We start from the raw sequence: 144,179 nt of genomic DNA, 5'->3' as shown, positions 1-144,179 counted from the left end.
CCCTCCATCCAGGCCCCTAATCAGGCTTCTTTGTTTTAGAGATTTTGGTTGATTTACATAACTCGCCACTTGGGGTGCTTGTTTTTCTCTTCTTGTGCTTTAAATTCCCACTCTTACGTTTTAAGTTCACCAACAAAGAGTGAACCTGCAAAACTCTTAGGCCTCCACCCTCAGCCTCAATAAAAGAACCACAAGCCCAAGCTCTCTTTCTCTCTACCCACAACCTTGCCCTGTGGCCCCAGGCATATGCCATGTACTCTCCAGGACCTGTGAGTAATAAACCTCCTTCTTTTTTCAAAGTTTCCCGATGGTTATTGCTGAGGGCCTCTTGCAACTGTAACAAGAACCTGAACGGCCAGTCCAGCCACAACATTGGTTATCGATAGGCTAAAGCTGGTATAAACACCCTCATATTGTTCAGTCTGCAGTTAACTCACTGGTAACTTGATCGCTTTGAAGTTTGTTTTTAAGCTTTTTAAGGGTGCTTTTAGAGTTGCTCTTAATTTAGCCCTGTATGTATTCAGCAAGGATTCTCTGTTCTGGCTCGTTAAAATGTCTATGTCTTCCTGTACAGCTCTAGAATTTCCATTCAGATCATAGACCCCTAGAAACAAGTCCCTGGAAGACCTCACTTATCTTTGTCCTGTGCATGTGCATATTAGTATTTGGCTGAAATCTTAAGAGGAGTCATACAAAGATTTTCTTTTTTTTTGGTAGCTCTCTTCTCTTTGATAACCTGCCCTATTCAGCCAATGTGGCAACGTCAGTATGATTTCTGCCTCATCAGCTTATGGAGAACCATGGGGCCATCTTACACCTCAATCAGGAATGTGTCCCAGCCAACAAGTTAAGGTCATTGTTTGGTTCATCTCATGTATTTTCCTCTCTGAGGGATTTTCCTCTGGAGAGATAATAATCTTATGCTGCCTGTTGTACAACATCTGAAAATATTCCTCACATATTTTGTCACATTTTACTATTGTTCACCTTGGAAGAATTACTTGGGTATCAGTTATTTCATCTTGGGCAGAAGTGGAATTGGTTCATGGGCAGGAACAGAAATTTTACTTAATGACTCTTTTTGAGCTACTTTATTTCTATTAGATAGCCATAGCTTAAAATAAATTTATAATTGTACTTTATACTCAGCTTTCCCATATCATATAACTTAAATAAGCTTACATGTCCAGGAGAATTTCCTTGCTTCCTTAGAAAGTGCTTCTCAAAGTATAAGTCTAAGATGAGCATCATTTGGGGAATTGTTAGAAATAAAACTTTACTGGCCTCATTCAAGACCTGCTCATCAAAAACAGTGAGTTTGGGACTTCCCTCGTGGCGTAGTAGTTAAGAATCCGCCTGCCAATGCAGGGGACATGGGTTCGAGCCCTGGTCCAGGAAGATCCCCCATGCCATGAAGCAACAAAGCCCATGCGCCACAACTACTGAAGCCCGTGCACCTAGAGCCCGTGCTCTGCAACAAGAGAAGCCACTGCAATGAGAAGCCAGCACACTGCAAAGAAGCGTAGCTCCCACTCGCCGCAACTAGAGAAAGCCTGTGCGCAGCAACGAAGACCCAACACAGCCATAAATAAATAAGTAAATATATAAAAAAAACAAAAAACAAACAAACAAATAAACAAAAGCTGTGAGTTTGGGGAACATCTATTTGTGTTTTCTTAACAAGTCCCCAGTGATTCTAATGTGCAGTAAAGTTCAGTTACTACCCTGCCAGGTTTCCGGCTATAGTTCTCCATACAGCATCATTTTTTTTTTTTTTAATTCAAGTATAGTTGATTTACAATGTTGTGTTAATTTCTGCTGTACAGCAAAGTGACTCAGTTACTTTTAATATTCTTTTCCATTCTGAATAGGATATTGATTGTAGTTGCCTGTGCTATACAATAGGACCTTGTTGTTTATCCATCTTATATATACTAGTTTGCATCTGCTAACCCCAAACTCCCAGTCCTTCCCTCCCCCACCCTTACCCCCTTGGCAACCACAAGTCTGTTCTCTACATCTGTGAGTCTGTTTATGTTTTATAGATATGTTCATTTGTGTTGTATTTTAGATTCCACATATACGTGATATGGTATCTGTCTTTCTCTTTCTGACTTACTTCGTTTAGTATGATAATCTCTAGGTCCATCCATGTTGCTGCAGTTGGCATTATTTAATTCTTTTTTTATGATTGAGTAATATTCCATTGTATATATATATAAACCACATCTTCTTTATCTATTCATCTGTCAATGGACATGTAGCTTATTTCCATGTCTTGGTTATTGTAAATAGTGTTACTATGAACATAGGGGTGTGTGTATCTTTTTGAACTATAGTTTTGTCTGGGTATATGCTCAGGAGTGGATTGCTGGATCATATTGCAACTCTTAGTTTTTTGAGGAACTTCCATACTGTCCTCCACAGTGGCTGCACCAATTTATATTCCCACCAACAGTGTAAGAGTGTTCCCTTTTCTCCACACTCTCTCCAACATTTATTATTTGTAGACTTTTTAATGATGGCTGTTCGGACTGGTGTGAGGTGATACCTCATTGTAGTGTTGATTTGCATTTCTCTATAATTAGCAATGATGAGCATCTTTTCATGTGCCTATTGGCCATGTGTATGTCTTCTTTGGAGAAATGTCTATGTAGGTCTTCTGCCTGTTTTTTGATTGGGCTGTTTGGGGTTTTTTTTATTGTTGAATTGTATGAGTTGTTTGCATATTTTGGAAATTAAGCTCTTGTCAGTTGCATTATTTGCAGAATATCTTCTCCCAGTCCGTAGGTTGTCTTTTCGTTTCCTTTATGGTTTCCTTTGGTGTACATACAGTGTTCTTTGTTCTAATTACTGGACTACTTGTTTAGTTTCCTCCTAAGTTCTGTGAAAACAGGAAATGCGTCTCATATTTACCTGATTCCATATTTACCTGATTCCATAGCTTATGCTTGACAAAAAATTTTAATACCTGTGCTGTAGTTGGGTCACTTGCTTTGCCTCCATTTCTTAGAACAGTTCTTTTTCCTTATATTCCAAAGCCCCATATGTCTTCTCCCAAGGTTTTTTTGGACAAGAAATATTGTGTTTTTTAATGACTCTAACTGGTTTCATTGCATGGGATTATCACACTTTATCTTTCAGGGAGAGAAAAATTGAGTAAGAAATCTGATACCTTTATTTATGGAGTAAACCTGTTTAGAGAAACATTATCTTTGTAGCTTCAAATTTGATTACTCCTTTCAGGTTGAAGTAGACTGGGCGGGGGGGGGGGGGGGGGGGGGGGGGGGGGGTGGGGGGGGTGGGGGGGTGGGGGTAGGTTCCTTTTCACTGGAATTCTGGCTTTAGGAGCCTTATCAGTTGAGTTTTGTAGCTAGAACAGGCCCTGGTGGAGAAAAGAATGCCTTAGGATATAGCTGTTTGTTTTCCTGCCTTAGAAGTAAGATCATAACATCCTACTGTCTCAGGGACTAAGAAAGTTAAAAAAAACAAACAAGCAAACACACCCCCCCCACCCCCCCACCCCCCCCCCCCACCCCCCCCACCCCCGCAAAGAAAAAACACAACCCTTTTGCTCAGTGTAATTACAAGCACATTGAAGTAAGGATTGTGCAGTGAGGGTTCTAGGACTATTTCTGGTTTCATTCTTCAAACTAAACATGATATACCGGGTCCCTTCTACATGAAAACTGTTTACTCCTACTTGTCTTACAGCTTCATTCTGTCTTTTGCATCATAAGTTTCTTCTTCTTGACTGGAATATTCCTGTGAACCTACAGATTTTTCAATGTCCTAAAATTTTTTCACCTCTTTTTTTGATCCACACATCTCTACAGCCACTGCAAGAAGTAGCTCATCTTTCAGTTAAAAAAAAAAAAAATCTTTGTTCTACTAAGCATTCCATTAGAACTTACTTACTTTATTTATTTATTTATTTTGGCCGTGCCCCATAGCTTGTGGGATCTTAATTCCCCAACCAGGGCTTGAACCCAGGCCCTCGGCAGTGGAAGCACAGAGTCCTAACCACTGAACCACCAGAGAATTCCCCCATTAGAACCTATTTAAAACAGGAAGGGATGGGGGTCTTTGGATACATCGCATACATTTTATCATGAATCCTAAGAAATCCTAAATTTGTTCTAAGTTTTAGTATTTACTATCCTGCTAACCTCACAGCCTCAGAATTTTATGCATTGCTATGGCATTTATCAGTTCTCTTTAAGGATATATATATTTAGTTTAAGGATACGTACAATATAGAATGTATATGCATAATGTAGTGTATGTTTAGATGCCATTAGAATGCTGCTTTCCCTATGTGGCCTATCTGAATGTCCAAATCTACCTTTCCTCTTCGTCTTTTCTAAATCTAATCAGAAGCCTTTGTTTTATAGGTAGACTCATCACACAAATTTGTTTCTAATATCAGCAGATTCAGAAACACAGCTTGGGATCCTAGTTTGAAAATGTTATGCTTTTTAGTTTAATATATGCCTATTTAGTGCTTTGAAAAAAATAATCAGAGTGTACAGTGGTTAATCAAATATTCACCATTCCTACAGACATCTTAAGTATCATTTTCTCAATAGCAAATATTGAAGACATTAGCAGCAAATGCTTGTGAATGTCTGTGTCTTGTCTGATGTGAAATCTAGGCTGTATGAATAAAATGAGAGCTTCTACTTTTCCAGGCAAATCTGTTTCCAGTATAGTCACAGAGAAATCAGTTACCAGGACTGCAAGATTAGTTGGCCACTTATTCACTTATTAAATTACTGTTTAGCAATAGTCATTCCTACTTCCTGGCCCAGGGACACGATTTGACCTTTCATTTTGAATTGCTGAGTGAAATTATAAATTCATGTATTCAATTTCCTACTTGAAAACACTGGTTTTTATGTTTCCTTGGTTATCAAAGTTAATTTTTTTGGATTGATTATACTCAATCTTGTTACATGAGCTCTTGGGGGTGGAGTCAGAGGTTTTATTGGTGTCACAAGAACTCATAAAAGTTAATTGACTGTGCACAATGGAAGCTGAAGTTGCTTTTCTTTGAAAATTATAGCGTGCTGATGAATGTCTGATACTGACATTGCTACTGCTCACATATGGGATTGCTTGAAATGAATTCAATCCAATCATCTAGCAATGACTAGATGCATTCTACTTATTGCTAAAAGAAACCCACCCCAATTAAGTTTGAGGTAGAATTGTAGTGGCTATTCAGTTTTACTCTGATGGCCAAAAATTTTTACATTAAAAACAATGCCTTTAGAAATAAGAGACATGCAATATTTTCACATTATTTCTGTCAATGAAAAAACGTTTCCCTCTATATCAGTAAACAAAGGATGTTACAGCCATCAAGCCATCATATTACAGCCACTTCAATGGTGAGCCCTGAGGGAACTCAAGATAGAAACAGGATGCCCGCCATCAAGCCCTCAGCCACTGCAGCCCACCCACCAATGACCCTGAGGAAACTCAGGATGGGAAAACACAGGACGTTGGCCCAGATAGCTGAGGTGCACATCAAAGGAATGATTTCAGTGAGCCCAGACTTTGTATTTTCCCATACACAGAAAAGGGCTAAATTCATTAACTTGAGACGTCTGGTTTTCTTTAATTAACGGTAAGCATTTGATGTTCCGATTACGTGGTCTTTGTTGCAGAAACTCCTGTATATCCTGGTTTGTCCCATACCTCTTCAGAGGAGTCCCTCAAAGCTACCTGAGAGGGTACGTCCCAGGCTTAAATCCTCAGTTTTGCCAGCCAGATAAAACATAATTCTCAACTTTTAGGTTGTGCATTTTTTTCAGTTGACATTTCAATTACTTAATACTTCTACTCTCCTGTATGGAGTCTTGTGAGGTACTTAAAGAAAGGTATAGGAATCTTTTGGGCCTCTGGAAGGAAATATAAAATTAATTCACTAAAATAAGACATACTATAATACAGTATAATTCTCATAAACACTGAAAGAATGATAATGGTTGAAATAGAGTTGATTTAGGTGATACTGGTACCACAAGAAGTAAGGAACACTTGGTGTGATTGCCTTCATACAATTTAAGGCTTTTATTTTCTGTGTATGTTAATCTCTTCTTTTGCAAAATGCCTTTGTATGTCATTAGACCCTTCTGAAGAACTGAAAAGGAAATGATGAATGGATAAATGCAGTGCTGCATATTACTTCTAACCACCAATATTTGTAAACTAATGCTAGTCTAATGTGTGTATACCAAGCACACTAGCTCAACGGTTAGGCTATGGAATCATCCAGCATTCTAACTCACCACCACTGTGACATTTGAAATATCACATATCCTTTCTGGTCTGTTTCTTTTTTTTTTTTTTTTTTTAATTTATTTATTTTAATTTTTGGCTGCGTCGGGTCTTCGTTTCTGTGTGAGGGCTTTCTCTGGTTGCAGTCAGCGGGGGCCACTCTTCATCGCGGTGCGCGGGCCTCTCACTGTCGCGGCCTCTCTTGTTGCAGAGCACAGGCTCCAGACGCGCAGGCTCAGTAGCTGTGGCTCACGGGCTTAGTTGCTCCGCGGCATGTGGGATCTTCCCAGACCAGGGCTCGAACCCGTGTGCCCTGCATCAGCAGGCAGATTCTCAACCACTGGGCCACCAGGGAAGCCCCTGGTCTGTTTCTTTACTTATAAACTAAGGATGTTTAAGGAGATGATCTATGATTCTTTCTGGTATTTAATCTATTTCGTGTTTCACTGATCAGCTGTCTGTTATCCTTTCAGTCACAGCTGTGATCATTTAAAGGTACACAGTTCTTCATGACAACTGGGTTCAGAAATTTCAAGAATATTTGAATAAATATGCTAAATACGTTAGACTTCAAATCTATCCTATTCCTTTCCTAATTTTGTTAAAAATAACAATAACAACAACAAAACCCTTTTCAAGCCAGAAAGGCAACATTTACCAATCCTGAAAGCAGGATTGCCATTTTTCTATTAGATGGAGTTGATTATACAAATAAAATGTAACTAAGAGCCCAGCTCTGCTTAGAGCTGATGATTATGGTAGTGGAATTTATAGAGAAAGGAAACACAAACTATGCTAAACACAAACTCCAGCATTAAATAGAGGGGCTTGATCATCTGAAAGTATAAAGTGCCTCTCACTGCTGCCTTTATCCAGGGCCACTCTACCATCTATCGATTCTGGCATCTTGACTTTTCTCCCTGAATTGTAAGCAAATTGAGTTTGATACAGGAATGTAGAGGGACTTGTGTTTCAGTCATTATGAATAACAATGGTTGGCAGGTTGCACTGATTCTTACTATTTTAAAAAAAAGCAGTGTTTACCTTCCCCCCCCCCCCCCCCGATGTTTAGGAATAAAACAGCTTTCCATCAAATATGAACCTACATCTGTGACCCTAAAATCAGGTGGTTTGAGACAAGGGAAAAGCTGTGGGAGCTGGTAGTCTTCTGTTATTAATCAAGAGCCCAAATGGAGCTGCCTCTAGGTTACCCAGGAAAACTACAGAGGAAGTTGATGTTTCCTTGGCTCCCAAGAGGTTCAGTCCTAACGACTGTGGAGAAGTAATAGTGCTAAGTACTTCCTTCCACACATGAATAACCTTCAATATTTGTATTACTATCTTGAATAGGATCCCTGCAGTCCTCTTACCTTATAAAGAAGGTAGTTACAGTGTATAACTAGATGAGTGGAGTATTTAGCATGATTTATGACAAAATCTCTATCACAGGGTTTTTTTTTTTGGAAGAAGTATTTATTTATTTATTTTAACATCTTTATTGGAGTATAATTGCTTTACAATGGTGTGTTAGTTTCTGGTTCACAACAAAGTGAATCAGTCATACACATACATATGTTCCCATATCTCTTCTCTCTTGCGTCCACCCTCCCCATCCCACCCCACCATGTGGTCACAAAGCACCGAGCTGATCTCCCTGTGCTATGTGGCTGCTTCCCACTAGCTACCTATTTTACATTTGGTAGTGTATATATGTCCATGCCACTCTCTCACTTTGTCACAGCTTACCCTTCCCCCTGCCCATATCCTCAAGTCCATTCTCTAGTAGTTCTGTGTCTTTATTCCCGTCTGGCCCCTAGGTTCTTCATGACCTTTTTGTTTTCTTCTTAGATTCCATATATATGTGTTAGCATAAGGACACCCCTCAGAATGGGAGAAAATATTTGCAAATGAAGCAACTGACAAAGGATTAATCTCCAAAATTTACAAGCAATTCATGCAGCTCAATATCAAAAAAACGAACAACCCAATCCAAAAATGGGCAGAAGACATAAATAGACATTTCTCCAAAGAAGATATACAGATTGCCAACAAACACATGAAAGGATGCTCAACATCATTAATCATTAGAGAAATGCAAATCAAAACTACAATGAGATATCATCTCACACCGGTCAGAATGACCATCATCAAAAAATCTAGAAACAATAAATGCTGGAGAGGGTGTGGAGAAAAGGGAACCCTCTTGCACTGTTGATGGGAATGTAAATTGATACAGCCACTATGGAAAACAGTATGAAGATTCCTTAAAAAACTACAAATAGAACTACCATACGGCCCAACAATCCCACTACTGGGCATATACCTTGAGAAAACCATAATTCAAAAAGAGTCATGTACCAAAATGTTTACTGCAGCTCTAGTTACAATAGCCAGGACATGGAAGCAACCTAAGTGTCCATCAACAGATGAATGGATAAAGAAGATGTGGCACATATATACCATGGAATATTACTCAGCCATAAAAAGAAACGAAATTGAGTTATTTGTAGTGAGATGGATGGACCTAGAGTCTGTCATACAGAGTGAAGTAAGTCAGAAAGAGAAAAACAAATATCACAGGGTTTTAAAAGAAGGTAGGTTGGAGAGAATTTCCAGAGCATCTGAAAGTCTTATTCATTTCAAACATATTGTGTAATAGTCACATTATACTAGACTACAGTTTTGTTAGTCAGTATAGACCTATGTATCTATATCATTTCATGAATATTTATGTTAAATGGTGGCAAAATTCTATGCCAAGCCAGCTTTGCCTATACGCACCGATTTTTTTGCTCCCACCTGACAGGCTATAATAGATGGCCTACTAGTCTCTTTCTGTATGTTTTGTGCTTGATCCTTCTTGAAAGAGTTACCCTTCTTTCAACACTCCACCCCTGTGCCCCTCTGCCAGCTCTCATACTGAGCTGGCTTTTGCTCAGCCTTCAAGATGTAGTTCCAGGGTTCATTCTCTGCCATGGAGTCCTGAATCCTCTCACACCCATCCTGCTGGATCAGATGCTCTGTCTGTAATTACCTCTCTCAAAGCACAGCATTACATCAATATCAATAAAATGTTATAATTTGTCTTTCTCTTCCAGTAGACTCTGAACCCTGAGGGCAGAAATTTGTCTCATTTATCTTTGTACCTTGTATAATAACACTGCGGCCCACATAACATATAATAAGAGGTCTGCAAACAAAATGAATCAAAATATCAGAAATAACACTTTTTCCCAGAGGGCATATCAGAGGGGTGAAATTGTGGCCAGCATCAAATGTTCATACCACTGGTTTCTCTATGTATAATAGATGTAGTACTACAGAGGTAACTTAAGTATCTTCAAACGGAAACATATGGTATAAATAAATTGTCTAGGATTATCAAAGAAACAAAATAATTAAAAGCTAACAATGAGCTATTGTAATATAAGTTTTCAACTTTAAAAACTCTAATTGCCTGTATTATTTGTGGGCGTGTGCCATCTTAGCTTTAAATTAAAAAGAATCCTGGGCTAAGTATAATCTATAAAAATAGTGAATCAATATTTTTACACCTGAAACTAATATAATATTGTAAGTAAACTATACTTCAATAAAAAGTAAATATATTGGGCTTCCCTGGTGGTGCAGTGGTTGAGAGTCCGCCTGCCCGAAGCAGGGGACACGGATTCGTGCCCCGGTCCGGGAAGGTCCCACATGCCGCGGAGCGGCTGGGCCCGTGAGCCATGGCGGCTGAGCCTGCACGTCCGGAGCCTGTGCTCCGCAAACGGGAGAGGCCACGACAGTGAGAGGCCCACATATCGCAAAAAAAAAAAAAAAAAAAAAAAAAAAAAAAAAGTAAAAATATTACGCTATAACTAAACTCAGAAGTTTGAACCAATGTACTCTTTTCAGCAGGTCCAAATTTACTGTGATTATTCTGGGAGAGACCCTCCAACTGTTAGTCATATTACTGCTATTAGATACTACTAGCATGAGATGGTGAACTGTCTTCTTTTCTCTGATATTCAAGCCATTTATGTTCAACTATATTCTTTAAAGATTAAGATCAATCTTAGTGATGCTTCCTCAGGCTCTACTATTTGAGGGCAAGATCAAAGAGCATGTAATACCATGGGTGGAATTTCAATTTAAAATTATTTTGCCATTCCACCCCTCCTCCCCCGCCATTTTTTAACTTTAAAGAATGTGCCTTGCCGAGTGATTTGCCTTACAATGAAAGACAATTTTAAAGCAATTTCAAGTACATGACAAAATATCTAGAAAACAATTTCCTTGCTTGAAATGTGATTGTCTAGAAAAACAAATTATAAAAACCTGACATTTAAAAAAAAAGATTTATTATAATATTTGCAAGTGTCAGACAGATTTCCATATCAGGTAGACTCTTATTAGGAATCTTGATTTCTTTCTCATACAAGTCTTTCAGAATGGATTTAGAGCACTTACAAATATTGTTTTATAGTATTTATATAATGTTTAAACGATGTTTATAATGTTAAATAATGTTTAGTAATATGCTCCTGATTTACAGTAGAGTTTACTTCCATAATTTTTGGTCATAGTCTATTAGACTCAGATTTCAATACTCATCATTGATTTCATAATTTAAAATTTGATGGGGGGCTTCCCTGGTGGCACAGTGGTTGAGAGTCCGCCTGCCGATGCAGGGGACACGGGTTCGTGCCCCGGTCCGGGAAGATCCCACATGCCGCGTAGCGGCTGGGCCCGTGAGCCATGGCTGCTGAGCCTGCGCGTCCGGAGCCTGTGCTCCGCAACGGGAGAGGCTACAACAGTGAGAAGCTCACGTACCGCAAAAAAAAAAAAAAAAAAAAAAAAAAAAAAAATTGATGGAATCATCCCTCCATGGCCTATATTGTCCTAGGCACTAGGTGAGTGGCCACGGACAAAGGTGACCTTGTGAAGCTTGCGGCCATCTGGACCGAAGCTTTCTGGTCCAGAAATATTTCTTTAGTCTTCTCATTTTTCTATCTTTGACAAAATCTTTAAAATGTGGGGCCTATGAGGACAAATGATATCAGAGAATTATTTGCTAGTGAAAGGGGTAGGGATTTGTGGGCTGCCCAGCACAGGGGGAGGGAGGAAGGAAATAGGAGAAGATGGGGAAAGTCAGTCTTCTTCCGGCTCCTTTGGAAGCACTCAATACTGTGCCTCTCTTCCTGGTTGTTTTTAAGATTTTCTCTTTTTTTGATTTTCAGCAATTGATTATGCTGTGCTTTGGTGTGATTTTGTTTGTATTTGTCCTGTCGTAGTGTTCAGTGAGCCCGAATTTGTAGGTTGATATCTCTCAGCAGACTTGAAAAATTCTTTGCTAATATTTCTCAAATGTTCCTTCCATCTCCTCTCATATCCCCTTTTGGAACTCCAATGAAAGGTGTCAGACTTTGAGAGAATGTCCTACATGATCTATTCTTTCCATTCTTTTTTCTCTCTGTGCTTCAGTTTTGACACTTCCTATTAAATTGTCTTTGCATGCACTAATCTTGTCTACTGTGCTGGTCTGCTGTTCAACTTATTCAATGAGTTCTTCATTTTAGATATTTTTCAGTTATTGCAAGCTGCAGTTCTAGAATTCCCATTTAATTTTTTAGATTCATATTCTATATTTAAATATTCCATTTTGTATCTATTTTGTCTACATTTTCCTTATCACATTGTTTCCTTTATCACATTAATTATGTTACATACTAACTCCTACACATGAATCATCTCTGAATCTCATTAATTTTTTAAAGCTCTTTTATCACCTTTTCCTGCTTAATCATATTTTGCATGATACATTGTCAGGCTCCACACTATCATGTCTTCCTTTTAAGAGGTATAAATCTTGTTCTGACAGTCAGTTCAATTATTGGCAGATCACTCTGATTTTAGACTTTGTTGGAGCAAGTCTGTTTTGTTTTGCCCCTTCTTCTAAGGTGTGACCTTTCTGGGCTTGGAATCAAAGACTAGATTTTTCACCAAGGTCTCTGCACCTTGGTTTAGCCCAAACTCCAACCTCTATCTCCCCAGACTTGTGTGGTGTTCTCTGCTGGGCCTCTGGGAATTTTGCCCTGTGGGTATACAGCTTAGAGGTTAGCCATGGACCTGAAGGGAATTGTTAACACAGATATTTGGAGTTCCTACTGTATTGTTCTCTATTGTTTGAGGACACTCCCTTCAAATCCTACCTGCCCTGGAAACGCCAAAGACTTGCATCTTCTTGCCAGTAAGAACCACTGCCCTTTGTTTGGACTCCATTTTCCTGCACTGAGGTTTGGAAGATGCCCTCCAGGAGAGCTAGGAAGAGCATAGGGCTGACCTTCTCTTCTCTCCTTCTGTCAAGGATTGGAGCTATGCTCCAGTTGCTGTTCAGTGCCTGCAAAGAGTTGTTTATATGTTTCGTGTTTTGTCTAACTCTTAACTATTGATGACGGTTTTTTTTTTTTTTTTTTTTTTTTTGCGGTATGTGGGCCTGTCACTGTTGTGGCCTCTCCCGTTGCGGAGCACAGGTTTCGGACACGCAGGCTCAGCGGCCATGGCTCACGGGCCCAGCCGCTCTGCGGCATGTGGGATCTTCCCAGACCGGGGCACGAACCCGTGTCCCCTGCATCGGCAGGCGGATTCTCAACCACTGCGCCACCAGGGAAGCCCTCTTTTCACTTTTTAAAAAGGATTTAATCTGAAACCTCCATCAAGAACTCTCTGAGATATGTTTTGCATTATAAAGCTTTAAGCATTCTTTCAAACCAACTTTCTTCAAGTAAAAACTTGATGGTGTCATCAAAGCCACGTTGATATAGTGATTCCATTATCCTCTTGCTTGGTAGGAAAAGGGCTTGGTTAAGCCTCACCAAGTTTGCCATGGACAACGGTATGTCCTGGCTGGCTTTTGATAATATAAATTATTTCAAAAAATTTTGTCAAAAAGGCTTTTTTCATGGAAAATTCGTTAGCTTTATATTATTAGGCAATCAAATTCCTACCTTATCTCCCAAGAATGTTAAAGTGGGGAGTGGGCAGACTAGGGTAAACTTACTGCTTTTGAGTTTTTATTTCCAACCCATTAGCCCTGCCAATGTAATTTTCAATCTCTTTGCTCTATGGTATCTTCTGTACAAGTTCAATGACTTTCAGTTCATTTGAGACAATAGATTTCATATGGATTTTCAGTCTCCTTAACCTCTGCAGCATTCATCATTAGTAACAACCATGCTATTCTTAATATTATCTCCTTGTATTATTTTGAATTTGTGCCTCTGATAATATTTCATTGGCTCCTTTACTTCATATCCTCTATAGATGAGGGTTTCTTTCCTCAGGGCACATTCTTTCTATATTCTCTCTAGCTATTTGAATAGACTCCTGTGGATTCAACTATCACCACTAAGCAAATGGTCTAAATTTGGAGTCCTAAACATTTTCTCAGGGTCATGCTTCAAACACAGACTTCTTTTTTTTTTTTTTTTCGGTATGCGGGTCTCTCACTGCTGTGGCCTCTCCCGTTGCGGAGCACAGGCTCCGGATGCGCAGGCTCAGCAGCCATGGCCCACGGGCCCAGCCGCTCCGCGGCATGTGGGATCTTCCCGGACCGGGGCACGAACCCGTGTCCCCTGCATCAGCAGGCGGACTCTCAACCACTGTGCCACCAGGGAAGCCCCATAAACACTTTTTAGGTACAGGAAAATCCTTTCTGTGGCTGGAATCTCTTTGCTTCCGTATAGAACCCTTTTTCATCACCCTCAAATCTCCAGCTGAAACTAACTGCGTTCATGAATAACATGGGCAAGTGTTTTATATTTTACTTTACTTTGATCTTTAGAATTTGAAGAGCACTGTGTTTCACATCAAGACCAAAGGATCAAGGACTGGAGAGATCAGCTATCAAGAGACAGACATGACCACAAGAACAATTTTCTGGAAGCTTGGGAAGAGCTGGAAGCTCTCATAAGCTATGGAATTCTAAAGTATCTTACCTGGAGGATGGCAGGGAGGGTCTCAGTTAATGACTAGATAACAGTGGCTTTACCAAGCATCACTTTGAAAGTATTGTTAAGTGTAGTTTCTTCTTTACCTTGGTATTACTTGAGCTCCTCAAGGATGAAATCCTACCTTATACTTTCTTTTGGTTTCTTCTTCCCCCATCCCTAAGACACAGACAGGTGACTTATAGGATGAAGTTTATAATTGGTCAGTGTGAATGAATGAAATGAATAAATGATGAATTTCAGCTATTTCCTCACCCTTTAGACCCATTAAGTGAGCAGATTACCCTGATTTCAAAGTTGTTTCTTCTTTTAAATTAGAGGTGGGAAGGGAATGTCCTAAATATGTTGCCAATTATATAGATACTGGGAAACTAGTGCAATAGTTTTCAGATTTTAGCATGCTTCAGAATGAGCTGGAATGTTCGTTAAAGCAGATTTTGGGGGCTCCACACAGAGATCTTGGGGGGGAGCAAAACCTTTGCACTTCTAATAAGTTCACCAGAGATGTTGATGCTGCTGGTCTGGAGACCACACTTTGTGAACCACTGATCAGGGTGATATATTAAAACGTACAGTGTGCTCTTCACCAAAAACATTGCGGGAATGTTCTTGAAATGCCAAAAAATATCCTTCACTTCCCTGTAGCCTAACAAAACAGACGGTACCCGTATAGTACACCCTTAGCTCTGCCACACACACAGGGTGACCTTAAGTAAACCACGAAATCTATTAGTACTTAAGCTTCTTCTTACAAAGGAGTGCATGGTAACACTCTTATTCTGCAAGCTCTTTCCAATTTTTCTAGAATGAAAACTCTCTGACTACAGAATTGAAAATATATAAGCCTTTTGTGAAGAACGTTAACTAAGCTATAGTGATTTAGTTATATTTTCCCCCAGAAGCCATTATAATAGTCTATCATCAACCAGACCCTGGAATAGTAACAACTGATACTGAGTGTAACTAAAACCAGAAGTTGACCTCGACCAGTCTTTTATGCCTTCTCTAGTACAAAGATATTGAATGTGCCTGATTTAGATTGGGATCTAGGCTCTCTCCTTCCACATCACAGGAGGCGAGGCTACCCACGGGAATGGAGTCGTTGCCTTCTTTTGTCTCCTTAGGCGCTAAGGAGCACCTTAGCTCTCGAGACCTGTGCACATTCATTTGGACAGAACAGTCATCCAAAATGAATGAAATAATTTCCCTGAGGTCTTGAAGCAAAAACATTTCAAACTCAATATCTTTTTTTAATTACAAAACAAGATTCGTGTTTTAAATTCAACTATGTGGGATAAAAATATTCTTACTCTATTTATTTTCCTCAAAGATTCAAACTCTAGAATCACAATGGCTTTGGGGGGCTCTGCCTATGCAGGGGTTGTGGATTTATAAAAGCCATGTACTTTGAAGGCATTAGCAAGAACTAAGCATTAATTTTGAGCTTCTCTATGTGGTGACATGTGTGCAATTAGATAATTGTGAGCACTTCAAGTTCACTTTCTCATTATTAGTTTCCACGCTTGTTCATTTTTTAATGGATGACATTGATTGATACTGTCTAGACAAAACAGTTGATTCTATTTCTCACTGTATTGTTCGGGGTGGGAGAGATAGAGCATTGAAAGAGGTCAAGTTCCCCATTTGGCACCCTTTCTCTCCATGCCTTGCAAGACAGACTCCAGCAGTATCAGGAAATCACATCCGCTGTTGGACAGCTCAGATTTTGAGTTTTCTGTTGTGCATCTTTGTGAGTTCTATATATTTGACTGACATTTGGATTACAGCAGTCAGGAGAAAATGATGCAGACAGTAAAAGACTGCAAAATTTTGATGAAAATCATGGTACTCTTAGAGCGATAATATACTTTTAGGCACAAATTACCTTTCCTTGATATTGTGGCAAAAGTGCATTTATGAGTAAGATGAACACAGAAGCCATTTTGCCTGGGACAGTCTTAGTTTATGCCTATTTTCTTGGTAAACTTATTAATTATCCTCTCCTTTGCTCCAAGGTGCTTCAGTTTGGATGGTAAGCAAACTTACACTTGCTAACTTTATTAGCAAGTGTAAACCATACTCAAAAGACTACTTTTTGGTGTGTTTTTCAAAAGTAACTTGGAAACATTTCCTGATTACTTGTAGGCTTATATTCTCTAAAACATTGGGACAACAACAGGTGTTTACTTCAGGAAGTAATTAGCCTCTGATTCCAAGAGGGTCCCCCATAGACACACTGAAGGTATAATGGTCCCGAAACACAAGATGTGGCATCTGGGTGACACCAGTCCTTTCATCAGGGATGACTGGAAATTTATCACTGGTTGTTTCTATATCTGGAAGAAATGACTTGACATTATACTAAATACATTTTGGATTGTAATTTTTGCTGTCTTCAGTGCCAATAAATTATAGCAAGTAATTTTGAATTATTCAGGAAAAAGAAAGTGTTATGGGTTATATTTATAGGTAAGTGGGTCCATTAGGTAGGGAAGGGCTTCATTATCCATTTGCGTTTATCATTATCTACTTATGTTCATTATCTATTTGTCATAGTTACTATTTCTCAATACTAATAAACATCATAAGTTTGTCATAAAAATTATATTCTGACAAGCGCTTTTCTGGTTTCAAGTAAATGAAACACGTGGCACCAACTCTGTTCTCAGTACTGTCTCAGGTTCAAGAGTGTATAAAGACATCATTTAAAGTTCAGTAAAGAAGCATGAGACAATTATACAGATGCAGATTCACAATAAACAGGACATAAGATTATGTGGCAGAATGTATGCCCTGTCAACATTTTAAAGGCATTTAAGAGGAGGCAGCTAGAGTCTGACTGCTATTTGGACCTTTGAACGATGCACAGAACACCTGTGCTTGGAGCCTATGTGGCCAATATCAACGCTTTACCAGCACTCACCGAGTGCTTGAACAAAGTACTGCCGAATTTGCAGTCCAATGAAACAAATGGTGCAGTAAAGAACCTCCTTTTTATGTTGAAGTCAGTTACTCAGACTTAGGGGCCATTTTGCTCTCCATGGAACAAAGCTGCTCTCTGGAAAGTCTGGGCACAGAAACAGAGAGGGAAGAAGAGATTGAAGTAATTAATGCTCTGAGAAAATTAGAAGAAATTGGATTGATATGACTGGCATTAAATAACACCATTTTGAAAAGCCCAAATAACTACCACTGTTAGAACTGACTTTCTTAAAGCTACAGATTCAATTGGAGAGCAAGTGAGTATGTGCTGGGAATTTATTAAAACCCCCTTTCCCCACTTTCCCCTAGGGAAAGTGAAGGAGACAAAGCAAACTGCTTATTTCCAAATTCTGACTGAGGTCGGTCCAACCCTGCAGTGTGAATAAGGCAAGACCACAGATCAATTTACTAACCTCAGATTTTAAAGATTTTAAGATTTAAAAATATCTTAACAACTGGTTTATTTTGGGTCCCATGGAAACAAATGACTGACTTTACTAACTGGGCATTTTAAGCTGGTGGTTTTGGCTCCGTAGTCATGGCTAGAATCAAGGGTCAGAACCAAGCCTTGATCGTGACTGAGTGGATGCAGACGTGTCAAATAAAAAGTGACATTTTCATCATGGAGAGATACCACGGATTATATGATCCCAAGGTTTAAATTTTGGTTTTATCATTGGGCTATAATTCTACTTCTGGTATTTTGTCCCTTTACTTTCACTCTTTTCTGGGAACAATGGCAACTTTCATCCAGAGACTGATCTTGTGTTCAGGTAGCTGATATCTGATGTCTCTTGTTCGTGATCAGATGCTGGTTTGATTTTTTTTTTTATGTCCCTCGCCGCATCCTCAGAAGCTCATTAATATAGAAGGTAGAAGCCGTAGTAACTAAAAGCCGAGGGAAAGACAATTCTTACGCTTTCAATTTAATACAACATACGGCCAATGAGTACTAAGGTTTTAGAAGACCCTGTCCTCAGGGCTATGGAAACCAAATTCAAACAAGGCACGGCTTCTACAATTAAATGAATGGTGATCTGGTTCACGAGACTGACAAAAACATAAATCACCACAGCACAAGTCAAAAGGGGATCATTGTTAAACCAAGTAATCTGTTAACACAAAGAAGAAAAAGGAGAAAGATCAGTGAAAGTTTCATTGAGAAGATGATATTTAAGCTGAATCCTTAAGATTAGGTTGTATTTATTTTTAATACTGTCTATAGGCTATTTTTCTTATCCTAAAAGTTACACATATGCCGGTTACTTGACAAACACCCAAACTAGTCAGTCCTCCATAATCCAGTAAAAAATAACCAGTTTTAAAAAATAACCAGTTTATTTCAGTTTTTTTTCTTTTTATGCATAGTTTTAACATGGTTGAGATTTATCTGAATTATTTATATCCCATTTATCTTTTAAAAGATATCATAAGCACTTTCTTGTATTTTTAAAAACTTTGTCAATAATATTCAATGTCTATATAAAATGTATTGGCCCATACTATAATTTTAAATAAATCTCATTACTGGATATATAAGTGACTTCTTTTTGTTGTTGTTGTTGTTGTTTTTGTTGTTGTTATGAGACAGCGCAATTACCTTAATACCTTTGGTATTAAGTCTTTGCTGCATTTTTTTTCTTTCTTTAAAATAGTTTTCTAGAAGTAGACTCTTGAGTGTAAACACTTGGAGGTATAAAAGGGCAGAGACAGAAATAATATTCTAGGTACAGGAAGCAGCGTAATCACAGGCAGGCTATTTCCCTGGTTTGAAAATGACTGTGGAAATATAAACCACCTAGAAAGATGACTGTGAAATGTAGAAATGATTTTCCACATAGGTCCTATGTTAACACGTGAATATATGAAAACAGAAACAGAGCAGAAGTCTGCAGGCATGTTTTAAATTATAAATAGCCTTGTGAATCCCTGAATATAGTAACAGAGATAAGATGTCTCCAAATGGGAGAAAGGAAATTTACAGCTGGTCTGGGTGGGCAGAGGGTTGGAAATCATAAGTAAAAAGTGATTTTAAGATGAGGGAATCTACTAGTTACATGACTTGGTAATAGAGGGACTCCACAGACCTAAACACATAGTATCCAGAGGCTCTGATTCAAAAATCATGAGAAGAAGAGCTAACAGTGAGGCACCGGCCAAACAAAATTCACACAGAGAATCTAAAGAAGATCTGGGCTTCCCTGGTGGCGCAGTGGTTGAGAATCTGCCTGCTAATGCAGGGGACACGGGTTCGAGCCCTGGTCTGGGAGGATCCCACATGCCATGGAGCAACTAGGCCCGTGAGCCACAACTACTGAGCCTGCGTGTCTGGAGCCTGTGCTCTGCAACAAGAGAGGCCGCGATAGTGAGAGGCCCGCGCACCGCGCTGCAGAGTGGCCCCTGCTTGCCACAACTAGAGAAAGCCCTCGCACAGAAATGAAGACCCAACACAGCAAAAATAAATAAAATAAATTAATAAACTCCTACCCCCAAAAAAGAAGATCTTATGTTTCTAGGGATGAAATGGTGGGGCTAGAAGAGGAGATGTGGACTGAAACCACCCAGGCATGGACCCTGGATGCCGTTTCTTTTGGTTAGAACAGAGGGATCACAGGAAACACCTAGGAGGAATTTCTGGAGTGCTTTTCTAGGGAGCTGAGCTTGGCCTCCGAGTGACAGGAAACCAGTGCAAATCTCCCAGGGATATTTTTACCAGGTCAGGAAGCACCACTGTGCCCCAACCCATCCACAAAGAATGGAGAGTTGAGAGTCCTTGCCTACCAGCTGGCGATGGCCATAGTAGAGGAAAGCACTAGGCCAGGCTATGTTCTTTAGCTAGAAATGGTCCCTTTTCACCACTGGGTGACAGCAGCAAAGAGAAACACCTCCTCCAGAACACTAGCCGTTTCACAAGGAGCTCCATTTTGTTTCTTCAATGGTTTAGAAACAAACAGACAAAAATACCCAGTGCTAGATCCCCATTCACCTAGAACTAGAGCCTCTCTTTCTTCTAGGGAAACCAGTGCGTGTTATCTGGGTGCAGCCGATCTTTTCTCCAGCCAGAGGAGTTGGCAGTAAACATGATTGTGAGTAATTAGAGTACGCAACCAACCGAACACAATGAATGTTTAAAGGTGGGTCTAATACATACGCAATGAATGGTCTAAGGATGGGTCTAATACACACATCAGGATAATCAAGGTCTTTGAAATTTTTTTCCCAGCAGAAAATATCTGCAAATACTCTTTCCCCTGGGCTGACGAGTAACTATTTTTTTCTGTCTTGTGAATAGAAAATGAAGAGAGATAATTCCCTGGATTCATCAATGTCTGAAGCCCTTATTCCTGACACTTCCAATCATGCTTAAGCTAGATTGCATAATTTCTGTCAGCTATGACTGAAAATGTAATAATACAAGCTGTGTATTTCTTACGTGCCACAGAAATGAGTTTGTTAAAGACGAGGCATATATATTTGGAAGACTGTGAAGGAAGAAAGGAAAATATATTGTACTCCCTTTTGAGCCATTATGTTAAAGTTCCTGAAAATCTCCATGACAGAAGAACTTGCCCTGGAAAAGTTCAAGGACTTTGTGTAACAAAAATAATATTAGATGGTCAAACACACTTACAAGTACCTATTAAGTTAAAAAAAATCAAATAAATTTAACACTGAGTGGACATAATATTATTGATTTTTAAAGTAAGTTTTTGTATGATGGATATCAATGAATTTCTATATACTATTATTTGCTTGCTAGACATTTTTAGGTTTATCTCTCCTCTACACTTCCAATAAAGTAGTTGTACATTTGTTTTGCTTTATTGCATACTAAGAAGTATGAAGTCTAAGCCTCCTTCCAAATGGTCAATACTTTCTAGATTTTATAACTTTGAATTGTTGGTGCCTAGATACAAGGTCCTTCCTGTTATGCAGAATAATCTGGATGTTTGAGATGCAAAGAGTTTCAGATAACATTTGTAATTATTTCTCCATGACTCTCCCAGTACCTGGGTTAAACAATTTTCCCTTTTTCCTTCAGCTATAGCACAAATCACCATTCTTTCCAGGTATGATTCGGCGTTGGCACCTCCTCGCAAGCTCTGGAGTGCTTTTTTTTTCTCTTTGCAGGGTAATGTGCAGAGGTCCTTGTTCTGATGTCCCAGGGTGTTTAACAGTTTAAATATCTACAGGCTGCTGGGAGACACTGACCTCTTGGGATACTGCCCTGGAAGAATCAGAAATTAATGTATCCATCTCCTTCCCAGATAACTTGGATGCATTTCTGCCCAGTTTAAGTAAGGACTGCCCATTAAAGGAACCTGATAAGTTGATGCCAAGGCTATTTTGAGACAATGTCTGTTCTGGATACAAAACAAAAAGATGAATAGAGAGACTTTGTTATTCAGGTGTCTGATGGTGGCCTTGTTCTTTATACCATTTTAATTAAACAAGTATTATTATAAAGTTGGGGGGTTGGCAGTCCAGAATGTAGTTTAAGGTTTAGTCTTTGCAGAATTCAGATACAGCAATATGGTTTGTGGACAGGTGCCCAGTACTTAGAGTTGGTGAGAAGAGTTCCAATCTGCTTTAATTGCTCATGGTGTTTTACAGTCACGATCTGATCATTTATCAGCATCGTTATTTGTCCAGCATAATTTCTGTTCCCCACTTTGAGCTGTGATTCTAATGGATTGTTTCTAGCCAAGGTGGTAGCTGGAGATAGGATGTTGGTTCACTATTAATTTCAACTGGAAAGATAATCAGAGCAGCACATCTCTTGTTTGTTTTTTTGTCATTATCCATGAGATATCTGGATGGGTAGTTCTTTGTCTGCTTTGTTCTCACATGTCTTTGGATTATATTCTTTTTTTCCCATAAAAGCTTTCATTTGGTGCACTGGTTGACTTGGGTGCTTCATGTTGACTATTAACTAGAGATTAGGTTAATAATACTAAAAGAAAAAAAAATACTAAAAGAGCAAAACTAGAAACCCACTTATTGCAGAAAGTCAATATGGATATGGAATGTCCCAATTTTCCATTAAGAATTATTTGATAAAGATTGCATAGATAATTAAATCTCAATTTGCCTATCACATGTCTTAATGTTTTCCTATTTCTATTTTTTCCCCAAGGCCAGTAGAATGAGTTGACTAGAGAAACTAGCAAAATGGATTTTAAGATTCAAATTTTAAGTGATATCATTTGGCTTAAGGACAGAGGCTAAGCAGATGAATGAAAGCTGGATGCCCCTTCTCCTGAGAGAAATGGAGAAGGACCACCATATTGCTAACTTGGCTGTGGTTGCTGTGTTTATTATATGTTTGTACTGCTGACTTAAGTACCTCATACAATGAAATGTAGCAACAGACAAGCGTTGCTTTTTAATCTAAAAAAAATTCCCTGTTTTTAGTTTGGCACTAAAAATGAGCAGGTGGCATCATTTTGTGCAGTAGATGAAGTCTGGAAAATGTGTTTGCAAATTGAATTTTTATTTTAAAGAATCACTTATTAAATTTTCTGGAGGTGGACAATTTTTAAGGGGGATTCTGTAGTGATTTTTTAAAGTAAAGCCAACAATTCTCTTTATAAATTCAGACCATAATGTTTCCATGTTAAAATAGTATAGTATATCAGGGGCCAGGAGAATGTAACTTGCATTCCAATCCCATCACTCTTTCATTACTTTGCTGTAGAATTGAGAGGATTGCATTAAATGATTTCTAAGAACACATTCATGTCTAAAACTTAGGATTCTGATTTCAATTTTTTAGTGACTGGATTTGTTCAAAATAAAGGAGTATTAAGACTCAATAGATGTTAAACTATTTTAAAGCTGTACCGTCCAATAGGGTAGCCACTAGCCATGTGTTGCTATTGAACTCCTAAAATATGATCGGTCCAAATTGAGATGGGCTGTAAGTGTAAAATACACAGTGGATTTCAAAAACTTAGTACAAAAAATTGTGCAATATCTCATGAATTAATAATTTCATATTGATTGTATGTTGCAATGATCATATATAAGGATATATTGAGTTAAATAAAATATATTAAAATTAATTTCATGTGTTTCTTTCTTACTTTAAATGTAAACCTTTTTAATTTAAATAATTTAAATTTAGGCAATTAATAAGAATCTAATAACTTTAAAATAGAAAATTGTAACTTCCATATATGGCTCACATGTTATTTTCATTGCACTGGACTCCTTTAAAGGGACAAAATGTCCTACAAAGGGACACTCCTGAAGAGCAGAGAATGCTCCATTATTGATGGAAAGCCTTGATGATGTAGAAGACATTCTTTGAAGATGGGATGAAAACATTATTTCCTAAAGTATAGTTCACGGAACATTAGTCCTGTGAGGTGCAGCCCCATAGACAAGTGAGTTTAGGCAACACTTATTGATTTGCAACATTCATTAGCATAATATTAATACTTGAATGGATGAATGCTTTTCTTATATTAACATACCCTGTTCCAATCATTTGAAACATAATTCTCTTTTTTTTTTTAAATGATGACTAGTAGCAGTCTACAGACTCAAGAAAGTTGTTATTGTGGGAAATGCTGTTGGATTAGATGATCACCAAGTTCCTTTTGTCTCCCCTATGTTTATATAAACTGTATGCATGCTTCTTTTCTAAAAAATCCTTCCTCTATTTTGCATAAAATATTTCCTTTCACTTTTCTAGGCTATTTGAAATATCGCCAGTTGGATATGTTTGTGTAATGAATCATCCTCTTAAAAAATACCTGATTTGCCCCACTCCCCAAAGAAAGTATATATAGTGAAGGGTTCAAGGGACAGGAGGACACCAAAATGTGTGGGAAAGATGAGAGGATGCAGAAAAGATATTTATCTGTTTTGAAATGTTATTTTTTAATGTATTTCTCACAAAGAAAAGTGCTATGTTATCGATTAATAGGCTGCCATGGACAAGCTGGGGAACCTAAATGTGGTTTATAACTTTGTATGCCAGGGATATTGCATTCAGCATCCCAAAAAACCAATTTACAAACAAATGTTAGGAACATAAATTGTAGTTGGACACTTCCACTATATAGATTGACTCAGAAACTCAGGGAAGAGAAGCAATCAATATCCTGTATTTACTTCAATGTCTTACCTTGTTTCTCTCAATAAGCTCTTTGCTTCTCCTAACAGTAAGAAGATGAAGAGCATGACAGAATAAAAGTTTTTATGGCAATGTTTATAGGATCTGATAAATCATAAAAGCATCAAGAAGGCATCAACAAGCACTTCCCTAGATTACTAAACAGCAAGGTTTTATTCTTAAAAATACTCCTTCATAGAATAAATCAAATTATTTTCTTCTCTCAGAAAACAGGTAAAGATTCGACAGACACATGTACATACACACACTCCCACACTCCATAAGGCCAAGCACTCATCTGTGTTTCCTAAGGAAAAATAAAAGGGTCTTTGGATTCACAAGAGAACAGAATGGCATTCTCTTGAAATGGGTCTCTAGTGACTAAAGGTACTTGAAGCCAGGGAGCCTGAAATGATATAGGAGCATGGAGAATTTAAATGAAACTATTATTTTAAAATAAAATATTGATACTTTATTAAGAATGGAAAAGATGCAAAATAAAAACCTCTTCTGAGATGTTGAACATTTGTTTTATTCTTTATTTTATTTTTTTTTGGATTCCATACATATGTGTTAGCGTACGGCATTTGTTTTTCTCTTTCTGACTTACTTCACTCTGTACGACAGACTCTAGGTCCATCCACCTCCCGACAAATAAATCAATTTCGTTTCTTTTTATGGCTGAGTAATATTCCATTGTATATATGTGCCACATCTTCCTTATCCATTCATCTGTCGATGGACACTTAGGTTGCTTCCATGTCCTGGGGGGCTATTGTAAATAGAGCTGCAATGAACACTATGGTACATGACTCTTTTTGAATTATGGTTTTCTCAGGGTATATGACCAGTAGTGGGATTGCTGGGTCATATGGTACTTCTATTTTTAGTTTTTTAAGGAACCTCCATACCATTCTCCATAGTGGCTGTATCAATTTACATTCCCATCAACAGTGCAAGAGGGTCCCCTTTTTTCCACACCCTCTCCAGCATTTATTGTTTCTAGATTCTTTGATGATGGCCATTCTGACCAGTGTGAGATGATACCTCATTGTAGTTTTGATTTGCATTTCTCTAATGATTAGTGGTGTTGAGCATCCTTTCATGTGTTTGTCGACAATCTGTGTATCTTTGGAGAAATGTCTATTTAGGTCTTCTGCCCATTTTTGGATTGGGTTGTTTGTTTTTTTGATATTGAGCTGCATGAGCTGCTTGTATATTTTGGAGATTAATCCTTTGTCAGTTGCTTCATTTGCAAATATTTTCTCCCATTCTGAGGGCTGTCTTTTTGTCTTGTTTATGGTTTCCTTTGCTGTGCAAAAGCTTTGAAGTTTCATTAGGTCCCATTTGTTTATTTTTGTTTTTATTTCCATTTCTCTAGGAGGTGGGTCAAAAAAGATCTTGCTGTGATTTATGTCTTAGAGTGTTCTGCCTAGGTTTTCCTCTAATAGTTTTATAATGTCTGGCCTTACATTTAGGTCTTTAATCCATTTTGAGTTTATTTTTGTATATGGTGTTAGGGAGTGCTCTAATTTCATCTTTTACATGTAGCTGCCCAGTTTTCCCAGCACCACTTATTGAAGAGGCTGTCTTTTCTCCATTGTATATTCTTGCCTCCTTTATCAAAAATAAGGTGACCATAGGTGCGTGGGTTTATATCTGGACTTTCTTTCCTGTTCCATTTATCTATATTTCTGTTTTTGTGCCAGTACCATACTATCTTGATTACTGTAGCTTTGTAGTATAGTCCGAGGTCCAGGAGTTTGTTTCCTCCAGCTTCGTTTTTCTTTCTCAAGATTGTTTTGGCTATTCGGGGTCTTTTGTGTTTCCATACAAATTGTGAAATTTTTTGTTCTAGTTATGTGAAAAATGGCATTGGTAGTTTGATAGGGATTGCATTGAATCTGTAGATTGCTTTGGGTAGTAGAGTCATTTTCACACTGTTGATTCTTCCAATCTAAGAACATGGTATATCTTTCCATCTGTTTGTATCATCTTTAATTTCTTTCATCAGTGTCTTATATTTTTCTGCATACAGGTCTTTTGTCTCCCTAGGTAGGCTTATTCCTAGGTATTTTATTCTTATTGTTGCAGTGGTAAATGTGAGTGTTTCCTTAATTTCTCTTTCAGATTTTTCATCATTAGTGTATAGGAATGCAAGAGATTTCTGTGCACTAATTTTGCATCCTGCTACTTTACCAAATTCATTGATTAGCTCTAATAGTTTTTGGGTAGAGTCTTTAGGATTCTCTATGTACAGTATCATGTCATCTGCAAACAGTGACAGCTTTATTTCTTCTTTTCCGATTTGGATTCCTTTTATTTCCTTGTCTTCTCTGATTGCTGTGGCTAAAAATTCCAAAACTATGTTGGTGAGAATGGGCAACCTTGTCTTGTTCCTGATCTTAGTGGAAATGGTTTCAGTTTTTCACCATTGAGAACGATGTTGGCTGTGGGTTTGTCATATGTGGCCTTCATTATGCTGAGGTTAGTTCCCTCTATGCCTACTTTCTGGAGGGTTTTTATCATAAATAGGTGTTGAATTTGGTTGAAAGTTTCTTCTTCATCTATTGAGATGATCATATGGTTTTTATCTTCAATTTGTTAATATGGTGTATCACATTGATTAATTTGCATATATTGAATAATCCTTGCATTCCTGGCATAAACCCCACTTGATCATGGTGTATGATCCTTTTTATGTGCTGTTGGATTCTGTTTGCTAGTATTTTGTTTAGGATTTTTGCATCTATGTTCATCAGTGATATTGGCCTGTAGTTTTCTTTCTTTGTGATATCTTTGTCTGGTTTTGGTAACAGGGTGATTGTGGTCTCGCAGAATGAGTTTGGGAGTGTTCCTCCCTCTACTATGTTTTGGAAGAGTTTGAGAAGGATGGGTGTTAGCTCTTCTCTAAATGTTTGATAGAATTCGCCTGTGAATCCATCTGGTCCTGGGCTTTTGTTTGTTGGAAGATTTTTAATCACAGTCTCAACTTCAGAATTGTGATTGGTCTCTTTATATTTTCTATTTCTTCCTGGTTCAGTCTTGGAAGGTGGTGCTTTTCTAAGAATTTGTCCATTTCTTCCAGGTTGTCCATTTTATTGGCATATAACTGCTTGTAGTAATCTCTCATGCTCCTTTGTATTTCTGCAGTGTCCATTGTTACTTCTCCGTTTTCAGTTCTGATTCTGTTGATTAGAGTCTTCTCCCTTTTTTTCTTGATGAGTCTGGCTAATGGTTTATCAATTTTGTTATCTTCTCAAAGAACAAGCTTTTAGTTTTATTGATCTTTGCTATCACTTCCTTCATTTCTTGTTCATTTATTTCTGATCTGATCTTTATGATTTCTTTCCTTCTGCAAACTTTGGGGGTTTTTTGTTCTTCTTTCTCTAATTGCTTTAGGTGTAGGCTTAGGTTGTCTATTTGAGATGTTTCTTGTTTCTTGATGTAGGATTGGATTGCTATAAACTTCCCTCTTAGAACTGCTTTTGTTGCATCCCCTAGGATTTGGGTCATCGTGTTTTCATTGTCATTTGTTTCTAGGTATTTTTGATTTCCTCTTTGATTTCTTAAGTGATGCCTTGGTTATTAAGTAGTGCATTGCTTAGCCTCCATGTGTTTGTATCTTTTACAGATTTTTTCCTGTAATTGATATCTAGTCTCATAGCACTGTGGTTGGAAGAGATACTTGATATGATTTCAATTTTCTTAAATTTACCAAGGCTAGATTTGTGACCCAAGACACCATCTGTCCTGGAGAATGTTCCATGAGCACTTGAGAAGAAAGTGTATTCTGTTGTTTTTGGATGAACTGTCCTATAAATATCAATTAAGTCCTTCTTGTTTAATGTATCATTTAAAGCTTGTGTTTCCTTATTTATTTTCATTTTGGATGATCTGTCCATTGGTGAGAGTGGCATGTTAAAGTCCCCTACTATTATTGTGTTACTGTCAATTTCCCCTTCTATGGCTGTTAGCATTTGCCTTATGTATTGAGGTACTCCTATATTGGGTGTGTAAATGTTTACAATTGTTATATCTTCTTGGATTGATCCCTTGATCATTATGTAGTATCCTTCTTTGTCTCTTGTAATAGTCTTTATTTTAAAGTCTATTTTGTCTGATATGAGAATTGCTACTCCAGCTTTCTTTGATTTCCATTTGCATGGAATATCTTTTTCCATCCCCTCACTTTCAGTCTGTATGTGCCTCTAGGTCTGAAGTGGGTATCTTGTAGACCGAATACATATGGGTCTTGTTTTTGTATCCATTCAGCAAGCCTGTGTCTTTTGTTTTGAGCATTTAATCCATTTATGTTTAAGGTAATTATTGATATGTATGTTCCTATTACCATTTTCTTAATTGTTTTGGGTTTGTTATTGTAGGTCTTTTCCTTCTCTTGTGATTCTTGCCTAGAGAAGATCCTTTAGCATTTGTTGTAAAGCTGGTTTGGTGGTGCTGAATTCTCTTAGCTTTTGCTTGTCTCTAAAGGTTTTAATTTCTCCATCAAATCTGAATGAGATCCTTGCTGTGTAGAGTAATCTTGGTTGTAGGTTTTTCCCTTTCACCACTTTAAATATGTCCTGCAATTCCCTTCTGGCTTGCAGATTTTCTGCTGAAAGATCAGCTGTTAACCTTAGGGGATTCCCTTGTATGTTATTTGTTGTTTTTCCCTTGCTGCTTTTAGTATTTTTTCTTTGTATTTAATTTTTGATAGTTTGATTAATATGTCTTGGCGTGTTTCTCCTTGGATTTATCATGTATGCTACTCTCTGTGCTTCCTGGACTTGATTACCTATTTCCTTTCCCATATTAGGGAAGTTTTCAACTATAATCCCTTCAAATATTTTCTCAGTCCCTTTCTTTCTCTCTTCTTCTTCTGGGACCCCTACACTTCGAATGTTTGTGTGTTTAATGTCCCAGAGGTCTCTGAGACTGTCCTCAATTCTTTTCATTCTTTTTTCTTTATTCTGCTCTGCAGTAGTTATTTTCACTATTTTACCTTCCAGGTCACTTATCTGTTTTACTGCCTCAGTTACTCTGCTATTGATATTTTCTAGAGAATTTTCAATTTCATTTATTGTGTTGTTCATCATTGTTTGTTTGCTCTTTAGTTCTTCTAGGTCCTTTTTAAATGTTTCTTGTATTTTCTCTATTCTAGTTCCAAGATTTTGGATCATCTTTACTATCATTACTCTGGATTCTTTTTCAGGTAGATTGCCTATTTCCTCTTCATTTGTTTGGTCTGGTGGGTTTTTACCTTGCTCCTTCATCTGCTGTGTGCTTCTCTGTCTTCTCATTTTGCTTAACTTACTGTGTTTGGGGTCTTCCTTTCGGACGCTGCAGGTTCGTCGATCCAGTTGTTTTTGGTGTCTATCCCCAGTGATTAAGGTTGGTTCAGTGGGTTGTGTAGGCTTCCTGGTGGAGGGGACTGGTGCCCGTGTTCTGGTGGATGAGGCTGGATCTTGTCTTTCTGGTGGGCAGGACCGCGTCTGGTGGTGTGCTTTGGGGTGTCTGTGACCTTATTATGATTTTAGGCAGCCTCTGTGCTAATGGGTGGGGTTGTTTTTCTGTCTTGCCATTTGTTTGGCATAGGGTGTCCAGCACTGCAGCTTGCTGGTAGTTGAGTGGAGCTGGGTCTTTGTGTTGAGATGGAGATCTCTGGGAGAGCTTTTGCCGTTTGATATTACGTGCAGATGGGAGGTCTCTGGGGGACCAGTGTTCTGAATTCGGCTCTCCCACCTCAGGGGCTCAGGCCTGAAACCCAGCCAGAGCACCAAGACCCTGTGAGCTGCACGGCTCAGAAGAAAAGGGAGAAAAAAAAGAAAGAAAGAAAGAAAAATATAAAATAGAATAAAATAAAGTTATTAAAATTAAAAAACATTAAAAAGTAATTAAAAAAGAAAAAAAAAGGACAGACAGAACACTAGGATGAATAGTAAAAGCAGAGCTATACAGACCAAATCACCCAAAGAAGCATACACATACACACTCACAAAAAAGGGAAAAAAAACCCATATATATATATATATATATATATATATATATATATATATCATTGCTCCCAAAGTCCACCTCCTCAATTTTCGGATGATTCGTTGTCTATTCATGTATTCCACAGATGCAGGGTACATCAAGTTGATTGTGGAGCTTTAATCCGCTGCTTCTGAGGCTGCTGGGAGAGATTTCCCTTTCTCTTCTTTGTTCTCACAGCTCCCGGGGTTCAGCTTTGGATTTGGCCCCGCCCCTGCGTGTAGATCGCCGGAGGGCGTCTGTTCTTCGCTCAGACAGGACGGGGTTAAAGGAGCAGCTGCTTCGGGGGCTCTGGCTCACTCAGGCCGGGGAGAGGGAGGGGCACGGAGTGCGAGGCGGGCCTGCGGCAGCAGAGGCCGGCATGACGTTGCACCAGCCTGAGGCGCGCCGTGCGTTCTCCCGGGAAAGTTGTCCCTGGATCCCAGGACCCTGGCAGTGGCGGGCTGCACAGGCTCCCTGGAAGTGGGGTGTGCATAGTGACCTGTGCTTGCACACAGGCTTCTTGGTGGCGGCAGCAGCAGCCTTAGCGTCTCATGCCCGTCTCTGGGGTCCGCGCTTTTAGCCGCGGCTTGCGCCCGTCTCTGGAGCTCCTTTAAGCAGCGCTCCTAATCCCCTCTCCTCGCGCACCAGGAAACAAAGAGGTAAGAAAAAGTCTGTTGCCTCTTCGGCAGGTCCAGACTTTTTCCCGGACTCCCTCCCGGCCAGCCGTGGCGCACTAACCCCCTGCAGGCTGTGTTCACGCCGCCAACCCCAGGCCTCTCCCTGGGATCCGACCGAAGCCCGAGCCTCAGCTCCCAGCCCCGCCCGCCCCGGCGGGTGAGCAGACAAGCCTCTCGGGCTGGCGAGTGCCGCTCGGCCCTGATCCTCTGTGCGGGAATCTCTCCGCTTTGCCCTCCGCACCCCTGTTGCTGTGCTCTCCTCCGCGGCTCCGAAGCTTCCCCACTCCGCCACCCGCAGTCGCCGCCCGTGAAGGGGCTTCCTAGTGTGTGGAAATCTTTCCTCCTTCACAGCTCCCTCCTACTGGTGCAGGTACCGTCCCTATCCTTTTGTCTCTGTTTATTCTTTTTTCTTTTGCCCTATCCAAGTACGTGAGGGAGTTTCTTGCCTTTTGGGAGGTCTGAGGTCTTCTGCCAGCGTTCAGTAGGTGTTCTGTAGGAGTTGTTCCACGTGTAGATGTATTTCTGATGTGTTTGTGGGGAGGAAGGTGATCTCCGCGTCTTAGTCCTCTGCCATCTTGGTCTCCCCTGAACATTTGTTTTAAATAATTTTCAGGATGGCTTTCTTTGATGTGCCCTCCTTGCTGAATTCCCAACTGAAAGGTATATTTCTTTTTCAGCTCAACATTTTTGAGATATAATTCACATACAATAAAGAAGCTAATTTTAAGTTTACAAATTGACGAGCTTTAGAAAATGTATGTAGTCATATAACTACCACAGCAATCATAATATAGGCTCGTTCTGTCATTCTAGAAATGTTCCCTTGAGACCCTTCCCACTTGTTACAATTAATGTAGTTAAAAATATGATTACATTTAAAGCTACCGTCTAGCTCTTATTTTCTGTTTATCCCATCTGTTATTTGTTCCTTTATTTCCTCTTTTTTCTGCCTTCTTTTGAATTGTGTATTTCTTATGATTCCATTCTATAAACACTATTGACCTATTAGCTACATCTCTCTATGTTTTTGTTCTTGCTTTTGTTTTTAATGGTCATTCTAAGATTTATAATATACTCATTCAACTTATCACTGCCTACCTTCAAATAATATAACTACATTTTATCAGCCTTTGTTCCACTGGCTGCTTTTAAAATGTTCTCTTTTTCATTATTTTTCAGGAATTTGATTTTGATGTTCCTTGGTGTGTTTCCTCTGCTTTTTTTACTTAGTGTCTACTGAGTTTCTTGGAGCTGTGAGCTTATAATTTGAGAAAGTTTTCACTGTTATTTGTTCAAATACTTTCTTCTATCCCACCATTCCTTTCCTTTATTTCTGGGACTATAATTATACGTATGTTAGATTGCTTGATTTTGTTTCAGATGTCACCTATTCTTTGTTTATTATTGTCTTTTTTCCTCTCTTTGCTTCATTTTGGATTGTTTCAAGTACTATGTCGTTAAGTTCACTGGTAATACTTTTTAGGATCTCATCTGATGTTAATCCTACTCAGTGATTTATTATTTCAGATATTGTATTTTCCATCTCTAGAAGTTACAATTAGGCCTTGTTTATAGCTTTCATTTCTGTCCTCATAATGTTCATGTCTCTTTCTACCTTCTTAGGCATATGTAGCATGTTTATAATAACTGTCTTAAGTTCCTTGTTTGTTATGCTATCATCTAGCATTTCTTGGTATGTTTTTATTGGTTGATTTTTCTCCTGTTTATGGGTCATATTTTCCTATTTCCAGCATTCATGGTAATTTTTGACTAGATGCCAGACATTGCAATTTTTGTATTGTTGGGTGCTGACACCGCTTGTTTTATATATTTGAAAGTTGCTAAGACAGTAAACCTTAAGTAGTCTCACCACAGAAAAGAAAAGGTAATTATGTGAGGTGATGAACATGTTAACAAACCTTATTGTGGTAATCATTTGGCAATACACACATGTATCAAATATCACGTTGTACACCTTAAACTTGCACGATGTTTTGTCCATTATATCTCAATAAGGCTTGAGAAAAAATAGACACTGGGTTCTAAGCACTAACAGAAAATCTTCCTTCTGATTCTATTTTTAGACCCAACAGTTATATAGTCCCAGAGTACGGTAATGTCCAAACCAAAAAATTTATTCTTAATTTTGATCACCCCTGGGAGTATCATTATTCCAGTCACAAAGAAGCAAGTTTACCACCCTTACTACATGGTAATGCAGGGTGAACATAAAATTTACATGAAAATAAAGAGCAAATGCTCTCTGACGAAAAAAAAACCAAACATGTTGTAACAGGAGTAATTATATTACCAGGCTCAAATTTTAAAATACCATGGTTCTAGAGCATGAACAAACAAACAGACCAATGAAACAGAACAAACAGTCTCAAAATAGACCCATATATGTCGGAATACAGAATTTGCTAAATGCAGCATGTCAAACCTATGGAGAAAAAAATATTTGTCTTTATTTTTTCTCAGACTGTCCCAATAAGTTATTAGCTCAGGACAACTTTACTCTGAATTCAACTTTACTCTGATTAAATCTGGCCAAGTGAACTGACTAGTTCCTTATCCTCAAAGTGAGCATAGGCTGTCTTAATAAGAAAGCTTGTTTGGTATCATACTTAGAATGCAAGATGTTGTGTTTATCTTTGTATATGTACGTATTACATGTATTATTTAAAAGAAAGGTCCTGACTAATGGGTCTCTTCTTTCTGCGCTGTGAGGCATATGAGTACAAACACAATATATAGAAAAAAGTCTTGACTCTTGAAAGAAAAGCAATTACCAAAAAGCAAACGTTGGTAGTAGTAGTGTGATGATAACAACCCATCATTATTGTTCAAGAACACACGTTTCCATCATTAAAATACTGTGTGAAAAAAACCGACTTGTTTATAATCTTCATTTGTGGATAAACCTGAGGCATGAGAGGAATAACTAATTTATATTTGTGCAATCTCATGTTCTTCTGTAATTACCACTTGGTACTTTTGCCAGTGGTTCTATGTTTTAACAGGTCTGGATTTGTATGCATATGTCTAAGGAAGATGCTGGTGTTGGTGACTGTGAATTTCACTTCCTTAGTGTTTGACTTAAGGTAGCATCCAGGTATCACACTAGGCCTCCTTAGGAGCGTGCTGTTAATGGGCACTAGCTGAGCTTCATCTCCAAGTATAGTACAACAGAATGAAAGAGACTATGTTTCTAGAAGAGGACATTTTAAAAACAATTTTACTCTGCTCTCATTTTCCCTACCCTTGTCTAAATGGACTGAAAATGAATTACAGCCAAGTTACCTACTTGGTCCTTTAAGATGCAATTACCTAAACTTGTAGATCTATGAATTTTTGATATTTTTTCTTACTTCCAAATCCTTTATCCTTTTTCTTTCTCTTAATCCCTTCTCTCTGCATCCCTTCCCTTTTCTTCCTGAAGAATGATACACGTGGCTCTCCAAACTCTTTTAATTACTATACTTACCATCACCTTTCATGTCTCCATCTTTTGGTTCCATGCTATTCTTTTTGCCTAGATATTTTCACCATCTTTCTTTCCTGGATAACTTGTACATACAGTTGGCCCTTGCACAACATAGATTTGAACAGCATGGGGCACTTCTATGTGGATTTTTTTTTTTCCAACAAACATACTGGAAAGATTTTTGGAGATTTGTGATAATATGAAAAAACCTGCCGACAAAACTCATAGCCTAGAAATATCGAAATAATTAAGAAAAAGGTATGTCATGAATGCATAAAACATGTAGATACTAGGCTATCCTTACATAGGCATAAGGTGAGTGATATTTAATATAAAATTAATAATGTGTTAGTTTTCTTACCATTTTATAACATTGTGTTCAAAAAATTACATTACAGTACAGTATACTGCTCTCTCCTAATTGAAGAAATCACCTGTCAGCCTATCGTCATGGGTAAGTGTTTTTTTAAAAAATGTAAATGTTTCCAATACTGTATTATGAATATGACTGTAATACCATATGCCATACTATTATAGCCGTTCATTCATTAGTGTATAGGCTAGGCTATCGTGAAGCAATCATTTTGATTACACTAGGCTACCATAAAGCATTCTTATTGCAGCTTCCTCGTTATCAATGCATGAAATAAATATGAATTTCTTTTTCACATGGTCTTTCCATTTTTGACATTTAGCGTTAGTAATATGTATTACATCTACAGTGTTTTGTATCATATAAGACAATATGGCTATAGGTACTGACAGATGATTCATCTTGTAAACCGATGATGTAAACTTACGGTATTGATAACTACAGTACAGTGTTGTAAAAGTATTTTCTCTTCCTTATGATTTTCTTAATAACACTTTCTTTTCTCTAGCTTAATTTATGTAAGAATATGGTATATAATACATATAACATACAAAATATGTGTCAGTCGACTGTTTATTTTATTGGTAAGGCTTCTGGTCATCGGTAGGCTATTAGTAATTAAGTATTGGAGGGAGTCAAAAATTCCACACAGATTTTCAACTGCGTGGAGAGTCGGCACCCCAATCCCCCCCATTGTTCAAGGATCAACTGTATTCTTCAAGGTTCAGCTCAGAAACCATCAAATGGACTAACATGTCAAGTTACATGCCCAGTTTATCTGTAAATATTTGTTCGTGAATGAATGAAAGCATAAATGAAACAAGTCTTCCCTACATTTTCTCCTTCCTGTATCTTCATCCCACAGCTCAAGAACAAGAGCCATATCTCAGCCTACTAATATACCCTAGTGGATCATAGTATGGGCTCTACTGTCTGACTTTTTCTCTCTGGGTTCAAATCCTGGCTCTGCCCACTAAGTAGCTGTGCAAACTTGTTTTCCCTTGTGGCTCAGAATCTTTATCCCTACAACTGTGATCATAATACTATCTCTTGCATAGGGGTATTGTGAGAATATGATGAGATAATACATAAGGCGCCTAAAATAGCACCTAAGGACTCTAAAAATGTAGCTATTATTATATTCAAGTGGTTCCAATTTCCTGACCCACCTCCACAGGACCTTCACAAGAACAGAGCTGTTCAGGTGCTTCTTTTCTATATCACATTCACTGATTCAGCTGATTCCTCAGCTCTGCAACCCAACAATCTCTTGAAGTCTCTCCTAAAACTACAAACTTTTTATGTTATCACAAGAAAGACTGCCTGAAGGTGACAGAATGTGAAAGTTATGCTTTTTATTATATTCACGTAAAATAGTCAGTTACACTGAGTTGTCCAAATGCATTGGTGAATTAAAGCCTCCAACTCTTACAAAGTTTTATACATATATCTATGCATTTATAAATACACACATATGTAAAAGATATATATTTTCTTCTAAAATAAAGTGCCCAAATCTTGATATGTGGGGGCATAATAGGGGAAAAAGAATCATAAAGCTTTACCAATTATAGACTGTACTTTCTCAATATAAGAATCTGTTTTATACGCGTTTATTCAGGTATAGGGAACTCTAATCACTCATTGTTTTCTGAATTCTCCTAAGTGAATTAATTTATCTGCAATATTAGAAGCCACATAGCCAGCTTAATGAATCAGAGGCTGGTTCTTCTTACTGCGCCTGCCACAGCGTGGGCTCCCCAACGGAAGGGTAGTTAAGCCTCATTCTTAATTTTCCTGTTGTTTTGAATGTTGTCTTTCTTCTAAGATGATAAGCAGAGAGAGAAATGAACCAGACACCTCTAATTCCAAATCCTCTATTAGCATTCAATAAAGTCAGGGCTTGGTGAAAAGATTCCTTTCGTCTTTACATCGCCCTGGGCTTGGTGAGAAATGGTCCAGGAGGATTTGAATTGAGGGGTCCTGCTGCCTTTGTTATAATTAAATCTTGTTGGAGCCACAGAAGAAGAATTAGGGTGCAATGATCAATAGATCAAGGAGAGAACCAACTCAAATTGAAATGAAACTCTATGACAATGGAAAACTTTGTGAGAGCATGTTTGAATTTAAGTACAAAACAAGGGTTATAGAAAAACTAGATGATTTAAGATAATTCAGAAAAATCCTCACTTCAAATAGAAACTAAGGCTCTATTCCCTGGTCCAACATCTTAGGTACTCTTCCTGTGTTTTCACTGTATTTTCTATTATCTTAGACTTATAGGGTGATCATTTGTAGACTTTGACAAGGAATGGAATTTAAAAATGCCTCTGAAAAGACTTCCACCTATCGAAGCAAGGTGAAGATGCCTAAAAATAGCTTAATATGAACACAGCCATTGCAGAATCTGGTGATTACATGTTCAAACTGCAAAAGAGCATATTTTATTCAAGCAGGCAAAAGAGAGATTGTCAGCACTGAAATTGCATTAAAACACTCTATAACTTCCCAACATATGGGAGGCTGGGACCAGTGGGAAGCCCAGATGTTTCCCAGAGTCAGAACAAGGAATGGAGTATTTTCTTTTATTTGGGGGGAGAAAAAGGGAAAAAGGGCAAGAAAGTGTTTCCATTTACCCAACCCACCTGAGCAGGGCCTTCACAGGAACAGAGCTGCCTAACTGCTGATTTTGGTGAGCATCTTGTTAATGGCTTGCTTGACGTGCGTGGTGGAGCTGCGTCGCCTCGTCTTGCCCTGGACCATCCTCCGGCGACGTACCTCTCTACACAGCTCGTAGAATATCTCGGTGATGTTCCCTTCCCCGGTACAGGCAGAACACTCATAAAAAGCACATGCCAATTCTGTGGCCAGCTTCTCCCCTTCTTCTGTACTAACCTGTCTGGAGTGGTCCAAGTCAGCTTTGTTTCCAACCAAGATGAGAGTCACATTCTTGGGCTTTTTGATCTCATCCAGGATGTTCTTAAGTGGCAGCACTTCCTCAAAACTTCCTCGGTCAGTAACGTCATAGACCAGCACAAAGCCTTCCCCCCATCGCATGTGTCCTTCCCTCTGAATGGTGTCTTCCTGTTGGCAAGGAAAATACGGCAGTCGGGAGACCTGGCAGTAATTGCCATGTATAGATGCTGCAGATGCTAACGGTGATCCCTTAATGACTATTCCTTATGTTCAGTGTCATTAAAATTTCTTGGTAGTCTGCCTGAACAAGCTGACCTTCTCAATCAGTTTGGAGTAGAAGCATTACTTAGGGAACTAAACATTTTCTAACTGCATAGAACCTAACTTTCGGCTTCTGATTTTTTCTTGCCACATCATTAAGTGTGTAATCCCAAGAACTACAAAGAAATTATACTCTTAGTTGAGCATATTGCCTCTGAGACTTTTCATCACAAATAAAGAATTGGCCCATAGGTAACAGACAAGTAGACCTTATCCCATCCTTTGAGATCAGAATTAGAGGCACGGCATAGTGAAGTGGTTTTTAATTTTTTTTTTTTAGTTTTTTTCTCTCTTCAGATTAGATTAGCCCCCAGGACACAAAAACAGTGAAAACTTGTATAGAGAGTCAAACTCAAAGCCTGGGGATTTTGGCTTCTTTTTCTATCTCAACACCCTCCAGATATTATGCAGTCTCAATAATGACAGAACCTCATTTGCAGTGATTCTCAAAGTGGGTGATCCCTGCTTCCTCAGAAGGCAGCATGTGTGATTTGAAAATGCATTGCCTTTATAGGCTCAAATGATTTCTGCAGGCAAGTATTTCCCTGCTGCCTCTCTTTAGAATCAGTGCTGGAAGGTGAGAACATATATAGGGAGCAGGTAGTGATGAGAAGGAAAACTGTATAATTAGCTGCAAGTATATTTCTTGGATTAAATACTTTAATTCAAGTCTTCTTGGGATCCCAAGTAACTGAAAAGCATCATGAAATCCTTCAGCTGCCTAACTCTCATTCTTAGTGGTCATGCCTCATCTTGGGAACCAAATCTACCTATGAACTTGTTTATAATTTCAGAACGACTGGCTACAAAACAAATTTATATTAGTTTCATTTTAAAATAAGTTACTATTGTTCAATGATGTGGCTCAAATTTTCAATCGGATGTGGTGAGGTCTGAAAAGAATATTACAGAAGGGATTCTGAAAATGAAGTATTCCAAAAAAAGATTCTAAGGTCATATAAGTTTAGAATATAATACATAGTACATTTCTTAAAGATTCACCTTATACATAAGCATATTAAGGCTCTGAGAACTTCTCCAGTAATGATGTCTGTTTAACTTTATCACAGCATTCCAATGGGAGTTTTGGGAGATCTCTCCAACTCCCCAAAATATAGGTGGGCAATTCTATTCTAGATGATATTATGTGAATGTTATGATATTTTCAAAACCCCTTTGGAATACTGGGTAATTTACATAAGGATGCATTTGCAAATAAGTTAATACTGTTGCAAATAAGTTAATATTGTATTTAAAATAACTAGATAATTAAATTTAAAAAGTCTTTAGGCATCATTAGTTAATTATAGGAAAGTATCTTAATTTTGTTCATATTATGCACATCTCATTTTTATTTGATCCAGAAAATACTTTAGCTTATTCCTCATTCACCTGGCCAGCAGTATCTAGTATCTCCATGGTGACAACTTCATCATCAATGGTTGCTTGGTGTCGGTAGGTTGATTCTGAGGAAAGGTGAAAAAGAAGGGGAAAAGGTAAATAAGTGCATGATTTAATTTGATGCTTAGAATTACCAGTTATTCACAGGAGTATGTCTGTTTTTATAGCATAAGGGAATGTGCATCCCAGGAAGTCTTTGCCTCTTATTTTATTCTTCTATGAGGCCAGCTTCCTGATGCTCTCTTCCTTCTAGAATGAGGCCTCTACATCCTAAAATGAGAACTTGTGATTCCCACAAGTTCATTCTACCTTCATACTCCTAAAACTCCAGTTTCTGGAATCATGTTAATTCCTGTTCCAGACAAGATGGCATATAGACAGAAGCTGTTCATTTCTGTCTAGACCTCAACCCTAGGAATGTAATAAACATTAGAGGGAAGTGGATGGCTATCCATGTAAAAAATGACTGTGTAAAGCTATGAGGGACCCTTGGGGCAGTAGAAGGTGGTTGGACCCCAGTGACTGGGGGTTGGTGAGGAACAGTTACCCAACATGGAGGAGGGCTGGGCAGCATGGAGGGGAGAGGGAACAAAGCAGAGTTCATGTTGCCTCTTCAAGGTAGAAAAATGGCAGCAGTTCAATACCAGCCTGAGGCTGGTAGGATGATATCAGAGTAGTCCCCAAGCTCTGCTGGAGTCAGGAGAAGTTAGCAGGGCCAAGGGCACTAGGTGGCTGAGTGAGCCCCTGAACGTGAAATGGAAACCAGAAGTTAAAATGGTACTGCTCTACATGAAAACTAGAACAATTGTCATAAAGCACTCAATAAATGATTAAGTTGATGAAGTTCAGGTTGAAGAACTCTCCCTGAAAGCACTAGTAAATGATAAGAAGGCGAATGTGAAAGTAAAATATAAGAGATATGGATAATAGAAATAGACATGTTATTTTCTACTCTAAAATGAGCCTCAAAGAGAGAATAAAATCCATAGAAGAATGGAAAATATTTGAGGTTGTAGTGACTGAGAATTTCCTAGGATGAGAGGCATTGAACAACTTCATATCAAAAGGACTGACCTTATAGGATGGATAAACAACAAGGTCCTACTGTATAGCACAGGGAACTATATTCAATATCCTGTGATAAACCGTAATGGAAAAGAATATGAAAAAGCATGTATATATTTATAATTGAATCACTTCACTGGACAGCAGAAATTAACACAATATTGTAAACCAACTATACTTCAATAAAATAAATTTTAAAAAAGAACTAACAGGACACACAAGGAAAAAAGTCCCATGTCTCAACCTGTTACAACAAAATGTAAGGATATCAATGACAAAGAGGAAAATTTTAAAGGATCTAAAGGAAAAAAGCACATGACCTACAAAAGCATGTGATTCAGATTGACCCTGGGCTTCTCATCAGCAAAACTGAATTCAGGATCCTAATGGAGTCAAGCAAAGCAATGAAACTACAACAAAAGCAATCCAGAATTACAGTTCTAGATAACAACAATATATCAGGTTGGAGGCGGGGGAAGAGACCAGAGGCAGGTTTGAGTGAGCTAATGTACTTGTCTTACTCCAAATGATGACATGACAAAAAAGAAGAACTGAAAAAAGTGAGCAAATTATTCAACTCAACTGTTAGAAGAGGAAAACAGAATAAATCCAAGAAGATATGAGGAAAGAAGTAAAAGAGAAAACATTAGATAAGGTTGACAAAACCAAAGCACGGTGCTTGAAAAATTAAAAAAAAAAAAGGTGGGCGGAGGAAAGGTAAAAATCTGGCAATACTGACTAATAAATTAAGAGAGAAGGGCGATCAAACAAAATTTAGCATAAAAAGGGGAAATAATTACACATTCCGGTGAAATAGTAATAAAAATAAAATAATATTATGAACTGTATACCAAACAAATTTCAAACACTTGATAAATTTTGTGAGAGAAAAAAATACACAGATTGTTGCAATGAGAAACAGAACACAAGTAGATCAATAGTGGGTAAGGAAATTTAAATGCTGATTGTAGATTTCTCTTTGTCATAATGAAATAACTACACTCAATTGGCTTTATAGGAGGTTGCTATTAAACATTCAAGAAGCTGTTCCAGAAAAACAGAAAAAAAGAATAGCTACCCATTACACAAACCCCAACAAGAAGTATTGCAAAAGTAATATGAAGAGAAAAGAGAAAAAATTGTAGCCTAATTTTATTCTTAAACATAGATTCAAAAATTCTAAATAAAATATTACCCAGTTGAATCCAACAGTGTAATAAGAAAAGTACATCATAAACTAGTAGAGTTTATTTCAGTAATGCAAAGTGTTTATAACTATTAGTGCAATTAACACATTAAAGGACTAAAGAAAAAAAACCACATGATTACCTCTATAGGTAGATCTACAGCATGATAAAATGTATATAAACTTAAAGTATATGCGTATATAGAAAAATACTTTTTTCAAAAAATATGTACTAGCTAGCACATACTGCTTATCATTTGAACACGAATGGTTCTAAACGCTTTACTTATGTTAACTCATTTACTCCTTACAAATATTTCATGCAGTATGTATTACTATCAGATCCATTTTATGTGAAGAAACTGAGGCACAACAACATTTAATAAGTTGCTGAAGGTGACACAGGAGTTAAGTGGTAGGTACAGTTGAGACTGGAACCCAGAAGAGTGGCTTTAGGAGTTTAGGCTTTGAACCACTGTGCTAAGTAGCAACCGTATTAGATTATGTACCTATGGGAAAGAGGAGGGCAATGAAGGTCAGAAGAGGGGATGCAGGAAAAATAAAGTGAAATAATATAAAGGCTTCACATACACATGACATGGTGCCAGGAAAACGGCAGCATGATTAACTGAAGTATTAACTCAATTAACTCAATTATTTGCACTTCAGGTACCCAAATCACTAACCAAGCAACTAACTAAAACTTAGAAGTTTCTTTCTCATCAGGATAGCCAGTAAACCAGTGTTTTTATTTCATTTCCTCTCTATCTGTCTCATGTTTCTGACTTTCATTTCTTCAGCTCATCAACTATTTTACAGTTCTTTTCTGACCACAGTTTTAAGTAACTTTGTTGTAAATCAAGTCTCCTACTCAAAATAGAAGCCACAGAAAGGAAACTTAACTAAGCAACATAAGCTATAGCCAAGCTAGGCTTCGACCTGCCATCAGTCGTGTATAATGATCATTGCCATAGGCATGGCCCATTGCGAATGTATTTTCTGAAAAATAAAATTTTAAAATGAAGTTTTGTTTTGTTTTGTTTTTTTTAGACTCTGCATATAAATGATAACCTGGCCATGGACATTTAGGGTGCTTCTATATTTTGGCTATTGTAAATAAATGTACAGTTCAGGGAATATAACCAATAGTTTATAATAACTTTCTATAGTGTGTAATCTATAAAAAATTGAATCACGATGTCGTACACCTGAAACTAATATACTATTGTGAATCACTATTCCTCCATTTTAAAAAATGAAAATGGGATTATGTTCAATAGATTTTAACAAGTGTATTTTACGTTACTGTCATTTTCCTATAATACGTAATCCCTATGTGGTATGTACAATGATTCTCAATTCTAGATCACTCCATCCCCCTACTCTTCTATGTTAAATGGGAGATTATTGTTTTGTCTAATTGAATGCTCTAAAATACCATTTACAGTAGCTACTCATCTAGAAGTTTTCTCTCAGTTATTTCCTTTTCATCTTCAGTGCTCCAGCCTGAAGAGGAGAGGCCAGAGGGCAGCACACAGCTAGGATCCATGCCCTTTTTGTTTCTCTCTCCACTGCTCTGCAGTGACCTTTGCACTGCCTTCCCTTTCAAAGGACTGGCATCAGCCCTGGAGCCTGGAAAACAAGAGTTCCGGGCTCTAGCCCATCTCTTTGCACCAAAAGTTGTCTGACAGGGACATTTTTCTCAGTTGCCCCCATGATAAATAGGATATGTATTTCAACCACAGAAGGTCACAGTAGGGGGGGGAATAAAATATAATGAAAATGGTATGAAGTTGTGCGATTCTTTGGCGGTTTGTTAACCGAAACAGAAACGTTGAAAGGCAGGAAATGAGGGAATGTTAGCCACAGACAGAGCAGCGGGTGGCAGCAGTGATTTCATCTAAGCTGAACACTGGTTTCATGCCATTTGAAGCATTTTTTTCTTTAAGCCCCTTCTCTCTCTCATTAGGAACCCATGTCTACATGTAAAACAGTGGAAACATTGCTTACAGAGGCAAAACCTTGTACATCGTGTGCTAGAATTATCCGAAGATAATTCTAAAAAATGTACTAAGTACTTTGGAGTGAAATTCTACTATTCATTCTAAAACATGAGAATAAATGTGTATGTGTTTGGAGGGTGGAAATACTTTTCTTTTTTTCATACTAACAGAGAATGATAATTTTTAGTCTCTTTTCTTGAGTGTTAGGGAGAATGATTGTTTAAGAGATACTTTGAAGTGAACCAAATATTGTATACTGTAAGGTCAATATTAGTTTCAAGATGGAATTAGGCATATTAAATATATATATATATATATATAAAACATATATCTGAAGTTCACTGTATATGAGAGATACATGATTTATAACCTATATTCATTACCATTTTATAAACAGAAGTATATTTTGTATACTAAAAGAAGCTGATGCTCAAAGGGATGTTTTGTGTGATTAATCCTTTCACTAATTTGGCTCTTCTGCAAATTTCAACATATTAATATGGACACTTGGCTAGTACAGTAACAATGACAGTAATGTTTATTTATGCTATAGTGGGAATTGTACTAACTGGAGTTCTATTGCGGTCTAACCACAGACTAGCCACGTAATCTTGGATAAATTTACTTCTTTGGACTTGCTTCCTTATTTGCCAAATGACGATCTCAAAGTTCCTTGCTGTGCCAACATTAAATAGTTCTGTGAGTTGTCTGAGCACCTCTGCTTTAGTATCCAGTTGAGAGCATTTGTTCCGGGTTTGTCTCTCTCTTAGAATGAGCCTTTCCAAGCAGAGGGAATTGTAACGCAGGCAGGAAGAGCCAATCTCAAAATCAAAGTGTCAGTGTGTCCAATATGTCTCCCACTTCCTACCCTCACTCTTGTCTGAGCCTTTACTAACCAAGTAGAAACCATAATCCATTCAAACACAGGGTAGGGTGCCTCCTGGGTAGTAGCAGCCTCTCTCTCTCTCCAACTGCCCCCAACAAGCGTAAGTACACGTACACACACAACTGTACACGATCTAAGCCTTTGTCCGTGTTCTCTACCATGATCAGCATTTTCTGAAGGTAATATGACTCTCAGAGGTAGAGATTCAGTTCTTTTTTTGGAATCTAATCAGAACACAGCAGCTGTGCTGCACCCAGAACACTGCTGCCACCTCCATCCATCAGGGGTTTTTCCTGGCTAGGTGGTCCAAGTCCCAAATCCTGTAGGCTCCAGTGGTGGTTTTCGAATGCAATTCACAGACCAGCTCTGGCCTCTGACAAAGATTTCACTGGTCTGTGGTGAAATGAGAAAAATTTAAGGAAAACTAAAATTGTCCAATGTAAGGGATTGAATTTTTTCTTAGATTATATCCTTCAAAACACTTGGAGGCTAATAATATTTCCTTCTTTTATGAAATGTATGTGCCACCCGAATGTTTAATTTTCCCTCAGCCTCCGTCCCTAACTGGAATTCCTGTGATAGTTCCTCTCCTTAAAAAAAAATATCTAAATTTTGGGAATCACTTGCTGTTTTCTTTATAGAATTATCTGAAGCAAGAATTATCTGTAGCAAGCATTTTCTTTATAGAATTAGCTCAGAGCAATAGATATTCCTGTGTTGTTAACATGTTGAGTGGTGTTCATCGTCTTCAGCGTCTCATGGAGCAATAATTCTGTTACAGGTTGAAAAAAGGCCCATGTTTTGGAGGAAGGCTGTGCATTCAGAATTCAAAACTGTCCTTTGCAAATATGCCGTTTTACTTTCTAGGTAGCTTTCCCTTTGGGTGGTGTTTTTGAAACTCTATAATAATAGTATGGAGTTACATACAGGAAATGCTTGGTTCATCTTGAATCAGATGGATTGGAAACTCCTGTAGGCCAGAACATTAGTGACTTCTAGTACATGAGTGTACACACACACACACACACACACACACACACACACACACACACACACACACACATCCAGTTTCCAGGGTGACTGAATAAAAGCCTCACCTGGGAGTGAGTCATCTATCTGATACTCCTGAAGTCAGATGAGCACTCTTGTTGCCTAGCAACTGCAATCCTTTTGGAGCAGCACGGTACAAGGTCACTCAATAAAATTTCATTCTTCGTTTTTTTTTTTTGCGCTACGCGGGCCTCTCACTGCTGTGGCCTCACCCGTTGAGGAGCACAGGCTCCGGAAGCGCAGGCTCAGCGGCCATGGCTCACGGGCCCAGCCGCTCCGCGGCGTGTGGGACCCTCCCGGACTGGGGCGCGAATCCGTGTCCCCTGCATCGGCAGGCGGACTCAACCACTGCGCCACCAGGGAAGCCCAAATTTCATTATTCTTAGTGAAGGAAGCCCGAGCTACAGATAACTGATGCAGGAGATTTCTATTAATAGCTGTCGTTTTTCAGAAGGAATAAAACCAAAGGGAAAATGGTTCACCCAAGACTAATTCAAAAGGAACATTAGTTACTAGAACGTATTCAGAGAGAGCTCAGAAATTTTATGAGATCATTTTTTAGAAGCTTCATCTTTCATTGAGATGTACTGGTACAGCTAAATAAAATTAGTATTTTTCTATTAAACTCCCATAAATTATCAAGATTCTCAGGGACTATAATCTTTATAAAACTTAGATAAGTAATAAAAATATAAGAGGAGAGTAAGCATTTACTTAGGTGGGGCAAACAATAGATAATGAATGATTTTTTCAAACCAAGTGCATTTTTAGATCCACATATGTCATCTTAAGATTAGATTGTGGCTATATTAAAACATGTCAAAAATTATTGATGTTGAAAAACATTTTATTTAAAAGCAGAAACAGAGATGATTAATGAATGTAGAGACATGCTGTTCTCTTAGATTAAAAGATTAAATATCTTAAAGCTGTGAATCTTCTCAAAGTAATTTATAGTTTTAATGCAATTCCAATAAAAATTATGTCATGTTATGATAGAGTTTTAAAAATTGACCTGGAAGAATAAACTAGAGATAGTAGCCAAGATAATTCTGTAAAAAAGTAAAGAAGGAAGGCTTTCTCTACTGGGTTTCAACATGTTCTCAGGAACATACAATTATCAAAAGAGTATGGTACTGGCATTGGATGTGAAAAGCAAATCTAGAACTGCAACCTCACATGCATGATCCCATGTATGAAAAAAAGGCAGCATTGGAAGCAGTGGGGAAAGGTGGGGATGGTTCAATAAATAATAGGAAGACGGTCAACTATTTGGAAAAGATGTTGGGTCTTTACCTTTTACTTCTCAGTAAAATAAATTCTATAGATTAAAAAGTTAAAGATTAGATAAAATATAAGATCACTGTCTATTCCCTTCCCTGTTCAGTTCCCCTTTGTAATGCTTATCACTATTTGACATGTATATATTTGTTTTTTGACTCTTCTCTCTTCATTAGACCGTAAGTTCAACCAAAGCCCATGTTTTCTCCGTCTGCCTATTGATTTATCCTCAGCACCTAGAATCATCATAGGAGGCATTTAATACATACTTGTCAGATGAATGAGTGAAAGCAATGAAAGGAGGCACAAGGGGAAAGAAAGCCCCCTTTTAAACTGAATGTGTGTAACCTTGTAGTGATAAACACGAAAACAAACCAGGAATCACCTTGCCCCACTTCATCATTCTGAGTAAGGCCAGCTCGATCTGGGACACTGTGCCTGGTAATGAAATGATGTACGCGCCTCTCTCTTCATATGCATTTCAAAGACATTGACCTTTACAAAACCAGCGGAGGTCCCGAAGCATACCAAACAAAAACTCAAAGGCTTAATTCAGAGTCAAATCATAGCTTATTTGGAACCCATGGATTTTCAGTGTTATTTTGAAGATGAGAACGAAATAGATTACGAATAAGTACTCTGCTTTGGACTATGAAAAATACATGTGCTGAATACCTCATCCATGAACACTACTGCTGCTTTCAAGATCCAGAGATATCAATTTTTGCTGCTTTTTAATTTTTTAAATAGGCTTAAATCAGATTCATTGGAGAGAGGAGGGGGAGAAACATAGTTTATTTATACATTTTCCCAAAATGAGCATTCACAAGTTTTATATTACTGTTATCCTCTCCTCCCCATGCCATTCTCTCCCACACCCAATTAGCCACGACCGCTGCATCCTCTTTCTCCCACTAGAATGATGCTACGTTTACTGATGGAAGAGCATCAAGTTGTACCCATTTCCTCCTTGTCTCTGGTTTGACCTGATTTCATTCTATGCATTAAAATTCCACAGGGTTCTAAGCACAGATGGCATGCAACGACATCCATCTTCTTACAGGGCTTCTTCGCGTGATTTGATACAGCACTTCCCAAATAGCTGCAAGATGCTTCAAAATGTTGCAACAGAAAATGTCATTCTCTCTTTTGGGTCAAAACTTTGATCAGAGAGAAGGATGAAACAAAATTTGACCTACCGAGGGTGGGATCATATTCCCAGATGAACCGTTTGGTCAGAAATCTCACTACAAGAGCTGTGGAAAAAAAGAACAACATTTCAATCAAATTTGTTAATTTTCTTATAGTTCTTACCCTCATCAGGAAAGAGAAATAGCCCATACAACTATATGTGTTTTATGTTTCCTGGGCATATAAACCCAATATAAACCCGATATATCGATTTATGTTTATTCAGATATTTTTAAAATTTCATATTGTGGCCTAAAAATTGGTGTCATGTTTTAATGGTTTGTTGTGCATTAATGAACATCTTAGATTTGTTCCTTTAGTCACAGAGTTAAAAACATCACAATGTGAAAATGCGCACATATACAGTTTTTAGCAAAACAATGAATGTAGCCATAAAGCATTACAATATGGATGTCTAAAGTTTGAATACTGATAATGATTGATAAAGACCAGTTAAAATGTGATTATTTTTACTGTAATGAAAAGATATTTGTATTATAAAAAATACTCAAAATTACAGATTTTATTAGTGAATCACTAAAGCTTCTCAAAAGTAAGGCCAATGAAGTACTTACTGTCAGGATCTGGAACTATGCTATTCACTTCACTTGCATGATCTCCTTGACCAGCGCTTCACCCCTGAGAGGCAGGTACTAGGATTGACCCCATTTTTCAGATAAGAAAACTGAGGCTCTGAGAGGTTAACTCATTTAATTAAGCTCACCTAGCTAGTTAGTAGCTGAGTCAGGATGTGAATTCAAGAGGCTGTTTCCGAAGCCTGTAATTTCTCCATTGTCTAAACTGAATTTAAGGCCAAGGCCATCTGGCTAATATTTAACTAGAAGGTGAGTCAGAAAAAGAGCGATGCTTGAGAGAGGTGGATTCTATTGTCCTTAAAAAACCGATGGGACACATGCTGAACATTTTCTTATTCTTGTGTTATAGTTGAAAACAATGGTTTTTAATCTTAAAAAAAACTTTTTTTGGAGGAGAGTATCACAGACAGTTTAAAAATAGAATGTAAGCTTTGGACCCTTTCCCTGGAAAAATGTATATACACACAGTCTAGTATATAATTTCAGCAGGCTCACCAGCCCTTTGAATACCCTTGATGGTCTTTTTGGGATCCCACTGGCCTTAACTAAAGAATCAATGTCTACTGTATTTTATCATTTAAAAATGTCTATTATGGTAGTTTTACTGAAATGCCCTTTATGTAGTAGTCTATAAAGATAATCCTTGGAGAAACAAGACTATTGAGTTGAAAGTCACTGTCAGCCTCTCCTTTGTCCGTTGCCTCTGTTAAGATCAACAGGGTATATACCCTCCTACTGCAGTGGTTTATATGAGAGATCCCAGTGCAAATTGCAATGAAAACCTCATAAAACAGACTACAAGTAAACGTGCCTTGGCTGGAGACTGAAAGCAGCAATGTTCTTTCTAATTACAGAGTGTGAGGCCGAATTTGAGCCAAAATATTTGCAGTGCCTAAAGTAGCAAGGCCACTGACCCTATAATACTTCCCACAGTGAGTGTACGTGTGGTTTGATCTTCAACTTGCAGAGTCTGTCACTGTCCACTCTCTTGAGACTGTCTTTTTTTTTTCATGTAAGAAACTGTAAGCCCTAGACAGATATTCTTCTGTTTTTCAATTGTCAGTGTTAGTCAACATAACTGCTTACAGTATTCAAAGAGTTTCACATTTTGTCAGAACATGGAGTTTTAACTCAAAAGGTTGTGACCTAGAAAAATTCATTTATCTGGCATCTTCAAGCCATGAGCTATTGAAATTAACAAAATTTTTTACATAACTGAAGTTTGAAGTACCCCAGTTCCCAGACCATTTAAATTTAATCATTTCTCAAAGAAATCTTTATAAAATGTTTTAGACAGGCCATTGCCTTTCAAAACCAAGTATACCGAGTAGAACTAAATCACTCTTAAACGTTTGGATCTTAGTTAAGAATCTTGATTAGTGCCCTGTGTAGTTATGTGGCGATACTTTTAGAAGCTGTAGAGTCATTGAGGCAAAACAATTCTAAAGCGCTAGGGCTTTTGCGTATTTTTAATTTTTGGTTATATAAATATAATTTTTCATATACATGCATATATAATATTTTCCTCCCTGAAATACCATGGCTTTCTCTCTCTTTTTTTTTTTTTTTTTTTTTGCGGTACGCGGGCCTGTCACTGTTGTGACCTCTCCCGTTGCGGAGCACAGGCTCCGGACGCGCAGGCTCAGCGGCCATGGCTCACGGGCCCAGCCGCTCCGCGGCATGTGGGATCTTCCCGGACCGGGGCACGAACCCGCATCCCCTGCATCGGCAGGCGGACTCTCAACCACTGCGCCACCAGGAAAGCCCCATGGCTTTATCTTTTTGCCACGGTTTCCGAGACTACCTCTAATAACCTATCTATAAATGTACTTTGTTACTTTTATTATTCCAAAGATGGATAAGCCGTATTAACAAGCTTGTTAGAATTTTGCCTAATATTGGAGTAAATTAGTTTTGGGGTTTGGTTTTAAACAATTTGTTCCAAGAATATAAAAATGATTCTGGTGCACCTTTGAGTTATCATTTTGCTGTTGATAACGTCGTTCCTGCTGACTCCTGGGTTTTGGGCTTAGTTTCAGATTGTCACCTTGCAATGGGCAGTGCTGCTCGGCTTAATCAATGAAATCAATCTACACATTTTTAAAGGGATCTACATCTTTATGTCATGGTTATTTTAACAAAAGAATCCTACATTTAAAAAAAATTCAATCTACTTCAAATGCAGTAAAAATCATCAAAAGCCATTTTGAAAAATGGACATGTCATATATTCATTTTTGAAAACATGTTTTCATCTCTCACAGATTATTCATGGAAAAGACAAATGCATTTTATATATTATTAAGTTTTCAATAATATCATAATGTAAAATTATTAGTCAAAAGAATGAAAATAATTTTACATCTTTGGAAATGATATCTGCTAAAGGCTTTATTGTTATTTCAATTGTCTGAGGTGCGTAAGTGACATTCACCATTTATTGATGCAATTACAAAACTTCACCAGTATTATTTCATCCCTAGTTTTATTATAATTTTATTACGAAATATAATTTTCATATGGGATATATCTTACCAAGTCTCACCTCCTCCACCACGACTACTCTCATCACATGGTTTTACCTCTTAACGCTAATACAATTGCTTTCTCAGTGGTGTCCCTATTTTAACTGCACCCCCCAGTACTCCCTTACACTACTCTCCACACAGCAGCCAATGATTCCGTTAAAACTTGAACGAACTCTCACATCTTTTCCCCAAACGCTCGCTGACCTCATCTCATTGAATAAGTATTTTTCGAGTGACTTCTCTGTGCCAGGTTCTGTTTTAGGTGTTTGCAATAATCCAGTAAACAATTGAGACAAAGATCTCTGAACTTACCAAGCTTATATTCTTCTAGGAGGAGACAGATAAAAAATAAAAATAATAAATAAATTACAATAGTCTGTTAGAGGTGTTAAGTGCTATCAGATAAAATAGGAAGAGCAAGGTAAAGGGGATTCAGCATTGGGAGATGAGAGTGTGAGAGTTATTATTTAAGATTGGGTGACCAGGGTAATTCTTGATGTGACCAGGGTAATTCTTGATGAGAAGGTGATAGAAGAAAGAGATGAGGGAAGATATGTGGGGGGAACAGTGCTTCAGGAAGAGGGAACAGCCAGTGCAAAGGCCCTGCAGCAGGAATGTGTGCTTGATATGCTCAAGGAATATTAAGCAAGCCAGTATGGCTAAAGCAGAATGAGCAATAATAAGTATAGTAGTTGATTAGGTTATTTCCTGTCTGTCATGATTATCAATGTAAGCTAGTTTCCAACAAAACGGAAAATTCACTAAGTAGAACTTAATCGAAAGAAATATTATTAAAAGCGACATCAAGATAATAAATAAATAGGATAAAATTCTGTTTATAAGCAAGAGTTAGATGGGAAAGTTTCTATATTAAAATAGCCATACTATTTCTAAAGGTTAACAAGATTGGGATAGTTTTTCAAAATAATTGCTGATGTCATTATCACGATGAGGCAGACATCTGGAGTACCAGCTTTAATGACTAGAATGATATTTTTAAATGAAAATTGATTGGATGTAATCTGTGCAATAAACCAACTTTTAGAAAGAAACGAACTTTTCAAGGTAAATGAAAACTAACACACATGATATTCTTATACTTTAAAAAAATTTAAGAGATAAATTCAAGAGAGATTCAGACAGAACTTTCAAAGGTTACTTTTTAGACTCATATTCTTAAAAAAATCCTATTATGTATGTCATTATTTTTCACTTATACAATCATGAAACAACTTGATTAACAATCTGTATAATACAACTGTGTTGTAAGGTACTTAAGCATATGAGACCTCCTAAATATTTGTGATCATTGTCTTTTCTCTAGGTCTCTTAAAGATGTATCCTTATTATTAAAAATCTAGCCTTTTTGTCTGAAAGGAACTTTTATCTCTTTACTGATGCATATTGAATGTGTTCTCAGTTAAAGCAGTTTCCAATTACCTGTCCTTTCCAAACTCTGGCTTTCTCATCTATAATATGTGGATAGCAATATCACCTTGTGGCTCATAGTTGATTCTTTTGCTTCTCCTGGATCCTCATATACCTCTGCAACATGAATTTCAATCATTTCCCATAGCACTCCTTACATCACCCCACCAGACTGTACTCCTTACTAACATCACGCATATTCATCTCTTAATGCCTCTAATCACATTGTTACTGCTGCCTTGAAAGTCCTTATCTAACTAATAAAATCCTAATCATCCTTCAAAATCTAGTTCAAATATAACCTCCTTTATGAAACCTTTCCTTTCTTTCTGTATCAGTTAGCAATTGCCATGTAACAAATACAACCCCAAACTCAGTAGCATACAACAATAAGCATTTATTATGGGAAAATTATCATGTGCTTATAGAATCGTGGTCAGTTGACTATCTTGGGAAAAAATCCAGCTGAAAAGTGTTTAAAATAGTTAGGTCAGAATTTTTAGGATAGGAAAAGAATTTCTGCTTCAATTGAGAGTACTTCAAGGAACATTAACTTTCACCTGCCCATTTTGACTAACTTTTGAACTTGCCTTTGATCCTGGTAACACACCCAGTGAAATCCCTTAACTTCATATTGTGCTAAGATGGTGCTCATTATCTCCTACATTCATATCATAATGAAAAGTTATTATGAATATGTATTAAGTGATGTATATGGTTTTTATTCGGTAACCTGCAGGACTTTCATACAAAATATATTTATTTTTAAATTGTAGGACCAGGTAACTTTTAAATACTTTTAAATGACCTTCCACAAGAGTCTATTAAATTTAGAGCAATTATTTCACGAAGAGTTTTAATTATGCTGTGAAAAACAAACAAAAACTTTTGTTATAGGAAAAGAAAGCAGATATGGATAATACTAGCATAATCAGAGTCCATTCTGGGTTGTAAGTATATTTACTGCCCGTTATCTGAATTATTTTTCCTATTTTTTTACAACCAAACTTCTCAATGTTTAATACACATGTTAAAACTTAAAAACCATGAAAAAACATTATAATAAACTTACACAGTATCCCATTTGTGAAACTTCTCAAAATTATGATGCATAGAAGATAGAATGTCTCTCTTTTCCTCTTCTTCCCGTTTCTACTTCATTACACTACTTACACTGTAACTACTTGGCCAGCAAAAAATGTGAAACAATGGTATACATTACCAAGCTTAAATGGGTGGCAAGAGTCAACACTAAATTGCTTTCAGTTTGAATTTCATGAGTGATAGGGAAAATGTCACAATAAGTAAAATATGTGAAAAATCATGAAACAGAGAAAGAGGAAAGAGTTTAATACCACTGGGAATGGTTTCCTCACTTCACTAAGCACAGCCTCAATTTAAACAATATCATAAAAATTATAATGGGAAAACAGTAAGAAAAAAATAGTGCAGTGTTTTCGGTATTGTTATCCACCTTCCTTTATTGAGTGTGTGCTATCAGATCAGGTGCTGTGCTGTATCTTTACATGTATATGTTTACTCTTCATTGCCCCATAGCATGGAATATATGCATGTGATTATGTGTATGGATACACATATTATATGTATGTGTGTACCTCAAGGAAGAAATTGAGGCTCAGATTATTTACATTTCTTCCTGAAATATGTGCCCACTTGTCTGACACCAGTGTGTCACCCTCTCTCATTTAGTGGAAGCCCCTCTTTTTACAGATGAGGAATTTGCCACTAGAAAGCTGACAAGTCTTATTGGTATACTCCTCTATTGTTACTAGACTCTTAATTTGAAAAATTTCAGGGAGAAAGTTGTATGTACTTTAGAAACAGGGTCTATTTTGAAGAAAATATATTGTTTAGTCACCTAACACTGCTTTTGTGACCCCAAAAGGGATCAAAACCCTGGTGAAAATAAAGGCTTGAAATGTCTCTAGAAAAAAAGTGAGTTTCTAGACGCTTCTGAACACTCCTGGGCTTCTTTTCTTGCCTTCGTGTGGGGCACTGACCCTACTCCTTTCATTCTGTAATGCGTGGTGTACTAACACCCAGGGAGAAAATGCAATCATCCTGATGGTATCATTTGGCTTCATCGGAACGTGGTTTGCTGTATGTTTCTTCAAGGTTGCTTTCAAGGTTAATAATTATTATTTTAAATACAATGCAGAGATCCTTACTCATTTTGAGTGTCCCATAAATAACTTCAGGCTGATTTCTTTTTTAACTTTGCACCCTGGAAAGTCCAAAGAAGCTAAAAACTAGTCAGCATATTAAGTAGGTAACCCAGAATGGAACTAAATCAATGAAAGGGAAAAAGATGTATTTAGAAAGCAATAGACTCATAGATAATGTTACTATTCACCAGAGCATTTCTACTTGTGGTAACCAGTGAAGGATCACCTCCTCTTTCAAGTCTCCCCTGGCCTTCCCAAGCCGTTAATCACTCCCTATGTGATGTGAAATTGTCACTTGTTTCTTCTCTATTATAGAACGTGCACAGCTGCCTTGTAAATTATTCACTTATACTACCTTATGTGTTACAAATTGTGAGTGACCTGAGATCAGAGATTAAGCCTTGTTCACCTTTATCTCCCGTGGCTGGCATACTGCCTGATACATGATATGTGCTCAATAAATATTTGAAGAAACCAATGAGGAAACAATTAAAATCTGGATAAATTATTTGGCCCCCGTATTACTACTGTACTCAGGTTGGTACTCTAGTGTGCTTTTATTATCTGAAAACATCTTCTTTACAGCGGAACTTCCAGTGAATATATAGCACCACTTCTCAGGTTCAATGCCTACTTCAGATGTCTATTGAAAACCTGATTCATCAACCTACAGGACCCTCCAGGCCCCTTCTCTCGGGCCAGAGGAAACCACAGCCCCAGACCTCATACTACTATCAGCCCTAAGTTTAACTCCAAACCTTCAGTGTTCATAAGCGTCAGAGAAATAAAAATGAGCTTACTTACAGAAATAGAGCGAATTCTACCTTAGACCTGTGGAGATAGTTTATTGCTGAATACATTAATTTTGTAGAACTAAGTACCTATTTAATAACTATATGAGCTGTTGGATTAAAGTGTATATACTCTTAGAAAATACCATTAAGTAGATTTTAGTTATGATTTAAATAAAGACACTAATGGAACTTCTGGAATGCTAACTATCAAAAGGGTAGTTTGTATTGAATATTGACTACAAGCTTATTTATTTCTCATAAACACTCTCAAAAGTAGGAATTAATGTTCCTATTTTACACATAAGAAACCTGAACTGAAAAGTAAATAAACTTGTCTATTTTGCAGAGCAGTCAAGTGACAGAACTGATTGAACCCAGGTTTGTTGACTTTAAAATGCATGCTTTTTCTAATGTCCAATATTTACCACTATATTTTAATATTTCTATGGATATGATTTAATTCTGAATGGTTGGAATTGTTTTCCCTATGAGCTTACATCTGACAAAGAGGCATGCTTTGAAGAGTGCATTTTTTCTTCATGACTAGATTTCTTCATCCTCAGTGGAGGGAATATCCATGACCAGAAACCATGGCAACACAGAAAGAGAATACGAATTTCAAGATGCAAGAAGGAAATTTTATATAAATAAGATTTTTGTTTTTCTCTTGAAAAGGTCTTTAAAAGATGGAGCAAAAGAAAAAAACAAGTGTGCAATGATACAGACATAAAGTAGTATATGATAAGCAACTGTTTTCTTACTAGTTTCCTCAGTCGTTAACACGTTCCTTCTTTCAACAACACAGAATAGAATGTCAGGAAACATTTTAGGCAGTGAAGAAGACAGCACAGAAAATAAGACACGGTTCCTATTTTCGAGGAGCTGAGAATGTGCACTTTTGCATGTTCCAGGAACAATCAAAAGACATGTGGGTAATTTAGAATGTTGTCTAAGTCCTGTTATGATGCCTGGGTAAAAGAAGGAAGGCCAGAGTGAGGTGAGTCTAACCGACTTAAGTGCCTCAAAGCGAGAAAACCTTGTGTTTTCCAGAAGAGAAAGTGTAATAGACAAAATCAGAGTCATATGTATAAAGTGTCAATCCTACGATTGCTTCTGTTCCATCTTTCAGATGGATGGGGTTTGGCTAAAATATAAGAGGAAGTTCAGTTTTACCTTTTTCCTTCCCTCACCCTGACCTCAATCATCCTCCTGTCAAATCAAGCCTCCAGATAAAATTTCCCTATTCCCCACCCCCTGGATCTGACACTTCTGGTCTTTTGTACTTTATTCCTGGGTCTCTTTTCAACCACCAAGCCCCAAGTTCATGTTCTTCCTTTTAGCAGGCTTCTCTTTCTCTGACTACACTAGCCTCCCCCAAGAAACTTGGGCCATTGTGCCTCAAATCAAGGACTGAACTACGGAAATCTCAGCACAAAGATTTGATCTAGAAGGACCTGTCGAGGACAGCACAGGTCTTTGAAGTTTGGGCTTAACAGCTGCAAATATGGCTGAAACCAAGAATGTGGCACTTTGGAATCTCAGGACCCCTAGTCAAAGCAGACTAAAAGCCCTTTCTTCACTGAAAGGTTATGGAAATAGGCTGCCCTGGAAATGAGATGACAAAAAAAGCACCCGGAAATTGTGTGACTTGAAATGTCAGATCTTTTTTTTTTTAATTTTTAAAAATTTGATTGAAGTATAGTTGATTTATAATGGGCTAATTTTTGCTGCACAGCAAAGTGATTCAATTATACATATATATTCTTTTTCATCCTCTGAAATGTCAGATCTTAAGGAGAGGGGCTCAGAGCAAAGATGTGTGCACAGAAATCAGATTTCAGATTTACTGATATCTAAATTTAATATTTTCAAATGCTTCTTGTATGGCTCTGTCATTAAGTCTTTCTCTCCTCCCCACATATATGAGATTTACACACATTTATTTAATCATTAAATATTTATTTATCACTGTGCTAGACATGAAAGAAAGCAAGACAGAGGATTCCCTAAGCAAGATCTTTGCAATGACTTCATATTAGACCTAAATTGTGAGCTAGGTCTTGGATGAGTTGAAATTGCTAACTTAGGGAGAGTACTGTAAGCAAAGAGCATCATGTTCAAAGGCCTCCCATGAGTCATGGGAGACCCTGGTTCATTTAGGAATCACAAGCGGTTCAGCGTAGGTTGAGTGGTGTGTGGATGGAGCTATGTAGGGGGTAGGTTGTGAGGTTCTTCACAGCCCAGACTATGAAGGAGCTTATATGTCACATTGACGAGCTTGGATTTTACAGTGAAATCTGTGGGCACACACAGGTTCTGAGTAGGGAGATGGCTCAATTTGAGCTGGCTACCTATGGAAATTGTTCACTGATTAGTTGTACAAAGTGTGAGAGAGGGATTGGTCTATATGGAATAAAAGTCTGAGTGATTCTCTGAGGCAGAATATAATGGAGAAATTAGTTAAGTGCAAGTGAGGTTGGATTGAACACGTTGAACATGAGACATTAATGAAAACATCCAGGTAGAGAAGTCTCATCTCTCCATCCATCCACCCATCCATCCACCCATCCATTCATCCATCCATCCATCCATCCATCCATCCATCCATCCATCTTCTATGCTTCTATTTATCTACCCATCTATCATACATTCAACATTTATTTATTAAATGCCTGTCATGTCCCAGTCACTGCTAAGCACTGTCCCATAGGCAGCTGACATCATAGCATGAAGCTGGAGAGAGTTGATAATTGCTAGAATGATACTTTCTAGTGATTGGCAAATGCAATGGGCATAGTTAAGATGCTCAATGTAGATAAAGAAAAGAGGTCTTAGCACAGAAGTGCTATCTATCTTCAATGTCATCTCATGGTGACTTCTCTTGATTCTTATGTTCTCCTCCTTCTCAACTCCTAAGATTTCTAGCTGAACTAAAAAATTTAACAGATCTAGTCAGGGGACAAAAATTTGTTCATATAGCCATAGTTTCTGAAGCAGTCCCATCCCCCATCCCCTACTCCCTGCTCTATTTCCTGTGATGGTCAAAATAAATTGACATAAAAAACATTTAAGCCCCATAAAAACATGGAGATTGAGCAATTTAATGGGAATTTTAAATTAATGCAGTATAAAAGTTGTTGCTTTATAATGCCAGAAGTTCAAATGAGATGTAAATTAGTTCCAGATGGGGGTCTAAGGATTGCTTTTAAGTTATTGTTTATTTAAGCCTGAACATTTTGACTTGTCCTGCATTCTGACAAAAATATCACTCTGAGAAAGAGTTACAGAATTAAAGTCAGTTCTCTGTGCAGGAAATTTTTAAAGATAAATGGTGTAATCTCCAAGAATTATTAGGGAGATGCTTTTGTATCTGAAAACCTAGCCTTGGAGTCTAGCTTCAGTGCATTTCAAGTCTTGAAAATTGACTTACTTTGGTATGGAATGGTAAGGTAAGGATTTGGTACTGACAACAGTGCTTTAGGATGACAAATGAGAATGGGAAAAAAAGCAGGACCATGACTTATAATTCTTAACGTGTTTGATAGGGAGTAGAGATTTGAGAATGCTTGTAGAGTATGTAAAATCAAGAAAAAACTTTATATTAAATTAAAAATTAGCTTGTATGATTGAATAACAATAAATTTTCCAGAATTTAAATTGAAAGTAGAAACAAGAGAAATTAACTTTGAAATATGGTAATCAGCTGATTTGGCTTTGTCTCTTCATTTGTTTTTGAAGGTTAATAAGTCAAAAGCTATGGATTCTGTGCCCAGGAATTCGAACCAGTTTTATATAAGTTGGAAATTATTATTCATTTTAATCATAATTCATTTTAATTATAATTCAATTTAATTATAATTTAATTATAAGTGATCCTTAAGAAATAAATTACCAGATTTCCTAAGCCAGAGTTTAAATTTAATAATTTATAATTATTTTCATTAAAATATTTTATACCAAGCCATTATATTTAAGAAGAATTACCTGTCTTTTATTAAGTATTTTTCTAAATTTTTCAAGAGATTTGGATATAAAATTCTAATTTTTAATTTTTACTCTTTTTTGGAAGAGGAACGTGTATGGTGTTAATGTCTGAATTTCTTTTCCTATGCTTATATTACGAGAACACACAAGAAATTGGCAACTGGAAACATATGGAATTTGTTGGAGCATAAAACTGATTCAGAATGACTAAATATCCCGGACAAGCAGAGGAATATCTCATATGATCCCCACTGAATGCCTTCTTTTACAAAGAACCAAGGATCTTATAAGTTATTCCTCTCACACATGGCCTCTGCTCCAGACTCATTTTGGTTCCTGCCTATATGGGCACAAATGGATTTAAGAGGCTGTGTCTATGACTCTGGTCTTGAAGACTTACCTCTAGCAACTGGGTGTCTCCATTTGTAGCCCCATCACAACTCCTATTGCTATCTTCATAACCTCATAAGATAAAAACAAAACATGGAGCCTTAAAAAAGTCAGAGTTTGTATGGAGAACTAGAGCTTGGCAAAAATAAGACTGTAAGTGAGAGGAATTGTCAGAGATTGGGTTGGAAAAGGGCCCACACTATGAACAACCTATAAGCCAAGCTAAGATATTTCTACTTATGCTTAAGATGATGAGAAGCCATTAAGGTATTATAAACACAAGATGACATGATCATCTTTTTGTTTTATAAAGGCCACTGCTATTTCAGTGCCAAGGTAAGGCTGGAGACAGGAGGACTAGTTAAGGAGCTATTCCAGTACTACAGAAGGAAAAATTCACTCCTACCCACCAGTAAATGTGTCAAGTCATAATTGGAATTATACAGTATATAGTCTTTTCAGTCTGACATCTTTCACTTAGCAATATGCATCTTAATTTCTTCCATGTCATGTCCTGCCTTGAGAACTTATTTCTATCTATTGCTGAATATTCCATTGTATGGGTATACTACAGTGTATCCAGTCACCAACTGAAGAACATCTTGGGTGCTTCCAATTTGGGGCAATTATGTTTTGGCCATAAATATTCACATGAAGGTATTTATGTAGACATAAGTTATCAGATAGTTTGGGTAAATATTTAGGAGCACAATTGCTGGATTATAGTAAGACTACATTTAGCTTTATAAGAAACGGCCAAACTGTTTTCCAAAGTGGCTGTACCATTTTGCATTCCCATCAGAAATGAACGACAGTTTCTGTTGCTCTGTATCCTTGTCAGCATTTAGTATTGTCAATTTTCTTTTGATTTTTTTTTTTTTTTTGGCCATCCTATTAAGTGGGCATTGTTATCTCACTGTTGTTTTCTTACAATTCTCTAATGACAGATAAGGTTGGGAATAATCTTTCATGTAATTGTTTGCTATCCATATATCTTCTTTGGTGAGGCATCTGTTCAGATCTTTTATCCCTTTGAAAAAAATAGACTTTATTTTTTAGAGCAGTTTTAGGTGTTCTGCCTTGCCATCCCTCCCTCTCTCCTAACTCCTGGCTACCACTAATCTTTTTGTTGTCTCCATAGTTTTGCCTTTTCCCAGAATGTCATATAGTATGAGAGTTCCTGTTGCTGAACATCATTGCCAGCATTTGGTGTTGTCAGTGAGATTTTGGCCATTCTAATAGGTGTGAATGGTTTATCATTGTTGTTTTCATTTTCAAATCTGTAATGACATATGATGTGTAACATCTTTTTATATACTTATTTGGCTTCTGTGTTTTTTCTTTGGTGAGGTATCTTCAGATATTCTGACCATTTTTTAATTGTGTTGTTGTTTTATTTTTGAGTTTTAAGAGTTCTTTGTATATTCTGGATAGCAGTCCTTTATCAAAATATCCTTTGCAAATATTTTTGCTCAGGCTGTGCCTTGTCTTCTCATTCTCTTGAAAGTGTCCTTCACAGAGCAGAAGTTTTTAATTTAGAAGTTTTTAATGGTTTTCATCAATCATTTCTTTCATGGATTGTGCCTTTGGTATTGTATCTAAAAAGTCATTGCTATACCCAAGGTCACCTAGATTTTCTCCTATGATATATTCTAGGAGTTTTATAGTTTTTCATTTTATATTTAGGTCTATGATCCATTTTGACTTAATTTTTGTGAGGGGTATAAGGTCTGTATATAGATTTTTTTTTTCATGTGGATATTCAGTTGTTTCAGTACCATTTGTTGAAAGACTATCTTTGCTCCATTGTATTGTCTTTGCTTCTTTGTCAAAGATAGTTGGCATTATTTATGTGAGTTTATTTCTGGTCTTTATTGTGTTCCATTGATCTATTTGTCTATACTTCACCAATACCACACTGTCTTGATTACTGTAGCGTATAGTAAATCTTGAAGTCAGGTAGTTTCAGCTCAACTTTGTTCTTCTCTTTCAATATTGTGTTGGCTATTCTGGGTCCTTTCCCTCTCCATATAAACTTTAGGATTAGTTTGTCTATGTTCACAAAATAACTTTCAAGGACTTTGATTGGGATTTTAGTGAATCTTTAGGTCAAGTTGGGGAACGTTGTCATCTTGGCAATATTGAGTCTTCCTATATATAAACATGGAATTTATTTAGTTCTTGGATTTTTAAAATCAGAGTATGGTAGTTTTCCTCATATACATCTTATACATATTTTATTAAATTTCTATATAATCATTTCATTTTGGGGGTGCTAATAAAAATGATATTATGGGGACTTCCCTGGTGGCACAGTGATTGAGAGTCCACCTGCCGATACGGGTTCGTGCCCTGGTCCGGGAGGATCCCACATGCTGCGGAGCAGCTGGGCCCGTGAGCCATGGCCACTGAGCCTGTGCATCCGGAGCCTGTGCTCTGCAACGGGAGAAGCCACAACAGTGAGAGGCCCACATACCGCAAAAAAAAAATTATATTATGGGCTTCCCTGGTGGTGCATCGGTTAAGAGTCTGCCTGCCAATGCAGGGGACACGGGTTCAAGCCCTATTCCAGGAATATCCCACATGCCACAGAGCAACTAAGCCCGTGCGCCACAACTACTGAAGCCTGCACTCCTACAGCCCGTGCTCCGCAACAAGAGAAGCCACCGCAATGAGAAGCCCGCGCACCACCATGAAGAGTAGCCCCCGCTCACTGCAATTAGAGAAAGCCCATGTGCAGCAACAAAGACCTAACTCAGCCAAAAATAAATAAATTAAAAAAAATAATATTATGTTTTCAGTTTCAAATTCCACTTGTTCGTTGCTGGTATAAAGGAAGGCAATTGACTTTTTTAAAAATTTAATTTATTTATTTTTATGCAGCAGGTTCCTATTATCTATTTTATATATATTAGTGTGTACATGTCAATCCCAATTTCCCAATTCATCCCGCCCCCCCCCCCCCACATTTTCCACTCCTTTGTGTCCATACGTTTGTTCTCTATATCTGTGTCTCTATTTCTGGGAAGGCAACTGACTTCTGTGTTTTAATCTCATGCTACAACCTTGCTATAATCACTTATTATATCCAGGAGGTTTCTTTCTCTTTGTCTCTTCTTTTGGATTTCCTACATATATGTGATGGCATTATTTCCTTCTTTCCAATCTGTATACCTTTTATTTTCTTTCCTTGTCTTATTGCATTGGCTAGAATATCCAATACAATGTTGAAAAGGAGTGGTGAAAAGGTCATCCTTTCCTTGTTTCTGATCTTAGCAAGAAAATTTCTAGTGTCACACCATTAATTATAATGTTAGCTGTTGGGGTTTTTTTTGGTAGATATTCTTTATTAAGTTATTCCTCTCTATTCCTAGGTTGCTGAGAGTTTTCATCATGAATGAGTGCTGCATTTTGTCAAGTGCTTTTTCTTCACCTATTATTGTGATCATGTGATTTTTTTTCTCTTGCCTGTTCATGTGATAGTTCCATTAGCTTACGTCTAGGTAAGCTAATCTTGGCTATAATTTTCTGTATTCACATGTCTCTCTCTAGATTTCAGGATATGGTATATTGCTCAGCAACTTCAATTTTTTTGATTGGACCAAAAAAGGTAATTGATTTTGTTTGTTCAGCTTTTTTGTTGCTGTTGTAAGGATAAGAGTGATGATTTAGAAGCTCTTTACATTTCAGGGCTGAAATTGGAAGGTTGCTTAGATATTTTACAGGATAAGTAGGTTTCAGAGCTTCTTCATCTTACTGTTATTTCTGCCTTTTCAGTATTCTCTCACTGTTCTTTCAGCTCAGCCATATGTGATATATATTCTAGTATTTTTCATGTGTGCAATGCGAAATGGATTTCACTGACCTGCATTGGCATCATAGGACTTAGAAACAGAGTTCAACTAACAAGTATTTAATATTTCACCATTAGTTTTATTTAGTTTTTTCTAACTCTTTCAAGTTACTCATAGTCACCTAACTTTAGACATATACACATATATATGATTACATAATCTTAATTATCCTCTACTAATAAATAAAAATGTGTTAAATTTTTTCATATACTCTTAAACCTACATGTGTTATCTTTTAGTCTTAATAATCCCAGAGTCATTGTTTTCTTCAAATGAACAAGTTATACTTCAGATTCACTTTGCTAGCCTTATTTTCTTTTCAACGCAAATGACACAAGGATATTCTCTTGCTAGCAATTTCTCTAACAGTAAATTGTGAGGCAAGACCAATATCTAATATCTAGAAATTAATGAACACAGAACAATGTTTCTATGTTGCTCACTAGGGTATTTTATAAGAAGATTTCACTTTATAATTCCCTTTGTTCTGAAATAAATTAATTTTAAAAGCTCACCAAATGATTGTCCTGTTCATTTATTTATTATATACATGATCCTAATATGTGTGTATGGCTGGTAACGCTCATGTGGTGTAATTTGAGTGTCAACTATAGATTATTTGGTGGTGAATTATCAACTAGTCTCTTTTTCTATTTTAATTTTTCTAGCATCTTCTCTGGATAATAAAAATAATATTTGGGGTCTAAAGGAGGAGAGAAGAGAGGGAGTGTGGGGAGAGAAGAAATTAAAAAATGTAATACCAGTCCCTCCTGTTAGATAAAATTAAACTACTAAAAAATTCACGGGCGTGTAAGGACATTGATTGGAGGCAGAGACACATCAGAAAAGAAGTGATATGATCTGAGTGCTCTGCAGATAATAGACTATCGGGAGTAGGGCAAGGGAAGAAGTAGGGAGAACAATTTGGAGGTTATTGTGATATCTGAGATTATGGCAGCTTGGACCAGGGAGGAGCCATGGAGGTGGTGGGAAATAATCAGATTTGCTTTTGGACTGGCTACAGAGTATGAGAAGGAAAGAAGGTTGGAGGATGACTCCAAGGTTTATGACCTAAGAAACTAGAAAGATGAAGTGCCCTTTCCTTACATGGGGAAAAACTATGAGTAGGGAAGATTTTAGAGGAAAGATCAGGAGTCAGTTTTGAACAAGATAAGTTTGTGATATCTTTAGGACATGCAATGGAGATGTGAAGAGGTAGAGGATATAGGAATCTGGAGTTGAGGGCAGAGATCCAGGCTAGAGATGTAAATTTGCAAATATGTCAGTATAAAGATGGTATTTAAAGACACAAGACTGGATGAAGTCACCTGAAGACCGTATAGATATAGGAGCACCCTGAACTCTGGGGCACCTCTAACCTTTAGCAGTTGGGTTGATGAGGTAAAAGCAGTGAAGGTGACCGGGAAGGTGAAGTAGGAGGAAATCGTAAAGGGTTTAGAATCATGGAAGCTATGCAAAGAAAGTCTTTCATGAAGAAGAGATTGGTCAACTGTTTCAATGTTGCAAGGAAGTAAGAGGAGGACTGAGAATTGCATTTGGCTGTGTGAAATCACAGTACGGATGGCAGCTTGATTGGAGTGGGCTCAAGAGAATACAGAGGAGAGGAAATGGAGAAGTAAATGTAGGCTTTTAAGCTATTATGGAAACGTTCTGAATCACATAAAAATCACAGAGATGGACCCATTTCAAACATTTATCAGTCATCATTTTGTTTGACGATACCATTTTTAATCACAGAAATTTAAGATGTTCATTTACTATTTAGTAGTTAAATGTGGAATGCCACAGAAAGAAGAGTAGAACAAAATGAAAGAAAGCTGTAAAATGAAAGAGGGGGACAGTGTTGTGAAGCATTTACTCAAGTGGTTTTTTTTTTAGAAGATTTCTTGGATTTTTTCCCATTCTTTTTTCCCCTTTAAATTAGACCTTGACCTTCACTCCCACAAGGGAAGGTAAGGCAGAGCACACATATAATACAAAGAGAAACCAGACAGTTATTCCTGGATTTTAGCATTCCAGTGACCAAGATTTTGGCATTAACAACTAGATTCTAGACAGAACCCCTTGTCTATCCCTTCGCCCTCCAAACACCCCCATCCTTAGATCCGTGAGATAAGCACTCTTTCTAGTCTAGGAAGAGAGAGGTCAGAGAGAAAAGTAAGTGAAAGAAGTGCTGATGTGGAGCTATATCCCTTTCCTCTTCGGCTGAGCCAGAGATGTTGCAGAAGGGGCACGGGAATTCCTGGTTAGCTTTAGGTTTAGAACAAAGGGACGCCTCTCCTCCGCAACCTGTCTTGGTCCTGAGAGCCCTCTCCAGACCCCTCGTGACTAAGGAGGAACAGTAGCAGTAGCTCATGGGATGAGTGGGCAGATGCATCTCAAACAGGGTCGCAGAGCCACCGTCCAAGTAGGACCCAGAGCACATACAAAAGCTTGCTCCGTGGCTCGGAACGTGCCACAGGTGTGTCATCAAGAGCCAGTGGACCTGAGCACATCCTATAGTCTGATGAGGGGATTTCAACAGCAGATGTGCTCAAGCTCATCAGCACAGAGGGATGGCCCTGCCCGAATACCAAAGCCAGCAGACACCTTCAGGGACAAACAGTGAAGAACTTCCAATGCTTGATGGAAGCCCCTGAACTTCCACTTCACACAAGGGAATACATAGGCAGCAGCAAAACCCCACAGTGGACCATAAGTCCACGGCAGAAAATCTGAAGTTTCAGAATAAACTCATAAAAATGGACGATTTTAAGTTCATTCAGAACACAGGATATGATTAGAGATTGAAATTAGGTAGTTTTAGAAAAATGTATACCAACCACCCGAGCCCACAATTACACAGAAAGTGTGTTTACAAGCTCTTTGGGAGAAATTGTGGTATAGGGAAACACAATACACTCTACTTGAAATGGTAAGAATTCGGTTTGGGTCCCACCTCTGTAACTTTCCAAAGAATTTCAAGCAAGGTAATTATGCTCTCTGAGCTCTAGTGCTCTTATTTGTAAAAGGAGAACAAGTAAATATATCCTACAAGACTGCTGTGATTATAAAATGCCACATTACATATAAAAGTGTTTTAAAAAGTATAAATGTTCCAAAATAAAGGGTAAAGAAAGTGACACCAGATTCTGCAATGTACCAGGCTCCTTGTACTGGTAAATATTATATGTATTTTGTGTTGTATTTAACATATCATATGTAGCAATTGTATGTAGCTATTATATTATATTAGTTTATATTACATTATATTTCTGGCTTGTCTGGGAGAGCCTTATTTTACTGCTATTGCCTTGGCATAATTTTTAAAAATGCGGCTTGTACATTCAAAAGTATTTTTGGTTTGGATGATAACTAACATGGTCACCCTGTATATACTTTCCAGATCCTTGCAAGGTAAAGTAGGTATTTTTGTTTTCTTTTCATAGGTGAGGTGCCTAAAGTTTAAATGGCTTGAGCAGTGTATCTATGCTCTCACAGTTGGTTATGCTGCTGTATGGAAAATCAAATCTAAGCCCACCAGCTTGAAAGGTCAGTCTGTTTCTCTATCTACTGTGCCCTCATGTAAGGTACAATGTTACTCTTTTGATTTACCTAAGAACCATGTGTATGTAAACAGAAGCAATTTCTCTGAGGCACAGAGGAATGGACCCACTTAGACTGAAGCAGCAAGTCAAAAGCAGAGTGAGGGCTAATCCTTGAATTCCTGAGCAGGCAGCTTCCCAAATTCTGTTTACCTTTAGGGATTTGGCCTTTGCGTTGGATTGGCAAACCGTTCAAAAACACGCAGATTAGCTTTAAGCAAATCAACTTAGAAATATTACATTAACAACCCCTCTCTTCAGTTTTCTTTTCTTTTTTATTTTAGTCAAACATTCTTAAAAGAAAATCTCTATCCCCCTCAAATCTGCCTTTTCCTTGGTATTCTAAAGCTTTTAATTGTGTCCAGTTTGTAAATCTAATTTAGTGAAACCTCAGAAAAAAGAAAAAAAAAGGTTATGTTTACTTCAGTTAAGCCTGGAGTAAGGTTCATGCCAGATCTCATTTTAACAAAATGAGTTCACTATCCCCTGGTAAACATTGGTTGAAAGTTATAATTATACTGGTGACCAGAAAGACTCTCTGGCTCTGGTTTACAAAATTATTTGACCTTAAGTTAATATTATAAATCAAAAAGATGAAAATCTGGGCCTGAAAATGAACATAATTCATATTGTAAACTTTGCTCAAAGAAAAAAGCCTTTTGCAACATTCTTTAACTAAACTGTGTCTTTACAAGCCAAATGAGATGAATATTTGGAGGAATGGTCTTTAGTTAATTCACACTGAAATAATCTGAATAAAGATGGAGGGAAAGTGGCATCATTTTATAACTGTAATTGTGCAGATATATTTATTTTTCAGAATGGTGAGTGCATAAATTAGCATCCTCTTACACAGACACAAGACGGGGGAAACGGAAACTCTGAAAAAAAAAACATGTAAATGTAGAACCTGTATCTGAAATTATGCCCACTGACCCCGAATACCTCTATCAAAATGTGATGAACTATTTAGCAACATTCAACAGAAAACAAAGCATTGCTCCAGAATAATTAACTGAAGAAAAGATCTGAATACATTAGATGGTAGACTGTGAGAAATTCATGTATTAAAATGCTGAACGAGAGAAACCACTGAATTGTTTTTTACTTGGAAAAATGTGTGTCCATAAAATTGGGGCTGAGCCTTCTACCTTTTCTATACAAATGTGTCTCTGGAATCAGACAGCATGTCTTGGAGTCTTGATGGATAATAGTTGTCTGTGTACATGAAACATGTCAAACATATATGTAAAGTACATCAGATTCCCTCAGAATAACGTGGAGGTGCGTCGGGATCTGAGATCTCCTCTCGAAGAGAGAGAGGTTAGGTAGATCCGAGAAAACACTGCCAAAGCTTCGTGAGTGCAATATCTTCTTAGATAATTGAACTGAGAGGAAAAAGCCAGAGGGAGAAGTTTTCCAGAAGACAAGGCTACAGGTGCGTTCAAAACAAATTGCAAGTGAATTGTAGGTAATAAAGTCAAAGGACACAGAAGGCTAGGCAGACTGGCCATCATGGGGACTTTGGGGGTTTCCAAAAGGACCACCAGAAATGCTAACTGGAATAAAACAAGAAGAGGTGAATAAAGAATGTAGAGACCCAAACCAAAAATGACCTAAAAAAACCCAAAACACAAAACCAGCAAATGATGGGGAATGCCAGTGATGTCAGCACAAGAAGCTTCATAAAGAATAATCTTAGCGTATTAACAATTTAAAGAAAAAGCTTTATGTGAGGTGACTTGATAAATCAGCCATTGATGCCAGGGACAGAGGCACTGAGGGGACATGAAGTGAATTAAAGAAGGTCACTTTTATTAAAACTACCGATTCCATAGGTATTTAGAGATTTTTTAAAACTCATATATTCCTGCTGCAATATTAATGTGTCTATTTAGCTCTGAAATTTTGGTCTCTACAGTGAACATCAATGCTCTGGACAATGGTTCCATGAAACTCATTAGTGGTCCTTTAACTGTTATTATTGTCCCTGAAAGTAACTGAGAAGAACAAGGCACTGTTTGTTTATTTGCTCTATATTAAATTCTAGAAAATTTTCTCCTATTTTTTTATTAATTCATCTCAGGCTTTCCTTATGTAAGCTGAATTCTGACACTTAATTCTTAGCATTTCATTAGAATATTAAAATGTGTCATTATTATTTAAAGCAAAAAAATATGTACCCACATCTATTATAGAAAAAGGAAACACCATGTTAGGCACTGTTAGTGGGGGAGGGGAATGAAATATAGACACACAAAACAGAACTTATACCCAGGGCTTTGCAGTTCTGATGGGGAGGTGGATGCTCACTAGTACCAATAATACAGGGCAGAATGTGACCTGTGTTATACATTGGCGGGGCAGAGTTCTCCTCTGTAGAAGAGTATGGGAGATTTAACGCTAATGCAAGAAACTCCAGTTTTAGTAATTTATCCCCAAAGATGTTTTCGACAAATACAGAAAGATATGCGTACCTAGGTGATTCCTATGTCAGTATTTAGCCTATCTGTACTGAACATTAGCCATCTTGACAGAATTTGGAGTTAATAGGAAATAAAATATTTAAAAGACAGTGTGTATACATACTTATGTATATGTGTATAAATGATATCTAGGGCCAGCCTACAGACCCTTACTATCCCCTTCTGTGCCTGTGGCAGACATTACTAACTGATCATGGCATACTTTGCTAGTGCTCTCACCATGGCCTATGATCCTTCCTTCTTTTTTTTTTTTTTTTTTTTTTTTTTGCGGTACGCGGGCCTCTCACTGCTGTGGCCTCTCCCGTTGCGGAGCACAGGCTCCGGACGCGCAGGCTCAGCGGCCATGGCTCACGGGCCCAGCCGCTCCGCGGCATGTGGGATCTTCCCGGACCGGGGCACGAACCCGTGTCCCCTGCATCGGCAGGCGGACTCTCAACCACTGCACCACCAGGGAAGCACCGATCCTTCCTTCTTGACATATTGATCCTGATAGTTGCTACCAATTGACTGAGGCGATGCGAGATGAGTGCATTTTATCATCCAGGATATAGGCACATCCTTGTGCCATGCTCCTCGGATCTGTTGTCGTCCTCGGGAGCAATGAAGGGAAGGCAGTGCAGGTGGAGATCTGAGGTTTCTCACTTTTGCTTCTGCCACAGCAGCTCCTCTGGTTAACATTTTGCACTTCAAAGTAAGATTTCTTTGGGGCAATGGACTTGTTACTAAGAATTTGAAAAATACTAAAACTTTCCAATGTGGTCCCTTTCTGTCTTCCTACAATCTTCCTAATTAATAAAGACAAGATCTCTGATATTAAACAGTTGGTTCTGTGTGGAAAACACAGTTTATGGATGACGGTATAACATGCTTCCAAGCACACCAGCAAGCGAACTATCTATTCCATCCATGAGATACTTTGCTGTAAATACCACAACTGTGCTTACTCTTTTTATTCTTTTAATTTCTTGATATTTCATTCACATTATGGTCTTTAACTATGTCAAAAATGAGTTATTTTTATTGTGTAAGTAAATTTAAACTTGTGTACTTTCATGCTGCAGAGCAACTAAGCCTGTGCGCCACAACTACTGAGCCGGTGCTCTAGAGCCCACGAGCCACAACTACTGAGCCCGCGTGCTGCAAATACTGAGGCCCGCGTGCCTAGAGCCCATGCTCAGCAAGAAAGAGAAGCCAGCGCAATGAGAAACCCGCACACCTCAACTAAGAGTAGCCCCTGCTCACCGCAACTAGAGAAAGCCCGCACAGCAACAAAGACTCAACACAGCCAAAAATAAATAAATAAATATAAATTTATTAAAAAAAAAAACTCGTGTGCTTTGCAGGAGCAACTAATTATTAATCGATTTTATTTTTTAAATCCAAAAATTATTTAGATCAAACTATCTTTTGTTCTAATGGTTTTAAAGATAAAAAGTGGCCTCTAATTCTCTTATATAGGTTAAAAGTTAACTCTCTAAAGAGTGTAAGTTGCTACAATTATCTTGGAAAAGTATACGGCAATAAATACTAAAGCTAAAAATATGCTTACGCTATGACCCAAAATTTCCACTCCTAGGTATTAACCCAATGGAAAGGATTAATCCTTTCCAATCCCAAAGTCATGTACAAGCATTATTTTGGTAGCAATATTCATCATATTAGTCCCAAACTGGAAATCTTCCAAATGTCCAAGAGTAGAATGGGTACATTGTGATGTGTCAATGGCTATAACGCTATACAGTAACGTGGATAAATCTTGCAAACGTAAAACTAAGTGAATGAAGTCAGACATAAAATGGGTTGTCCTGTATACTTCCATGGATGTAATGCTTAAAAACAGGCCAACCAACCTATGTGCTGGAAATGAACTTAGCAGTGACTGTTGGGGGCATTAGAGACTGGATGCAGGCACGAGGGCGCTTTCCAAGGTCTGGCAAAGTTACGGTGCTGACTTCCCAGGTGATCTCATTGGTGAAAATTGGCACAGCTTTAAACTTATGATTTGTGCATTTTTCTATATATAGCTTATACTTCAATAAAAATTAAAGAAACAAAGTAATAGTTAACCCACCACATCCAACCACATCGAAAATAAGATGGCAAGCTCAGGCTTTATAGATAGATCTGGGCTAGGATTTAGGTCTAGGGGTAACTTGCCATGTGATTTGGACAAGTCACTGAGGTTCTCTGTTTCATGTTCGTTGTCTGAAACAGGGCAAGAATATCTAACTCATAGGATTGTTATGGTTACATAACAATCACATAACAATTCAAGACTTTCCAAGCATGGGCTGTAGGCGTGCGGGCTTCAGTAGTTGTGGCTCGCGGGCTCTAGAGCGCAGGCTTAGTAGGATTGAGCCTATAACAATCATAGGATTGTTATGGTTACGTAACAATTACAGAGTGCTTCCCAGGTACAGAGCGTTCAATGGCATAATGAATAAAGAAGAATGTAGTATAATGTCTAATATATCATCACAATATAGTAATAATGACATCTAATAATTACAGAGTGCTTCCCAGGTACCCAGATCTGTTCTAGGGACTTAATTTTCTCCTAAAAACCCTGCGGGGCAGGGCCTTTACTTGACAAAGGAGGAAACTGCAGAACAGACTTTAGACTCATCCAAGATCACACAGCTATTAGGGGGAAAAGCCAGAATTAAAATTCAATCGGGCTACATACTTAAGCACTGTATTATCTTGTGTAATAAGAACCTAATAAATGGTAGTTATTACTATTACAAGAACAAATCCTGGCAGAGATATGGGAGGCTATAGGGAAAAATTGACTTTGGGCTAAATTGCTGTACTCCATGAGGCAAATGGTGACTCTCGGATTAGGCTTTGAAATTCTGTGCTAACTAAATAAATAGCTGCTATTATTGTTATGCAATTAGCAGACCTAATTTGAGACAGAAAATGAAAGTAAACAAACTCATTGCACTTTATGAATTGAGAAAACAGCTGCGAAGAAGGTTAATGACATGCTCATCCTCAGTCCATTAATGCCTGTTCCCTGAGGTTATACACTCCAGGGAAGCAGGATACCTTGTCAGGCTACATCTAAAATCCGTCTTGGCTTTGGTGGAATTCCAGATAGTTTTTTTGCCTCTGTCTTTTCAACATTTCCTATAATGAACACACTTTATTTCACTGTGGAAAACTCACTTTAAAAATAAAATGAAGTACAAACAAAGACCAATCTCTGTAAGGCAATAAGAACCACATGTCTTGTAAATGGAAAACATGCCGATTTCTCCTTTGTGTCTTGGAAGCAACTTGCCAGACACACAGTCCACAGCTTTGAACTGTTTACATAAACACACTCAAGCCAAGGGTTTGCACGCAACAGTTAAATTGCACCCACACTGGCATCTGACAGACTTGGAAGGGTAACAACTGGTATTCACTTCAGTTGAATTCACCTTAGGTGTCTCTTACAAACCACACACCAGCAATATTTGTAGTAGACTGTAACATCCCAAGTCACTGAAAGAAAAGCCTGTTCATGCTGAGGTGGGGGAGTGCTAAGTGGTAGCTAAAGGTAAAATAGAGTGTCCAGGAATTGAGTGACGCAAGAGGATCGTTAATCCACCAGAGGGCACTACCGGTAAAGACAACAATTTCTCAGGAAAAGTGTCCATCCCTCCCACCCTCCAACTGTGTTTTTTTTTTTTATAAAGATGTATGAAGTTTATTTATTTATTTATTTTGGCCACGCTGAGTGGCTTGCAGGATCTTAGTTCCCCAACCTGGGATTGAACCCATGCCTTCAGGGCCCTCAGCAGTGAAAGGGAGGAGTCCTAACCACTGGATGCCAGGGAACTCCCTCACCCCCCAGTTCTAAGCAGAGAAAGCTGATGGGATTAGGTCAACCTAATTCCATTTTATTCTGCTTGCTCTTTGTGCATAAATCAGGTGAGGTCTTTCCTCCCTGTGAAGGGATCGATGGACTATGGGTTACCTTTACTCTTATGACTCAAATTGCCGTCATCATTTGATTGTAAACATGTCATTTTACAATAAATGTCGAGTGTTTCCCATGGGCTAAGTCCTGAGCTTGTCACCATGACGATAATAAATTAACTACAAGACCACCCTCTTGCCTGCAGGTTGAAGAGAAATAGCTTCTGAGATAACCAAGTGGCACATGAAATAACCCAGGAACTAAAAATATTAGAAGGTTGGTGTTATTTTGTTTTGCATTGCTAATTACTGTTGTTGAGTGATGGGAAAATTGGCCATGGTCATTTTGGAAAGCCATCTGAGGAAAGCAGAGAAGGATGTACTACTAGAATAGGCAGAAAGGAAAGCAGAACCCAGCATTAGCAAAGTCACAGAAATAGAAATTTCATTACTAATGGAAACTAATGCCTTTCATTTAATATTTCTGGCTGTCTACATTGATTTAGAAAACTTCTAAATGCACCAGTTCGCCTACTTTAGAGACCAAGTGATATATCTGTCCCACCTACTGTAATAAGTGGGCTTTTCATGTTTTCTGAAGCTGTTATCTATAGTGTTTTATTTTCGCTAACAGAGTAGACTCTGAAGCAAGCCATCTCTGGGAGAGAAACAAAGTAGGGGTTTGCTCCAAGAACAAAGAACACATGACATCACCCCATTTGTGTCACTGAAATTCAAGTCATGTAGCAGTGCCCTGGGGTGAAGTTTTGTTTTGTTTTGCAGTACGCGGGCCTCTCGCTGCTGTGGCCTCTCCCTCTGCGGAGCACAGGCTCTGGACGCGCAGGCCCAGCGGCCGTGGCTCACAGGCCCAGCCGCTCCGCGGCATGTGGGATCTTCCTGGCCCGGGGCACAAACCTGTGCTCCCTGCACCAGCAGGCAGACTCTCAACCACTGCGCCACCAGGGAAGCCCCCTAGGGTTGAAGTTTAACACTGACAACCTGAATTGAGAAAACCAACCCAGCTGGAACACCTCCCTGTGGTTTCCCATGTACTAGGAATAGAAATTTGCAATGAACAAATATAGTTTTTAAAATTTAATTTTCCCATAGTATTGGAAATTTAATAGAACTTTTTTTGATTGGAACCAGATTTATACACATATTCTTAGATACTAAAGCCTAATACAATTGTATTACTATTTGGAGGAGAAAAAAGGATTCTTTTGTCATAGTAACTCTTCAGAAATAACACTGCTTTTCACTTATATTAAATTCTCTACTGTTTATGTTATGCTACTTAGGAAAGTGCTATTTTCTTGTTAAATTAATATGTGTGGACAAGCATTTACTCACCACACATCAACATGACCTCCTTATAAGTCATCACTCCTAATATTTATGGTCTAAGAATGAGGTAGTTTGGGTGAGTCACAGATTTATACTTAGCCCAGAGATTAAGAAAAAAATTAACACCACAATTTCCCTTAAGTAATGGAAAAAATTTGACTTGTTACACATTTATTTTCTGGGTCAGTGTTTTTCCAGCAAGTCCACAGAGCCCTAGGTTTAGCCCAGGTTTCTTTATGTTTTCTTGAAAGGAAGAAAGGGGGGAGTTGTGATGGATGCTTAATTTTAAATTTGATTACAATCGCATGCTACTTTAAGAGAACATATCTAACCGTATCTAACCATCTAATGTGACGGTTACTATTCTGAAATATATGAAGCAGTGGTACAGACTTTGAATATTACAAATGAATGAAACTGAATTAAGTTTCCCAAGTAGCAGGGCCCCAGACACGTACTTTACTTACAAAAGAGATCCTTTACTCACTCTTTAAACATTTGCTTATCCAGTATAAAAGAGGGAGAGTCTAGTGTTTATAAAATGAAGGGAGAGCGATGAAATTCAGAAAAATGCCAACAAGGTCTATGAGAAAACAATAGGGAACCATAGTCCCTGGAAGACGTAGGAATAATTGAATAGCATTGATAATTTACAGAAAAAGAACATTCATGGTGCATTACTTTTGGCATCCTATCATCTAAATAAGATGTCTAGAATAAATAAATTCACTGAAGGCAAATTATAGGATTCCCATAAATTTTACTAATAGTTACAAATTATCGTCTCTGGTGATTTTTCAAGATAGATATTGTTATGGGTTGAATTGATATTGATATTGAAGTCCTAACCCCCAGTGCCCTTGAATATGACCTTATTTGGAAATAGGGTCTTTGCAGATGATCAAGTTAAGATGACATCATTAGGGTGGGCCCTCATCCAATATGACTACATTCTTATAAAAAGGAGAAATCTGGACACAGAGATAGACAAATACAGAGGGAAGACAGTGTGAAGACACAGGGAGAACACCGTCTGCAAGCCAAGGAATGTCTGAAGCTACCAGAAGCTAGGAGAGAGGCAGGAATAGATTCTCCCCTGCAGCTCTCAGAAGGAACCAGCTGTGCTGCTGACACCCTGATTTGACTTGCCTCCAGAACTGTAAGATAACACAGTTCTGTTGTTTGAGCCACCTAGTTTGTGGTACTTTGTTATGGCAGCCCCTGGAAACAAATCCAGATATATATTCCTGAGCCCTGTCTTTTGGCTTGTCATTTACCACTGAGTCTCCCTGGCCATCAACAGAGCACAGAAGTTGTGTCCAGATTGCCCTTAGATTCAACCACCTGATCCGGTTCTGGATCATGTCACACCGCCATTCAGCTAAGGCAAGTTCCTTTTAGAACTGGCCAGAGCAAAGCAATTAGGAGGACGATTCTGTTGTAAAAACTCACATATTGCATTATGAAGCCAAACAAATTCTATTTTTATTATTATTCCTCATGAAGGAAGCAGTGGCCCCCAATAATTAGAAAAGAATCAGGGGTTGATTGTATTTCATTTTCTTCAAGGAAAATTTGGCCAAATAGCTAGAGTAGTCTGATTTGTGAAAATTTTGCAGAATGTAAAAAACACTGGAACTGGACTTCCCTGGTGGCACAGTGGTTAAGAATCCACCTGCTAATGCAGGGGACACGGGTTCGAGCTCTGGTCCGGGAAGGTCCCACATGCCACAGAGCAACTAAGCCCGTGCACCACAACTACTGAGCCTGTGCTCTAGAGCCCGCGAGCTACAACTACTGAAGCCCACGCGCCTAGAGCCTGTGCTCCACAACAAGAGAAGCCACCGCAGTGAGAAGCCCGGGCACCGCAACAAAGAGTATCCCCTATTCTCCACAACTAGAGAAAGCCCGTGCAAAGCAACGAAGACCCAACGCAGCCAAAAATAAATACATAAATAAGTAAACTTATAAAAAACAAAACAAAACACTGAAACTACAAGAAGCTACCATAGACATCCACTTATGGCCAGAAGTCTTCTGGTGCTTCCATAATGTGGCAGTTCATTGGTCCCCTGCCCAACAGGGTAATAATGTAGATTAAAACTTGCCTCAGTCACACTCAGAAATCACGTTTATGAACATTACCTCTGATATTGTTTGGGTCAGATGAAGACTTAAAAACTTGCATGCAAGCAGAATTTTTACATTACAGTTTTTAAGATATATTAAACTTCAGAATGGGTCTGCCCTAATATTTGATGAAGGAGCCTTGGAGAAGCTAATTTAAATGTGATGATAGTACCACACATTTTCCATTTTTGAAATATAAGTTACACATGCTTAGGCGTTTAGACACTGATGTCACACTGTCTTGATCCTTGCTCTATAGAGACTTGGGAAAGAAACTGAATAGTATATGTATAAAATGATCGGTTATGATGAGAAACTCAGCTAAGACCTATTCAGACTGCATAAATAAATAAATAATAAAATAAAATAAAGAGACCAAATAAGGAAACCTAAATGAAGAAAATATAAAGCAAAAAAAAAGAAAAAACAAACAAAAAACAAAAAGGAAAGGAAGCAGGCATTGTATTTAGAATATATGAACACCACTAAGTTTTTTCGTCCTTCATTTTCAGGAAGGGTCTATGATGCATTGTAACTATCAGAAAAATATGCACACACCTGGGGCCACTTCTGTAGGTGTGACCAGAATCTGCCTGTTGGAAAATAAAAGATGAAAAAACATGAAATTAGAGAAAATGACACATAAAAGGACAACTTAAGTTTCCAGCAAAGTAAATATATGGCTAAGTTAATCAACCCTCCAGCAAAGTCCTCCTGGGATGCGTTTTCACAGGAAAATGAGGGTGGAGAGGATCACAAGAGTCTTGGCTCTGATCTACCCCCGTGGCCTACTGACACGGGCCCAGCTCCCCAGAGCACTGGGGTCGCACTGGAGCAGCTGCCGGAAGAGCTGCTTTCATTGAAATTGAGTAGGAAGGAGTACAGGCAGTGGGGCTGGGCAGAATAATAACTGCCCAATCTTCTGGAACCTGGAAGGGGTGAGGGCTAAAGGGAGGAGAAGGTTCCTGAAGCACTGGGTAGGACACGCTTGGTAGGACCTAACAATCATCTTGTTCTAGCATTTAGAGCTTTTCTCCATTCCTGGGGTCACTGCAATTTTCCGGGGGACTCTGAAAGCAGCCAGTTGTTAAGCCAGGGTATTCCCCACTCAGGCTATAAAGGGGTTCATGCTACAGAGTAGAATTCCTAACCATTTTCATGCCATGGACCATTTTGGCAGCCTGTATATCGATTCTCAGAATAATATTTTATAATATATAACATAAAAAGTGTAATTACAAATAAAACCTAGGTTGAAATACTATCAAAATATTTTAAAATATTGATGTACTGTTTTAAAAATATATAAAAACACAAATTTTTGATATAGCAATTACATGCTTCTTTGTTAACATTTTAAATAAGATCTAGTCACGAGTTTAATTAATAATTATCTACGAATAATCATAATTTCAAGTAAATTATGAGTATAGATGACATTTTGAAATATCAGCAGCAACCGATATATATGACTGAAAATATCTGTGGTATCTATGGGTGACAGTTACCGGTATTGCTAACAACACTGTGCTTTGTATCAACATTTGTAATGGAAGGCAAGGCTAAAGTTCGCTTAAATGAAATTTAAAGGTTAGTGAAAATGAAGATGAAATGTATTCCCATACAAGTTGACAGACCCTCTGAAGACTGCTTGGTGGGTCTGGACCTCAGGTTAGAAACATTGCTGTAGAGGTTTACCCATCCTGATACAGAAGTTTACCACAAATGCCACATCAGTTTTCGAGCAGTTGTATTATGATTACCTACTTCAAAAAAGTGTTAACTTAATCTCTATCTTTCTGGTGATTAAGAAGTCACTTCAAAATCTTGCAGTATGGGGCTTCCCTGGTGGCGCAGTGGTTGAGAGTCTGCCTGCCGATGCAAGGGACACGGGTTCGTGCCCTGGTCCAGGAAGATCCCACATGCCGCGGAGCGGCTGGGCCCGTGAGCCATGGCCACTGAGCCTGCGCGTCCGGAGCCTGTGCTCCGCAACGGGAGAGGCCACAACAGTGAGAGGCCCCAAAAAAATCTTGCAGTATAACCGAGAGGTAATAGTGTGAGGATCAAATACTATTGGCTTGTAGGTTGGAGGAATAGTTAATGAAATCACTGGGTTCAGAAAACAGATAATAGTTTTGGTATTTTCTGTCTAAACCAAGATATGCAACAAATTCTGCAGGAGTGGATGACATTATCACTGCACCATGTGTCCTCAGGGGGGGAAGAACAAGTAGAGCAGGGTATTCATTACAGTTAATAAAACAGGATAATTAAAGCCTAATGAGACTCTGAAGTCAGGCAGCATTTCATTCAAATCTCAACCCCACCGCTCATATTTGGCAAATGATTTTAACTCTCTAAACTTCAGTTATCTGAGCTGCCAAATGGAGATAAAAGTAGTGCCCATCTCAGAAATATTAAGGGATTACATGAGAAAATGCATGGTAATGTATTAAACCAGTGCCTGCCGTAAAGTATCCCTCGCCTGTCGTGAAATGAGAAAAGAAGGACCAGCTACAGATTAATAAATATCTCTCACCCTGTCTTCCCTTTCAACTTCTTTTCTTGGACCTGCTCTAGGGTCTTCCCTTTAGCGGATGGGCTGTTTTTCATTCTGACCTCTGGATCTCTTCGGTTCAAGAAGGCAGGAAAAAGAAAAGAGGCCACTTAGATTGCATTTGAGGAAGATGCGCAGGACATAGCAGAATAGCTTAAAAATATTTGCAGTCAGCAGATAAGAGTGTAGGTCTGGTATCAGCTCTAAAATATTTTGTAATTTGGGGAAATAGTTTACAATCCAGCCACCCCCAGTTTTGCTTTGCCAAAATGTCAGCAGGGACATGCAAGAAGCTTGAGAGCTAGCAAGTAATTTTTCATACGAATTCCCACTAGCCGGGGTTGACTTGAAGGATATAATTTATGGCCATTCTTGGGAAACAACCATATTCCTGTTTCATGAAAATATGGTACTAAAACTGATCAACTGCTTCCTGTCCCTGAAGTGGTAGCTCTAAACTTACCAGGAGTGTCCCATTTTTACTCTTTTTGGCTTCCACCTTATACTTAAGGATGCAAAAAGTAAAAACAAAACCACAAAAAAGAACTCTAACTCCAAAACACACAAAGATAACTGATGACTAGGAAATGAGAACTTAGGCTGCTTACTTCTGGAAGCTGGGCTTTTCTTTCTTATCACAGTGAAATTCAAATGATGCCATCTGCTGATGGGGAAATTTTGCTTTCCGATTTTTTGGGTCACTTTTTTGGAATATATTTTCAAACTTAGAAAAAACCTACAAAAACAGAATAAACAACTCTCATATACTCTTTATTGAGATTCACTCACTGTTTACAATTTGTTCCATTGGTTCTATCATTCTTTCTCTTTATATGATATATAATATATATAATCTGCATTTTTCTTTACCATTAGAGAGTAAATTGGAGATATTGTGCATCCTTACCTCTAAGTATTTCAACATATATACTTAATAAGGATATTTTGTAATGTAACAAAATAATTACCAATATCAGAAAATTTAACAGTGACACACACAATAATGTTATCTAATCCACAGTCCTTATTCAAATTTCTTCAATTGTCCCCATAATGCACTTTATATTTACTTTTTTTTTCCTGGTCCAGTATCTAATCCAGAATCAAACATTAAAATTAGTTATTATACATCTCTACTCGTTCTTAAATTGGAAGATTTCTTTAGTCTTTAAAAAAATATATTTCAAGCCTTTGACATTTTCAACGAGTACAAGGCATCTTGAAGAGTATACAGTTTTTGAATACGGACAAACTAAAATGTCCCTCAACTGGATTTGTCTAGCATTTCCTTGTGACTAGATTCAGCTTATGCATTTGGGGGCAGAAATGCAACAGAAGTGACAGTGTGTCCTTCTCTGTAAATCATATCAGAAGCCACATGTTGTTGGTTTGTCCCATCGTTGGTGAAGTTAACTTTAATCACTTGATTTAGGTGGCATTTTTCAGGGTAAAGTTGTTATTTTTCTGTTTGCAATTAATAAATAATTTGTGAGAGATCCTCTAAGACTATGTAAATATCCTGATCCTCAAGAAACTTTCACCCATTACTTTCAGCATCCGTGGATGACTCTTACCTTAATCAATTAGTACTACAATGGCTCCCAAGTGGCAGTTTTCTAAATCTGTCATTCTTTCTACACTTATTGGTTGGTATTCTACCGTAAGTTATTGTTTTTATCAACATAGACTCATATATTCTTATTTTATTCAAGGTTGTAATCCATTACTATCAATATTTTGTCCCAGAATTGTCCAGCAAGTGCCCTTTCAAGCTGGCCCCTGTGTCCTTTTGACAGGCCCCCATCATTTATTTGTTGAGCACAACAAAAATAGTATTTCATTCTTTTGAAAAATGTGCTGCCTTGCTATACAGAAATGAATCTTTGGTTCTTACATAAAGATGATTCATTTTACTTTTATAGGAAGGAGAACAATGATTAATGATTGATTTAACTATGTATATGTATTTTTTAAAGTATGTATTTGGCTTTTCAGGATTTGTGGTTTCTTTATGTCAGTTATTGATTTCAGGCATTTTATATTTATGGAGGCAAGAATAAATCAGGCCAAAGCCAAAACAAACAACAAAAAATTCTAACCAAGTTTATCTTCCTGAGAACGGAAAAAGAGAGACTTGGTGGCTAGGAGACTTAGCCGAGGCCTTAGACAACGAAGGAAAATTGTGATAGTCCATTGTTCACATAAGAAGGAAGACAGCAGTAGAGATTACCTTAAATGTTGGAAAACGAACAGAGAGAAAAATGCTCATAGCTATTTTTCTTTGTATAAATCTGCAAATATGTTTCATTAGAATGGCGGATATACTCTCTGTAGTTGAGCAGGTTTTTTGGGGTGTTCTATATATATAGTAGCACATTTGTGTCATTTTTGTTTTAAATCCTTTCCTTGATACTGTACTGAAAGAAATAGTGTTAGATTGTGCGGGTTTCACTAATTCTCAGTCTGCAGCACTGTGATGCTTGTTGGGGAGCACAGTAGCCTTGTTGGTCCCAGGCCACTTCATGAGCTAGAATGCAGCACGTGAGGACTGAAGAGATGCAAGAGATGTGCAGATACCACTGAAATATGGCTCTTTAAAGCCCACATATTTGGAAAGTTTGTAAAGCCTCCATCCATAAAGAAAACATAAAAGAACCATACAGTAGAAGGTATGCAGAATTTGGAGTGTGACCTCAGAAATGTCTTTTAACCTTTAAACCACAATTTCATCATCCCTAAAACAGGTATGGTAATAATACTTACCTTACCTATCCCACAGGTTATTATAGTAAAAAAAAATCTGTACAATAAAATACTTGGCATGGACAAAGAGTCATATTAATTATGATCACACTCCATTCAAGGACATTTGAGGACATTATATTGAGTGTTGGAAATTAAGAATCCATTTGCCCCCATCACATGGATGGTAGCATAGTGGAGATGAAAATTTAAGAACTGAGTTGGAAAAATACATCTTGAGATGCTCAGTAAGCATTAAAGCCTAAAGGAATCATGCTTCTTGCAAGTAGAAGCCTCACTGAATGTTCCAGTCTATCTGGTATAAAGTATGCCACTGCATCACACAGCCAAACCTTCGTATATGGGCAATTGTAAGGAAAACCTCATAGTCAATGCAAGTATATTCTTTGGAGTCCCTCTATCTCCCCTTGAAGCACTCTCTTATCTCAGGGGTAAGCTAGTTACTGAAACCCCCTTGTACAGTGCACAGACCTGCTGTCCATACTCTGGACCTTCTTTCTGCCTTCTTCCCATTTATATCTTGCCTCTTCAGGAACTAGCCAGACTCCCTTCACTCAGTGTGAATGGCTGATGTACTCAATTAATTCTCCTAGAAATACATGCGTTTTAGAAGAGATTTTAGGGATTCATTCATTCATTCAATAGATATTTATCAAGCACCTATTAGGTGTTAGGAGTTTGGACTCTGACCATGCAAGAAGAAACATACAATCTCTGCACTCGTGTAGTTACAGTTTGGTGATGAGAGAAATAAACAATCAATAATGTCAATAGCAATCATAATAATAACAGCAAACCATATTGTTGAGCACTTACCAATTGCCAGGCACTGTTCTAAGTGTTTTACATAAAAAATCCTCCCCCCAAACACGGACGTATATGCAGTTATTATTCTCACTTCAGAATCTTAAAAATTAAGTCTTGTGAAGCTTAAGTAACTTTCACATGGTTATTTCCTGGCAGAGGCAGAATTTAGAACCAGTCTGGCTCCAGTAGCTGTTCTCCTTGGTAAAGAGAGTAGAGGGCATCATAGAAGCATGCTCTAACCCATGCTAGGGGTAGAAATGAAAAGCTTTCCTGAGGAAGTGTTGAATAAACTGAGATTTGAAAGATGAGATACTATCTTAATCAAAATGAATCTCATGAAGCTTTAGGGGTCCTCACACAGGACAATGGCAGGGGAATGGGAAGAGGAAGGTTTGAGGGCAAAAGAATCCGAATCTCATAGTTGAAATGTTTAACGACTCTGGTTATGCACAAAATTGACCAAGGCCCATACATAACCCTGACAAGGCATTGCCACCAGGATAAAACATGGGTGGGTCAATCAGAATAAAGGAAAAAATCGGGGGATCAAGTCTTCCAGTATACCAAAACTAAGATATTCCAAGCTAAGAAGAGTGGGACAGCTTGGGTCTATGAATACTAACTACACAAACCGAACATGCAGAACCAAAAGCCCATTGGTCTTTTCTCTCACACTTAGCACTGCTTCTAGGGCAAAAGGATAATATTAAGCATGCATCACACATTAAAGGAAAAAAGGGGTAATATGGAGGGGAGTATTGAAGTGGGAAAAGCCAGCAGAGAAAAGTTTTTCTTTCTTTGCTCATGACAATCTCTTTTGTTCTCAAGGAGGGAAAATAAAGCATGAACAGTGGAAAAAAAAAAAAAAACAAATTTACTATACAGTTATAACTTTATATTTCTGGGCTCTTGGAGATTATCTAGTCCAATTACCTTATTTCACTAATGTGAAAATGAACCCAGAAATGAAAGGCTTGCTTCTGGTCACACAGCTAATTACTGGCACCATGAATAATGGAACCCAGGACTCCTTATAATGTACCAGACCTTGGAGTCCTATAATATACATATGTATGATGAAAAATTTAAATTCTACCATTAGCAGTAGCTTCACAGAGTGATATTCATGGTAAGCCTAAATGTTTGCTAAGAATTTTGACAAACTTTGCCGAAACAATACAAGTTATTGTTTTCTCTTGAGCCCCTGGCTGGGTTAATGAGGATCTCTAGCTTCATGGTGATATGGCATTTCTGCCCTTTGTTGAAATATGACAGATGTAGGTGGAGATGAGTGCTTTCTTTTTGCTGTGAGCCAACAATGCCAGAAGCACTGTAGAAACTCAAGCAGACATTACCCTTGCCAGGTGGCCTGATATTCAGATAGCAGAAAGGAATAACATAGTTGGAAAAGTGGATGACCCAGGCTGTAGGGAAGAAAGGATGGGAATTTACATTTATCATTTTATTTTGTGACTCATTGAGCCATTTTTCCTAGGTTGTATTTCAAACAATGCCAGCTAACATTAAGATGAAGATATAGATTTGAGATGAAAAGGACACAATGACCCCAAGGAACTAAAATTCAACGTGGATGTGAACAATAAGGCTAGAAAAGGGAAATGTTTCCAGTAGAGGATAGGACATAAATCTGAAACAGGGGAAAGAGAGTAATTTAATAATCATATGGTCTCTGATGCAATTCCACATCTGCTCGGTGGAAGCGTACCCTAGGGTCCTGCCAGGAATACAGAAACCACCATAGATCTTTCAAACTGAAGGCACTTAATAGAGGGAAATTGTTATCCAAAACAGTGGAAGAACTGAGAAGCCGGTCAGGAGACGGGGAGGCAACAGCAAAAAGCTATAACCACAACTAGAGGTGATGGGACAGCAGGAGGAAGTGGAGGGCCTAGCGTTTGAAGACTTCTAGAAGGGGCTGGAGTCAGTGGAGACTGCCTTGTGGGAGATGGGCTCATGGAGGGAGGGGCTTTTTTGAGGTAATGAGAGCTCAAGAGGAAATGTTGATACTACAGGAAACACAGCAAGGAGCAGAGAGAGAAAGAGGGAGACATATGGTGGTTTTCCCTCCTTCCAGCCCTTCAAACTTCTGTCATTGCCTCGTACTGGCCAAACATACCAGGAAGGCAAAGGACATGGGAGCCTAGGAAATGTGGTTTCATTTGAGACAGAGAAGAGCAGAAAAAGGGCAGAAATGAATCTGAAATTACTCAGTTTGTTGACCAGAACACATAGCAGAGTTAATGAAGTCTGACTCTAGCAGATCCTGTTCCATTGATCTCTGAGCCAATCCTAAGTGAAGCAAGTTTTCCATTAGGACCTCTGTTGCCATGGGGTCTGGATTTGTCCATCCTCCTCTTTAGTGCTTTTGAAGTAAGCTCCAAACTCATTGTCTATTTGCCAAACTTTAGAGTTTCCCTAAACAACCAAAGTGTTTGGTCTATTATAAAGTCAACCTCCAGCTCACCACAAGAGTCTACTCTGATCCTGAAACATTTTTCTGAGACTCTGAAAGCCTGTTAATAAGCAGCTCTTATGAACTCCCTCTTCTAAGGGATGTGAGTAAGGCCTGAACCCTTAAATTTGGATGAAGATATTGATCCAAAATGAACAGATCATCTGGTGTCTTGGTACAGCCACCTATGGGATGTTCTTGATCACCACCAGTGTGTCCCCAGGCTCTGTGTCCCCACCCACCAGGTTGGGTCTCTTTGATATGGTCAATAACAGAATTTCCCAAGCAGCACCATGCCTTCATCGAAAGGCTACCAGCCTTGGGGGCAATACAGCCTCGATTCAATTCTCTGCACTTGGATCCCCCCTGGCCCACTAAGCAGTCAAATTGAATTTTCCTTCTCTATCTGTCCTTCAGTAATTTGCCATCCACGAGAGAGATAAATTAGCACAAAATAGTCAAAAGTGTATGAGAATAAGATAGAAATAAAACTAAATTTCCTTGGGAAACTTGACATTTTGTCCCTGGAGAGAATCGAAAAGGGTGTGATTGAAGTTTTCCATTGAAGTGCTCTCTTCATAAAGCCAGGGTGCCACTTTGAAATTTTAAATATAAGAGCAAATAGCAAATAATCTTCTTGGCACTGAGGATCAAGGTCTCAATCTGCTCCACCAGAGCAGACTCTGAGCTAAGTAAAGAGGGGGAATGAAGTGTCCCGAAACCCCCAGTGGATTTGAGGACACAATCAGCTCCTCAACCACTTTTCTTCTCCCTTTGGCACTGGAGAGCTGAAGATGAGAGGAAGGCTCCTTGCTTCCCTTCTGAGCCCTGGTGGCATTAGTCATGGCAGGGCAGCAGCCACTCGAAGACTGCAAATTACAGCCCTGTGCCTCTGCATGCAAACTGTCCCAGTACCACTCAAGAGACTAGATTGGAAGTCCATATACCAACCCCTCCTTCTAGCCAACAATCTTTAACTTCTGCCAAGACCTTTTTTCACTAAAATAAAGTTGCTCGGCCTCCAAAAATAACATCTGTTGCTCAGAGTAACATTTTCAAACAACATAATAAACTGTACTTCCAGAAAATATACACTCTGTATCTCCCTAAGGGTCCTCGCAGAATGGATGATGTGGCTTTCTGGGCTCCCTCCTTCCATGCACCGCCCGCCCTTAGGCAAATGGTTTTGATGTCATGGGTGGTGCTAAGAGTTACCATGTGGAAGGTGCCTTCATGTGCAGCACGCAGTGACCAGAGAGGCTTTAAATAACAGCCCTACCCAGATTTGCTCTGCAAGCTTTCACAAGCAGAATATTTTCCTTCTAAACTGGGGTCATGGTGCCCTGAAGTTAGTACCGGGGAGACCCAAGAAGGTTAAAAAATAACAATAACCATAACACTCCCAACTTGGTACATTTTTAGATTCCCTGAAAATTAACTTTGCTTTCAGGGATCAGCTAACGCCCTCTGTCCAACATCCCAGGATTACTCTGCAATTTGCTAATCTTAGAACCATATCCTCTCCATCTCTCCCTGTCAATCTTCAGAGATAGAAGGAGGTGCTTTGATCATGGTCTGCTCCATGACTATAATAAGCTCCCCTGACCATCTCCTAGGTGTAGGTCACTAATTACAGGAGAACTGGGAGAGGATATGGTGCTGTACAGTCATGAACAGCACTGGCGATAATTCAGAACACTCATTTCTGTATGTACAGGGTGGAGAAGGACTTAGATCCATGAAAACCCATCATTTGTAATTTGGGCAATAATTCCAAAGACATTTGTATTGTTATTAACCTCTTCTGCCTTGGAAGAACCCTAACCCACCCCCAAGACAATGCCTGTCTCTTCTAGAGCAGCTGTTTTCAAAGTTCAGAATCACCTGGAGGGCTTGTAGCATAGAGATTCAGGGACCCCAACTTCAAAGTTTCTGATTTGGTAGGTCTAGGGTGGGGCCTGAGAACTTGCATGTGCAAGATGATACTGACGTTGGTGTTCTGAGGACCACACGCTGAGATTCACATTCTGGAGGGGCCAGCATATATGCTGGCTATAAAATAACCTATAAAATAACCCTTTAAATGTGCTTCAGAAACAAGCAGCCTCTTGAGTTGATTCTGATGGCAGCTGGAATAGAAAAAGGTGCTTTTAAAAAGGTGGATAATGGATATAAACTTTTAAGATAGATGATATTGTTATATAAATTACATCCAAATAATATTATTTTTTTTCATGTAGACTTCACGTTTTAATATTTTTATAAAGACACAAAATCACCTGGTATCTTTTGTTTGTTTGTTTAATCTTTTTACACCCCTCGGGCTATAAAAGTGAATAATGTTTTAATTGGTTCTTTACCCAAATCAAGGACAAAGCCTTTCAGACTGGCAACACAAATTTACAATTTGTCCTTTGAAAGTTGAATAAGAATTAGAAATTATGCCCTGAGAGAAGGTAAGGTCAATTTTCGACCTCATTTTCCCCCTTCATTATATTTGCAAGTTCGGTTTATGATTGCTTCTCATCTAGTTAACCAGTTAAGCTCTTAGCCTTTTTTGTTGTCACACACAGAGCTCCAAGCCTCCACTTTCATAGTACACTGCACCTAAACAAAATGTGTACAATTCCCTGATCTCCTACAAAGGCTACATTTCCTGAGATTTACGTGTTGTTTTCATGTTCAATATTAATGGTGTGGATGTGTCCCCTCTAGCTTCAATCATCCACCACAAACCAGAATGAAGTATAAGCTCAGTCCAGCCTCTGCCTCGCTCAGTCGGCTTGCCTACTTAGCAAGCAAGCAACCCAGCAGTGAACGTCTCCTGTTCTGAGTCTAAAGACTCAGCCTCCATCCAGCTTTAATGCTCATCGGTTCCAGAACCTCCATGGAGCCCTTGACTCACCAGACTTTTTCCATTGTAAAATGGAGCCAATAATCAGTGCCTGGACTACTTCATTGGGTTGTTTTGATGATCAAAATAAGAATGAGATAACATGAGTGAGTGCACTTTGGAAACTTGCCTTAAAAAACAGCAAGGTTTCCATCTTCTTGGTGTCATGTTATGGGTGCCCTGTACTCGCAGTGATGGATTGTTAGTTTGCCCTGGTCCCTGTTCACAGGCTGCATTCCTGCTCCAAGTGAGTGGTTTCTCAAATGTATTCTTGGAGACTGATGTGAGAGGATGACAGCTCCACACCCACTCAACCACCACGGCAGTGCTAACATTTCACTGCTGCGGTATGGGTAATAAAGTCACTTCCAAATACGTGATCCCTCTTAACCCTTAAACCCTGTACAGTTAACATTAGTTCCCCCAATTTACAGATGAGTAAACAAAGGTGCAGATTCTTATTGTCTTCCCAAGTACAAAGTAAGGGACAGAACCCAGCCCTCTCAAAAATCCATGGTCTTTCCATCACTAAGCTGCTTTTCTTCTGGGAAACCAAATTTAAATAACTAAATGAACAGGTAGGTAGATAGGTAGGTAGATAGATAGGTGATAAGCAGATAGATGATACATAGATAGATAGATAATGGATGGACAGACAGACAAGTAGACAGATGGCCAACCAAAGGGTGTGTTCTGTTGATACACTAAAGTTTCCTCCTTTGTTTGAGAAGAACATTATTTTAATGACTTTTGGGAAGAAACGGTTTGATTTAGTTTACAAATCAAAGGGATACCAAGGCAGGGAAATAAAACAAGAGAATGGGAGTTACCTCTGGTCTGCCAGTGAAATGAACCATAAGCCCAGACTGTAATCTATAAGGCTTGAAGTGATGAGGTTTAAATGGCTTCAGCTCATGACAGGTTCAATAAGCGCCAACCTATAAAGACAGATCTATAGCGTTCCTTCTAGCTATAAAGGGCTCCCCCTTAAATGTGTACAGAATTTTATTTTTATGAGTTTCTAGTCAGTCATTCATTCATGTGACAGCAATTCCTGGTCTGTACTAAACTTCCTCTTTTAATGATTAATCTACACTTCTTATGGAGAGCAGGAGGTGGGAACATTAACAGAAGCCAGACACCACATAAGCAATGGAACAAGGAGGGCACACACCAACACATCATCCACTTAAAAGTATGTGTGTGTGTATGTGTGTGTGCGCATGTGTGTGTGTGTGTGTGTATCAGAGATCTCAGCTCAGGAATTCTGAGGGGACCAGATAGTAAGACCCAGCTTGCAAAGTGTTTTGTATTTTTAATTGCTGTAAACCCCATCGAATATAAAGTGAGACATACATATACAGAAATGGCAATCATAACTGAATTCAACTATTCTAATGATAATAAGACTTAGGACCATTTTAACATAAAAATACAACTTTATTTAAATAAAATTAATGTTCTAAATCATTTAAAAATAAATATTAAAAGAGTGAACCCTAATGTAAACGTGGGTGACAATGATATATCATTGTAGGTTCACTGATTGTTACAAATGCACCAATCTGGTGTGGGATGTTGAAGTTGGGGAAGGCAGAGAGGGGGTGGGGTTTAGGAGTTTATATGGGAACTCCCCGTACTTTCCATTCAATTTAGCTGTGAACGTAAAACTGCTCTAAAACATAGTCTATTTTTTTTTTTTTTTTTGTGGTACGTGGGCCTCTCACTGTTGTGGCCTCTCCCGTTGCGGAGCACAGGCTCCGGACGCGCAGGCCCAGCGGCCATGGCCCACGGGCCCAGCCGCTCCGCGGCACGTGGGACCCTCCCAAACCGGGGCGCGAAGCCGCGCCCCCTGCGTCGGCAGGCGGACTCCCAACCACTGCGCCACCAGGGAAGCCCCATAGTCTATTTTTAAAAAGAAATATTCATAACTTTTTCAGGTCACACTTTCTGGAGTTGTAGCCTTTAGGATCACTGCTATTAAGGGCATTTCACGAACATGCAGGGGCCAGTGATTCCAATCTCTGAGTGAAATATGTTGATCTGAAGGCTAGACTCTAGTTGAACTTTTGGTCACAGACCTTTGTTCTGAATGAATGTGTTCTGTAGAGCATACGATGGGCAGCCGCATTTTAAGGAAGCCTGCAGAACTCTGCAGTGTTAAGGCACTCTGGGTCAAAATGACATTTCCAGCTCTCACTGAAGGTACCAAAACTTTCCCATATGCTCTGCCTACTAACTACTTTAGCTCCCCAAAGAGAAAATGACCCTAAACAATCCCTTTTTAAAAATCGAAATCACTTCCCTCACAACCAGGGGAAGTAGAACCCTATCTGACTGACTGGCAGCCTAAAGCTCTGCAGACAACTTAAGTGAGATTTAGAAAATCTCAGCTATATGCATAGGTTACTATTCTCTTTGATTGACCAACACAGAGGCTTTAACTGATGTATTTATTGGCTTTATCACTGCATAACATGAATGAAGATTTGCAGGTCTCTGGCTTATGAGAATCACTGCAGTGTGGTGCCACTGTCTTGCTTTGGGATGTGTGTATCCCTCTGTTTGGGAAGCTGTCATCAGAGCTGGTGATTGGAGCTGAAGTTTGGCCTCCTTGCTGCATTTGTCTGAATTGATTAATACTGTTATTTTTTACTCTGTCTTGTGGTCTTCTGATTTCTCACCACATATCAAGACCTTGAGATCATAGTAGTTATGACACATGGTAGACATTGAACAAATGTTTTCATTGAAAGACTAATGAAATAAATGATGAATAAATGCCAGGTGAGTTCAGAGACCAGACAATTTGAATGATTTACAGGGTTTATGTAAGAACAGCAGATAAGGCTGGCCTCTGGATTGGAGTTAGACTGTGGGAAATCCTGCATGGCCAGCAGAGAAGCCTAAGGGGAATCGATAAAGCATTCTCAGTGGGGCAGGAACACAATGAAAACAGGAAAGCATGCTTTAGTAAGAACGTGGTTAGGAGCGACGATGAGTCAAAGTAAATATATAATAGACACACCTACAAAGCAATTGTTCTCTCTTTTAATTTTATATTGCTACTAAATTATTTTGAAATGCATTTTAGGTTAACCTGAAAAGGTCTTGAAATGTCAATAAAATTATTGTAAATTATTCTGTTTCCTTGAGCTCATACAAATGAGTATTTTGTAAGTGATGTATTTCCACAGGAAATAATATTAACACATTTGAAGAGTGCAACCTACCTAAAATAATGGGAGTATTGGTTAAACATCCTAACGATAAAAATTATGTTAGTAATTGAAAAAATAATGATTTGTAGCACTCTAATTTTCATGAAGTATTTTAACATGTATAAGACCTAACACTTTTTGTTTACATTTTTAAGCTATATAATAGCATTTTAAAATTAATTTTTATTGGAGTATAGTTGATTTACAATGTTGTGTTAGTTTCTGCTGTACAGCAAAGTGAATCAGTTATACATATACATATATCCACTCTTTTTTAGATTCTATTCCCATATAGGTTATTACAGAGTATTGAGTAGAGTTCCCTGTGCTATACAGTAGATTCTTATTAGGTATCTATTTTATATATATAGCCAGGACATGGAAGCAACTTAAATGTCCATCGACAGAGGAATGGATAAAGAAGATGTGGTACATATATACAGTGGAATATTACTCAACCATAAAAAAGAACAAAATAATGTCATTGGCAGTGACATGGATGGACCTAGAGATTGTCATAATAGCTTTTTAAAAATAGCTTTATTAGAAGATTATAATTATCACACCACAAAATTCACCAGTCTAAAGTGTACAATTCAATGTATTTTAGTGTATTCACAGAGTTGTACAACCATCAACACAGTCTAATTTTAGAATATTTTAATCACCAGAAAAGAAAACCCATGCCCATTAGCAGTCACTCTCCACCCCACCTCACCTGCCCCCAGCCCTATGCAACCATTAATCATTCTGTATCTACAGATTTGCCTATTGTAAAAATTTCATATAAATGATATCATACAATATGTGATCATTTGTGCCTGGCTTCTTTCACTTAACGTAATGTTTTCAAGGCTCATTCATGGTATAACATGTATTAGTACCCATTCCTTTTTATTGCTGAAACTATTCCATTATGTAGATATATCATTTTGTTTATTCATTCATCAGTTTAAGGATATTTGGGTTGTTTTCATTTTGGGGTTACTATGAATAATACTGCTGTAAACATCCATGTACACAATTCTACATAGACATGTGTTTTCTTTCTATTGGGTGGGTATATAGCTAGAAGAATTGCTTGGTCATATAGTAACTCTATGTTTAACATTTTGAGGAACTGCTATTTTTTTCCAAAGGGCTACACCATTTTACATACCTATCAGCATTGTTTGAGAGTCCCATTTTTTTTTTACATCCTTGCCAATATTTATCACTATCTGTGTTTTTCATTATAGCCATGCTAGTGGGTGCAAAGTGACATCTTATTATGGTTTTGATTTGCGTTTCCTTAATGGCTAATGATGTTGAACATCTCTTCATGTGCTTATTGTTTATTGTATGTCTTCCAGGGAGAAATGTCTATTCAAACCCTCTGTCCACTTTTAAACTGGGTTATTCATCTTTTTTATCATTTAGTGTAAAGTTTCTTTATAAAATTCTAGATATAAGTCCCTTATCAGATAATTTATTTGAATGTACTTTCTCATTCTCTGAGTTGTTTTTTTCACTTTCTTGATAATATCCTTTGATGCATGAAAGGTTTTTAATTTTGGTGATGTCAAATGTATCTCTTTTTCCTTTTGTAGCTTGTGTTTACATGTCATATCTAACAAACTACTCCTTAACCCCAAGTCACAAATACTCCTAGTTTTTCTTTTTTCTTCTAAAAATTTATGTTTTTAGCTCTTATATTTAGAATTATGATCCATTTTGAGTTAGAAATTTTATATGGTGTGGTACATGTCCAAATTCATTCTTCTACATGTGGATGTTCAGTTGTCTCAAAACCATTTGCTGGAAAGACTATCCTTTCTCCATTAAATTGTTCTTGATACTTCTGTCAAAAATCAATTGGTCATAAATATGAGTTTATTTCTGGGCTGTCAATTCTGTTCCATTGATCTATATTTCTATCCTTATGCCAGTAGCACAATTTCTTGATTATTGTAGCTTTGTAGTTAGGGAATGTGCATCTCCAATTTTGTTCTTCTTTATCAAGATCGTTTAGCTATTATGGATCAATTGAAGTTCTGTGTGAATTTTAGGATCAACTTATGAATTTCAGAAAAAATGTCAGATGAAATTTCAATAGGGACTGCAGTGAGTCAGAAGAAGAGTTTGGGGGGTACTGCCATCTTGCCATCTTAGCAATAGAAATTCTCCCAATATATAAACAGGGGTTACCTTTCCACTTCGGTATTCTTGAATTTCTTTCAGCAACATTTTGTAGTTTTCAGGGTACAAGTATGGCACTTATTTTGTGAAAGGTATACCTAGGCGTTTTATTCGTTTTATGCTATTTTAACTAGAATTGTTTTCTTTATTTCATTTTTGAATTGCTAATTGTCAGTGTATAGAAATATAACGTTTTTGTAACTTGATTTTGTATTCTGAGATCTCAATATACTCATTTAATACTTCTAGTAGATTTTTGTGTGTGTGTGTGAATTCCTTAGGATTTTCTGTATACAGGATCATGTCATATGCAAACAGATATTGTTTTATTTCTTCCTTTCTAACCTGGATCCTTTTACTAAAACATACCTGTAAGTTGCCTTTTATATTTATCTATGCAGTTACCTCTACTGATGCTCTTTGTTTCTTCACATGGTATCAAGTACTCCCTTGTGTCTTTTCAATTCTTCCTGAAGGATTTCCTTTAGTATGTTTTGTAAGGCAGATATATTAGAGACAATTTCTCCCTCAGCTGCTTCTTTTGGGGGAAGTGTCTTAATCTCTATGAAGCATAGTTTTGCTGGATATTGACTTCTCCGTTGACAGCCTTTTTCTTTCAGCACTTTGGTTGTCTTTCCACTGCCTTTTGGCCTCCATAGCTTTGGAGTAAAAGTTAGTTGTTTTTCTTATTGAGGATTCATTATATACAATGGATAATTTTTCTCTTGCTTCTTTCAGAATTCTCTCTTTGTCTTTGCCTTTTGAAATGTTGACTGTGATATGTATAGAGTGGATCTCCTTGAGTTTATCCTGCTTGGAGTTTGTATCCTACCTGGATGTGGAGACTAATTTTTTTTTTTAATCAAATTTGTGGGGTTTGGGGGCCATTATTTCTTTAAATAATATTTCTGCTTCTTTCTCTCTTCTACTCTGGGATTCCCATTATATGTATGTTAGTATTCTTAATTGTGTCCCACAGGTCCCCGAGACTCTATTTATATTTCTTCTTTCTTTTTCCTTCCTGTTCCTTACACTGGATAATCTAAACTGACCTATATTCAAGATCACTGATTGTTTCTTCTGCCAGCTAAAATCTGCTGTTGAGTCCTGCTAGTGAATTTTTCTCATTTTAGTTCTTGTAACTTTAAAACCAGAATTTCTATTTGGCTCTTTGTTTGTAATTTCTCTTTCTTTATTGATGTTCTCTATTTGGTGAGATATCATTTTCATACTTTCCTTTAATTCTGTTGACATATTTCCTTTAGTTATTTGAACATATCTGTAAAAGCTTGTTTAAAGTCTTTGTCTATTAAACCCATGATCTGGGATCACTCAGGGACAGTTTCTATTGACTGTGTGTGTCTGGATGATACTTCCTTATTCCTTTGTGTGTCTCATAATTTTTTGTTGAAAACTAGACTTTTAAAATAATATAATGTGGAAACTCTGAAGTTAGATCACTCCTTCCCAAAAAAGTATTTTTGTTGTCATTGTTGTTATTATTTTTGTGTCATTGCTGTTGTTGCTGTTTGTTTGTTTTATAACTTTCCCAGACCAATCTTGCAAAGTTTGTATTCTCTGTAGCATACAACAGCTCAAGTATCTGTTCAGTTAACTTATTAATCAGCTAGTGATTGGTCCGAGACTTCTTTAAAAGTCTTGAAAAAATAAGTCTTCCAACCTTTTTTGTCAGACTTTCCCTGTGTGTTGGGACATGATTTCAATGCCCAGGCCGTCAGTTTATAACTCTGCCTTAGACTTCATTTTCTACTTGCACAGAGCTTCAAGATTGGCTAGAGATGAGAGATTTAGGCCCTCTCACATCTTTTCTGGGCATGCATATAACTTTGTACATGAATACAACCTTCTAGATCCCCAGGAACATGTTAGAGCTTTTCAAAACCCCCTATGGATGTCACATTTCCCTTATCTTCCTTTTAAGTCTCTAGTTGCTTGTCTGTAATGTTAAACAATCACTACTGATTTTTTTTGACAAATGCCCTGGGGATAGGGTTTTTCCTCCAGCAGCTGTTCTGAGTCAGATCAAATAACAGCACCCTGAGTGGGCTTTTCCCCAGGCTGTGAGATAAATCAAATGATGACAAGGCTCTGTAGGTAGAACTTTTTGTGGCGCTCCAAACCCAACCTGACTGCTCCTCCATTGACTCCAAGGCTGCCATTTTTCACAGTTATGTGGTTGTGACGCTGGTTTTCAAGGTTACTGTGCAGAGTTGGGAAGAGAGTAACAATAGCAGATCAAGTTAAAATGCCACAAACCCTATAGTTCTTAATGAGGTTCAGCAGTTTTTCCCAAATAAGCTATTACCAGATTGTTACAAGATTTCAGTTAATTTCCTGTGGTCTAAAAAGTTGATTTTGATGGTTTTGCCAGTGTTTTCATTGCTTTTATGGGAGGGTGAATTTACAGAGCTCCTCATTTAGCCATTCCAGAAGTCTCCTACCATTATTTATTCTTAAAGAGAAATGTAATTTGATTGAAACTTTTCATATATTATAAGTGATTCTTGATCTTTGTTTTCATCTAATTTATTTAGGTGATTACACATTTTAGTTCAAAGTTCATGAATTTATGACATGTGGCAGAAACCTAAAATTTCCTATTTTTTTCCAGTCCCTTCTTTATATCACATAGTTCCTCATATTATAAATAATATTAAATCTCCTAAGCGATCCTCCTTTCTTTCCCCTTATTTTGATTGTGTTTCTTATCACTGGTACCCAGAACAGAACACAATATTCCTATGCTATCAGACATTTGCAGAACATAGGAGGGCTTTTCCATCTCCCCATAATAGGTATTATGCTTCTATTGCTGTTATTTTTCAGTGTACGCACTTGCTTGAGTATGCGAACATGCACAGATCCATATCAGCTTAAAATAGGACACCGAACAATGAAAATTGTAAAATAGATGCTGAAAAAGTTAGTTTTTCTCTGTTGGAGGTCAGGTACTTAGGTATACTGCAATTTGAAAATGGTCAGAAGGCTAGTCAGTTTGACATCTTTCAAACTGCCTACCATGATGCATAAATACTTTAGGAAATAATGGAAAGAAAAAAAGTCCACTCATCTTTCATGATTATAAGGATACAATTTAAAATACCAGCACACACAAAATTTTACTTGGTACTTTCTTTCGTATTCTTTAAAGATATTTTAATTAAAAAAAACTACATTAACCTAGTTTCGTCTTCTGGGTAATGCATTGCCTTAGAGAACTTTTCTAATAATTGATCTTTCAATAAAAGAATACACTCCCATTGACTAACTACCCCTCACACCCCTTAAGTACCAATAATACAAACAAAAAGGGTAAATACATTTATTTGTAAACACATTTATTTGAGGGTGGCTACACCTTTCTGATATCTTATTAAAATGTTATCATAATGTGTGAAAATGATTGATTTGATTGAAAACGTCATCACTTAATTTTTCTACATCTAAATGATATACAGGTGTTCATAATCCTTTTGATTACTTTCAAATAAATTTAAGAATATATTTTGGCATGATAATTTCTAATTAAAAATTTTTAAACTCATACAGAAAAATTCTCCCTCTGTAATTTAGCTGACCTGTTTATGAATTTCTTCTGAAATTCATACCACTGCTTAATAGAGCACCTCACATTGTATTTCTTTCTGATAAGTCCAATGGCTCCATGTTTGATCATGAAAGGCAGCAAAAACAATCACAGTATTTTAAAATTAAAGACACCTAAGCTGTCAGCTTAAAGGAACATTTGTTATCAGTCTCCTAGCCTATAAACACATTGGCTACAGCTGAAAATCTAGAGTAGAGACCAAATATATACATATACATATATATATATACACAATATATATTGAAAGACAGAACCTATAAAGGACATGAGGAATAAAGAAGCAAGAGACAAAATGAGACTAAAATTGTGATCTCTCTTGATTCCATCTCTTTCTTTTCTACTTGTATCATCTATTATTTTTGCTGCTTAAAAGCATGATATTAGGGCTTCCCTGGTGGCGCAGTGGTTGAGAGTCCGCCTGTCGATGCAGGGGACACGGGTTCGTGCCCTGGTCTGGGAAGATCCCACATGCCGCGGAGCGGCTGGGCCCGTGAGCCAGGGCCGCTGAGCCTGAGCGTCTGGAGCCTGTGCTCCGCAGCGGGAGAGGCCACAACAGTGAGAGGCCCGCGTACCGCAAAAAAAAAAAAAAAAAAAAGCATGATATTACACTTTACTGTTTTGCTGTATTAACCAGAAACCCAGAGTACATAGAACAAAGGGAGCTGGAAGCCTATATTTAGACATTTACATGCTATCATCCCCAGATCTGCCCTTTTCAGCTTTTTTTCCCAAATAGTTTGAAACCCTTCCCTGGATGACTGAGGGAACAGATTTCACATTTTTACTGCTATATTGGAACAGGAAAGGGGAAAGCTAAATGGTATAATGGAGGGATACACTGCAATTCTCTCATTTTGACTATGTGTTAAGAACTTGATTCTATAATGAAATAAGTTCAAGAGTAGCTTTAAGCTCTCTAGAAACTCACTAACTACACTCTTCTTATTCATTTCAACCATTCTTCTGACTGAAACATTGTATTTTCCCACTCCACTTAAAATGACACCATTGGGTTTTCTGCAATATTTACTGTTATGTATTTTGGGAGACTGTAGTAAAAATATGAAGACTGGGAGCTTGGCAGTAATGAATAGACTTGATCTATACTCTACAAAGTTAAAGTACGAGAAACAATCAATACAATATCAAGGAAGGTACAAGACAATATCCGTCTGTTTCTTTTCTTTTTTTTTTTCATTAATTTTATAGACTGTTGTTTTATTTGGGGAGAGAATATGCTTTGGATTCATGAAGGCCTGGACTTGAGTTCCAAGTTTATCTCTTACTGTGTGATCTTACGCAAGTTACATATTATATTTGAGCCTCAACTTTCTCATCTGTAAAATACGGATAATGAAACCTGATGTGAGGGCCAAATCATAAACATAAATTAAATGACTGCATTGAAACGAAAGTTTGACCCCTACAAACCTCCAAGACATTCATCTAGGACACGTGCATAGCAGCATTCTCCAAGTTCCTCAACTTACGTGGAGACTTGGTAAAGGGACCAACCTATTAGAGATGTGAAAAAACTATGCTTTCCTGAAGAAAAGTTATTTGTTGGTAAATAACTGTTTTCTTTTCTGGAGTTACAGCTGTATTAAAAATCAGGTCAACTCTTTTATCTCAGAAGAGGTGAATGCCTACAGTAAAAGTTTCTTAATGAATTACTAAAAGTTTGTGTTGAAATGATAACTCTGCTTTCTCTAGTTAGTGTGTTGCCTAAAACACAATTATTTCCCCATGCCCCTGTTAAATGAAGATTTTGGACATCAGAAATGTGAAAGGAAAAGACAGAAGGGAAGGGGATTCCCTGGCAGCCCAGCAGTTAGGACTCTGGGCTTTCACTGCTGGGGCCTGGATTTAATCCCTGGTCAGGGAAATAAGATCCTGCAAGCCACGTGGTGCAGCTAAAAAAAAAAAAAAATTTTTTTTTAATTAAAAAATTCAAGATGGAGAGAAAGAAAGAAGAGAAAGGAAGGCAGAGAGCAAGAGAGAATGTGTGATTATGTTGGGGGAGGTGGTGAGGAAGAGAGGGCGGTAGGAATGAGTGTGTATGTGTGTTGGCTGGGGGCTGCTGTGGGTGGCTACTACTTAGCTATCCTGGGACCAAGGTCAACCCCTCCATTGTCCTAGTTAAATTTGTATTATATTAATCAAATACAACTGCTTCTAAAGACAGCAGCGATTTTCTCCTTACCTGATCGGCCATAACTTTTTGCAATCTCAAAGGCAGTTTAGAAGAAAAGGATCTCCAAAACCAATGTAGTTCAGAAGGGCTGAAAGCTAGGGCTTGGCACTGCTTTTACCTAACTAAATTGAACTGTAGAACTACATTAAGGACTCTGCCATCAATCACTGTTCAAGTCCAGGATGAGAGCTCTGTACCTGCTCAAATGCAAGCTTCTGCCCCACCACGCGACAGTTAAATGTAAAGATTTTCTGAATTTCCATCAAAAAAATTCTGAAGTGTCTGGCTTATTCCGCTGAATGCATGATCTTCCATATTTAGGTTGCATCGCTCTCCAAAAAACTGTTAGGAAACATTTGCTTGCTGCCACGTAACATCCAAAAATATCAAGGTATTAAGAGAAGTGTGAGAAAATGCCTACGGGTTTTCTTATTCCAATTGCCATCTCTGAAAGCCACAACAGAGTGATTCATGGCTTTTCTCGGAGAAAATTACCAATCAACAGAGAAAGCAAAATGAGGCACTGAGGGATGCAGGGTGGGCAGTTCCAGTTATAGTCACACTTTATCGCAGCTTCGCCACTGCTCAGCGGGAGCTTCAAAAGATCGTTTCTGGACTTTGCGTGAAGCGCCTAGGACAGCACTTCACAAGCTTGGACACAGATCTTGAGGGTCAGTGGCCAGGCCAAAGTCGTAATGTAATGCAAAGCAGATGGGTTGAGTTTAGTAGTTTGGGGAAGAAGAAGGAAGTGACATGAAATTCACCCATATGAACCTATCTGGGGAGATTTCCAGTGCAAGAAAATTAAAGAAAAAGATAACAGTATTTCTTAGCTAGGGATTTAACTTTTTCTAAACGGCAAAGTCAAAAAATCTCATGGGGCTCCCCTGGTGGCGCAGTGGTTGAGAGTCCGCCTGCTGATGCAGGGGACGCAGGTTCGTTCTCCCGTCCGGGAAGATCCCACATGCCGCGGAGCGACTGGGCCCGTGAGCCATGGCCGCTGAGCCTGCGCGTCCGGAGCCTGTGCCCCGCAATGGGAGAGGCCACAACAGTGAGAGGCCCGCGTAACGCAAAAAAAAAAAAAAAAAAAATCTCATGGAATACTGTCCTTTCCAACAGAGAGGAATTCCACATGAAACCTTGGAATTTTACTGCAAAGTGCTGATATAGGAGGTGAACAAAGGTCTGAATTATCAAATTATAAATAAAGATGGGTTAAGAGTGATAAATTAGGAGTTTGGGTTTAACATAAACACACTACTATATATAAAATACATAAACAACAAGCACCTCCTGTATAGCACAGGGAACTATACTCAATATGTTGTAATAACCTATAAGGGAAAAGAATTGGAAAAAGAGCTATATATACATATACATGTATAACTGAATCACTGTGCTGTTCACCTGGAACTAACACAACACTGTAAATCAAACATACTTCCAAAAAAAAAAAAACAACAACAACAGAAAAGAAGGTAAAGATGCAGCCCTATTTTCAGTGTGAAATGAACGCACAAGGCATATCCACCGCGGATCCTGAGAGCCCCTGCCTTGGGCCATTCGGCCCTTCAGGAGCCTTCTTCAAACTACTCCTTCCTGTCCTGGAGTGAGAGGTGGGAGAGCTGGGGCCCTGAGTGGGGAGGCCTGAGCTCCTGGCTGGGACTCTGGCAGCAAGAGGAAACCTGCCTCTCTGCACAGTCCTGACAGCCCAGCTTCCTGTAAGTAGTAGCTCCGCAGACCGTGGCCAAGAATGTTCAAATGAAAAGCTCCACGCCCTTAAGGCAAATCCAGTAAATCATCCCCAGCACCCTGTAACTGGAGGCACAGGCTTTGAGACTGAAGTCACACTGGCTGAAGGTGATAGGAAGTATGTGGAGCCCTCCTGTCTGCTAGGAACTAGGTGACTGAACCGCCATCTGTTCCTTGCACTACTCATAAATACCCGAGGTGGCTGTCTGCCTCACTCATAGGTAAAAGCCTCACTCAAGACTCCATGGGGGGGCTTCCCTGGTGGCGCAGTGGTTGAGAGTCCGCCTGCCGATGCAGAGGACGCAGGTTCGTGCCCCGGTCCGGGAAGATCCCACATGCCGCGGAGCGGCTGGGCCCGTGAGCCATGGCCGCTGAGCCTGTGCGTCCAGAGCCTGTGCTCCGCAACGGGAGAGGCCGCAACAGTGAGAGGCCTGCGTACCGCAAAAAAAAAAAAAAAAAAAAAAGACTCCATAGGGACGTATCTTCCCCCTCTGATGTGGTAAGGGACGGAAGGGGAGGCCCCTAGCTTTCCGAGTGGAAGGTCGTTAGACAGACCATGGATTATAAGAATATTTCATAAATTCCCAGTCTCTATTCTTCTAATATGTACAAAATGATTAAGAGTGACAATTCTATTGCATCCAGACATTCATTTTTTCCACTTATTCTTTTTCCTTTGGGAAGAAACCAAACACAGATTATCAATAGCTTTGAAAATTTGTTTTTGGTTCACCTTCTGCATCTGAGACTCTGGTTTCATTTAGAACCAGCACATACAGAGCAGGCCAAAGAAAGCCTTCAACACTCACAAGGCAGCAGAGGCCCAGAGCGATTCCCATAATGACTGAGTCATGAAAATTTAACTCAGGAACCCAACCTCCAGTAAGGAAGTCTTCTTCTTCCTGAAGAATCTTAATGATCTGAACAATTTGTGAAATATTAAGCTAGAACCCTTTTATGAAATTTCACATCCAATTCAAAAGCGGGCATGGGGTTTGTTTCCTTCCTCGTGTCCACAGGTATGCCATTTATCGAGATGGCTAATAGCTGAGCTTTGCAGACTTAAAGACAGAGCAATAAGTAATAGTAGGGACACAGTGTAGGGTGTTGGGAGCCAGGGCTGCTAGGTTTCGAATCCTGGTTGTGCCACTTACTTAACCTTCTCTCCTCAGTTTCCCCATCTATAAGCAGGGATACTGTTAACTATTTCATAGAGTTGTTATAGACTTAATTAATAAAATGTTTAGAACAATTCCCGGAACATCAGAAGAGCTCAATAAATGTTAGATTTTATTATTATGTCTGGGTGAACCTACTCTTCATCCCATATAGGAAGAAAGGAAATGATAAAAGCCTGCTGGGGTAGCCCTCTAAGCTTACTTCAATGAGGAGAGAGTAGAGAATGGAAGAAAGAAGGGGAGAAGTGAGGTCACACATACAGCCAGGTGGAAAATGCCCTTGGGAGGTCGTTGCAAAGGTGCGGCCAAATGGCTCTGCTATTCACACAGTAAATTCTGGAAGAATGTCTTTATGGCCACCAGGAAATTCAATCATTTTCTCTTTTATACTTGGAAGAATTAAATTTCAGTTCATGAGATAATTTTATCTCAGAAGAAGAAAACAACTGGCAGATTAATCTTGAAAAAGGTCTGGCTTCTTGCTAAAAGAACTCTCCATCCACACCAAGTCCCAAGGGTTAACCATAACGAAATCAAAGAATAGCTGTTGGGTAGTAAGAATTTCAGAGGTAAAAAATAATCGAATATTGACTCCAAGACGTAAGATCACATCATAAGGTACACGGCTTATTTCTTCTCTCCTCACCTAAAGCCATTAAACGATATATAATTCCAGGAAAAGTGAGTCAATTGCTAAATTGCAAAACTTGTACTTTCTACCTATCCACGTTGATTCCAGAACACCACCAATGTCGAGTGATATAAACTGTTCGTCTTGACTTTCTGACTTAACAATAATGATCTTTCACTTCCTGATGACCTCAGAATATTTTACAGACATTATCTCATTAAGAAAGTAATAAAGGGAGATTCGTGTGCAAACATCATGAAAAAGTGGGATGGAAGCTATGTGGGTTGGAAGCCGTAAATTGCAATGAATGTAATAATAATAACTTGAAATATAATAATAATATAATAACATGTGATACTATATAATGTAATAATAACTCATATCATATCATCTTTAATGGTTTAAAAAATGCCTTTTCAGTCATGATGTCATTTAAATTTTAACATAAACCTGTGAGACAAGTGGGAGAACATAATAATCTGTGATCAAGAAAGCACTATAGCATTCAAATTGACTAATCAACTTAGTTGAGAATTGTAAAAAGTAAATGCTAAACAAAAATAATTTTGTTTACAAATTTAAACGTGTAATGGTATACTCATTCCCCACTTTGTTTACAACTCAAAAATTGGTGTCATCTTCCGGAAATATATGCTGATAAAAAAAGCCTTTCTTTTTAGCAGCCAAAAAAGTGTAAGCATCTATCTCAATTGCTAGTGAAAGAAAGCCAATGAAGGCATGAAATATGGTATTCGATCCAAACTTCTTGTTCAGGTGTACAATTTCTAACCTAGGAAGAATATTTTCTCTGATGTTATGTAAAGTTTTATGCCTTACAGCATGTTTATTTTACAATCTGTCATTCTGAGATTTCAAAAAATTATAAAGCTATTAAGATGTTTTCTTTTCTTTAAATAACTGACCTGCACATACCATTTTAGAAAAATTATTTTATTACAGTTTATCCTAAATCCATAAAAAGCACAGTTCTTACACAGGCCCATGAATAGCATAGAAAGAAAAAGCTCGTCCTGATTAACCCTAAGCTCACACATTTCAGGATTCGCCTGCCATGAACCCAGCTGGGAATAATGCCCAGTTTTATTTCAACTATGTATCTCTTCATCTTCTCTGCAGAGCCTAATGAGGAGCCTGTAAGCAAACACTTAATATCTCTGTCCTCCTATCAGATTTTTGTAGGAAGCCAAGTAACTTTTCCAAAAGTAAAATGTGTGATGTGAATTTATGGAAAGCCACTCTATACCGCTGTCACTCCCCAACTCCCGTAACCAAGACACCCACATCAAACCCAGTGACACTTAGCAGTCAGAATATGATGCTGAGGACAAATCAGGGAAGGGAAGAAAGGGGTGAATCACAACACCTTCTATCCCATTTCCTCACACACACCAATAGTCTCCAAAGGGATGCAGGGAGAAAATATTCAAACTTCTGTTTCTATTCATTTTAATCTCTTAAAAATGTCTACATTTTATATTTTTTTATAAGGCAAATAATATATCAGTACCACAGTGACAGGTGATTAAACCAAACGGGCCCAGTCCAAATAAAAGGGAAAGATGTTCCTTTGTATATAGGACTAGCTTTGCAGGAAAGCAGGTGTTATTTATCCTCGAACGGAAGTTGTTTGCTTTTCTAAACTATCGGCTTGCTTCTTCTTCAAAAAAGAAGTATGACCTGCGACACGTTTTTCTAGAGAAGATACAATAAGCCAGAATGTCTGAAACTTTTTAATCCCTATGCGTGCTACGTGATCATACGGGCCTAATTTATCAGGAATGCACAGAGATCCAGATCATTATTACAAGCTGTAAACCTGGGAAGAGAGTGTGTTTGAACTGATGAATTTAATAGCATCCAATGACAGCAAATCATAATGACAGAGGGTGTGTCGCAAAAGCAGTCAGAGGGGAATTATGAAAAATGCCTATTACCAAGGCAGTTTGGGGGTGACCGTACTTCTTACTTCTTAAGTGGGCCAACCCTCAGGAGTTCTTTCAGAATATGAACCGAGGTACTTAAAATGTCTCCCTTAACTGGCATGATCTGAAATACCACAAGGAAGAACGGAGGCAGGCATAAAATGATATTCTGTTTTAGATGTAATTTTATTTTCCCGTAACCTAATATAACACTAGGATGGAAAGTGACAGAAAAGCAGCTCCAGTAATTTGTCAAACACAGACCAAACACTGCACAAGTAGCCTCCTTACAATTCCCCCGACGCTTACTTTATCCTTAAGCCGGCAAAGTCTTAGGGAAGGGTGCACGCCCCTGATCATTTTCTTCCTGGTGGCTATGTTTATATAATATTCATTTCCCCCCAAACATTTAGATCTTATGTTGATTGCCACAATTGCTAGACTACACACAAACTGAATCCAAATCATGCAGTGTTTCAACAAGTAGAATATAGAACACGAAATATTTAATTTCTCCGGTCCAGCGGTATGTTCCATATTCCTAAAATAGTGCCCGTTAACAACCTAAACCTCAAATGCGTTCCTTAAAAAGGGATAGTATGAGCTGGGAGAGGATTCTGGGAGCTATAGCTTGATATTCTAAGAGCTTCATTATAATCTCCATGGTAAAAACTGTGCCTCTTTCTTCCTTTTCGTAGGGAGGGGGAAAGTCTCGAGTAATTAAATTACCTCCGTTTGTCTGATTATTTTTCCGTCTATATAATCTGGCCCTGGAGGATTCAACTGGAGGTTTCCCCTGCACGCTTATTAGAGGAGTTCATACGTACTAGAGAAAAGAAGTTGTATTGTTTCCAGAGAGGTTGCTGAAATTCCAGAAATTGAGTTAAATGAAAAAGAATTTAATCTTGGTGACTTGATCTTGGGTTTAAAGGACTCAGACATACTAAAATAATCTCTACCGATCACTCTTTTTAATGGAAACTAAGACTGATTGAACAACATACAGGAACTTTCAAATACACATGTAATATTATATTTACAGTTCTATAGAGTAGCTGTTAGTTGTTCCCATCTTACTGGAGATAAAACTGAGTCTCAGAGTTTAAGTAACTAGTCTAAGGTCACGGAGCTACATGACTGCAAAGCACATTAATCCCAGGGCTCTTCTACTTCACACTATGCCACCTTTACTGAGTTGGTTCTAATAAATCAACAACTTCAGTAAAATGCCTGTTCAGAATATTGTGGTCAACAAACACAATATAGTCATAGCAATGAGTCCCAACCTGTGCAAACCCCTGCCCCACACATCTTCTTGAATGTAGAAACTGTGACTGGCTTCGAACCAATGGAATATGGCAAAGGTGATGGGACGTCTGTCCCATAATTATGATGTTACATAAGGCCGGGATAAGAGGGACTTCCCTGGTGGTCCAGTGGGTAAGACTCCCTGCTCCCAATGCAGGGGCCCCGGTTCAACCCCTGGTCGGGGACTAGATCCTGCATGCATACCACAACTAAGAGTCCACATGCCACAACTAAAGACCCTGCATGTCGCAAGGAAGACCCCGCGTGCTGCAACACAAGGTACTACATTAAACACCTGTGAAGTTTAAAGAGTTAAACTGCTTCTTCTATGGTACTGCACTTCTGAAGGAAGCAAAGTCAATCTCTTTAATGATATTCATCTGTGCCAATCTGTAAGGCACAGCGCATCCACCCCCTCAAGGAATGCTGATGAAAGATGAGCTTTTAAAGGTTCTCTCTATGGCATGCAAGAGTTGCAGAAGCCATCAGCAGCATATTGGCATTGCGTGTTTCAACATGAATCCACAGGCTCTGAGGTTTGGTTTGGAAGTCAGAATTCCTTGATTTCCAAGATGGTAAGGTAAATCAGAGTTAAAAGTGGTACTCCTTCTTAATCTCCTCTCTTCTTTCACTTCCTGTCTTCAAATGTGCAATAAACGTGCTCTCACTTGTGGGAGTGATTGTTACCTTGATCCTTGTGGATTCTTCCCTTTACCATATGATGCTGTGAAATTCTACATTGACACTAACGATTAAGTCCAGTGCAGCAGTTTTGGGGAATGCCTACAGGCCTTTATGTGCTGAACGGCCAATGTCCTCATGGGAGAATCTTCTGTTTGCTTCGATAAGGGTGACAGTATTCCTGAACGATCGATTGTCAGAAACAGAGGCCCCCTTCACGCTCTTTCCCTCCCTGAATCACCATTTCCTGCCACAATAGTTTTAGAGTTGTCTTACTACTCTGAGAGCATAATATATTAACCTGACAGCAAGGATGAGCACACACAGAAAAGTAGTAAAAACAAACATTCATTCCCTGAAGCTACAAATGAGTTGCTCCTGTCTGTTCTGAAGACTTGTAGGTCTGATTAATTCAGTATTTGGAAAACACTGCTATGTGCTCTCATTCTCAGCTATGATAAGCTAGGAAGGAGTTAGGTAATGAGTGAGAGGTTCAGTGATGCAATTGGAAAACAGACTTTGAGCCTTCACTGTGGGCAACGAACTAAGCTGGGTTCTGTGCTGGGCGATGGCCCTCAACATTGGCTTCTCACCGAAGTCAGAAGGGGAACTTTAAAAAATGCTGATGCCTGGGTCTGGGATGTGGCCGAAGATTTTTTTTGTTTTTTTTTTTCGCGGTACGCGGGCCTCTCACTGCTGTGGCCTCTCCCGTTGCGGAGCACAGGCTCCGGAAGCGCAGGCTCAGCGGCCACGGCTCACGGGCCCAGCCGCTCCGCAGCACGTGGGATCTTCCCGGACCGGGGCACGAACCCGTGTCCCCTGCATCGGCAAGCAGACACTCAACCACTGCGCCACCAGGGAAGCCCAGCAAAAGATGAAAGCTCCCACATAATTTCAATATGCACTGACAGCTTGAGAGTCAGTGGAAAAGGGGAGCAAAGTGAGTATGAAGCTCCTCAGGAAGCTTGCAATTCAATTCAATTTAATGAATAAAAATTTGAACCCTCAATAAACAATCAAAACACTTTTCCTTGGACTTCCCTGGTGGTCCAGTGGTTAAGACTGTGCTTCCACTGCAGGGCATATGGGTTTGATCCCTGGCTGCGAACTAAGATCCCGCATGCCACGTGGCAAAAAAAAAAACGAAAAATAAAAACACAACACTTTTCCTTGAGAGGCTAATGGCATTTGACTCCCTCTTTTCAACTTCCCAGTTTCTTTTCTCTGACTACCAGCTAATCTCCACCTTCGGAGGCCTAGCTCTCCATGTCTTCCTCTCCTTTCTGACTCCTGACAGCATTCTGGGCAACTCCAACCTTTTTTTGCGAAAAATGCATTAAAAGAACTCATTTGTTCCCATTCATTCAAAAAATATTTATTGAACAGCTACTCTGTTCTGGGTATTGTGCTTGGCACCAGGATATAAAACAATATAAAACAAAACCAGTTAGTTCTGGCCTTAGTAACTAGAATCTAGTGGGAAGACAGATGGGCCTTTCAGCCATCAGCATACTTTTTACCCTTTTCAAGGTAGGTACAAAGTTCAGGAGGAAAGTTAGCAAAGGAGAACTTAAGTCTGATTATGGAAGTTGTAGAATGTTTCACAGGTGGAAACCAAGCTAAGCCTGGAAGGATAAATACTACTTTGCCAAGTAAACAGTCAAAGAAGATAGCTTCTCGTAGTTAGAATGAAAAACATAAATAAAATTATAGAGGCGTGAACAAGAATTGTGAATACTGGATCATCTGCTGTGAGTTTGTGAGAACAGAGGGCACATGGAACAGAAGCAAGGTGTAGACCAGCGTCATCATGCTAAACAAGGCCTTAATTATTTATTAGGTTCTTGGGAAGTGTCACATATTACGTGTGTGCTCTTCCTTTTTTTTTTTTGTGGTACACAGGCCTCTCACTGTTGTGGCCTCTCCCGTTGCGGAGCACGGGCTCCGAAAGCATAATTATTCTCATTTACAGATGAGAGAACTGAGGCCCAGAAAGGTCAAGAGCATTGCTGCGGGTTTCAGGCATCAGTGCTAGTTCTTATCCAGGTCTTACTCCAGAGCCTAGGCATCACCTGCTCCACGTAAGGAGAAAGTGAGATGGCTAGGCAGGTACCCAATTTATAACTGTGTAATCCCTTGGCCTCCAGTGAGAGCTCTTCGTCATTTCTCATCACCAATTTCTCCTTTGGAGTTATGAAACTAACAACCTCTCCCCTTAACAATCCCCTCTCACAATGGTCTTGGCTGTGACCTAGACATCAAGATTTGTAAAGCTCCCTTACCTATTCTAACGTGCACCCAAAGGCTGAGAATCAATTGACAGAGGACATGAAAATGGGTAGGGAAGTTCCTTAAGGAACTTGCAGTTCAATTCAGCGACCATCCACCCTGGGAACCCCTCATTCCCCTAGATCTCCTCAGATGCCACTACCTTCCACTGGGGGAAGACACTTCATTTAGTGTCAGGAAGCCTCTTAAGTGTGTATGAAAGCGACGGCATCACTTTTGAGCAGTAATAAGGTATCTTAGGGGAAAATTCTGAAGTTGGACTCTCTGGGGACAATAATGATTTTAAAAGATCTTCCTGTATTATTATCAAAGTGTGGTCTCTGTTACCACAATTAAGAAATCACTAGCATGATGACAACATCGAGAAGTGAAACGGTTGATTTTTTTCCCCGTTCAGCTTTGACAGCCATCCATAGTGTCTGGATGTCTGCTGAGCCCTGCGCTCAAGCCAAAGATTAACCCCTGTGCGGGAAACATCAAAAAGCCACGCACGTTAAATTCTAAAGTTTTAAATCTTCGTCTGAGGAGAAACAGGAAAATAAAAAATCGTGATATCAATCTGATACATGATTTAGAGAATCTGTCTTGGAGTCAAAGAGATGAGGGAGAAGAGGGTGGAGAGGAGGAGAGTAGGAGGAGGGAGGGAGGGGGAAGGGGAAGGGAAGGGGGAGGGGGGAGAGATGGAGAAGAAGGAGGGGCGGGGATGCAGGAGGACGAAGGGTGCGGGGAGAAGGTGAGGAGGAACGGGGGAAGAAAGGACAGGGGGAAACTCCTTGATTCAGAAGGAGAAGAGGAAGAAACAAAAAAGACGAAAGGGCTTCCCTGGTGGCGCAGTGGTTGAGAGTCCGCCTGCCGATGCAGGGGACACGGGTTCGTGCCCCGGTCCGGGAAGATCCCACATGCCGCGGAGCTGCTGGGCCCGTGAGCCATGGCCGCTGAGCCTGGAGCCTGTGCTCCGCAGCGGGAGAGGCCACAGCAGTGAGAGGCCTGCGTTCCGCAAAAAAAAAAAGACTAAAGATCAGAGGCTACTTTGTCACAGCCATATGGGATAAGTGACAAAGAACAGGCCCTGCGATTAATGAAAATAAGCTGCCGAAGTACAGGACTGTGCAGAAAATAACAAAGCATTTAATTTTACAGTGACAGTTGCAGCTCTGGGGATTTCCCGGAGATTAATGGAGCAGCTGGGAAGAGTCGATGGCCCTGGGGACGGCCAAAATGATGCCTGTCAAGGAATAATACCCAGGAAAAGCCTCTTGTTAGCTTCGCTCTGAAGCAGAAAATGGAGGAGGACTTGGGTGCTTGCTTTTGCTTTCTTCTTTTTCTTCCTATTAAAAAACATTAACGCAGGGGACAATTTGGCTTCAATTCAGATTCCTACAGAGATCATTAGACGGCCTATCTCCTCTCTCACTCTTCAAGTCTCTTAACTCTAGGTAAAACTTTTCCACTACCCCAGGCTAAATTGGGAGTTATGACCAGGATAATTTTTGAGAAGGTGGGAAAGAAGTAACAATAGACTTTAGGAAAATGGGGATTTCAAGAGGTGGTAGAACCAGCATTCCAGTCAACAAGTAGGATTAAGGCACCATGATGAATCCTGAGTAAAAGGCACTACTCTTTTGGGAGAGCAAAGCTTACAACGAACCTGAGAGTAAATGTAGTATTTAGCACAACCAAATGCTAAATAGGAATATATTAATGCAACATTTAAGTATGATTTGACTGGCAGCCAGAAAGTTCTTTAGGTCTGGGGTTTTAGCACTATTACTAATTTGCTCAGACTTCAATGACCAGCCATAACACTGTTAGCTCTTAAGTGTGACAACGTTAGGTACAAATGGGAATTAAGGTCATACACATATACTGCTTTTTCTTGGTCTTTTGGCTATTTCTAGCAGCAAAATGAAATACTTTGCGACCTTGTTTTTTGTTTTGTTTTGTTTGCGGTACGCGGGCCTCTCACTGCTGTGGCCTCTCCCGTTGCGGAGCACAGGCTCCGGACGCGCAGGCTCAGCGGCCATGGCTCACGGGCCCAGCCACTCCGCGGCATGTGGGATCTTCCCGGACCGGGGCACGAGCCCGCGTCCCCTGCATCGGCAGGCGGACTCTCAACCACTGCGCCACCAGTGAAGCCCCGAGACCTTGTTTGCATTGTACTAGGGGAACTACATTGAAGTAAGATTTTATCATAATTTTATAAGACTGCATATTGTTTTCCTCTGCATTATCAGGAAATAAATACCAAAGATACAGGAACCTAGAAAATTTCTTTCCACCAGAGTAAATAAGGATAAAGAACACCAAGCTGGGTTCTAGAGTTACAGAGCTAGAATGGGTTCTTGGACGAGCAGTAGTATTATTATAAGGATGAGAAATAGATATACGAAGAGCTGGATAACTTACTTGCCCAAGGTCACAAGGCTAATTAGCGGCAAAGTCAAGACCATAAATTCTGCCACCTCCTTCACCCAATCCAATGTTCACGTACTTCCGCCAGTGTTTTCTTTTTCTCACATGGCCAGAGTTAATGCCTTCTCTGAAGAGATGTCTGTCTTTCACACTCTAACAGAATAGGCTTTTGACAAAGGATAAGAAAGCACATTCTGCTCAAATATCCAAGGTTGGGTAACCACTGCTACTTGGAGAAGGTCACAGTGTCTCTACAGATATATTGAGGAAGTTACACAAACACATAGACAAAGGTTTTGAATCTATTAACGGTCTTCTTTGATCATCATGCATGAAGAGATGCTCAGAAAGGAGGCAGTACAAGTACATCAATGAAAAGGGAACGGTCTTTGGGATCAAGTCTTGCTCCAGCACTATAGCTCCTACACTGAACATGTCATTAATTGTTTTCTGAACTGTGGCTTTACCAAGAAATGAAGGTATCCTTTACACACTTAGTGTGGAGATAAAAATGAGATACCATTTAAACTGTATTTAGCACAGAATGGGTACACATAATGTGTGCTTATACCAATGTCTTATTAAAATTGTATTTAGCATGTAACGGGTGATCAATAGTAAGATGTTATTTGCTTTTCCTTCAAAGGGCTTTTCCAGCCCCAATTACAGTTCTTAGAGAGAAATAAATGTTCTACTTGAGAGAAGGAGGAATCTATTATCCCTTCCATAGCTCTCCGCTCTCCACTGGCAGGAGTTAAGAGAACACCCCAACCCCACATGTTCTTTCAGAGTAAAGAGATCAAGGGATCTCTTGACATCAGTCACCAGAAGAAGCCAGGGTATCCCACACTGTCCCGCTTCTCGATAAGTCAAACAGAACTTTCTCTGTTGATGGAGATGTTCTGTATTTGCACTGTGCTACCTGGATTACTGAAATAGTCTCCTAACTGGGGTCTCTGTTCCTACCTTTATTTTCAATCTCTCTCCCCCAGTGCACACCGTATTGTATTCTTAGTGTAGAAATTAGAGCAGTGTTATTAAAACATAAGCCATATCATGTCATTCCTCTGCTTAAAAAATTCCAATGGTTTTTCATGTCATTCCAGTAAGAGTTAAAGTCTTTACAGTGACCTAAGACCCTATGTGGTTTCACCATCCTCAAGAGTCTCCTTGACCTCTCTCGTCCTCCATTCCTCTCTCTCCAGCTAAACTGGGCTTCCTCTTTGGCGTCCTTTCAGACATAAGATCTTTGCACTCACTGTTCCCTTTGCCTGAAATGTTCTTTATTCAGATGACCATATGACTCACTCCCTCACTTTCTTCAGATCTTTGCTTAAATGCAGTCTTCTTCCTGACATCTGCTCTGATCAGTCTATTTAGAATTGCAATCCTCAACACTCTGTTTCTATTCCCATCTTTATTTTTTTCCCATCACAGCTATCATACTCTGACATAATGTACATTGCAAATATTCGTGTTCTTATTATATCTCTGACCCTTGATAATGCAAATTCCATTGTTCTTAACTATTTTGTTTATTGCCATATTCCCAGAGCCTCAGACAGTGACTAGTATATAAATATTGATTGAGTAAATGATTCTACAACTAGACTGTTAGGAAGAAAGGGCTTCTGGGAGAGGAATTTTCACAATAAGTGAGGGTTATGAAGTGAAGAGTTTGGTAAATCCCATCCTCAAAAATTTATGAATAAGGCAGAAAGCCACAGTTTCCTAGTTATCACCTATTTCATCAAGGATACAGAACAGAGATCTGGACATTAAGAAATCCATATGATTTCTTAGACTCCGTACATCTCCACGTATGCTCTTTTCATAATCATCTATCCACTTCTTAATATTAATTTTAAATGTTACTATTCTTAGTAATAGAAAGACAGGGAGGAGTTGGGTGTGCATTATATAGAGTCTGGCTTAGGGATTAGATTAGGGGGTTCAAAGAACTGCAAGAATTAAAGCAGCTGTTGACACCTTAAGTAAAGCCTGAAAGACCTTCCATCCACAGGGCCTATGGTAAGGGACACAGGAGAGCACGAAAAGGCAACTTGGGTCTACGACGGGTCCTCAGAGATTCAACAGTGGGAAGACCTTTAGGCTGCTCCAAAACCTGAAAGCAAATGTCACTGGTCATGGGTTATGCACACATCATAATACAGGGTTGTCCAAAGGTAGTAAGATGTTCCTTAATTTTTAAGTTAACCCAGGTTCTGGTACTAGAGCTAAAGAGAGTCTTTGATATTCGGAACCTCCAGGTTAAGTAGCTGAAAAATATAAGGATAGGTAAAAACAAGACCAAGATCCCTGGTTGAAGACCCTGATAATGGACAGAGCTAAAGATAGGAAATACAAAAGAGGGAATAAAGGCATCTGGAGCAAGTGTACTTATTTTCTGGGACTGCATAACAAATGGCCACAAACGTAGCGGCTCAGACACCCTTTAGTATCTCGCAGCTTCTTGTCCCACCACACTGCTCGGGGCTCCCCGGGCTGCCACCAAGGGGTCAGCCAGGGACTCTGGTCTCATCAGAGGCTTAACTTGGGAAAGATGCATTTTCAGGCCTCCTCGGGTTGTTGGGACAGTTCAATTCCTCATGGTTGGGGACTAAGATTCATTTTTTTTTGCTGACTGTTGAGGGGAGGTGGGTGTGTGTTAGGGGGCTCTGAGCACCTAGAAGTTACCCATAGTTCCTTGCCACACAGCTGTCTCACAGCAAGGCATCTTACTTATTCAAAGCCAGCAAGGGGAGGGTGTCTCTCTCACTCCAGTTTGCTAAGACAGAGTCTTATGTAATGTAACTTAATCAGAGAAGTGACACCCCATCACCTTTGCCATTTTCTGTTGTTTAGAAGCAAGTCACAGGTTCTACGTGAATTCAAGGGGAAGGGGCATGGCTCCTTAGGGGTCATCTTAAGGTGTGTCTGTCACACTCACACAAGCATCATCAGAGATCTCCAGATAATCATATTTGAGTCACAGGCCACTGCCATACATGATAGCACCAATCTATGTGCAGCCTAAGAAATGACGTATGGAGTCTAGATGTGGAATTGAACATTCTCCACAGTAAATCTTCCCTCTCCCTCACCACCCTCATGCAATCAAGCATTGACCTCTGCTGATTATGCCTTCCGGAAACCTCTTAAATCTGTCCACTTTCTCTTTAAAGCCCTCACTGTGGTGTCAAGGCTGTCACCATCCCTTGCTGGGACCGTTGTAGTAGGCTCCTAGTTGGTGTCCCTGCCCCTCCACCTCTGCCCCACCTCCCTGTATAATCTGGTCCTCACAAGGAAGCCAGAGTACTTTTTCTATAATATAAATTTGATAACATCACTCCCTGATTAGAGCTCTTTACTCATTGCCCCTCACATTTTGGTTAAGTTACAAGCTTCTTAACATCATCTGGTTTCTGCTTATCTTTTTTTTTTTTAATAAATTTATTTTATTTATTTATTTTTGGTTGTGTTGGGTCTTCGTTGCTGTGCGTGGGCTTCCTCCAGTGGCGGCGAGCGGGGGCTACTTTTCGTTGTGGTGCGCAGGCTTCGCACTGCGGTGGCTTCTCTTGTTGTAGAGCACGGGCTCTAGGCGCGCGGGCTTCAGTAGCTGTGGCTCACAGCCTCTAGAGCGCAGGCTCGGTAGTTGTGGTGCTCGGGCTTAGTGGCTCCGTGGCATGTTGGATCTTCCCGGACCAGGGCTCGAACCCAGGTCCCCTGCATCGGCAGGTGGATTCTTACCTTTCTAGCTCCCCTTGAGCTTCAGGATCCAGCCAAGTTCACTATTTCTTTGTTTTTCCAAAGTTCCACGTTTTCTCCCGCTTCTACTGTTGCTACACTGTTTCTACTGCCTGTTACATCCCCCCAACGCTGCACTCCATCTTTACCCAGTCAGTTTGGCTTGTTTGTACTCATCTTCAGCTCTGTGACCTCTGATCCCCCAAGCCTAAGTTAAGTGTTGCTTCTGTGTTTTCACATAGAACCATGTACTTTTCATGCTGGCACTCACTGATTTGTCAGGAACTGTCTCGCCTGTTAGCTGCTAAATCCCTGAAACGAACACAGTGATTCAACCTAGTGGCTTCTGAATAACTGTTGAATGAACAAATGCCAAGTTTTCTTATAAGCAGCTCTCTTGCCACTGTCCCGGATGCCTTACACTCATTTATTTTCCAGTGTTGAAAAATACAGAGAGATAACTAAATATCACCGATGCAATAACTTTTCATTTTGAGATAAATTTGGACTTACAGGAGAGTTATAAAAATAGAGAGTTCTGTACACCCTTCACCCACACTCATGTAATGATAATATCTCATGTAACCATGGTGCAATTATCAAAACTAAGAAATTAACATTGATACCATACTATTAACCAAAATACAGATTTTATTTGGATTTCGCCAGCTTTTGCAATAATGTCCTTTTTTTTCTTCTCTTCCAGGATACAATCTAGAATGTCACATTGCATTCGGTTATCATGTCTCTTTAGTCTCCCTACACTCTGTGACAGCTCTTCAGACTTTCCTTTTCACAGCCTTGACACTTTTAGAGAGTACTGGCCAGCTCTTTGCAAAATGCCCTTCAATTTGGGTTTGTCTGGTGTTAATCCACGGGTAGATTGAGGTTATACATTATTGGAAAGACTGCCACAGATACGATGTACCCTCCTCAGTGAATCATACTATGTCGATATGCCTTGCACCTAGTGATTATTATTTTATTTAGTTGTTTTCTTATTTAATTTCCCCTTTAGTACTCGGTTAAGGTGGTGCATGCCAGGTTTCTTCATTATAACATTACTATTTTTTCCTTTGCAATTAGTAAATGTTTATTTTAGGGGAGATCTTTTGAAACTATGCAAGTGTCCCATTTCTGCTTAAAACTTTCACCCACGAAATCCATCCATGGTTGCCTGCATGAATTACTCCTGTGATGTTATAATGTTCTATTCCTCTCATTCATTCTATATTTATTAACTGGAATTGTTTTGTAAAGAAGACTTGTTATTTCTTCGTCTTTATTTAGCTGGTTGTTTGTTTATATCAGTGTGGACTCAAGGAGAGCCATGTTATCCATTGAATTATAATCAATACTATTATTGGATTTATGTTGTTATTTGCTTTGCTCAAATTATTCCAACTCTGGCCGTTGGGAGCCCTTTCAGGTTGGTGGATATGTTTCCCTCCTCTCTTGTTTTCCAGCACGTTCTTACTTTCTGGTGCCACAAGATGTTCCACGTTCATCTTTCACTTGCCTACCCCAGCGCTGGAACCCCTTCTCCAAGGAATTCTGGTTCTTTTTAGTGGAGAATTATACCTGCCTCTCTGCCATTGTGACAGTCTTATCTGTGCACTCATTCTCATGCTCCCACACTGAAATCCCCTCTTTTATTTCCCCCAAAGAAAGACACTCTTAAAATGACAGTTTTAGAAACTCTGTGGGTCCAGGACATAATAACGGAGACACAGCGATACAGTGTAGCGGAAAGAGCGCTGAACCTAGAGCTGGGAGATGTTTCTGATCATCTGGCATTTTGACTCTGGGTCTGGTTTGGAGGGAAAAGTACTGTAAGTACGGGAAACTATAAATACCATCGCAAGGGAGAGAAATCTGCCTCCAAACGCTTGGCTATTACTTCCCCTGCATTCATGCTCCTGTTCCTGAATTTCAGAGGTAGGCAAACGACTCAGGTTATTATTCTATAAAAAGTCATGAATCAGGGAAAAGAGACTTGCTTCTTTTCATCCTCAACTCTCCCACCCCTCCTCCAAGATAATTTGAATCTGAGGTTTTTGCTTTGCCAACAGGAAGAAAGGTACGTACCTTTACAAGAACAATCAAAACACTGACTCACAAACTCGGTGCAAGGATTTAAGGTTATTTCCCTGTTTTGAAAAGCTTCAGAGGATTATGCTAAATTAAATGCTGAAGGGTGAAAAAGAGACAGTGTGCAGCTGGACTCCCACAGCTTGCCTGACACACACTTACAGGATCCAGGCTGGGCTCTAAGCACAAACCCTGGCTTCCTTCAATGGCACATTCCAGGCCTGCCGTGAAGGAAGGAAAGGCAGAAGACATTTCAGCAGGATTGTAAATGATCCTTTCGCCGTCACTAGAAACAGATCTCTTGAAACACCCTTTTCCTACCCCCTCTCGCATATGGTCTGCTGCCCCTCAGTTCCCCAAATCTATACATTCTCCCCTCAGAACCTATACTTTTGAAAATAGGTTTTATTAGACTATTTTTAATAAAAGAGAAAAAAAAATGTTTTCTGATCTCCTGAAAAAAAATGGTGTTCAAGTGAAATCTGTATGAGGGACGCTTTACTCTTTTACTAGTATTTCATTAGCTCAGATTCATGCACAGTATATAGAGTCTTGGTGTCGTTTAAAAGCCTGGAGCCCATCTTTCCAGGAATGCTTCACATGATGTTCTCTAGGCAGTTGCCAAGAAGGAAGTTCTCCTTTGCTTTATTTTGTTAAAGCAGTTCTGTTGACAGCAGGATCTCTTGCTATGTCCATTTTTCACCCTCTGCTTGCTGCAGGATCCTGGGTTGCTGGTCTGACCACTGAGAACTTGATGAAATCCACAGAGAAAATCGTACCGGTGATGTTATGATTTCGCCACCAACTCGAAATCCACTACCTCTGCAAGACCAATTTCCGGTTGCCAGATGGCATGGGGTAACGTATGTCAAGGAGTCACCCCTTTACATCCATCAGAAATGGAGAGAGTTTTGGGTTTGGTTTGGTTTTTGAAACATCTACCTATATTACCTTTCAGAATACACTTTGTGGAAACGTGTAGTGCACGACCCAGAAAGCTAGAGAGCCTCTCAAATTAATGCTTGCCAAGTGACTCGGGTCTAGCCCTTCTGCGCATCGTTATCATCTTGGCTAATGAACAAATAAGGGATGAAATGGAAAAATTCTAATTAGCCACCTGGAGACGGTGGCAGAATTGAGGAGATTCCCGCACTGCCTTCAGGTGCGTTGCTTTGGATAAGGTCCAGTATGGCTAAGGATGAGCCTAAGGTGTCAGAAAAGGCAGGAATTGCCAACACTACCGGATCACCTCCCCTCCCCTTCCCCCCTCCAACATAAGGGGCGATGCCCTGAATGCCAAGGGTGCCTCATTAGGAAACAAAGAGTTGGATCAACAGAGGTCACTGGTAATCTCTGAATAGGTTTTGCCCACTCATGTTTTTTTCTGCTAAGCAGGTGGCTTTCGCCCTGCCCTACAAATGACTGTATCCTGGTTCCATAGCCCCCCGTGGGAAAATCTCCACTTACCTTGTTAATGCACAGCAAGGTTGGCTGTGGGTTATTTATTCATTTTTCTCCTGTTGGTTTCGTTAATTACCCAAATCTATCAGCATTTTTTGGTCTCAGATTGAACTGAGGTCAAAAGAAAATCAGTTCAGGAAGGTGGGAGGAAACAGCATCGGCTGCCACGTGGCACCAAACTGAGGCACGCAGCTACCTAGAAGCTGCATCCCTGATGATGAATACACTGTCCATACGCCATCCTCCTCCCCAGAAGGTTCACAGCTTCAGTTCCATCCTATGTTCCTGTCCCCAGATCATGGCTTAAATGGGACAACGTAAGGCGAAGAGCCACTCAGTCGGATGGTTTTGGGTTTTGTGTATCGTGAGCCACATTACAAGCTAAACAGACAAGCACGTGGAAGGGATGCAGCCATCCGCCCATGAAGCTCAGTGCGCTGCAAACGTGCCCCATCCAAAGCTGAGTGTGTGAGCCCTGACTACCTGAGGAATACAATCCCATCACTTCCTGCCTCCTTTCAGGACATTTAAAATCCGAGAAAGGGGGGCTGTTCCTCCACAAGTTTACATAAGTGAGACCTCTCTAGTTAACGATTTGGTGAACAGGATTCATCTTAAGGCAAATGAGAAAGAAGTCCAGGAGAAGAAGGGGCACACCGCCCATCGCAGTGAAATGGTGTAGAGACAGAGCTTTCGTTTATTTCTGGGGAAATAAAAGAACATTTCGTTCTGCCCAGGCAGAGCTTTTCTGACTGAAGAGTTGACCCTGGCTCCTTGGAAGGAGATAATTAACATTATCAGCTTGTTACAAGGTTGGCACCAACATGCTAGAAAATGACACCTTGTCTTAATCATTCTTTTCCCCTGAGCAAGTATTTCTCAAACAGATGCAACCCCACACTTGGGCTTCATATTAGCAACGCTGCTCAAGTTTAAAACCCTGGTGGAAAGGTCAATCACGTCTCCTCTGCTACCAAGACTGTGGACCTTGCACCAAAAATATACTAAGAATCAACTCCAGTAAACACATTGAAGGGAAAGCTTTTGATGATCTGTGAGCGTCTGGTTTACACTAAAAACAAAACCCATGCCACTTCTCTGGGCTGAGAAATGGTTTCCAAAGACGGTTAGAAATGGCGACTCTCCAAGTACTGTCAGTAATTCATTCAGAGAAAGGTATTTTGTACATAACTATACTGCAGAGGAGAGGTTATTCTTCAGCATCCATAGCACAGTTTATATTTTAGAAATACTGTGTAATCTTTCATTGTTGCCTCTGAAACAGAACAGTCCTAGGTGAGAATGAGAGGAGAAATAAGAAAGGTCAGGAATGAGAGAGAAAGGTTCTAATCGTAAAATAACCGAACCTCCTCTTGGCTGGCATCTTGAGGGATCCCAGGCCCATTGGACCACAGACCAAGGGTGTCAATCTCATGTACAATAACGATCGCTTACATTGGCTGAGCACTTATTCGTTGTCAGGTGCTGTTCTAAGTATGTTCATGGATTCTTCCACTTAATACTTACAGTCACAACTGAAGCAGTCTTTTATTCTCCAAATATCTATTTAGCACCTGCCATGTGTCAAACGCTAGTCTGGGGGCTGGGGCTATTGCTCCGATCAACACACACACAAATGCCTGCATTCTGTAACTTACACCCTAGCGCAGCCAGGATTTGAACCTCAGCAGTCTGGCTACTGGGCTGTAAAACCATCCTAGTTATTAGTAGGTGTCACAAAATGCAGCCTCTTTTGGAGGCCAGTGAGAATCTCTTAGATCACCAAGAGTTAAATGTGAAACTCCTGGGAGAGAAACACCTGGGAGAGAAACACCTGGGAGAGAAACACCTGGGAGAGAAACACCTGGAAGAGATGTGCTTTCTGTGACTGATGTGGCTGGATTGCTCTTCTCGATGGAAATAGGAGTGGGGCCTGAAACTGAAAAGAGCTGGCGTTTGGATTCAGCAGACGCAGGTTCAAGTTCTGGCTCTGCTATATATTCCACGGATGCTTGGGGCAAGTTGTTAAACCTCTCTGAGCCTCGTCTGGAAGAGAGAAATTATAACAAGACCAACATTCTTTGTGTTGTGGTGAGCTATTCAATGAGATAAGAGAAATAAAATACTTTGCCAGGTGCCCGGCATTGTAGGAAGTAAACTATTCTTATGGACCCGCAAAGCCAGACAATAAAATGTCAGAAGCCGATTGAAGTCGTCTTGGAACGTCAGCCCTGCGCTGTATAAATGCCTGACTGCACGGACTGAGGCAGAGCAGAGGTCTCTAGCCCATCTGTCTTCAGTGTGTGTGTGTTCACGGGCACAGGCAGTGCGGAGAGCAAGATGCAGTGCACAGCATCCTGTGTTATCCAGGGGCACCAGAATGGAGCTCCCTGTATCAAGGAGCCTGAGTCTTTTATCCTGTGTCCCCAGCTTTGCTTGCTTTAGGTCTCTGTCCTCAATATGACCAGGTCACGCATGGCCCATAGAAAGCAGAGATGCCTAAAGGTCACAAACCGCTTTGTCTCTTGGTCTGGGTGCTCCAGCCCTGGGGCCTCAGCTCTCTTTCCTTTACAACCCCTGGATCTACTTCCTCTGCTCTCTACCTTCCTGTCCTCTCTCAGTAAGGATGCTTCTATTGATCCGTCCATACGGTCTGACCTGTTTAGCAGCCTCCTTTGGGTGTAGTTCTCAAAGGCACCCCCCTTCTTTACCAAGAGGGGTGCAGGACTCAAATCCCCTTGGGTCACGCCCACTCAAGTGATCACTCAATGCAATTCTCTAAACTTGGAAATTGACCAGTGATGATTCTTCAGGATATTGATCATCCCCTTCCATTTGGTCGCCCTCAAGGCTGATTTGGGCTCCATTCCTTAGTTTCCACAGATGATTCTGAACGTCAGGGTAAGGGGGCAAATGTACGCACAGACTCAGAGACCTCATTCTGTGAAATGCGTATTGATTCTCAGCAGGCTCTTAGTGTATGAAATCAAAGCTTCTGGGAGCCACACTCCATTTTCATGAATAAGAATCCAAACGGTCACAAGTTTAGTGCCCTGAAAAAAACACAAATTTGCCATCTTACGCTTCCGTAGGTTAGAAGTCATTAGTGCCTCTCTGGAGGCTCTTGGGTAGAATCTATTTCCCTTCCTCCTCCACCTTCCAGAGTCTATCCATAATCCTTGGCTAAAGGTTCCCTTCTTCTATCCTCAAAGCCAGCACCATTACATCTCTGTGACCATCCCTTCTTCGCCACACTTCCCCTTGACCTCAGCCTCTGACCTCAGCCTGGAAAGGTTCTTCAATGTCAGGGAATCATGTGATTAAGCTGGACTCACCTGGAGAATCTAGGATAGTCTCCCCATGTCAAGGTTCGTAACTTCAACCACATCTGTAAAGTCCCTTTTGCCCTGTAAGGTAACATATTCACAGGTTCTGGAGATTAGGACGTGGACATCTTTGTGGTCATTATTCTGTCCATCTCGTTCCTCTCTCTGGCCCCGCAAGGGAATTCCACATGCAAATATATTCATGCCGTCCTAAGGTCCTCAATCCATTACAGCATCTACTCAAAGTCCAAAAATCTCCTCAAAATCTCATCAGCTCAAAAGTCCCAAATCTCATTATCTACTTCAGATAAACCAGGCAAGGCTGAGGCTCTAGGTGGCAACATAAGGTAGCCTTTTTCTAATGTGCATGTTTTGAAATAATTCAACTGTTTTTATTTCTATAGTTTACACATTTTGTCAAAGGTTTCCACTCCTGATGGCATTCTGATGCGTTTATTGAAAAGACCATGAGTGTTCTTTTTTTTTTCCTGCATGTCCCACTCTGTCTACTGTATGCCATTACAATCTTCCCATTCAGATTGCAACTCTCTACTCCCAGGGCAGAGCTAGTTATATGTTTTTCTTATATTCCTATATTCTAGATTTGCCACATATGGAGGAAAAAGCTAAACATGAGACTAAACAGAGACTAATATTAAGCCCATTCATATCTCAAAATTTTTCATGTGTTTCAAATGTAGAAACCACTGCCATTCATAATTGGTTGAGGTTCTGATCTTCTGGACTAGTATTCTTAGCCAACACACACACACACACACACACACACACACACACACACACACACACACTCACATACACACACTCATCAAATAACAGTGGAGATTTTTCAATTACCTAATTTGATCTAATGGCTCGTCCAGTATGTTGAAAATGTGGAGCATGGAGAATTCAGTTTTGTTTCTAACTTTATCGATACATCTTTATAGAAAGAGCATTCCAAGATTAAAATGAACTTGATATTTCTTGGCAAGTTGTTTCTTTTTGTTTGCATGTGTCCCTCAATAAAATGAAAACTTTCACTGTAATAAAATTACTCTAGAGTAATTTTTAAGCCATTCAAACCAGAACATGTTAGAAATAAAACCTATCGATATTGTGAATGCTATTGGAACTGGGCACAAGGTACACAGGACTAAACAATAGTCTTAGCTGAGCACACAGACAAAGGCATTTGGGAAATTATAATGAATATCCTGAAGGTGACCCAATAAGATAAAAGTGTTCACTTACTAACTATGGCAATGCTGCATTGCATAAATAAAAGATAATACAAGAGAAATCTTCTTTCATTATGCCTTAAATAAAACCCATTTACAAAAGCTCACGTTTTCTCGTGATGGTTGGCTTGAGGAATTTCTTAATTTGTACTGAACAGCATCTCCTTTTGACTGACTCTGAAAAAAATGACCTAAGAAAACAATATGTAGAGTTTCTGCTTTGCCATCAAGGCTGTTTACACCAATTATACACCCAAAATAGCACCACCATAATGTAAATTTGCATAATGAATTACGGAGTCAAAAACAATCATCAATAATGATGACAGGGGTCCTTTGCCTTTATAAGAAGCGTTGTAGTCTTCAATAATATTTATTGACCTAGAAGTCTCCAGCAATAATTAATCATGAATTATTCATAGCAGATAAAAGATTTCCAGTTATCTGATGGGATCCAATCTGCCTTCATAAAATGTTTGAAGCCTTCTGGCATTTTGCCCCGTGTAGGAGCCCGATTCTTCCAGCTATTTGGTTCACAAGAACATCTTGCATTTCAGTGGAGAAAAAAAACACCCTCTTATTGTGATAAGTAATGAAGCAACTCTCTGCGATCCAATATTTTTAACACACCCCATCATTTAAAATTTTTGACTTGACAATGTATTTTCCTTAATGTTGACATCCTAGGACTTTCACATTTTTAAATAGCTTCTGAGTTTTGCTTTTGGGGCTCTTCCAGGTCAAATTATTAATGTGTCCTCCCTTCCCACCGAAGATGTTTAACACGCTTCACATTTTTCACATATTCAGTGCTAAGCTCACCCATCTTTCTGTACAACTTCCGCCTTTCTCCCGTAACACCTCCTTCGCATACAGCTGCGCCTCAAAAGCCCAATAAGTGGTTTCAGCATGAAATCATAGGCAGAATTTGGAATAGAAGTATTATTTTAAAAACTGAGCTGAAGCAAAGTGTAATATAAAGCTAGAAGATCTCTTGGTAGTTTAAGCACCGTTTCCTCTGTTCTGGTTCCTCATTTTTCCTAGTAATGGTTCCAGTGAAGTAAAGTACTTTTCATGGATACTGATGAATCGAAATGAATGTTTGCAAGTAACAAGGAAGAGAAGACAAGAGAGGGAGAAGGGAGGAAGGCAATCGCTGAGCATCTACAACTCTGCATTGGCATTTTGTTGGAAATTTTCCGAGTACTGTGGATAAAAGCACAGACACCAGAGGCAAACTGCCTGGGTTTGAGTCCTAATTCTGCTAGAGTCTCATCTCTACCTGTAAGGCCCTGGGCAAGTTATTTACGCCCTCCTCAAGCTTCTCATCTGTAAAGAAGGGATAATAACAGGGCCAATTCATAGAGGAGTGGTTATGATTATGTGAGTTCATATGTGTCAAGTTTTATAACAGCGGTTGGCTTACAGTCAATGCTATAAACATGAGCTAATTATTGCAATTGCTGGTTATCATCAGATCTCATATGGGCTTGGCATACAGCAGCCCTAATAGAAGATGGTTATTATCTTCTGCATTTTATTGAAGACGAAACTGGGGTGCACTGAAGTTAAGTAAGCTGACCACACACATAATTAATATATGGCCTGTCAGGCTCCAAACCTGTGTTCCTGCCACTGAAGGGAGATGAAGACTGAAAAGCTGGCTCTGGGGAGCTTTATAAGGGCTTTTCCTGCAACTGAATCAGCAGGATGCCCAAGGCTCGTCACCCTCCCGAAGCATCAATTAGTTCCTATCCCTTTCATTTTTACTTGTTGTCCTCTTTCCCCTCCTAATTCCAATATTAATGACATATGTGAATTGGTATGAAGAAAACATCATAATTTTGAAAGATAAGAAATGAAAGGGAACCATAAAAATCTCACTGAACGTATGGTATTTCAGTCTCCCACCGCCTCCCTCAAAGCTTCCCCAAGTATTTCCCACTGATTTCTCTCCCTCTTGTTGACTCTTATAGCATTTATGGCCTGAACTCAACTGCTAGAACACTGTCTTGTGTACAGTTTAAGATACTAACTTGCACAGACCTCAAAAAATAAATTTCTGATAGTAAATAGCTTACTGAATTTCACCTTTTGAAAACCCATGATGAGCTTCATTTGAATAAACCCCCTCTGGCCAAGGATTGACCAATTTAAGCCTCAACAAGAATAACTACAATAAATTAAAATGCAAATTATGACAACAACAAAAAACACATGAAGATGAGGGTGCATCACTTTTGGAGAATGCTAAGGAACCAACTTATTATTTTGACAGCTGATAATAGAGAGTAAGAATTAAACAATTTTTCTGTCTTTCCTATATAAACTGAACCTCACAGGAGCAACACAGTGGTTAAGAGGAAGTTTCTCCTTATAAAAATATTCCCGCTAATAAGTAAAGACTGGTATGGAACACTTCCATCACCACAGAAATTTCTGTTGGAAAGTGCTGTTCTAGAAAGTCTACTCTAGACAATGAGCTTCAATTGCTACCAGACATTGAGTGACAGAAGTATACAATAACACCTTGCAAAAAACCAAAAAAACAACAACAAGAAAACCTGAATAAAATGAAGCCTCTGGATCTAACCACCAATTTCCTGTATTTACAGGAAATACAGGGGACAGAGGACTGTGTTACACAACACTCTGGGGATCCAGATGGCAAATTCCAGTTTGCAGGACACTGCTTGGAACAAATGATGCATTTTCTTAACAAAAATAATACCCAAAAAAATTGATGGAGGAGGAAATTTAAATCTCATAAATTCCATGAATTCCATAAATTCCACATGTAAGACATGCATCAAACAAAATTACAGTCCATAGCCTTTATTAAAAGCCTGTTTCAAACAGACTGTAAAATAAACAATTACTAATTTTAAAACAACTGAAGTCTCTCCTTCTGTATCGCTGTTGTCTTTTCAAAAGGGTCCTGAGCCTGAATTGAGTCAAAAATCAATCATTCTAATATTTACAGCTTAGTTGTAACCATGCCATACCATTGATACAGTGTCTATGTCAGTTTCCTGGTTTTGATAATGTATTGCGGTTATGTGAGGTGTTAATCATTGGGGGAAGCTAGGTGAAGGGTACACAAGAGCTCTCTGTTTGTTTTTGCAACTCTGACAATTTTCTAAAAATATTTCAAGATGCAAATTTGTCAAAATCGATCATTGTGCTGGAATCCATCACCAGCTGATTTCTAGTTGCAAGTCATACAGGCCCAACAAAACACTAAGGTCCCTGAGACGAGGATAATCATATAATTCTCTGGACTTCCCCCCAAATATTGGCATTTTATTAGGCATATGGCAGGAGGATGAAGAGGGTGGAATAATTGGGAACATAGGAGGAATTTCATAACTATTTGTAAATTGATAAGTGGGCGACATTAAGAAATCATGGGTTAAATTTTGGGACTCAAGGATTTAAATGTGTGGTTACTGTGCTCTTGATTTCACCTCTTTTGGAAACTGCTAGAGAAACAGTTTCCAATTATAAAATATATGAATGGAAAAATAGTCCCAGGCATTGGAACAGATAACCATTACTCACACTACTAAGTGTGGTTGAGTCTTCCTTTAAAACATCTAACTCAACACATGTTGCCAAATGACTAGGAAGCTGGCTCAGTTATTAGGTTCAGTTGTAATTTACAAGATTCTTAATGGAAAAAGAAGTCAAATGCTTTTCAGACAGATAAATATTCACAATTTTATTCTTACTTTTTAATTTTTGGCTTCACCACTTAAATTACTGTCCAACGGCATAAAGCAGAAGAGAACTTTAAAAAACATTTAAAAAAAAAAACCTGGATATGCATCACCGAGAAAAAGATGTTATCCTTCTATCCAAAACAGTGGAAACTTATGAACTTTTCTCAATATCGTAGTTCTGTCTACACAACCATTGCGTAAGTTTTATAAATGCCACTGTCGGCAAGCAATTGAAAATTGTTTTTTTCCAAATGTTGGAGAAAGAACAACTATTTTATATTAATTAAAGCTAATCCACATTGGCTTTAATTGAGTGATGGAGCATTGTGCTCATAGGCTCAAGTTTATTAGGTTCAGTTCCTATGTGGTCTACGTAGCTTCTCTCAGTAGAATATTTGGTACCATGGTCTTCGACCATGTTTAACTCCCAGACTCTTAACACTGTAGTTTAGCCCAACCCACCCCTACTGTTGCCAAAGTATCATCTTAAAATCAAAGCTCAGCATGTCACAGTTGTTGAGCTTTACACTTTTTTTTTTTAAACAAAACTTACCTTACCATGAAGCGAATGAAAAATTCTAGTCTTAAGGAACCACAGGAAAAGCTCACATTTGCTCTGCCCCAATAGAGTAATTTTTGGCCTAGTCTACTCCCGCTAGAATGTTAACTTCACGAGTGCAGAGACCCTGTCTGTTTTATTTACCCTGGTATCATTGGTACCCATGACAGTGCCTGGCACTCAATGTTTATTACATGTAGCTCACAAAAAGCTGTATGCTTTTCCAAAGCCGAAAACACCTATTTCAAATGGAAACTGAGTACTTAGCAAACTTAAAACAGTGGTTTCCAAAATTTGGTCCTCAGACTAGCAACATCAGCATCCTCTGGGAATTTGTTAAAAAATACAAATTCTCGGGCTTCCCTGGTGGCGCAGTGGTTGGGAGTCCGCCTGCCGATGCAGGGGACACGGGTTCGTGCCCCGGTCCGGGAAGATCCCACATGCCGCGGAGCGGCTGGGCCCGTGAGCCATGGCCACTGAGTCTGCGCGTCCGGAGCCTGTGCTCCGCAACGGGAGAGGCCACAACAGTGAGAGGCCCGCGTACCGAAAAAAAAAAAAAAAAATTATCTGGCCCTACTACAGACCTGCTGAATCAGAACCTCAGGGGTGGTGACCTGAAATATATATTTTAACAAGCCCTCCAGGTGATTCTGAGGCATGCTAAAGTTTGATATCTACCAGTATAATCTAAGGAAGAAAACTCTTTCCAAAATTCAGCTCTGATTTGCATCACATAAACTCAGCTATTTCAGCACAGAAACATACATATCCTGGAATGATTCTCTGGAAAATGACTTTCTGTAAAGACTAGATATGTGGGCCAATAAAAGTTGATCACTGTTATGCACTTTATATAGCAAGATACCTTGAATCGTAAGACAAGAATGTGTGTAAGGCTTCCTCCCAGACAACCTATTTTATGGCAAATCTAAACAGAACTTATTTAATGAACATGGAAGTAATGTGATATGATGTTAATGTCCCCACACCAAGAGTCAAAGACCTTTGTTTTTCTTTACTAGCTGAAAATTATCCAAAAAACTCACTGGGATTCCTCATCATTTCAGTGAGCTAAATAATACCAAAGTGGAAAATTCTATGATTCAGTAAGAGCAACCAGGGCCTAAAATGTTCCAAAACCAACATATTTCCAAATGACAGAAAGAAGAGAAGGATGATACACATGCTGTATCCGAAAAGCTCCTGACAAGCCAGAAGAATAAATTAAATTGAACAAAACAGTATTTTAGAGGCTAAAAATTAACTTCTACACCTGAATGGAACATACACATACTCAGGTACAAGTATGGGAAGATCTGACTCAGCAACAGCATATATTTAAAGAAAAAGACTTCATTTGCAGTATACACCCCATGAGCCATCACTGTACCCACCGTCACCCTGAAAGCAACAGTGACCTTAGAATGTCTTAGCAGAAGCAAAGTATCTAGTAGCAAAACCACAGCTGTGCTCTTATCTGGTCTGGGCATCCCCCATCTGAAAGGCCTGCATTCATTTCCAAGCCCTACACTTCGTGGAGTGCACAGCTGGAGTGGAACCGCAAGGATGACGCTGTGACCAGAAACCGTGATCTCTGCAGAGCAAATGAAATCACTGTGAGGAACCAGACAATGAAAAAGAAAACTCAGGCATGGGTGGAGGCATGCTGGTTTATCTTCAGATATGTTAAGGGCTGTCATAAGGAAGAAGAATTTAAAGTGCTCTGTGGAACTTGAAGGGGTTAAAGTCAGTGAGTAGAAACTGGTGAACAGCCTTTGGTTGCAAAGAAGGTAAAGTAACAGACAGGAAGACTTGTGATAGTTTTATGTGCCAGTTTGTCTGGGCTCTAGGACCCAGTTATTCAATCAAATATTACTGTAGGAGTTGCTGTGAAGGTATTTTGTAGATATGGTTAACATCTACAATCAGTTGACCTTAAGCACAAGAGATTAGCCTGAATGATGTGGGTGGACCTTATCTGATTACTGGAAGGCCTTTAGTGCAAAAACTGAGCTTTCCCAGAGCGAAAGACATTCTTCCTCTAGCTTGCAGCATTCACTCCTCCCTGACTTTCCAGACTGTCATCTTTCTCTACAGATTTCACTCTTGCCAGCCCAAATAAATATAGAAAGACGTAATTTGTGTGTGTGTGTGTGTGTGTGTGTGTGTGCGCGCGCGCGTGTGTTCTACTGGTTCTGTTTCTGTTTCTCTGGAAGACTGTAACTGATACAGTTGCCCAAGGATAGAACGGTCTATTTCTTCTCATGCTGAGTTCCTGTTACCAGAGATATTCCAGTGCAGGAGAGGAAACCACTTTGGCAACAATAAAGAGACCATTTAGAAGATATGATTCTTGATGAAATTATATAGCACATATAGACCACGTACTCTAACTTAATTTATTCACTTTATTGAGGAGCCAGTCTTCATCTGCTCTGGGAATATAATAATGAGCAGAGATAGTTACTACTCTGCTTTTTTGGAATGTACAAGAATCCTGTACTATGTGCAAGGTATTCTAGAACACAAAGTTGGCGCTCAACAGATACTTGTTGAATGAATAATTGAATGAATGAATAAAAACATAGTTTAAGATTATAGGGAAATATATAGATACCTATATTTATATATTTTTTGAGAAATGTTTCTATCAAAAATATGTAAATGTTTTAAAGCTTTAATTTTTTAATAAGGATAAGATTTGATTATCAAAAAATTCTATAACATGCCATATTTCCTTCTCCAGTAAGGCATAAGTCCAAATTATTTTCCTAAACTCTTCTCCTTTTTTGACCCCCTTATATACTGAGCCTACAAAAACACCCTGACTTAATGTCTATTCATTTCACACATTTGAAAGTGCAAATTCCTTCAGCATAGAATCTACAACCTCTGAATAGTCTGTAACGTTATACACTCAGTGGAGGAACCCTCATAGCCAACTACTGACCTGAGCGTGCTCATCCAGCCTCCAGCGATGGACAGCCGGGAAACAGACCATACTGCTTTTCCAAACACGAATGTTAAGGAACGCAGGGGAAGAACTGCACGGATTTCCATAATAAAAGCATGATAGTATTAGGACCATATTTATATCACACGTGTAACTTTTCAGAGTACCTTCACAGCCTATCCGACCTGCATCACTGCTAAAAAAAAGCAAATAAAAGTATCATTTGACGGATGAATAAGAGAGAGTCATGGATGGGATGAAGGTGAAGTTTAAAGCCCAATCCTTTCACTCAGTTCGGTTGGGTGCTTTTCTTTTTCATTAGATCATACTGACAGGACATGGCACATCATATTCTCTTTTGATAACAACGGAAAATGTACCCTTTAGTAGAAGATGATTCATCAGTCTTCTTACTCTTGATCCAAAGCTATAACAAATGGAATACTGCATTACAGGGGAACTTTCCTACATATACAGGTTGCTGAGAATCTTGGTTGTATTGATTGGCAACTTACCCCGTACTCCCAGGGGGCTTTGCCATGCATTGATAATTCACTGATTACTGGAAATTTCTTATGAAAAAAAAACCTTTAGATTTTTTTTTACAAAATTCATATTACAAAAGTCTAACGATCATTTCATTTCCTAATTAAAGGTGTTTGAAAGGAACAGGGTGATACGAAATGAAAACACTTAGTAGCAAAGTTGCGAAAGCCTCGCACAGTCATAAACTGGGATTCTAGACGTGGCTGAGGCTCCAGTAAGTTGGGTGATCTAGGTAAGAATCTCTCTCCTGTGTATGTATAGGAGCTTTACCTATTTGCGTATTCCAAGCTGAAATTACCTATTTCAGGCTGCCTTGTCTTCATAATATAACTACTTTCATTTTTAATGGGATGGAAGAAATTATGGCTGTTTTTCGGAAACCACATCAATTTTTAAAGGCAGCTGGAGCAATAGGGATGCGTTTGCACTGGAATTTTGGCTTCAAGGCCAGTACCACCTTGAAAATTTGGCTGATTTCCCCAAACCCATGAGTTGGAGAAATACCAGTAATAAAAAGGGGAATTACAAGGATGATTTACAATTTTCTTCACTCCCTCCCTCAAATTTAGTCTTTGTCTGTTGCCAAGAAAACAAGTCATGATCAAAATGGAACCAATTGGTAACTGATAATTAAACTACAGCAAAATATTTCAATAAATAAATTAGCCATCAGATAAAAATTAAGGACAATTGAATTTTGATAATATATCCCAGCAGAAAAAAGCAGAGACAGAGATATGTCCTTTTGACTTTGAAAAACAGTTCTTGATTTTGTTTTGTTTTCCAGTATTGTTTCTTTCCTAATTATATTTTTCTTGGGAGAAAAGCTTAAGAATTGGCCACTGCCAGCCTACAAAAATGTTTACCCACCAATAAAAAACTGATTTTGATTCTTTTAATTTTCCTTTCCTCTTCTTTCTTTCCTTTCCCTTTCTTTTTCTAAGTCCTTATATGCACGATTCCTCATCTTTGCTTAACTTCCTGGGCACGCAAGAAAAGTCTGCGTGACTTAAGCCTAGCACAGAAGTCTGACTTTGTACATATCCTTAGATATACACCTGCAGTTTGAAAACACCCTTCTATTCCTCTTGGGGTGGAAGAATCAAATGAAAATAAACTCATTTCGGCTGTTTGTCTCTTTTTGCTTTTCTATCTTTGCAGGTAAAGGAAGGTATAAATGCTTGAAAGCCACAGGTAACCACATCACGGTATTTTATGACAAGAGAACAGCTATTTTTCCAGCATTATCCAAACTTGTCTCAATGCCACCTTCCTCCCTTTGGCCCAGTCCATTAAAAAACAATTACTTCTCTAACCACCATCTACACAGGAACCAATGGACCTGATTTCTGGTAATCTTTAAATTTCAACAACCACTTAGGAAAGGCTTCTTCACACACACACACACACACACACACACACACACACGTTTCCAGGAGCTGTGGAACTTCTGTACCCACCTGAAACACAACCTGTCCCTCTTTTTACCTAAACAAATATTTAAAGAAAAATTACCATGAATATTATACTGTATAATCTTAGAACAAGAATAAACGAGAACTTGAAGAGCTGCTTGGCAACGTAAGTAGGTAGAAAGTGAGGGACAGGACCATTGTCGGTGCTCACATTCATGTGATGCACACAGCTGAGGCTATTTCCTCTGCTCGTGGTCCTGAAACTGGACCCAAAGCCTAGGCATTATTGAAGCCACAGATCAATTTGCTATATCTTCCTGGAGAGTCCATTTTAGTCACTGATTTGGGGATAAACTTGTTTTTATATTCAAACAAACATAGACATATTGTGGATCAATATTAAAATTTGCCTATATTTCTATAAGTAATAAAACATGCAAAACAATTACATGATTGTAATGAGATGCTTGCATGACCCAATCCCCTAGATCTTTCTCCTCCTTCTTTTAGAAGTACTTTGAAGACAATGTTTAAGAAGCATCATACTACACCATGAAGTATAAATGAAGGGAACGAACTGGTATAGCTACTTGGGTAAAGAAAAAGTTCTAAAACACAAAGCTGAGCTCTATAGCATAAGGAAATTGACCTACCTAAGATGCTGTTGATATTGTCTTTATTTAATATATATGAGATCTCATAAACATAACTCAGCCAGCAAGAAACATATATGTTAAAGCAGTATCTGGTGCTCATTGGAAAAGTCACATTTAAAATCAGAATTGTCCCTGCCCGTCCCACTTGAAAATAAAATGAAAAAGGCTTTTTAAAACTTTTAATAATTGAGAGAGAGGGGGGAAAGCAAACAAGAACAAGAAAAAGGAAGAAGAAATAAATCTCTTTGTGCCAAGGGAAACGGTATCCCATGCTAGTTTGTGTTTGGCACCCAATTCATAGCCCAGCAACCTGAGTCTAAGAACTTAAGCCTTCACGGACGAGCGCATCAATTGGTTTTGAATCAGAGAATAGCATTACTCCATTAACTTTGAGACTATCCCTTGCAAGAAATATATTTAGCTATGGCACACGATATTTCAGTCCTAAAATGAGAACGTCAACTGTGAAACGCAACTGAAAATTTCAGTTGTTTTTCTCTCGACTCCTCCCACTTACTACACATTCGAATAATGTGAATCCAGGAAGCATTTACATAAATGTGGTGTTCATTCTAGGTTTTATGGCAGGTCTTTTTGCTTTCATTACTTGGAGCCTGCCACATTACAGGCTGGCACACACGAGAAAGGAAATCTATGCCCTACATGCCGTGTTATTACTGGCTGCCTTACCCTTAGCCAGAGAAGGGAAACGTTTACTCTGCTGGGACAAGAGAAGAAGCAAAGGGCTGGGAAAACTTGGCTCTCCACGTTGAAGATTCCACACAGTGTTCCTCATGCTGAACCAGCAAACTCGCCAAGCCAGGAAGCTCAGTTGAAGACAGGACTGCAAGAACTGCCAAAACTAGACAGAAGGAAGAAGAATCCTCCTGATACAAAAGACCCTGTAAATACTGCAATATATGTACACATGTACACATACCCAACATGTTTTGTAATTAACACATTATTAAGTTTCGCCTGTGCTGCCGCTTCTAATGTCAACCTGTCAACCAAAGACTTCTGGTTAACGTTAAATTCTGTTTTAAACATGGAAGGCTTATCTGTTACCTGGGCTTAGGAAACCATCCACCACATACCAGAAGCGCTTTCAAATTTAACGGTGTTAATTTATTGATGACACCATAATACTTCTGGCTGTTTTTCCAAGATTTCCAAGATATTAGCCAGGAGAAGTATTGTTATGATCAGCAGTGGTCAAGCTGTAATTGACATAAACCAGACTCTGGATTTAAGACAAAGAGAGAGACTGAGAAAGTGTGTGTGTGTGTGTGTGTGTGTGTGTGTGTGTGTGTGTGTGTGTGTGTTTAGGGTGTGCTGAGCAAGCAATACAAAATTTTTTCTTATAAGCTTTCTGACTTTTACTGAAAACCCAAATATCCACTTGAATGTAGATATATCTTTTTTTTTTTTTTTGCGGTACACGGGCCTCTCACTGTTGTGGCCTCTCCCGTTGCAGAGCACAGGCTCCGGACGCGCAGGCTCAGCGGCCATGGCTCACAGGCCCAGCGACTCCACGGCACGTGGGATCTTCCCGGACCGGGGCACGAACCCGTGTCCCCCGCATCGCCAGGCAGACTCTCAACCACTGCGCCACCAGGGAAGCCCATAGATATATCTTTGATTGTATGGTTTCACTAGACAACTTACAAATGAAGAAGAGCACACCTTGAAAAATTGTAATAATTTAAGCTAATATACTTGAGCACTTACTACGTGCCAGGTACTGTTCTAAGAGACTTGCGTGTAATAACTCAGCCAGTCCTAACAACAACTCTTTGAAATAGGCACTATTACATCCTTCATATAATTGCAGAAATTGAAAATTTAAGTACCTTGTTAAAGTTGCTAAATTCACACAGCTAATAAAGTGTAGAACTGGGAGTCAGACCTAATAGTGTGACTCCAGGTCTCCTGTTCTTGACTCCATTAGCAAATGGCCAATATGGTCTTATTTACCCCAAATTCCAAATTGGTACTGAGCGTGCAGGAAAGCAGATGGGTCAGGTAAGGCTTGAAGCCTCTGAAGTAATTCACACAGACCCAGGTTCAGATCAGAGACGCTCAAGTTTCTACCACTCCAAGATCACAAGCTGCCGCCCCTTTGCAGGAACGTTTGGTGAGAAATGGATTGTTTGAGCCCACGGATGGGTCATGACCATTTGGGGGAGGCATTTGAGTAAGTGAGGAGCCGTAGTTACATTCCAGCAGGTATAATTTCTTGCAGACTTAAAAAAACAAAAGTTACTTATAAGATAAATTGAATCTGTACAATAGGAAGGCGAAGGTGGTATACAGTGATTAGGCAGAGATCTCCATATTAATTAAGAACTATTATAAATGTGAATTCACAGTCTGGTTTCAAAGTTGAGAGATGAGCTATGAAGTACTCTATGGTTGTTTTCACTGAACTATGGGAAAAGGTCTCAGAACCGTCTCCCATGCATAAGTCAAACCCGTCTACTTTATAAACGGGAGGTGTGGTTACAAGGTCTCAGGAAAACAGCCTCATGTTGAAATAGGAAAACACTGTCTGTTTATAGATGACAGACAAAAAGGCAATTGTTTAAAGGCATGTGGTCTATCACTGTCATTTTCACCTAAATGAAAATAAACACGCATGGTAGAATGTATATAAGGTGGACAGGAAAACCAGTCCAAAGAACAGTCATTAATCAAGAGTCATCGGATTTTCGAGTTGGAAAGGACCTAAATGAACAAGTTCAACTTCTGCCCTTTGCATAAATTAAAACGAAGGTCAACAGAATGTGGACTCTGTGTGCAGGTGTCATCTTCAGCTCTGGGTCTGAGGGCTTTCCCCTAGGGAGAAGGTCTGCAGTGAGAGGACAAGAGGATGGTATGTAGAACCTGAGAGCCCCAATCTTTGAGAGAGGTAGGCCAGTAAAAAGCAGCACATGAAGATGTCTGCTTAGGGTCAATGGAGAGGTGGCAGGAAAGCCAAGAAGTGTGATGTCATGGGAGCCTGGGAAGGAAGGAGTTTTAGGAAAGCGTAAGTGGTTATGTTGAACGGTAACAAGAGTTCTAAGAAGACCAGAACTGAGAAAGATTCATTAGATTGGTTGGTTATTGATCTGTGGTGACCCTCACAAAAGCAGTTTCAGCAGCATGACCACAGTGGAAGATTGCCATGTTTAAGCAATGAATGGGAAGTCCAAAAATGTTAAGACAGCGAGGCAGAACCCAAGTTCAATAACCTTGGAGAAAAGAAAAAGATGGAGTAGTGGACAAAGAAATGTTCGAGGGAAAAATGTCAGTAGAGAATGAGAAGAATCCTTGAAGAAATAATTGAAACAACTTGGGGGAAGACAAAGGAAACTGAGGTCTAACTGATGCATCAGCCTTGACAGGAAGAGATACCCAGTTTGCTCTGAGATAATACAGATGAAAAAGGGTGGGTATACGGTACACAGAGTTAAGTGGTTCTCTCCACTGGATTTTTATTTTTATGTTTCACTTTTCAAATGATGCAGAGTTTATTTTGGTAAATGATATAAGGGTAAAAATTCCCCTTCCCTTATTGCCTGTGTTAAATTTTGCATGCATGAATGTTAAACACTGAGCTCTAAGTCTAGATCCCTCGGTCGTGAAAAATTTAGACCAGCTCTTGTTAGAACATGTCTTCCCACACACGGCATCGCCTTGGTCCTCCACTCACTGGAACAGTTTCCTCACTCTCCAGAGCCTTCCACCAGCTACGGAAATTGTTTGTTCTCATGCCATCAGGAAACACTGAGGAGATTAACAGGGAGGAGTTTAATGATCTTCGATCTCCTGAAGGCTGGCGGTTTCTTAGCCTTGTCAACTATCTTTTTTTTTTTTGCTTGGTTTCTGCCAAAGGCCAGAGCAAGTGGCAAGCAGGAGGAAAGGGTGATGGCAGAAAAGAGCCCTCTTGAGAAAATAAAAAGAGACAGAGAGAGAGAGAGAGAGAGAGAGAGAGAGACTTAGAACTTAGAATAGGGAAGATTTATTGCTGAAATATACCAGAGAGCTGGTTTGGAAAGAGAGGTTGGTCACAGAATTCAAAGCTGCTCGTGCGTGTTTGTTTAAGATTATGTGGATGACTTGTACTGGATGATCCGAATGGGTTTCCCTCTACAAACACACACCTACTAGGTGTTTGAGTCCTTTGCTGAGAGCCAAAAGCTCAATGGGCAAAGTCAATTATGAGTCTTTCCTCCAGTGAGAGATCAAAGCAACGTTATCTGAAAAACCACGTTGCCCGGATAGTTCACCAACATGTACTTAACATTGAATTATAAAATCTGAGATCCATTTCTCAAATTGGATTAGATACATTTTCACTTCCACCATTTCACCCTTCATCTTAAAGGTCTGCAAACCTTTACTGAGGTGTGAAATACAAAAGCCTCTGAATTACCAACGTGGGCCACAACTGGATCATTTAAGTTCACCCCAGAGGTTCTGGCAATAGCTATCTTACCTGAGGTCACACACGCCCCAGCTTTCACCAGTCCTCCCCAATTTTAGACGTGTTGGGTAATAATACAATTCTGTTTCTTGTAAAGATATATTCCCTCGGCCAGCGTTTATTCAGCACCCAACACATGCTCGACACTGAGCCAGTTTCATCAAGATTGATGAGATATTACATTGGCCCTTCAAGGTCTCATATAGAGAAAAAAAGAGCAAATGTATTTTTTGATTTCTACAATCTGATTTCTTTGGAAGTTGAACATCCTTCCTCAGAATACCAAGACCTGTGTTGTATCCATTGCCTTGTGTATTACCAGCAAAGCTTCTTTCCCATAGAGAAGCAAAAGAGGACACAAAACCTGGTTATGCAAAATGAAAATTTCAGAGAAAGAGGCTTCACCTGAAAGAGCAACACAGGAGAACAGGAGAGAGACACACACACACACACACACACAACCACCGCAAAAATCTTACCTGACTTGCCCACGCCTGCTCTCCCAAATATTGCCAGTTTGACCTCTGAACTTTTAGCCATGCCGGCTGCTGGTAGGCAATTCACTGTGGTTCAAACTAAAGAGCTGAGAAGATCTTTTTGGTTCCAGCCCTTGGTTTCACCATATCATTGTAAGTCAGCAATCCTTCAACAAAAGAGATTTGGGAATTCATAACTGACTGGAGAAAGAAACTCATATTTATTGAAGCATCCCCTACGTGCCAGCACCATTCACTCGATCAACATCTTCCCTGGTGATCTTCACCACAATCCTGCAAGAGGGTTCTAGCAGTACACTGTAAACCATTCAACTAAAAAGTGATAGACCCAGGACTTGCACATAGATCTGTTTGGTTCTAAAAAATGCATTTTTACACGAGATAGCGTTTTCAAAAGTACTTCCTCAAAGAACGTTTTTTGTCAGTCATTGATAACAAATACTTGCCTGTGAATACATGTATTTACCATATGTCTGCAAACATCCAATATACATACACACATGGGGAGAGTCACATTTGGAACTCTTATTTCCCTTTGGGCTGAATAATACACATTCCTATTAATGTATCCCATTGTAATATGATTGAATTTGCATTCCAAGGTTTAAATTTTATCTCCGTTCACACTGGATCACATGGTTGAGTCATGTGACAGATACCCATGTTCCAAAATTGATATATAACATCTAGATAATATTTTTATATTTTTCTGGGCACAGGGCCCTGGTACACAAAAGATAAATGACATGTGCTGACTTCTGATTCCTTTTCTATGACAACCTCAAGTAAATTAGTTTCTGGTACTGTCCTGACACTTGGGAAATGACATTATATACAATGTAAGCACATTTTATATAGTTGGGTGCTTCAGGAAGGACACCTAGGTCCTTGGTACCATGGAAATGTAAAATTGGAAAAAGCCTTGGAGTCAATGGAAAAATCCATCCAGCCTTCCTTTTTGATCAGACAACCATCTAACAACCATCCTGGGTCTAATTTATCACTTCCAGGTATGGGGGGAGGAGAAGCATTATATCAACTTTTTCTTTTCTTTCACTCAGAGCCCTTCAAGTAGCCAAGCAGCTATTAGGAACCTTTGCCCCATTCTAGATGTCTACTTTCTAGGAAAATGAGACCCAATCATCTTCCCTGGTTCTTCATGGGACATCTGTTCTTGTTTATGTTTTTTTGACCCTCACCTTCCCTCCTGACCATGTGCAGCTCTCTTCTCTGGTATTTGCCATTTTAATCACTCTAAAAATGTGGCATCCTCTGCATTCGCCCCTTGAGATATGACCTGACAAATGACCCAGCAAAAGTTTCATACGATTCTTCCTCTTCTTCAACTGGCGCTGTAGTTATATTTCAGCACACTCATATTAAGGCTCCCATTTTTCACGTGAATTGCAGGCTCCCCTATTCTGAACTTCTGCTATCGATGTTTTCAACCTAAGTACAAGACTTCACTTTCAAGTCTGTTATCTAAACACATGAACTGTTCCTGCCAGAGTTTTGGCATCTACAAATTTTCAAAAAGAGCTTGCCCAGAGAAAGAAAAAAGTAAAAGTCTTTCTGAAAAAGTGTTTCTACAAAGACGTTAACGTGTAGTCGTCTCCTTCATTACGCATCTAAACTATGGACCTGTACCTCACAAATTTTGTATTTGCTGATTTCCACAGTGCCAGAGCTTCCTCTGAAGGACAGAAAGGTCAACAATAACACTGGCTGTTGTTTACTTCATCCCAATAATGAACAAACTCCCTAGTGATCATTAATAGTACAAAACCCAGAAGCTTTTACATCTGTAATTTGTCCAGTCCCACACTTTTGGCTAAAGATAAAAAGAATTTCATTATTTGTCATTTTATATGCATTCATTACGAAAAGGCCTCGGGTAAGCTGGGATGAAGTGAGAGAGTGGCACTGACATACATACACTACCAAATGTAAAATAGATAGCTAGTAGGAAGCAGCTGCATAGCACAGGGAGATCAGCTCGGTGCTTTGTGACCACCTAGAGGGGTGGGATAGGGAGGGTGGGAGGGAGGGAGACTCAAGATGGAGGAGATATGCGGATATATGTATATGTATAGCTGATTCACTTTGTTATAAAGCAGAAACTAACACACCATTATAAAGCAATTATACTCCAATAAAGATGTTAAAAAAAGAAAAAGATACAATCTAAAAAAATTTGAAAATCAAAAAGAAAAAACAAAGAAAAGGTCTCTATGCTTAAGGCTCAGTGATTCATCACAGAAGCATAATCTATCGAGATGTATTAACTAAATAAATTCCGAATAAGAATGGCAAGCATTTCTTTGAAACATAGAACATGGAAGTGTCTGGAGCTTGTATAAACAACAATTTGTTATTTCATACAGAACTGTTCATTCCCATGCACATAAAAATCCAAATAATTTACTATCTGATTTACGCCTCAAGAAAGTAGCCATCAAATGTGGTTTAAAAAAAAAAAACAAAACATTTGTTAAGTTAAATTTTTCAGTAACTCCCAAATGGCCTCAGAGGCATAGGAATTTCACATAAGAACGAAAAATTGTGTAGGTTAAATTTTTCATACATAACCTAATAAAGATGTAGCTAGTTATTGTAAATCTTAGGTTATGTTTAGAAAAATCCCTTAAAGGAAGACACAAAACTGACATATATCCTTCAACATTTTCTCACATGAAAATGTGAAAAGTTACATTTGATAAAGATAGAAAACGAAGATAAATGTGTAAATTGTTTTAATAAGGGACCTGTTGCCAAGTCTCTGATGTTCAAAATAATTCATGATCCAAGACCTTCCATAACACGGATGGAAGAAAACATATTTTTTCATGTTGTTGTGCAGAAATATTCTGGCTGGGTCTTGAAGCTGCCATCCACCTTTTACGTGGACAGTGCTTTATTAGGACAAAAACTTCTCAGTTCTAATCACTCCTAAAGCTAAAATCACACTTAGGTATTTAAGAGATTAAAGGTTTTTCCTAAACATAAAGGTACCAAAAGAAAGCTTAGAAAGAAGAGAAAAAAGCAAGACTCCAAATTCTGTGTTACATTAATGCATGCATTGATTCATCCCGCAGTTATGCTAAATGGCCACCTTCAAGGAGCTTACAATTCAATAGGCCTATGACATTTAGTTCACTAATAGCCCTATTTTCATATTTATTTAAAAATAATGATTTATCCATAATAAATCAATCCCAAGACTATTACACTTATCAAGGTCCATGCTTTCTATTTCCTTTTGGAAAAAAAAGGCAAGCATCTTTATACGGTAATAGTTTTGTAACTTCTATATTTATGGTCTCATCAAAATAAAGTGCAGGTGTTTAGGGAAGCAAAGAATCTAGTCTGATCGTGGGAATGAGATTCTCTTTGGGCCGCTCCTTCTCTAGCTCTGAAATCAAGTTTTCCTGGTCTCATTGTCAGAAATGCTCCCTTATCACAACGCAGCACGCACAGGAATGAGGATGATTGTACGAGACCCCTGGCTATACCGTTGCTCGGAAAGCAACAGGTATCCTGGAATGATAAACAAACAAGCCCATCGTGGACTGCAGGTCACTTGCTCTCGACCTAGGGAGCAAATGCAGCCTAAGTCAAAAGGGCATTCTCGGTCTGTCTCAGCTCAGACGGAGGGCGCTGTCAAGCTCTGGGCGCCAGCGCTCACATCTCCCTCTCAGTGACCCACAACCCCCGCCTGGGAGGACCCAGTGACCAGGAGGACCGCCCCAGAGGCCGAGCGTTCAGGGGCTCGAAAGGGTCTGAAGGAAGCAATCCCGAAAGAGCCACCTGGGCACGTGCGTGACACTCACCTGTTCATACTCTCCAGGCCCGGGAGAGCCGCGGTCCCCTTGCAAGTTCGGAATCGGTCCTCCGGGACCGCTAACCCTCCCACGCTGCGCAGCCCAGTCTGCGGGGGGCGGAGGGGGCGTTTCCCAGCTGATGGGCTGCGATCGCGGGTGGGAGAGGCGGCAGCTGCGGCAAGTGCTGGCGGAGCGGCCAGGATCTCCTCGCTGCCACTCGCTCAGACTAGCCGCCGAGGGACTGCGGCAGGACGCGAGCTCAGCCCGGAGAGGCCGCCAGGATGCTGCAGTGCGGCGCTCGGGCGCCCCCTACCGGGGCCAGCGCCCGGCTCTTCCCGCGAGGCCGCCCCAGGCTGGTGAGTACGAACATCCAAATATCCGCCTTCGCGCCGCACGGGAGACAGGCTTCCCTTTGCCCCTGCTCAGTTCCCGGTCTCTAGGTTCCCACAGAAGGACCTCTTTCCTTGGTCAAAACCTTGCGTGTGAAAGCATTACTAGGTGATGTTTTCTATTCCATACTTCAAACCATCCTCACAACGTCCCTGAGAGACACGTTTAATTATCCCCATGATACCCAAGAGGAAACTTAGAATAACTTGTCCAAGGCTAGTAAATGATTGGAATGAAATCCAGACCGGATTGGAAACTGAGATGCTAGAAGAGACATAAATAGTGAATTCAACTGAAATTCATATCTGTATATTTGAGAAAGTTCCAAAAGCTTCACACCGTCCTTACAAGGTCAGCATTTACAACGTTTGAAGTCATCGTCCATCATCCTCAAAACCTAACAAAGATGGTTAATATTCGTGCTGTGCCTTTCACATCGCTCATCTCATTTGGTGTTTTATACCCTCCTTGAGGTAAGCACTAGTATTTAAAATTATTAGCCTTTCAGAGACGAGGAGGTGAGTTTCAGAGAGGTGAAATCATTTCCCAAAGACTGAGAAACTTTTGATTAGAGGAGCAGGAAACACCTACGTTATTTTTTTCCTTTGAAACCTAGGTGTTCTTAGCAAGATATCAGGTGGCCTCCAGAAAACCACCTCATAGAGCAGACCGGGACCTAAGGCTAAGTGAACAGTCTTCAGCGTGTCCTTGATGAAAGAGATGTAGCCAGGGAGGCAGTTTCCAGGGCCGGCTGACCTGGAAAGCCACTGCAGACGCGAGTTTTGGGCCACACTGACCAGAACAGCTGGGTCTGCGGCAGAGGTAAGAATTGCCTCTCTGTGCAGGAGTAGTCCTGCAAATTCTTGGAGAAAACTCAAACACTGTTTGCTCTGTGACTTAAAAAACTACAAATAG

General features: G+C 39.1%; 1 protein-coding gene across 4 annotated transcripts; it reads right to left on the bottom strand.

Annotated features, from left to right (window-relative positions):
- Positions 1-35,870: 35,870 nt before the first annotated feature.
- Positions 35,871-143,157, bottom strand: RERG (RAS like estrogen regulated growth inhibitor). Of its 4 annotated transcripts, XM_079938093.1 has the most exons (5): positions 142,884-143,157; positions 139,036-139,199; positions 48,239-48,295; positions 39,560-39,633; positions 35,871-38,014 (listed from the first exon to the last, which is right to left on the bottom strand). In XM_079938093.1, exons 2-5 carry the CDS (start codon positions 139,094-139,096, stop codon positions 37,607-37,609), a joined length of 600 nt encoding a protein of 199 aa, XP_079794219.1. In that variant the 5' UTR covers positions 139,097-139,199; positions 142,884-143,157; the 3' UTR covers positions 35,871-37,606. The 4 variants fall into 4 exon arrangements, with proteins under 4 accessions (XP_079794219.1, XP_079794218.1, XP_079794217.1 ...); XM_079938092.1 differs by lacking the exons at positions 139,036-139,199; positions 142,884-143,157 and adding an exon at positions 78,025-78,338; XM_079938091.1 differs by lacking the exons at positions 139,036-139,199; positions 142,884-143,157 and having other exon boundaries at positions 35,871-36,753; positions 37,576-38,014; positions 48,239-48,391.
- Between the last annotated feature and the right edge of the window lie 1,022 nt (positions 143,158-144,179).

The sequence above is a fragment of the Stenella coeruleoalba genome, assembly GCF_951394435.1.
Source record: "Stenella coeruleoalba genome assembly, chromosome: 11".
NCBI lineage: Eukaryota > Metazoa > Chordata > Mammalia > Artiodactyla > Delphinidae > Stenella > Stenella coeruleoalba.
The sequence above is the reverse complement of the archived record's forward strand: the minus strand, read 5'-3'. Positions and strand labels throughout refer to the sequence as shown.

Coding starts and splice junctions, on each gene's coding strand:
- RERG (XM_079938090.1), bottom strand. CDS start 48,380: ATGGGCTATTTCTCTTTCCTGATGAGGGTAAGAACTATAAGAAAATTA. Junction 39,634..48,238: donor GGAATATGATCCCACCCTCG/GTAGGTCAAATT, acceptor ACCTTTCCTCAG/AATCAACCTACCGACACCAA. Junction 38,015..39,559: donor TACTAGATACTGCTGGCCAG/GTGAATGAGGAA, acceptor CCTTGCCAACAG/GAAGACACCATTCAGAGGGA.